The sequence below is a fragment of the Erithacus rubecula genome, assembly GCF_903797595.1.
Source record: "Erithacus rubecula genome assembly, chromosome: 5".
In the NCBI taxonomy this organism is placed as follows: Eukaryota; Metazoa; Chordata; class Aves; order Passeriformes; family Muscicapidae; genus Erithacus; species Erithacus rubecula.
In genome coordinates this window covers 59,002,464-59,131,287 of record NC_136687.1, presented here as the reverse complement: position 1 = coordinate 59,131,287, position 128,824 = coordinate 59,002,464, and the positions used below count along the sequence as shown (strand labels likewise).

At 40.8% G+C, this 128,824-nt stretch overlaps 1 protein-coding gene across 1 annotated transcript; it reads right to left on the bottom strand.

The window, feature by feature from the left end:
* Positions 1-27,621: 27,621 nt before the first annotated feature.
* RNF150 (ring finger protein 150) lies at positions 27,622-123,091 on the bottom strand. The gene is made up of 7 exons (XM_079306308.1): positions 122,310-123,091; positions 64,593-64,843; positions 58,626-58,697; positions 58,144-58,226; positions 51,890-51,986; positions 47,990-48,200; positions 27,622-29,535 (listed from the first exon to the last, which is right to left on the bottom strand). The coding sequence occupies exons 1-7, from the start codon at positions 122,773-122,775 to the stop codon at positions 29,417-29,419; spliced, it is 1,299 nt and encodes a 432-aa protein (XP_079162434.1). The 5' UTR covers positions 122,776-123,091; the 3' UTR covers positions 27,622-29,416.
* Positions 123,092-128,824: the final 5,733 nt, after the last annotated feature.

Sequence of the window (128,824 nt, the reverse complement as noted above, 5' to 3'; positions counted from 1 at the left end):
CCAGGCTATGGTAGAGTGATGTGAGTCCTGACATAGCAGTGACCCTACATCACTATTTATCTTGCCAATCCCTGTGTTATTCAGAAAAATTGTCATAAAGTTTCTTTAGCACAGAATTAATTATGTAGAATATTATAATTATACAGGGATTCCTACTAGCTTTCCCACACACTATCATCCCCTTATTCTCCAATTCTCTGTGTGTTTGTTTTACACCCCAATGTTATGACCAACTTAATTTTATATACAATCTGTCATTACAACTAAAATTTCTTTGGCAAAATCCAGATAACCCTACTATGTCTATTGACCAAAGCTTTTACCCTGCCAAAATAGAAGCAAGCTTTGTTTGACAGGACCTACTTCCACAAGACTGTGCAAGAGCAATTACATTCTAATCCTGGAATTATTTGCTAACACTGTGGAAGATTAATTATTCTGTTATTGCAACAAAGTTCAGTGATAGACTAAGCAGCCCATAGTTTGTTAAGTCTAACTAGCTAATTAATGAAGCTTCCTGTTTTTAAATGTGGAAACTGCATCACTGTACAGATAAAAGTATGAATTTCAACATCTGCTATATTCCAGTGGAATGAAAATAGAAAAGGTTTAAGAATGAAAACTCCAAAGAAGTTATTGCAATTCCTATGATAACAAAGCTGACAATGATAGAGCTGAGAAAAAAACCCCAACTCTTTCAGCTCTTTGCATATGATTTTGGAGACTACATGCAGCTGAGCCAATGTTAATAACACAGATAGAATGAAAAATAGACACAGTTACCATGCTTCAATATGATGCAAGGGAAAAAAAAAAAAAAAAAAAGAAAGAGGTATACATCTTGGTAACAGCAGAATTGGCCCTTTTTCTGAAATTCAGTGACCCAAATCCATCCTGTACCTTCCTTTTGGCTCCTTCTGGAGTCACCAGCTTCCAGGCAGATGACAAGTCACCAAACCAGTTCAGCCAACAGCTTCCTTGGCTTTGTTTCTTTAGCATGACATGAGTGAGGATGTTTGAAGACAAATACTGGCAAGGAATTAAGTTTCTTTCAAAGATTTTGATGCTTTCATTATATGCTCATGTAATTAACTGCTCTAACCAGTTGGAGATGACAGATTTCTTGAGGAACAACATAAGTTGTGTTGGACAACAGAGAAATGCTGGACTTAATTTGGCTTTAAGAGTGTTAATATTCAGTCATTATTTACCCCAGAATCCCTTCATTAATTACTTATGCTAAGTACCTGAAATTAAATACTTTGATATGTATCATAAGACTTAATTAACACTGCCCATTCATAAAGTGGCTAGGTTTTTATCCCTAAGTTCAGAGTAAGTTTTGTTTACTCTCTGATGATGTTCCTTGCTTTTCTATACACAGATTTTTTATCTATGTAATCCTAAAATAGAGTACACATCTCATGTGAGATAATTTAGAGAAGCAACACTCCATGAAAAATGAGCAATAAACCTATCTTCTAAAATAAGTAAAAGCCAAAATACTGTTCTGTCCATTTAAACATTTGTGTATTAAAGGATTTACAGAGTTAAGTCAATTTGCAGTCGTTTATTGAGACAAATGGATCTTAAGTATTTCACAAGTTTTTCTTTCATTTTACCCATTTTATCTTTCTTTTTAAGCGTCTGAGATGTTATCTACTTGCTTATAAAATATAAGAATATGTGGCATACACCAAAAAAACTCCTAATGCAACTCCAGTGCAATCAGTGAAGCTAGATTCCTCCTCAATGTTTCTTTCTGTGACTAAATGCTTTAAAAATTTATAAGTGGCAGCTGGTATCTGAAGTGACACTTAAAAACTTCTGTTACATGTTCATGAAGGAACTAGATGGTTGCTGAAATGCTGATAAAATATGCTTGGTTTGACATCTGAATGATGGGTACTACTGTTTACCTCTTACTTGCCTGCTTAATGAAAATAATATGACAGCACCAAGATTAGTTAAGATAAAGAAAGTATCTTTTGAAAGTATTGCATCATTTGCAGTGGAATACATTAACAATAAATAATGTCATTGTACTTGGTCTAATTTAGAAGAGGATTGCCATTGCATCAGCTCCACACAGCCTTACAAAAACACAAGTAGATGAATTGGTTGCTAATTTTCTGTACAAGCCATGTAAAAGAACACTGACCTGGTTCCTCATCCTCCTCCTCCTTTACTGATTTTGGCACCCACAGTCTTGTTTTGTTGTTTCACTCACTCTTCTCTTGAGCTGCAATTGTGCAGTTGAGGTTTTTCCCTGCCTTAAACCTCTTATCCCAGAGGTGCTGCCACCTTTATTTTGGCCAGCAGCAGATCCATGTTAGAGCTGGGGAAGCTTCTGGCACCTTCTCACCATGATATGCAAACCACTTGAGCTCTCTGAAACCTAAAAGAAGAATGAATGAAAGTTTTTAATCATTATTATTATTATCATTATCAAAATTTGGTATTTCTTCATTAAAATCCTCTTTACTTTCTTCTCACCCTCTCTTCTCCCTGTAAGCAGAAGAGAGTGGTAGTTTATTTTGGTATTACAGGTGTCTACCCAAAAGAATGTAGAAACCAGCACTGTGGATGCAATTTTTGCCCAGCTCCTGGCTGAGTACCAGCATGTGTCATTGTGCAATTTCAGAAAAAAACAGAAATTGGCTGTTTGAACATAAAGATGCAAAATTAGTGGTAAACTTCAGAGTACAACTCTCCTCTTTGGAGGAAATTTCTGCTGTGGGCTCTGGGCAATTATTTTATATTTGCTTGTTATTGTGCTGTGGCTCTTATGGAAGGAGTTGCTCAGTGCTACATGTCCCCAGTGAACTGTGTGGGAAGAATTTGGAAAAGGAATAAGGGACCAGTAACTTCTGGTAAGAATAAGGAATATTCCCCTCAGAAATATTTACAAATGATTCATTAGTCATTTATAACCATTTCCCTTCCATCCCACTATCTAGTAAAATCTATCTATAATAAATCAGATTTTACAGCTGACTACAGGTATAGGCAGTAGTTTTCTACAGAAAATTGTATTTTGGATCTTTTCAGATGGATATTCCAAGTGGTTTAGAGCTCAAAAACCAAATGGAATTTTGTGAAATTTTCCTTTTTGCTTAAAAACAGCCAGTGAGAGCAGACATGGAAAATACCAGAAGTCTGTGGAGAGTCACACAGCCAACAAATCATGCACATGGCAATTTTGAGCTATGGCAATGGGATTACAACTTCAGTGGCAATTGAGCTACAACATGGGCTACCCCAAGAGTTTCCAATACAATTAATATTTTATTTTGCTCTTCATTTGATTTGCAATTCACGTGGACTCTTATATCCAAGACGGTCTTAATAACAGCATTTCTAGGGAGTTGTGCCATTTTGTTAAATGTCTTATAGGAATTCTGACATCTTTTTACTCTTACCTGCTCACTTACTTTGATGTGACAGGAAAGATGTGTAAAAGTTGATTTCCTCCAAAAGATAAACTTCTGTTAAAGATGTGCTGTTTTCAGCTGGTATCAGATACTATGGGGATATGGTTTTTTTCATATCAGATGGTATGGGACTATGTTTTGGACAACCTGTCAGAACTTTTAAAACAGTTGTTGTTCTAAAAACCTGCTACATTTTTTCTTAGATCAGAGATCAATATATCAGAGGTATGCTAGAAATCAATAGCATCAGGAAGAAGTATGTCTTTTATATAAAGCATGAAGAGCTTAATTTCTAATTTTAGGGCTGAAAATTTGTGTTAGAGAGTGCCTTTAGAACACCATACAAATGAAATCTGCTGTATCAGAGAGGAACATACCTATGCTTTATACTGCATGTGCTCAAATCTGTTCCAAAACCTTCCAGAAATCTAGTATGCTTGATATACTCCCAGCTGAACTCCCATCATCTTTGCCACTGTTCATGAAGCTATCTGTAGCACCTTATATATTGATTTAAACTATAATTTTACACATTACACTTGAGGGGGTGTGGACACCCACGAACAACCTTTGTGGTAAGGATTTTGAGGGTATGAAAATTTAAATAATTTGTTTCAGTGTTACTTTTTAATTTGCATAACGTGAACTTTTGTAAATTACAGATATACATTTCATTTATCCATATGGATTTATTTATAGACAATGTATAAGAAGCATTTGCCAATGCTGAAGTGTGACAGTCAGTATCCAGTGAATCATTTGCCAATTTTATTTTCAAATTAAAATATCAGAATACTAGAGAAACAAACCAGTAAGTCCAATCACAGTGCTAAAGCAGCCACCCTGGGAACAAACAAAACAAAATAAACCCCCCCAAAATTATATGGGAAAATAAACCATCCCCAAGACATATCTGTCATTTTGTTCTGCTTATAATCAGCACAGTTTTGTCCTGGCTGCTTTGTTGTGCCTTCCCAGGAAAAGCCAGATCTCACTGCTGTTTCTGATGATGGAGAAGTCCTGCTGATGCAACCCAGTGGTTGCACAACCACAGCTACAGGGAGCTTGTCTGCTTTGGGTTTCTTTGTTAATTAAAGCAGAGTAAATCACAAAATTTTAACAAGCAAACAAAACCATCTCTTTGGCAGGCTGTGAGCTGCTGTCCTCTCTCCATCCCACTCCTCCTGGCTGCCCACCAAGCAGCTGCTGAGAATCTGGGACCAGTGTTTGTGTCTCCACACAAAATTCCTGCTTTTGCTGGCAGCAGTGGCAGTCTGGATGCTCAGACAGCTTCTCCACCAGCCTCCTCTGACAGAAGGGCTGTTTGGAGCTGGAGCTAGACCTAGCTTAGCCAAAATGCCTGCAAGCTGCACAGCACCAGGTTAATTCAGTTCAGGACTTGCCTGCTTTCCAGACATCCAAAAAGTCCCAGTACCCAGTACCTTCCCACAGTTCCTCCCTAAGGCAAAACTAGGCTTTCCCTTATTTATGGCACTGGACCAGAACATTTTAGTGTAAAGCTCCAGGGTACCTACTCGTGCACATGTGCAGAATGAGCAACAGCACTCCAAAAAAATGCTCCTGGTGAAGGCTCATATTCTGTCTAGTTAGAAATATGCAAAATATTTGCTGTTATTGGTGGTAAGTCATCACTTGTTAGCATCAGAAGTCAGGGAAAAACCTGTGCCTTGGAGCCATTCTGTAACCTGTGCCAGGACTGAGAGAGGAAGATGAATAATTTCTTCAAGCCATTCTTGGCTACTATGAAATGAAAGTGAAAGAAGGGGATGAGAAGGGTGAAAGAAGAACATAGAAAGAAATGGCTTAAGGTTGAAGGGGAAAGGAGAGAAAAGTATGTGTAAATACAGACATAGAGGCAGAAAAAGAGACAACTAATAGGAATGTGTGGAAGAAGGGATGGAGAAGAACCAAAGGGAAGAAATTGCAGGACTGAAGCAGCACAACAAATTATCATAATGTTCTAATGTTGGCAGATTCTTTCAGTGCCTTGCTATCTGTTTTCCTGCATCACAGGAGAATTCAGTCAACAAAACCATGCTGGCAATTCATACCAGGGTATATGCAGCCAAATCTGCCAGACCCTGGCAAGTGCAGGTGATGAGCAGAAAGCAAGGCACTAGCACAAGGACAATCTGCATCCTTTTGTAGCTCCTCTGGGCAACTTGGTTTTGTTAGGGCTGGTTTCTTCATGGCTGTCACTTTCAGCACCCGTTGGAGGCAAATCTCAGCACTTTTTCTAGGATTACACATGCCCACAGCACCAAAGGAGTGCCACTCTCATCTCTACAACAGCTCTACATCATTTTCCTCATCTCCATCACAATGGGATGTCAGCAGGGTCAGGCTTGCTCCACCACAGCAGAATGAAGTTGTCTACTTTCACTGCACAATTTCAAGGTATGAAAAAACTCCAAAACACAAACCACAAAAAAAAAAAAAAACAAACCAAAAAAACAACAAAAAACCAAACCAAACCAAAAACAAAATTGAATGGCTTCAGAAGAGAGATCCTTCACACAGAAAATCTTCCCATTAATCCTGCTGCTTAACATTAGCCAAATTTGAGTGGCATAATCATCTGCCCATTACAGAGAAAAGGATGAGATGCTATTCACTGAGAGAAAAACAAACCAATCCACCAGAAGCAGCAAAACCAATGTGATCTGCAGAGCATAAATAATGTAGAAATCGAAGGAGTCATTCAATAATAATGGAAAAGTGTCTTGATTTAGAGACAAGTTTAGGAGAAAAACACTCTGGAATGAGTGTTTCTTCTGAAAACAAAAAAAGGGTTCTAGCAATGCCTTTTTTCCAATAAGAAATGAATAGTACTGGATGAAAGTGAAAAAAAAAAACCAACAATAATTGACCAACAGAGAGCCCACATGGCACACTAAAAGATAAATGAATGCTGGATATTGAACTGCCAGACCTTTCCTCCTCAAGCACACACATATACCAAAATAAAAAGCCAAAATGCCAGGGGAAGAAAAGAAAACAGCAGCAGTTTACCATGGGGTGGGGAGCAAATGGCAAAGTGTCTTGATTTCAAAGACAGGTGTCCTCCAAGAAAAAAAGTGGAATGAATATATGACCACCTTCCCTCCAAATTTTTATAACTTTGAAATTATGAGGCTTGATTATCTTCTTACCATTCTCTGAGTTTGTTACATCACCATGCTATAGCCCAAGAAAAAAATATATATTTATCATACTGCTATTTCTAATTTTTGTTAATAACAGAACTAAAAGAAACTATTATCATACATCAAATTTTTCCAACGTTGTGCATATAACATTAATTTTAATATTTGCAAAAAACCAATAATATAGTATGTACTGATAACACTGAGATGTGGGGATGAAACAGAGCAGCCCCTCTCCTTTCCCTCTGGAATCTGAACTCAAAACCAAACTGCCCAATTCACTTTGAAAATCCACTGAAGCATCTCTCCAGGGCCAAAGAAGGGGGAAAAAACTTCTCACCTAAGCTAACAAAAAACCAAGCTAGCCAAGCAGAAAGAAAACCCCAGACCAAACACAAGGATGCCTGGAAAAGTGAGGCTTTGGAAAAGCCCCAAGGCTCACCCCAGACCCACCTAGAAGCTACAAGAATAATTTTTGGGCATAAGGCAGAAGATCAGGGAACAAACTGATCATCATAAAATCACCCCAAGACAGAAAGGAATATAGATTGGGTGAGGGTTTAGGTATGACTAACATGGTGATGAAACACTAGATAACAAAGAATTAAGAGAATCATTCCAGGAAGGATTTCATATCAGAAGGGTCAAAAATACCTTTGGAAAAAAAACCAAAACAAAACAGTTAATGAACCAAAGATGACAGAATAAATGAAAGATGACAGCAATGATAAATCAGAAAGGGAATAAAATATGCCTGTACCTATGATTGAAAGTGGAAGAATTTACTTAATAGATTCATGGAGTAAAGTCATTATCTCACAGCTAGTAAATATATCAATGTGCACACCATGGCTGCCTTGCTGAAATTAATTATTCTTGAAATCTCTATTTTGTCCTAAAAACAAAAAAGAAGGATGGATTGAGTGAACCTTTCAAAATAATTTGTCAAGAAATACACATTTCAAACAGTATTATATGCTGTAGTAAAATGCAAATAACCTGCTCTGTGTTTTTTTTTTCCTGTGCAGCATCCAGAAGCAGTTGTTAGCAGCACATAACCACAACAGGAAACCACTTTCAACACTTTCACTAGTTTTTTCTGGGTATGACTAACTGTGAAATTGTTTCACAACAGGTAGGGCACAAGAAGAATTACTTGGTCTTTAGCTGTGCTGGGTAGCTGAGCACACTTTTGAAAATGCAACACTATCCATAAAATATCAATTATGATTTATGCAGAGCAGTCCATAAACATAGAAACACACAAAAAAAAAAAATCCCCAAAACTCCTTTCTAAGTAACTCATAGGTTATCTTAAACTGATTCCAAGTTTAGGTACAAAACAGTGAAAATTTCTTTTAACAACAGCCAGCCTTTTAACAAATGAACATCTTTACCAGTTGGATCTCTGAAATTTTTCTCAGTACTGTTCTAAAGACTCCCCATGGATAAACTTCATTAGTTGCTCTGTAGAATTAATTTATGATGCATTATTATAGTGTATGCACATGCATTATCTACAGGTTTGTAAACCCATACTGATGATTTTGGTTTGTTCCCTTTCAGAAGCTGGCAAGTGCCAAAGAAAAACCTGATGGGGTTTTTTTTTCTTCCCCATCCAGAAACATTCATGGGCAGCAAATATTTCAGGAGCTCATAGTTCTTGCAAATCAGCAACAACAGACAAGAGAAAATTAAGATTGAAAATGATGACCATAAAATAATGTGCTTTGGGTTTTTTTTCCCCTATAGAGGCACAGATGGATTTCACATAAAGACCAAAGTCTGTGTCATTGCATATTTTGTGGTGTGGGATGGAGGCTTAAGCATTCAATCTCTAACATTTTACAAGTAATTTAGGAGAAATAGCCATTTTATATCTCAGAATTCAGCTTTTCTGGCAGCTTATCTCTGCACAGAAGTGATATTTCTGTAGCCACGAAATCAAGTTGTGGAAATTCAAGGCAGTTAATCAGGAAAGTTTAGGTGGAAATGTTTTGAAGGTAATCTGGTACAACAACTTCAGAAAAAATTGGTTCCATTTTACATAAAACAAGCACTAGCCCAAATATTTCAAAATGCATGTACATATATATATATATGTATAAAATGGAAAAATCACAGAATCAATTTGTTGATATCAGAGGGAAAAGCAGGCAGAAATACTTTTAATTCTCTGCACAGCTTCCTGACTTATTTCATTTGTGGCTTGCTCTGAGAAGATGAAATGTAATTGCTCTCAAGGCAAGAAGAGACACAGAGCTTTTCAGAGATTGGAAAGTCATGTGTGTCTGGATCAGACTGATTTTTTTTTTTTCCTTTCCTAAAAAAAGCAAGGAGAGGGAAGGAAGCCAGCTCATGATACAGAAAAATTGCTACAGAGATGAAGACAATCTCACACAAACACAAAGCCAGAGATTAGAACTAGCTGATCTTTAAGGTGTTTCAACACAAACCATTCCCCAATTCTTGGAATCTCCCATTGGTTTGCTTTCAGACTAGTACCCCAAACAATTCTGTGATTGGTTTTGTAAGAAAAGATCATGTAGTTGAAAATGTCCCTCGGAGCCAAACTTCAATGTTTCAATAATTGGCTCCAAGCTTTAGATCCCAACCTCTGATTATGCCTGCAAAATATAAATATAAAGGAATATAAAGAAATAGAAAGGAAAGTTCTGACATCTTCAGACATCAAACACAACCTGGGGTAAGAGCAGCACTGAAGGGATCCCTGAATCAGAGCCACCTTTGCTAATCATCTGTAATGGAGGATCTTCAACACAGTAAATTCTGTTTAAGCTTAGAGTTGGGTTTCACTTGGACCCAAATGAAGAAATAATGCCTTTCTAATGCAGAAGGAGTTCTAGAGAGCATTTCCCTGCAAACCATCACCAGGATATTTAGACAGTGATGTAGTCAGTCCATGACATTTAACATATACAAAAAACACGAGGTCTATTCATAGGTGAATAATAACCTGCTTCCCCACATTTCCTATTGAAAACCAAATAAAACCCCATCCTAGACAATTTGCAGACAGGCATTGACCTTCTGATCATTTTGCCAGTTCCAGAAAGCAGGAAAAAGCAGTGCTAAGGAAACATTGTTCTGAGCTGGTGAGGTTTCCATAGGCTGGCTGCCAGCTCTAGGTCAGTCTCTCAGCATTTCCTGCCTGCTTTTTAGTAGCTGAGTATCAAAATAATTGGAAAAGGTGAAAGAAAAAAGGTAGGGGGGAAAAATAAATCAGTGGAATCTGGTAATATGTTCAAAAAATGAAACTCCAGTGCAATGGATAACCTGTGTAATCATCCCAAAATAACTCCTCAGACATTTAAGAACAAATTCAACTTCTTCAAGCTTAAGTACAAAAGTGAATTATATTGATCTGGATTAAGTGACTACTTTTTTCCTCTCAGAGTAAGATTATGCTCCAAGGAATCTTTCAAATACAAATATTGCAGAGTATAAACCCACACCTCCCATGAACTATGTTAATTTTCATGTGTAGAGTTGTGTTTTGAAGAAGGACAAAATTAAAAATTATTGCTATTAAAACTATTTTCAAATGATACTGTAGCAGCTGCATCTTAGTTCATGAACATTTCAAGATTCAGGGATTTTCCTTTGGTTACCAAGCAGCAGACCCTAGGCTAGGGTGAAAATAGGGAATAAGACACTGGCTTCCACCAACAGATTTATGCTGGGTCATTTCATATGTGTCTCTGTGCCATGATCTATATTTGAAATGTGGTATTTTGTGTCCACATGTGCCAATATGGACAGTCTCCCTTTCTGCTTTGTAACCAGAGATGCCCACATGTTTTTTTCCAGATGTTTACCCACATGTTCACATGCTAAGTGGTTTGGTAATGGCCAGAATAGTATAAAATATCTGTAGAATATTTTCATGGGGGAGATTTTCATCTGTGCCTCCCTTTGTTTTATTGTCTGTGGCCCTGAAATATTTATTCAATAAAGCTGCACTGCCTGCTTAACAAATTACATCTTTCAAACTTATTTATGAGGGATGACAGATGGGGCTACTGTGCAGGGGAGCACTGATGGATGGTGGGAGCATATTATGACACCAACATGGCATGAAAAATGATTCTTTGATTATTGAGAAGGAAGATCTCTCCTAGCACAGATAAACTGCTGCACTCCCCTTTATCTGCTGCATCTCTGTTGTCCTCAGTGCAAGAGGAAGGACTGAGAAATCAGGGAAATGGCTAATTTGCATTCAACCAGCTTCTAAAAATGCGTGTGCTAAAGCTCAGAGGTCATGAAAGAATATTTATTTACAAGGCACTTGGCAGAAATATTTTTTTCCTCACAGCATACATTTCAGTGGTGAGCAGCATCAGAGAAACACTTCATCCCTTGGAATGTTTAAACCTCTTTTTAACAATTACCTTAGTTCAAACAACAGCCAGGTCACTTCCATGGGCTCTGCTGTGCTGCTTGATCCACAGCCTTGCCCTTGCTCCTTTGGATCTGGATTTCAGAGTGCATTAAGCAATCTACCCACCCCCACCTGTGCATGCTCTTTGTGAAGCACATCACAGTTCTCTCACCTCTCTTCAATCCCCAATAGCACCTAGGCCTGGATAGGAGCTGGAAAAGGGGGGCCACTCCACTCAGCATGGAAATGCACCTTTCTATGGCACTGTGAACCAGGGAGACCCAAAGACAGGGTCAGCCAAGCTGTGCCCCCTTCACTCACTGAGGCATGTAAAGCTTTTTCCATTGCACAGTAAAGAAGGAGCATTTGGAGAGGAGTTATCCTTCTTTTGCAAGAATGGACACCTTTGCCTGGCCAGGGAGGGATCCAGGAGAGCACCCTGCACATCCTGGCTGTTCTGCATGCCCAGCAGCTGAGCACCAGCCTGGAGGCAGTGCCTGCTCATCCACGAGGTTCTGCAAGCTGACAAGAAGGGAGCTCCTCCATGGGTCAGTGCCCTTAAATTTCACAGGAGTGAGGCAGTGAGCTCAGGAGGAGCAAGAAGCTGTGTGGGGGCAGAGAGCCTGTTCCTACAAAGACATCAGCCATCAGTCAGGACAGCTCTGCAGCATTCTGTGTGTCAATGTGCCCCCTTTTCTGATGGGTGCCCCCCATTCCCTAACTCAGGCAATACCATGGGTCAGTCCTTAAAGGATGAGCACAGGGAATGTTGCCAGGGATGTCACAGCACCCCCAGGAGCACCTGCTCAGCTGGATGCAGAGGCACATCCATGCCAGGACCTCTCACAGGGGTCACTCCAGCACTGTTTCTTTTATGTGATTTCACCTCCATGTGCCCACCAGAGCTGTGATGTGCAGGGAGAATGTGATTACTTTTGAGGTGGAAAAGCTATTTGGAGGATGTACCTGCAGAGAGCATCCTGCTGTGCTGCATCAAGCATGATGAGGTCTGTCAAAAAACATATTTCCTTCCTCTTTTAAAGGGAGGCACCTCAGAAATACCAGGCTAAAAGCTTTCTCCCTCTCTTCCTTGTCATTAATGGTAACTTTACAAGACAGATGTCTAGCAAGACTTCTTCTGGAGCAAAGACTTTTCCAGAATTAATTAATGGGAGCAGGTAACTCTGCCAGCAAAGCATTATCTGGCAGTAGCTGTCAGGCACCAGAGCCCAACCTGCTCACTGTCAATTCATTCCCTTGTTTCTCCAGATGAGGTATTTCAGATCTGCCTCTACCACAAACCATTTGGTGTGCCTGGCCCAAGGGACACGTGGCCACCCCAGGCTGCTGCTCTGGCACCACATCAGCTTTTGGAGAAAACTGATTTATTTATTTATAATTTATTTATTTTCCAAGGCTCTTGGGGCTGTTCCAGATGCTCTTTCAGGTACACCCTCAGCACATGCAGCAGATGTTTCTGGCACTGGGTGTTCTCCCCTGCCTCCATCAGCACCTCTGTCCCAGCTCCCCTGCCTGGCACAGCTCAGAGATCAGCTGCTCATCCATTGCATGGGATGACACTGCACAAGTGGTGCTGGAGGGAGATTTTAACTGCATCAGTCCTGGTAAAGCAGATCTGCCCCTTTGGGCAAGTGAAACCCCTCCTGGCAAGGGGATTTCCATTCTCCTCTGCCTGACAAGCTCCCACAGGCACCATGGCTGATCCTCCACCATGTCCCTGGCTCATGGCTGTCCCCAGACCATTCCCTCTTTCACACAGACCAGAGACACAGCACCACATTGCCCTCAAGGACAAAAAATTTGTTACAACCTTAGCCCTGTCCAGTTTTAATTTCTCATTTCTTTTGCACTGCATTTCCAGCCAGATAGACCTTCTAGCCCTCTGCTAATTATATACTTTCCCAACGAGGATAAAATCTGTTTCTGCATCACCTCTAAATTTTTTTTTTTTTTAAACTCACTACCCATAATTTATTATAAATTTATTTATGAAAAGCCCAGCTCCACAGTTAAGATCAGGATCATATCTGGAGGTACACAGAATCATGGAACTTCCTTGTGAATCAGCCAATGACTTTGGCTGGGCTGACATTTATTTTGCTGGCTATTTTTAGAGTATGACTCAGGCACTGCACTAGGAGCAGCAGAAATCCTTGTGGGCTGAGAGCAGAGCCTCATTCAAAGCTGTGCTGGAGCATCACACCAGAGGGAAAGGGACTCAAAATGGGCAAAGGGTTATTGTCACCTTTGCCTTTGGGGCTCAAATAAATATGGGAAACAAGATGTTATGGCAACAAAAGGGGATATTAGGATCTGAAAGGGAAATTGTCTTATTCTCTGACAGGAATATTTCCATCCTACATTTTTAGGCTGGTGGATAAAAACACAGAGCGCCTGTGCCCTTATGTGTGCCTGCTCCTAGATGTGCAGGTGAAAACCCAGAAGATAAATTGTAAGGCTTTTTTCCACAGCCAGTCCTATGAGTACTTAGCTGAAGCCTGTGGGAGTCTGTAGCACAAGTCTCAGCACCCACCTCCTGACCATTTGCCACTGGGAAGAGAAGACCCATAGATTTGATTAATGACTGTTTGGTAAGATCCAAGGGTACAGATGGATATTGGGGCTGGGGGAAGAAAACAGGGATGCAGGAAGAAAGGCATCAGCCTTTTGTGCACTGCCTTGTTCTCATTTATAACTGCTAGGCATCACTTCAGAGGCTGGTGGAGGAATTTTGGGGCTTATTTTTAAACCCCTTTGTGGTCTCCAAGACCTGCCTGTTGAAGTGGCATATCACTGGAGGAGAAGCTATTCCTCTGAGCCAGGTTTCTCCTATGAAGGATGGTGCAATCAGCTTTAATGCAAGCTAAAGTAGTCAAACCTTCCAGTGAAAAAATTCCTTGCTTTCTCCAGTCACCAGATTTTATTTTTAATTTTTTTTTCTAGTAGCAGAAAATATATTTGTCCTGAAGTGTTAAGAACCTAACCCTCTCTTTACACTGAAAAAGGGAGGAAGAGAAGCTATTTTAGCTTTTCCTCAAAGTAAGCTGTTCTAGTGCACACAGCAGTGGTGCTGAGGGAAAGGTTGAGCTGTGTCCTTACTGTCACCTATCCCCCAGCTCTATGTGTCACCTGGCTTTGCTGGGCTAGTGATTGCAGCCATGCATTAACTAGGGCTGGGAATTAAGAAAAATGCTTTCCACTACAGCTCTGTAACACATAATTTAAATTAAACATTATTGCCATGGTGCTACTGAGCACACCACACCTTCCCTGCTACCTTGTGCTATCCCAGATTCTGCACCTTGTTCCCTGGCTTGCTTTGGGATGCCAGGCTGTTCATCCCCATAGCAGAAGCAGGGTTTGTCTTCATTTCTCTCCCTTTTAGCTGGTCATATTCTGATTTTATTTCATGTGTGAGCTCCCTACTGGTGCTGGGGTGGGAAGGAGCTGGCTGAGCCCATGGCATGGGCAGGGGATTTTCAGAGTCAGCAGCACTACATCAATTTCTGTCAGCCAAGAGCCTGGCACTCAGCCTGCCTGGGGAAATTATTCCAGTGGCTCCAGAGTGAGACACAAAACACTCACAGCACACAACTGGGGAGTGCAGCAATATACAGGAATGGCAGGAACCCCTGGACCCCATCAGCCAACAAGGGAGAAGCAGAAAGCTTTAAGCCCTAAGGGGTTTTTGCCATGGTTTGTTTCCATCCTATAATTATTTTAATTCTAGTTAGAACAACTACAAACATTACTTGTGGCGCCATCTTCTTGAGCAGTGGAAAATCCCACAGATCAATAGGATATTGCATTATGTTATTTCCTTTCATGGCTTTTAGGTCTCACATCTTCCATGCCTTTATCTCAGGCAGAAGTAAATAACTCCATGCCTGTTTTTACATTTTACACACCCCTTAAGCTTTCTCTACTAAACAAACACCCATTTTCATATCCATCTTTAATGGGGATACAAAGTGCTCATCCTACAGTATTTATGACTCTCTAGGTGCTTCTTACAGGAGATATTGGTTTTCTGAGGACTGACTAGAAGTGCTCAAAGCAGACAGTGCACTAGCTACCATGAATCCCAGTGTGATTTCCAGCTCCATCCCAGAAACCAGCTCTGAAGACAGCTGTGGCTCCTCTGCCCCAAGATAAGCTGTAAAAAAATTCCCAATGAAAAACCCCCACCATACTTCCCATTCATTCATATACATCCTATAGAACCATCTTTTCTACACCATTTTTTGTGATAATCAAATACCAGCAAGAGTTGTCTGAGCACAGCCAGCACAGAAATTTGTTGCTGCAGAAAATAACTCTTCCTGTGTGATCAGAATATGAACAGCTGAGAACTTGCTCTTAAAGGAGAGAAGGAAAAAATGCTCTGCAAAACACAGCAAAGCAGCCAGGCTGCCTCTGACCAGCAGTGTGCTGCCAGCTCGTGGCCAGGTACCTCAAAAGGACTCTGCAGGGAGGACTCCTGCCCTTGTCCTTCATGCACTAATTAAAATGCTTTCAAGAGAGTGCTCCCTGCAACAGAAAAAGGGACTGGAAAAGGCACTGGGTGCCCACACAGTGCCTGACACTCCCTGCTGGCTTGGTTTACATGATGCTCATAGTTATCTTCTTCTTTGCAAGCTGAACTACACTGTGCAGGTATAATATATAAATATGTATCAGGTTTTTGCAAATACCCTGCACCATTGTACCTATTTTTAAGGGGCAATTCTTTAAAGCACATCTTGTGTGCAGCTGTTTGCATGTGGTGATTTGCCACCTGACAAGCCAAAGTCAGGTCAGCACAAGGAAACACAGCAGCAACAGAGAAAAGCAGGGAAGGAGGGGAAATACTCCTGAGCATCAAGGCTCCTGCAGAAGTGAGCAATAAAGGAAATATAAGCAGTACCCAAGGAGCAGATGACCTGACTGCAACCTCTCTGAGTCAGGAATAATTCCTGTGGGGTTGGAACAGAAAACTGGAACTGACCAAGAGGCTGGAGGCTAAAAACTCACAGAAAGGATTAGAAATTTAGAGGACACCATCTATTATCCTACATATGTGGGAAACAAAGGTACCCACAGGTCTGCAGGCAGCTCACAGATCTGGCTCCTGCTCCTCATCCTTCACTGGTTTTGAAATAATCTGGGAGGAATCTCCTGCTGAGATGCTGCCCCAGCCTGAGCTGCTGCTGTTCTCCTTTGGCCACCAGCATCCCTCCAGCAAGAAAGTCCCAAACAGCCCCTCCCACAGAGCCCTGCTCAGCTTGTGCTCTCACAGCTCATAGCTGTGGTCCAGGACAATCAATTCCCAGTTCCAGTGGTTTTCATTAAAAAAAAAAACCTCCCTCAAACACCTCTTACTTGACACACCCACCCACTATGCTCAACACTGGATCTTTCCTTCAGACAGCTTATCTCCTGAAATCCTCATTAAAAGAAAAAAAAGAAAAAAGAAAAAAAAGAGCAATTTCAACTTGTTGCTTTTAAAAGGTTGGTTTTTTTTCTTTTCTTTATTTTTTAAGAGGGCAGCAGAGTCACCTCTTTCTGAACAGTAAAAATGGAAGCATGGACTCTGTTTAGCCTTAAACACTAATACAAGCTCTCCATCAGGTTCTGCAGCTCAATATCTGCAGCTTTTATACCCCCTGTTCAGTGTCCCAGTCCTTTAAAAGGGGGTAACAAAGGTAGTGAGAAAGGAGCAAAGGGTGACAATATTTTCAGTAAAGTATTAAAGATTAAAAAAAGAAAGAAAGAAAGGAAAAGCTGTTGACTCTCTGGCTATCAGCAGGCACTACAAACAAAAAGGCAGAAGCAATCCCTGTTTCCATCCAAGTTCAAGGATCAACAAGGCACATAATGTTTCCAAACACCAGCAAGAATAGCTCAATTTGAAAGCTTCTGGCATTACAGCCAAGGGCAAACCAAAATGAGATGACAATCCTTCTGCTAGAAAGTCAAAATCTTATTTATGCTTTGCATGCAGTTTGTATTTAACGTGTCACTTGTGTGGAGTCAGACTTCACATCCCTGAGAGGTTCAAATGCATTTCTGAATTGTTCTGATGAATATCTGCAATGCCTGAGGAGTGACACTCACTGCCACTGATCTGCCTTGCTCCTTTGCTGGTGAGGTTTCATCTCAAGGGACATGATCTCACTGCTGCACACAATTATCATCTTTAACAGAGGAGAGAGAGAAATTCTCATGGTCAGAATGAAGCTGCTTTGCTACTTATGGAGCTGGGTGGCCAACACAACACATGGACAGCACTCAGAAAATAACCAGAAATAAATATCACCCCCCAGCCACTCCTGCTCCCACACCCTTGGCTGGTACATTGGACACTGTCAGCAATATGCCCAAAATTAGCAGAACCCCAGCTCAGAGTAATGCTCTCCTCTCACCTTGACAAGGAGCCAAACTCAAGAAAATCCCCCACCCCAAGTTATTTTGAGTAAAGGAATATATATATATATATATATATATGTATATATGTGTGTGTAAATTGCTTCTATTCAATAATAAGGAATGCAAAACAAATGTCAGGAAAGTGAAGGGTCTTATGTAGGCATGGTGCATTCAGGGAGCATTTTAGACCATGAGTTGGTGACATGGTTTAGTCCCAGCTGTCAGTTAAATATCACACAACTCTTTGCTCACTCCCCCTCATTCCCAGTGGGTGGGGGAACAGAACCAGGGGGGGAAAAAAAAGTAATAAAAAGTAACATCCTCTTCCCTGAAACCTTTGTGGGTTAAGATAAGAAGAGTTTATTAACTGAAACCAGTTAAAATAATAATGAAAATACATATAAAAAATTAAGAAAAGCTGCTGGTGCCTGATACAATTGCTCACAACCCACTGACCAACACTCATCCTGTCCCCAAAGAGTGATTGGCCCATTCCTGGGCAAATCCTCACAGTTCATATCCTGGGGTGAGTTTCTATAGTGAGGAACATCCTTTTGACCAGTTTGGCTCCCTCCAAACTTTCTGTGCAGCTCCTCAGTGGCAGAGCATGGGACACTGCAAAGCCCTTTATTTAGGGGAAGCACTACTGAGCAACATCCAACTTATCAGTGTGTTACCAATGTTATTCTCATACTGAACCAGAACACAGCATTGACCAGGCACTTAGAAGAAATTTGGCTCTGTCCCAGCTGAAACAAGGACTGCTGGGCAGATTACTGCAGCTCAGAGAAAAAAAAATTATTTTTACTTACCAGTCCAAGCACAGGCAAGTCCTTAACACTCTGAAGACCTGGCCCCAACAATACTCTGAGTCTTTTTTCTTCTGTCAAAAAGAAGGTGAACAAAGCTGAAGCAGAGGAAGCAAAAGGTAGACAAATAAGCAGAAATCCCCTCTTAGAGGCTCAGTAGGTCCATAGCACCAGAACTACTGCAAAAGCTGTGCCTTGCAGCCTGCAGAGCATCTCCCTCTCAGCAGGAACAACCTCAGCTGGTCAGTACCAACTTGCACCTGGGGAATTTGGGCAGCTGCTTGTATTTAAGAATTTGATAAGCAAAGAGAGAAGTAGCTTGTTGGTCTTTTAGGACAATTCATTTGAAGTCACCACCCTCACCAAAGCAGCACTGTAGCCAACACATCTCTGCACAATTCTCCTCACTGCTCTTTGGTGTTTTCTGACTCTCACACTCAAGACAGGCTGAAATCAAGACTCATCTCCTGCCTGCCTGGGTGTGAGCAGCCTCCCCTGCTCCCAGGCAGTGCTGCTGGCAAGAAAAAGCTGGTGAAAAGCACTCTCTGCTGGTGAAAGGATGGGCCCCAGGGCTGGGGGATGAAGTGATTCTCACCCTGCAGCTGTCCTGACAGCCTGTGTTGTACCTGGGGGACACGGGACAGCCTGGAGAGGTGATGGCTGAGCTGATGAATGGCAATGAATGAGTGGAAATGTATCCAATAAAGGTGTCTGTGTACAGATGGAGCCCTCTCATGGTTGGGATCCAGTGTGCTCCAGTGGGCATCATGCTCTAGTTTGGGATTTTAGCTGCCTCAATATTCCACTCCCATCTGAGTGCAATTCCCAATCCAGCATGACTCTGGCAATCCATGTCTGAACCTGCTCCTGCACAGTCTGATCCATAGTCCACGCTGTGCAAAAATAACCTGCTTTTAAATGGTTTAAGTACCTGCACAAACAGAAGTTCAACCAATTTATTTTAACAACATATTTTAGTCACAGTGCGGATGAAATGTGATATTTCAGAGAAACCCCCCCAGAGTGGGATATTTCACTTGTTTAACGAGGTAAATTGCTGCTCAATAAATAAAGGCAGGCAAGGGTGGGACGCCTGAGGCTGGGCGATGGATTGGCGAGGAGGGAGAGCCTCCTGCTGGAGAGACACGGCGCGGGATGCGGGATGCGGGATGAAGGATGAGGGATGCGGGATGCCTGATGGAGGATGCGGGATGCAGGATGGGGGATGGGGAATTGGGGATTCGGGATGCAGGCAGCTCCTCTGCCCGCTGTCCCCAGGGAGCAACAAACACCTTTCACCGCTCATTTTTTGGAACCCCTTTCTTAAAGTCCTTTAGTCTGCAGCCCTGCTCCCCTTCCATCCAGTCCAGAGTTATTCCTTTGCCTCCAGGAGCTGAGGCTTGGCACTGCTGGATGTCCAGGTGGGGGGCACTGCTGGTGCTCGGGGCTGGGGCATACCAGTGATACCCAAAGCCCATGGGAGTGGGGAGTGTTTCCTGGTGATGCTGGGCAATAACCTTGGCTGTGTTACTGCCATGGGGCTTGTCTCCATCCTCCTTTCCTGACATTGTGCTCTGCCTGGGGCTCCGTGCCATGCATCCAGAAAAGGGCAGTGAGGTCTGGAGAAAGGCAGCAAGGACATAGAATCATAGAGCTGTGGAATTGTTAAGGCTGGAAAAGATTTCTAAGATCTTTCAGTCCAACCATTAACCAGTACTGCCAAGCCCACTGCTAAACTGTGTCCCTGAGTGCCATATCTACATCTTTTGGAGCCCTTCCAGGAATGATAATTCCACTGCTTCCCCGGGCAGCCTATTCCAATGCCTGACCACCCCTTCAGCAAAGAAATTTCTCTTAACATCCAATCTAAATCCCTGCTGCAACTTGAGGTCACTTCCTCTGTCCTGTCACTTGTTGCCTGGAAGAAAAGAGCAAATCCCATCAGGATACACCCTCCTTTTAGGGAAATGTAGTGTGTGATAAGGTATTCCCTGGGCCTTCTTCTCTCCAGGATAAAACCCCCCTGTTCCCTCAGCTGCTCCTCACAGGACTTGTGTTCCAGACCCTTCCCCAGCTTTGTTGCCCTTCTCTGGTCACACTCCAGCACCTGAGTGTCTTTCCTGTAGTGAGGAGCCAAACTGGATCCATGCTAAGGCATGGAACAGCATCCCACAAAATAAGACTATGAACTCAGCCCCTCCAGCCAAGCAGCATTTACACCTGTTTTAGCAGTTAAACTTGATGATCTTAGAGAAGTTTTTGAACTTCAAGTATTCTGTGATTCCATAATATAGAAGACCTTTTTGAAACCAGGTGGAGTGTGAAGGGAGGTGACTTGTCCTGGTGTTTCTCCTTTGCAGCTCCCAGCCCTGGCTGAGTCAGACTAAGTGGGTACTGGTTGGAGCCAGCATGGCTGCCCCAAGCAGGGGCAGAGGAACAACTTTCTCCGAGCTCTGGGTTCCAACAGATGAATGCTGAGGCTCTGCCAGCACATCCAAGGCATTACTGCTCCCAGATGGCTGCTCTGTCCCTCTGCCAGGAGGGACATCTGCCTGAGCTTCAGGCACCAGGACCTGCTGCTGGCCTCCCTGTGGAACTTACCTTTGCTCTCAGGTGGGAGGATGGGCTGTAAACCCAAGCTGCAGATGTCCAGGAGGATGTCCAGAGGAGCCATGCAGCAGCCTGCAGCCCAGGCACGTGAGGTGGTGACACTTTGCCCACTTCCACTGCTGCCAGGACTTGCCAGCAACTTGTTTGCAAGAAGAATGAAGCTGAGGAATGAGTGTTTTGCTAAATTATAGCCTCAGCTATTAGGCAATAATTTCCTATAGCTGAATTCTGATAAATGAACTGTCTCATTGGATTTCTTTTGAGCCATTAAGTCCTATTCCCTCAGGGATGCCCCCAAATCTGATCTCCCTGTGTTAGAGAATTGAGTCCTCAGTGTTTTTTTTCCAGAGTGGCTTCCAGCACAGGAGAATGCATCTCCTTTTTGGGTACCCTAAAAGTGCATGGTTTGGATATCACAGGAGCCTGCTTTGTACACACTGCTGTGCAGTGCAAACCTGGATAAATTCCCTTTGAATCTCACATCCTGTCTGTTGAGTGCAATGATCTGAGCATCACTTCCTGAATGAGAGGAGCAAGTAGAATTTTCCTTGTTCCTTCTGGGAAAAAAAACCACAACAAACCCACAAAACAACAAAGCACAGAGCAGCACAGCTTCATTTCCACATTTGGACCAGAAATCAATCCCATAGAGAGCAGGGAGCAGTGTAACACAAGCCCCAAGTAGGTGCTCACATCCTGGCTGCATGTGCAGCTCCCATGGCAGCTGTGCACATCTGGCTGCCAAGGAAAGGAAACCCAGCCTGGGAACAGCCCAGGGAGTGCACACAGGGAGCAAAGCAGCTGGCAGGCAGGGAGATGACTGGGGAAGATGAGACATAAATCCTCTTTGCAAAGGCAGCCCAGGGTTTGTTTTGGTGTGGAGGGCTTTAGCCCCTGGAGCAGGGCAGGATGGGAGCTCTGGACTGTGCTGCTGGCAGGAATTGAGAGGGGAAAAGTAATTCCCAGCCTTGCTGATGGAATTGCTACTGGTTCTCCTGCTCTGAGCCAGCTGCTGCCCCTCTGCCGTGGGCAGAGCAAGGATGAAGGGGATGGGGATGGGTGCCCAGGAGCAAGGAGGCAGCAGGGTCTGGGCAGATGAGAGGGAAGTGCCCACAGCTGCTGCCTTCCCAGCTCCTGAAATCCAGCCCAGGGCTCCAGCCAATCTGGCATGCTGTCACCTTGAGTGCTGGAAAAGACAGGTGTGTGTGCTGCCAGCAGCTGCCAGAAAGCAAAAAAGGTGGGTCAGGATGGGCTAAGGATGGAGGCAGGCTGGGACCCGTGGCAGGGCTGTAGTTGAGCCAGGAGTTGGCTCCTGCAGGGATTTCTCTCTGCCTTCTTTGGCATCTACTGGAAAACTTTTCTGTAAATCTCTTAAAATACATTTAGGATTTTCAGTGTGCCTCACACCTCTTGCAAGCAGCATAGCTCTGCTGGATGACACCACCACCCCTGGGCTCTGCTCCCAGGGATGCACAGTGATGTCTGATAAGGGAAGAGCAGCTGGATGACCCCTCACAACAGTGGTGCAATTCCCACTGAGGCATGGCATAGCAGTCATCTTTTAAAGCTGTGCTCAGTGTCTGGGCTGAGGCTGCAGCTCTCCCTTGAGGCTGCAGAAGCATTTACCTCTCACTCTGCTGCTGCTTTCTGTTTAGAAGCAACTGAAAGGCAGAGCAGTAATGAGCTGGAGATGTGTCACAAAGACCAGGCTGTCACTTGGGTCCCTTCCCACTGCACCTTCTGTCTCCTATGAATGCCAAAGTTTGCAGTGGCTGAGTTCAGGAAGAAACAACCCACAAGTTTCACACATCAGGAAATTCCAGGTTTACACAGGCTGTTAGAAAATACATACAACACAATAATCAGATTTGTTTTATTAAAAAAACTTGCAATAAAATTCCTTGGAATTCACCATCTTAACTTTGAGAGTTGCAATATTTTACTAGTACGTAATAACACAGTCTCACATATTTACATTATAATCCTCTATATAACAAAAATAGCCATGTTGGACTACTGAATAATGCTTCCAAGTATTAGCCTCAACATTTCGGTATTTCCCCAGCTGAGTCACTGTCTATGCTCTTTAGCATTTACAGTATCTAACAAAGCAAAAAGGACACAAAATAATAAAAAGTACGTGTCTCATGATTTCAGGCAAATCCCTTTAAGTTCTCCGACTCCCACATTTTTCAAGAGAGATAAAGTGCATTGGAGAGGAAGATGTATACGTTATAAAACGTCAGCAAAGAGTTAAAAGTTTATTTGCAAGACTGTACAGAAGGGGAAAAAAGGCAAAAAAAAAAAAAAAATCATCTTCACAAACTGCTACTTCACAGTTTTGGCAGCACGTCACAGGTAGCAGGGAAAGGGAGGGAATGAGAAAGCCAAGTACAAGAGAAAGGATGGCCATGCAAATGCCACAGTGTGACACTGCCATGGCCTTTTGGAAGGTGTTTCCCAAACCAAAGCTGCAGCACAGCCAGAGCCACAGTGCAGGAGTGCAGTCCTGCATCCCCCAGCTGCTGAGGCTGGTGGCAGGGGCAGAGGGCTGAAGCCTCCCAGTAAATCTGCTCCTGCTGCCCAGAGCAGGACTGGCTATTTGGAGAGTTTCACTGGGACAGACCATTGTCTCTGAACTTAACAAAGTTATTTCGTTAAGCTGTGCACTGATCCATGTGGTATTTACTTCGTTTGGGATTTTTATTCCCTTTATAACACTGGCATTTGCTGGTATGGCTCTGCTGCCTGTGAGAAGAGACATGGCTGGAAAAAGCTTTGAAAAACCACTGAAAACCAGGACTGCTGCTCTGTTCAGGAACTGCATACAAGTGGGATGCCACTTTTTTTTTTTTTTTTTTTTTGTTTGCTTATAAACTACTCTACATAGAAATAATTCTCTTCTGGAAATGGATGGAATGTATATTTTGACAGGTACAAAACTGCTTTAAATGTTCACTAAATACAAGGAACATTTTGGTATAAAAATAACAGACCCTCCCACCCACTGTCCCCTCTTTACATATCTAATTATAAAATGGTACAGTCATTTCAGGTTCCTAACATGAAACAAGTATTGAGGATGGCATTACATACATATACAAAACATTTAGATATTTGACATCTGAAATAACTGTATACATTCAGAGCAAACAAGCATCTTCATCTGGCTACTGTTAAATGCTACTGAGGACTGAAGAATTAAGAAATAAACAAGAAAGGGAAAACATTATTACTCCTTTTTTTTCTCTCATATCTTTTTCCATTCACCACAGAATGAAGCAACTTCCACCAATTCACAATTAAAATACTCGAGAGAAACAAGATGAATTTCAGATGGAAAAATCATCCATTGGCTTTTCATTCAAAATTCACATCTTCCATTTCTTTATTTCTCCCTTTGAAATACAGCTCCTGATTAAAAGGATGCTTCCTTGAAAAAGAAATGGGCAGACAAAGGGGCCAAGTGGGTGTCCAGCTCAGTGGGGTGGGCAGAGGGGCAGCCCCACCCCACAGCTGCCCTCTGCTTCACAAACAAACCCTCCCTGAAGAGTCCATCTGGCATTCCTCATTCTCTGAAACCATCAATTAGTTCAGGTAACAGCTTGGTAAAATGAAAGCAGTGCTTATTTTGGATCAACTTCCCCTATTTAAGAAGCCTGCAACACCTCCAGGCTTGTTTTCCCTGTGACCCTAAAACACATCACATTGTGTTTCCTGCTCTCACTATCCCAAGTATTTGGGATTCACTGCCATCCCAAATACACTCACACATTTTTGCATCTACAAAACAAATGGCTCCACATGGGCCCAGTGTTCAACAAAGCTCCAAGCCCGGGGTCAGCACCAGCCTGAAGGAGCTTGGCTGTCCCAAACCTGCTGAGAGCCCAGGGTCTGCTTTTCACCCAGCCCTGGAGCTGACCTTGTCCAGCTCCTGTCCCTCTCCAACCTGCCCCAAGAGAGGCTGGTGGCACAGAACACAGGAGAGGCAGCAGCACTGTGCAAGTTTGTCCCATAATCTCCTTCCCCTGCACCCAAGGCTCACCCTTGGACAAGCACTTGTGAGATGGGCTGGGCAGGAACAGGCTGGATTTCTCTGCCATTTTTGTCCTGCAAAATGGATGCACCCCAACATTAATGCCCTTCTTGCAATGACTTCCTTGGGATTTGATCCAGGCATCATTACTGACATCCAAAGGACCACATCATAGGTGGTTTCCAAAATTTATTTTCCCAAATTGCCTTTTTCTTTAGTGCTACAATCTATCTCAAATAAAAGGCCTAAAAGTGACAACTGCTTCTGATTTCACACCAGTGCAGTTTCCATACTCACATCAATGCATTTTTATATGCATACATGTCAATTTAATTCTATAGACTGCTTAAAGAATGAACTGCAGTGCTATGACAGTCCTGATCCTGGTTTTGAGGCTCTAAAACAGTCAGAAAATAAAAAAAAAACAAACCCTCAGTAAGTGCCAGATCTGTATCCCCACCAGAACAGGTGAGCTGTGGGGAGGGGATGTACACCTGGTGCCCTGCACATCTGCATGCACACATCAGGTTGTTTGTGGGTGCAAAATTCTGCCTGTATAACTCTCTATGAATCCTACCTATTGAGCAGACCTTTGGGAAGGCAGCTTAGTGAAACCCAAGAAATCCAAGCATACTCTAAGTGCAGTTTGTGTCTCACCAAGTTTTATCCTGCAACCCAGCCTGAGTGATGATGGGCTCACTAAGGCAAATACTTCTCTCACCTACCACTTGCTCATGGGAAAAGTGCTTTAGAGGACAAGACAGGAATTGCTGGGAGAGGCACAGGATCAGTTTAATGACAAGAGTGCCTTTTCCTGGGAGCCACACAATCCCCTGGCCACTGTCCCTGGGCAGGAGATGCCCCTTTTCCAGCCATGGTGCCAGCCTGAAGAATTGTATCCGTGAGCACTTGGCTGTCAGAGGGCTCTAGAGGATTTTGGTCTTTCCTGGCTGCATGCTAAAGGCTGCTCTCCCTTCTGAACAGCTGAACCCCACCCACTCAATGCCCAAGGAGTACATGGGCAGGCAGATGTGCAGAATTAAGGCTTTCATACATGCTACAAACACACATCAGGAGGTCTTAACGCTTCAGTTCACAGATTATATATGCAAAGAATATTGTCAGTCAGGTCAAGCTTCAGGAAAACATTTCCTTTTGACCCAGGGGCTTAATTATGCTCATAGAAGACCTGTTGAAAATGATGTGATTTTGGTACAAGTCCAAAATTAATCATAAGTGTTTTTTTGAAGAAGGACGGAATAAACATTTGCTTAAGTGCTTTCCTAAGTTCAGGCTTCAGTGATGTGCAACCTGGCTTTGCCCTCACCATCACTTCACAGTGCTCAGAGCTGCAGAACTCCTGAAAACAGGGGTGGAACAACATCTTCCCTGAGTGAACCTGCAGGCAGAACTGGGAAAACAAAAGCAGAAAGACTCCTGACCCAGATTTGCTAGGATGCCTTTTCCAAAAAGCTTATCACTAACTGGTGGTGTGTCAAAACCACTCACCCAGCCTGGCCCTGCCCCTGCCACTGGCCACCTGTGGACCCTGAGGGACCAGATCTAATATGGGATATTTAGGAAAAGTGCGTGCACAGCATGAGACCCCTACAAAGTTCCTCATTAACTCTCAGAAATATGTGCAGGGTATGAATTATCAAATCTGTGATGCCTTTCTGAGTACAGCTCCCTTCAGTGATTTAGCTGGGCAAAGAACCCAGCTCAGTATCAGCTGGGAGTTTCCCCTCCTGCCTGGCTTTTCCACAGACTTTGCTTGTTCTGCTATGGCAACAGCTAATTGATCAATCTATCCATTGAGACCAGCTTAATCCAGTTCATGAAATAAAATGAAGACTTTGTGTCAGCTCCTCTGAAACCCAAGCAGTTTGGCCAGGAGCTCAGCCTGTGTGCTGAGCTGCAGTGTGCTCATGTGAAAGGATCACTGACAACTCAGATGTTGTGTTTGTGATGTTCCTGTGACATGCAGCACCCACTCCAGGGCTGGAGAAGAAATTGTACCAGTGTGTGTGGATTTTCTATAGGAGCCCTGACTGTATATAACCAGCCTCACTGCTTCCCTTGCAGTTATTTGAAATTCATTTCATTCCTGTGTCAAAATTTGATGTAAGCACCACTTAAATCCCATTTCAGCATTATTTACAGAGCTTAAGTGGAGCTGATGCAGTACCTTGTGCAAACTCTCTTGTAGGGGTCAATTTCAACATTGATGTGTCAGGCCTTTCCCATAGCAGCAAGGAATAGAGAAGACATAAGAGAACAAGGAAAACAAGATTACAGAACTACAAATATTGTCAAGACTGACCTAGTGTACCCACTGGAACAGTCTGTAACTTTCTTTTTTAACCAAAACTTCCAGCTGTCTGTATCTCTTAAAATGAAAAAAGATTTTCATTCCAATGGTCTCTAAAGATGTAACAGCACATTTACAGGGCATTTTCATAGGATCACAGAATGGTTTGAGTTGGAAGGAACCTTAAAGATCATCTAGTTCCAAACCCTCTGCCATGGCCAGGGACATCTCTCCCTATCCCAGGTTGCTCAGAGCCCCATCCAACCTGGCCTTGAACACTTTCAGGGATGGGGAATCCACAGCTTCTCTGAACAACCTCTACCAGTGCCTCACCACAGTAATAATTTCTAATATCTGCTCTCTTTCAGTTTAAAACCTTTACCTCAAGATTACCCCACAATTAAGGGACTAAGAACATAAAACAAAATTAAACCAAATGTTTAATTGGCTCTAAATGGACAAAAGAGCATGGAGAATATTTTTTCCTTCTTTCTGTACTAAAGAAGCAAATCAGCCAAAATTTTAGGGCTAGTGCTAAACACATTTATTCCTGAATAAAATCTGACAAACTCAAATTTTGGCTGGAAGCTGGTTTTCACATTTAACAAGTAAATCCACAAGGAGATTAAATGCAGTGAGCCCCAACAGTTGCATTTTGAGATGCTGCCGTGACACTGCCAAGTCAAAATCTTTGAGCTCTGCATGAAATTTCAGTATAAGATGAATTGTTGATTCTGTGGACTGACTCAGGAGGCAGTAATGTGATTGAAATCATCTGACTCTCAGCAGAAGCTGTGTACTCTTGTGTAACAGTGAGCTTCTTCACAGTTGAGAATTTTGACTGAAAAACCAAACCATACCCTGAACAATTAACAATGAGCGCTTACCTGGAAAGCAGAGCTCAGGATGAAATAAATTATTATGTCAGGTCATTATTATTTGGGTGTTTTGATTTATGTTAGTCCTTTTATTTTCAAATTCCCTCCCCAATATATTTTGGTATATGTATCTGTATACAAATTGGAAATATTCCACTATGCAACATTGACAGGGACTCTGTAGGGCAACAAAACACCTGAACTCCTGCTAGATAACTAGCAGACAAGAACTGCTGTTAATATGTAAGAAATGAAACACACTAAGGGAAAAGACCCAAAGCAAACCAGGAATTAAACATTTCAAATGACTACCTCTTGCCCCCTTGGCAATTTCTGACACTGATAGCAGCATCTCCAGACCCTTTGTAAGAATACAGTCACCCACTTAATGCAGAACTGTTAATAGGCAGCCTCTGGACACCTCTCAGATGCTCCTTTAGCCCACTGATCTGGTTTTGGTCTGTAAAACTAAAAAAAGAAATGATGTTATGCTAGATCTTTTTTTCCAGCTACTGAACTGTCACTTGAAGGAAGGACACTAATGCACTGACACCTGTGAATAGCATAAAATACAGGACAGGACTACATGGATGGAGTGATGCTTTAAGCTTTTCTTTCTCTCCTTCACACTGTACAATACTTGTCTAGAACAGAGCTCTAAGTAAAAGACAAACTAATGCTGTTTTGACCCAAATTTCTGCTAATTCAGAGCTCTCTTACAAATAAAATGTCATTTCTCAGCCTTCCACTTACTGAGAGCAATGTTACAATAATGCAGGGTGCTGGTGCATCATCCTTCTGAAGCCAGCCACATGTAATTAATGCAGAAACAACAAGGCAATGATAACTCCTGGTCAGATCATGAAGTGACCAGTGAAGGGGAATTCAGATTTCTGGACTGAACTCTTGAAAAAGCTGGGGTCAGTCAATAAAACAGAGCATCCATCCATAACAAACTACAAACCAACAAACAAATAAAAATAAACATATGCCTTTTCAAAAAAACCCAACAAAAAATTGATTGAACAAGTGTAGAAAACACTCAAGCTGTCATTTCAGTTGCATGTTTAGCAGCCCCTGGAGAGTTCCATGACTGCTCTCAAGCACGTGGGTGAGCTGGAAGTGTCCATCCCATGTGAGCCAAACGAAGGGCTGCAGATGCTGAAACCACATCCAGGCAGACACAACAGCTGCTATTGCTTTTCATGACCACCTCAGGATGGAGTGTGCAGGAGTGACAGTGCTCTGGAGGCATGTGCATGGCTGGTCCAAACCCTAGAAAGCTGGCTCTGTCCCTACCTGTGACCCTCCCCTGCAGTTTAGTGCTGGAGCTCTGTTTTTCAAGATTTCACCTCCTCGCAGTCTTGATCAGTGGAGAGCTCCACGTCAGACAGTCCAACCTCCATGGCCATAATCAATGAAATATCTGAATCACTGCTGACTGCTGGCTCCTGTTCATCTGTGGGGGTAGAAAAGACAGGAAAAGGTCATTTCTTTCTGTTAATGTATTACTAATTTGGAGTTCTGCAGGTGGAACCCAAGGTATCTCCACTACTGAGATTGTGATAAGATTACAAGCTTTACTCTTAATCCATATCTGTCTAAAACAGTTCAAAAAATATCCCAAAATTCAAGCCATTCATGATGAAAAGGAGCCTGAATGGGTAACATTTTCTCCTTTTAATCCTCCTAGAGCTTTTCATCCAGGCTCTTCATGAACTTCCTCCCACCACCTGAGAATTTCCCTCCCCATCCCCTTTCACTTCCTCAACCTGACATCATCCCACTCTCCCCACAAAGACAGCAAGTTAATGACAAAGCCACAGGCACCTCAGCCATCAGGAAAACATTCCTAACAGGAAAAAATCTGCCCAAACCCTCATAAAGTGACAGAATCTCAGAGGACATTTTTAAGAGGGCACTTGTCTAATGTAGGAACATGGGCACTGGATCAGGACAAAACAAATCCAGGACTTTGGAGCAGGCTACCTGGTCTCAAGTGGCTTCTCTCATCCTTTTCTAGTCTCTTTCAATTCACTCTTTCCTCTGATTTGAAGGTTGCAGGTTCTTGATCCAGGCCAAAGGGATTACCTCAATGCACCATGACCCCAAACACACCAAGAATTGGGCTGTTGAGTCCTCCCAAACAGCAAATCACATCGTAGGAAGAACAACTAGTTTTTGCTTTTAATCCACAGCACTTACCATGTGTGTATTTAGCAGCAAATAAACTTAGCAGCCAACAGATTTTAAAGGACTAAAAGCTAATTTTCTTCTAAGAACAACCAGGAGAAGCAAAGCACACTAGGGAGATTTTCAAAGGCACAAAACCCTCTTAGGTGGCTGAGTCCCTGAGAGAAAAATTTGATGGTTCATATTTTCAAGTGGTTTAATTACAAAGATGGTATTTATACTGCAACAATACAATGTACTTAAATCTGTGGCAGTTTTTCCTTTACATATTTTGTTTTTCAGACAATAGAAGCAGAGCCTGATTGATGCTAAAAGTCTAGAAGTTGAATATCTAAGAATTAATAAGTAAGAAACATGACAGAGAAGCCAGGAAAATAATAACTCCTCACAGTTTAATTATTCACTTGCAGCTAAGTGAGCACAATTAGTCACCTCTCAAGAGCAGCATGGTTTTTAAATCTTTTATAGGAAAAGCCCCCACATGTGTTTACTTGTGCTTGGGATTAGACATCATCTTCTGCAGAGAAAGCTTGAGTGGGATCTGCATTATTCAAACTGAAAGAGCCAATGTTTCCCTTCACAATTCTTCACAGTTTTCACCCTGGATTAGATTTATATTTTTTTTATTGCAAAATAATTAATGCACACAACATCTTTACATTGCTATATTTTTTCTTATTGCCCTTTCAATATGATATTAGCAAACATTTCAAGGCCTTGCTTCTGACTGTAAATGCTTCCACCAGACATCCTGCAGACTTCAGTGGTCTTTAGTGACACTGAACATTCATGTGAGCTGCTAGATCCTAGAGTACATCAGAGCACCTCAACACCTCCAACACCTAAAGCATCATCTTTAGTGATAACAGCTCCCTGAATCAGAAAAATGTGGTTTCAGACCACGGGATTATTTATAATTCCTCTATTATTAATAGGATTCTTTAAAAAACAATGAAAACTATGATTAAGAGCAAGTTTATATTTGCAAGATGGAGCTCCTGAGGCTTAGCCAAGTTGAGCAGCCACTTGGAGAACTCTTGAGAGCCAAGGTGTTTTCCATCTGAACTGTGCAGAAGAAAAGGACTGGCTGGATAGTGACTGCCAGATGCACGCTGAAGAGGCAGGCAGAGTTGCCAGCACCAAGTGTCAGCATCCAATCAGCAGTGTTTAATATTGCTGAAATGTTATTTCAAGAATTGTTGTTTCTTCCAGGGTTGCACAGCAGAAAAAAAATTCAGCTGAGTTCAAGACAGGCAGCTGGAACAGGACCATATTTGCAGCTCACCTCCCTAGTAGCTGATGGAGGTACAGCAGCACACAGTCTCCAAACCAGCAAAATCAAGTTTTACTTTATAAATCCTATACGATTATTCAAATTCTTGGATCTTAATCTCTGCAAAGTATGTGCTTTGTCTTCTTTGGAACCGAAGGGCAGGTTGGCAAGAACAATGAATGATCCTAAAAAATGCCCTTCCTTATGCCCTGGCATTGCTTTTGCAGCACTGTGAGTGCCCAGAAACAGGAGCATTCCACCTTCCTGGCTACCAGCTCAAAATCCTGAAGCTGCAGCTTCAGCAGAGTGGGGAGAACAACTAGGAGCATTCCTACACCTTCCCTTTCAGGGAAGCACTGACATTTCCCTGGAAGCTGTAGGCAACACAAGGAAATGAATGCATCCCTGAGCATCCCCTGCTGGCTCCTGTGAACAGGAATCCTGCTACTGCCCCCAGCACACAGAGGATGAAGCTCTGGGAGGCTGCAGAAGTCCCAGCACAGCTGTAGGCACCTCTGGCTCCAAGGTCTACAAACTGCCTCACCCTGCCTCCCCCACACTACACAGCCTCTGCTGGCTTCTTCTGCTGGGGTTTTTTGGCTGGCTGCTCAATAACACAAGCCAGCACAGTTACTGTTATTTGTTAAAGGTAAGCAAACCTCAGCTCCACTGCAAGTGCCAGGAGCTTAGCCTGCGTTTTGCATCCCTGCCTTTCAGATCCTATTTACAATGACAAAGCTTATACAATCACATAACTTCTACAGAAGATGCCAGACTCATTGCTAACAACCTTTATGACCTTTTTTGCAATTTGCTGTTTTTCTTAAAGCCCTGAAGTCAGATGAGGACCTCAACTTTCAGTGAAGATCTCAGCTTTCATTTAAAAATAAATGAGGCTTAAGAGGCAAGAAGGAAACAAAATGTTTTAAAAATTAAATCTCTATTTTCTAGACAGATTTTACATTGGAATATCTTGTTGTGATTTTAGATACTTGAAATTGGCAACCCTGCCTAACCACACACACTATAATACTTCCACTGTGTTTTACAGCAGAGTTTTCTTGCCACAGGCAGAAAGCCTTTTGCTTAATGAAGCAAAAGGCACATCCCAAGCTGCTTTCCAGCCAGAGTGTTAGTGCCTACAGCAGGGAACTGTAGACCTCCCTGCCACATTCCTCTCATGTCAGTGAAACATAATATACCACAGCATGCTGCCTGTCCAGACAGACTTTTTCCACTCACTTGTATTTCCTGACACACATTTGTTTGAGAGGTAAAATTAACCAAACTCCTTCTCTAGCCAATATTATTTAAAATCAATTACACTAGCATGGGAAGAATATCACTATGTAGATTTGGAAGTGGTCTGCACAGAGGTGGTACAGCCCTTACTTACTGAAAAGTGCATCAAGGAATGCTTAATTTGAATATTTCTGTAATCAAACAAGGATGAAGATACCTAATTACTCTGGTGCTTTGAAAACAGTAAGATTGCACACTAGCAATAGTTATCTACTGCTGCTGCTATTTGCAACCACTGGTGTAAGTCTGCAGCTGTTGTGCACTAATAAATATTCCAAAAGAAAGAGGTCAGATCATGGGTTTCTAAGAATTTGATACTGCTTGCAAAAGGCTTGGGAGGGAGCTGTGAGTGAAAAGTGCATTTACAAACCCATTCCTCTGCCAAGCACACAGGCATGGGCACCAGCTGAGACACCCTTGCAATGACCCACTCGAGGGTGAGAAACAGAAATTCTGGTGGACTCTGCACTCATGGAGGCCTCACTCCTGCTCACCACTGTGCTCCTCCCAAGGAGGCCACATCCCATAATGACCTCTGATGTCCCTAGGACATGGACAGGGCTGTGGAGCTCTCCCAAAATTGCTCTGGCTTGTCCCAGAGGCTGAGATTTCCCCCCAGCTCACCAAGCTGTAAAATCCCATAACTGGGCTCAAATGTCAATAAGCAGTTTGCACCCAGGAAATCAGCAGAAAAATTAGACTACACTAAAATGTCAACACCAAAAGCTTCTTGGCATTAAATACAAATAAGGTTTGTCTAAGATGGCACTTTTTTCCTTCTTCAGACCTTTGGGTAGCTGTCTGCTGTTCCACCCATCTGAGAATAAGAAGAGAAGTACAACCAAGCATTTCACATCCTCACTGAGGTGAAATAAAGCTTGTTTCAGAACTCTTCAGTTTGTGAAGACAGATTTAAACAACAACATGAAATCCCTGGTGCCAGTTGTGCTCACAGATCTAGACAAGTATATTAAATGCATGCATTACCATGAATTTTATTCCAGGCTAGGGCTCACTTCTAAGAAAACATTCAGATGTGTCTAGAAGGATTTTGCTTCATAAGAAACCAGAAATCTCCTAGAGCTTTGAGGACCTGATCAGAAAATACATCCAGAGTCACTAGAGGCATTAATATGGGATATTTATCAAAACACATTCTACTCAGCTGAAGCCACAGAAGAATGCCGATGCAAGCAACACTATTCAGATTTTATTTCCAGTATAAGAACAACCAGGACACAATTCATGACACTTGTTTATATGACTCTATTTTTCTTTGTCTGCCTAAGAATACACTTTAACATTACAGTTTATTGTTATCTCCTACTGTGGCCTTGCCATTGCATCACTTTGCTGTTCATAGTCTAAGAGGAAGAGCATCTTATGAAACTATTACCTCAAATGGCAACTCATTTCACAACAATACTGATTAAATTTATCACTTAGACCTCTTCTTTCAAGAATACTACTGATTGTTAAATTTATTCTCAAGTTAATAATCTCATACTTCTCCTTGGATCATTTTACAAGTCTCAAAATCCTCCCATATCATCTTGAGAATTTTAACACTTCAGAACGGGCCATAACTGCACTAACAGAACATAAAATAAAATAAATGCTTAAAAAAAGGGCCTATAAAATCTCTAATGCAAAAGAAACAGGGGGATATGTTTAAGGAGAAAGGGTTATAAAACCCCTTGTTACTAATGCAGTCCTTCTGTACACAGAGGCTAATAAAACAGATGAAGAAGTTTGGCTGGCTACGATGGAGAACAGAGCACTGGGGAAATATTTTATTGCTGTTCCCTAGAATCAAAGGGAGATTTATCTGAGCAGCAAGGGGAACAAGCACTTGAGAGTGGTAACTGCTTTTGGAAGGAAAGGTTAGAGTCTTTGATGTAAATAACAAGCCAGAGCTCTGTGAATGTACTAACAAAGCTTCTTCCAGGAGGAAAAGCAGATGATGTCTGAAACCTTTTGTAAAGGATACCCAGACACCAGGGAAAGAACCACATCCCATGATCTGGCAAGATTAATCCAAAAGGACACTTCAAAAATATATTTACCTGCACCAAACCCCTAAGTGGTTGAGAGATGTGATAGATGAGTCTGGATATGATGTAAAACACTGGAGGCTCTCCCAAAGTAAACCTGGGGGTTTTTTCCTTACTACTGAATAAAAGGGCTACAAAATTTCTTTATCTTTTTCTAGGATACATGGTTTGGGAAAATATACAGCATCTCTTAATGAAAACCAGCCAAACACATGGTTCCTTGTCTTTAAACATCCTGCAATATGAAGGGTTAACATCATCATCATCATCTGGAAATCATACCCCAGTATCTCAAGCCAAGCATCAAAATGGAGAATTTATTAGTAATATAACTAATTTTCTGAAGCCTAAATTTGGAGCATGTTGTACTTAAGCAATAAACTTTAACACCAGTTACCTGAGAATACATTTTGTGCTTTGACAAGACCAATAAACTAATTTTCAGAGAGAGTGCAGAGACAATCAGCACCCAAAAAGAAAGAAAAAAAAATCCATCCAAATAAGGATATATAACACAGGGAGCAGACAGCAAACACATCTGCAGAAAGTTGAGCAAAAAAAGGGCAGAACACATAACAGATGTTGTTGTATGGAAGCAGTTGGGTCCAACTGGCTGGAAAAGTAAAACTTTTTTCCCCATTGTATTTACATGTGTATCTATCTTTAATGATCATATACTAAATCCTTGGGATTTTACCCAGGAATCAGAATACACAGCCTTTGAAACTCCCAGCACATATTAACATTATTTTAGTAGTCAACACCCTGGAGATCAGTCTCCTCTCTGTGAGAGACTGGTTGACATTTTAGAACTTTTGATCAGCTGTCTTGGTGGGGAGCTGCCTACCCTCTCTGTGATACAACAAACCTGCCTCTGCCAGGTATGACACAAGAAAATCTAATGTTTTTGCTTTCAGTATAATTTCCTCTTTGTTCTTATTCTTATGGGTCATGCTCATCATGTTCCTGCCCTGGGACCAGCAGGGAAACTCCTAGACATTGCAACATCATTTTCTTTTTATGTGAGTAGTCTTTCCTCTTTCCCACTGGAAACTCAGTGCTCACCACTGACCATCTTCAGTGCCCAAATACTGCACCTGGTGCACCTCTGGTCAGGACATCATGTTCTTCTGATCCCATGGGAAGTTTTGTAAGAAAATGTGGAGGTATTTCACTCTATGCACCAACTGGTACAAATTATTACTATTTAGAACATGCAAAATTATTCATGTCCTTGATTGAAAATCAGAAAATGACATCTCCCATAAGAAGGGAAAAGATTAAAAAGAACCGCTGAAGCACAGGACTGCAAGTAAATGACAGTTTTGATTTTCAAGTACCTTAGCTGTCTTTGGTAATAAATGACTGCATTCAACACCTGCAAGCTGTCCCTGGAGTAACCATGCTGTTACACATCTAAAACAACAGGTGTGGTATGGGTACTATTCAGTTTTCTTAGCAGCTGCTGAATGATCAGATCCTTGGTGTTACTGCAAAACAATGGGCATGAAGTGATAAAGTTACAGAAAAAACAGGCTTTGTCATGTTAATGGTGTGTAAGGGATCTTGCAAGGATTATCCCAGCAGCCAAGCTGAAACATGGAGGGACAAACACCTTTGAGCAGTGAGCAAACATCTTTACTCACCTTGCCAGCCATTTAAAACAGTGTACACTTAATTTCTAATGCCCCCTGTTCAGATACACTGTTGGTGGGTATCTGATCATCTCTCATATATACACACAGAAAAAACAGCTCTGACCTTTACTGACCACTGACCACACTTAAGATGAGGTCCTACTGACTTTTGGAGCTTTCAAAAATTTCATTTAAACTAATAAACCTCAAATGCTTCACTATTCTCAGATTATTCTTTTCTGGAGTCTTATGTGATGGTTTTAAAACAGCAGGGAAAAGGGCAGACAAGAGCAGAAATCAGGCTGCAGAGCAGCCTGAGTACAACAGTACCTTTAACACAGGGATGATTACTGTGTGCTTAGAGAGGAAGCTGTGAGAGATCTTCTCTGGAAGGGATGTCCTGGGCAGCTGAGCCCACTCTGCACAATTGTGCTGGCTGCAGGACACAATCCCTTTCAGATTTGCTAGCAATTAGCAAATCCTTCACTGCACCAGCCCCCAGCTACTGCACTCATCTCTGTGCCAGTGCAGAACTGCAGATGGGTGGCAGCTCAAAGCCATAATACCCAGTTTTCAAAAGAACCCTTCATGCAACACCAAACCACAGAGATTTAATATTTTTCCAACATCCTACAGTGACAGATGAGTTCAGCTGTTAACTCTCCCTTCTCTTAAACATCACAAGCCCATCAAACCTTGCAGCCCATTTTTCATTCCCATGTAATTATGCAGCTTTTGAACAGCTTCATCCCAGATCTGATCTTCCCTGCTGCCTACTCAGTAGTTTCACTATCAGTGATGCATCTACAGCTCTGGCCTGCTCCCTGACTGAGAAGCAAATCTGATCAAGACCCTCAACAGCAAAATGTGAATGTTTACACTTAGAAGTTTGCAGCTTCTCACTATTTGGATAGTCTGTGTAGTGGGAAGGTCTTTGTGTGCCATTAGGTCTGTGGGTCAGCCTTTTGTAGAGTGTGCAAATTACTCAGACTGCTGCTGGCATTTATGGATTGGCAGGTAGGATCTATAAAACTCATTTAACAGAGGACTAGCAGGAAAAGTCAAGTATATTTTTGCAGTCTGAAACAGCCCATAGTTTCCATTAGGAACATCTCTACAAGGACTTCCTGAAAACTTGAGCAAAACCACCCAATTTAATTGATCTATGTATAGTTGTTTTTATGAGAAACATGTCTCTGCTCATTAGTTTAGGAATAATAAAAAAACTCAGAGATTATAGCAAAACTTTTCCTTTTGGAAAAGTAAACCTTTTTTAGGTTTACTCTTAGATGTTCTTTGCATCTTCTTTAGGTTGCTTTTACAGTTTAGAGGATTAAGCAATATTTTTTACCTAATCAAAAGCACTCCACAGGAAAGAAAAATGAGCACATTTAAAGCCCATCACTAGCACATGAAATCAAGACTAAAATAAGACTAGGAGGTGTACTGTTTGTACACAAACAGAATCACTGTTTGTTAGGAACAGTGATGTCCAAAATGTTACTTGTGGCTTGTAGTAGGGCTAGTGAACCAGATAAAATTCCAACAAGCTTGCTGGAGTACATTAATGCATTTAGTGCACTATAGAGAAAATATGAGTTCAGAACAACAACCAAGAAAAGCTGTCATAAAGGAAGAGGTCAGCTGTTTATCTTGTATGTTCATTCTGGAAAATTTAAATCATTTGATTGATTTGATTGATGCTGATCTCCTTTTAACTGGAACATTCCTTTGACAATCCTGCCATAGATGAACATTTTTTCCCCCATTAAAAATAAATCTGATTTCCCAGGCCTGGCCTGCTACACTCAAATATTGTCTGAAAAAAATAAATTGAAAATAGCTCTATATAAAGTAGAAAAAAAAATATAAAATCAGCCTTTGCAACAACTGAAATCAAATAGACAACTTTGATTTAAAGAGTTCAAATTATTTTAATGTGAGTTTCCCCCTGATCCTGTGTCTCCTTCCTGCCTGCCTCCCTTTCTGTCCAACATGAGCCCATATTAATGAGAGCATAGCTCAGTTTTCCTTGACCTGAGGTCTGAAACCAGGAGTTTTGTCTCTCCAGCCTACAGCAAGAGTGCACACATGTTCCCTCCTTATTTACCTACCACATTTTCCTTCCTTGCTCCTGGTTCACACAAGGAACATGACAAAAAAGTGACTTCCATTTACTGGCTTGCAAAATGCTGAGTGTGACAAAACCCAGAGAGGGGCAAGCAGGACAATAAGGAAGGAAACTATCTAAGAGAGAACTGTCTCACCTAGAGGCCACTAAAGCTGGCTAAAGCTAAAGCTGAGGATAATTTCTCACTTGCAAAGTGCCCTTGGAGCCTTGGGTCTGGCTGTTAGGAAATCCTGTAGGGACATCAACAGAAAAAAACTGGTTTTAGGTTATGTAAATCTAGGGCCATTTAGCATTTCCTTTCAAATAAGTCTCCAGTCACAGTGTAATTTAACTGAACAACTTCTGGCATCAGAAAATCCCCTCCAAAGCCCAGCTTTTATCAGGGATGCTTGCTGAAACACTCATGGGAACATGAGAAAGGCCAAACCCAAGACATCCATTCTCTGAGTTTCTTCTTAGAGCAGTGGATGGGAAAGGTCAATTTAAATTTCAACAAATTGCAGCTGGAATTTTACATGAAAATATGTTCATTAGGTCACATGGCCACCACTACTAGTATCAAGTCCTCCCTAACACTCTACATGTGAAACTCAGATTGAAACAGAATAACTTAAAACCACTTTTTTCCTGCATAAAAAAACTTTTTCATTCAAAATTGAAAAAAAAATAATTAATATATAATCTTGTCCCTCCTTTTGTGTTCTGAGCATTCACACTCGTCAGAGAGGCAGAAGAAAGAGTTTTTACCCTATATAACAATACTTCCCTAGAAAAACACAAGTAAAAAAGCCTCTCTAACACCTAGAAACCAACCATGTAACTTCAAAGAATATAAATGCCTTAGCACTGTTCATTATTATTGCACTACTGTAAAGTTAGAGTCAAAACTCTGTGACATTAAATTCAGTTTCAATCCCTTTTGCCATTCCTTTTTTATCCAAGTTTCTTCATTTTCCATCCTCTCATTGAAAAGTGGTCATGCCCAGGAGGTTCCCAGGCAGTTCCAAACAAGTTAGAGCTCAGGAGCCTTTAGAAAACAAAATATTAAAATATTGGTGTATTTTGTATCTAGTCTGGGAAAAGGGCTTTTAGAAGCTGAGTACCAGTTTATAGTAAATTTTAAGTTATTACATGGGAAGTGGTCTTGCATCTTTCACTCACAATCAAGCAAAAACTGAAGGATTAATTTAGGAAAACAAAAAAAGAGACAGAAGGAATTAATTACTGCAAACACATGTAATTGTTTCTGCATAAGTATTGTAGTACTCTAAGAACTCACTTTGGAGGGTGAACAACTAAAACCACAACCTTTCTACCAAAGCTTTCCTCCCAAAGTGTTTCTTGGAAGGGCACTCTGAGGCAGAAGGTTTCTCCAGAGCTGGAAGCACATCCCATCTCCCAGAGCAGGCTGGCAGAGGGTCATTTTTCTAAAATTTCCTTCTTTAAGACTAGTTTGGTCTCACAGACTGACAGCTATTCATGCACAGAAAGACAATTTGCTGGTGCCACCTTTGCAAAATGCAATTGCAGGGAAGTAATGAAGTTTAGCAACACCTTAGTTGAATTCAATATCCTGTGCACTCAGGGGCAGAATCTGAAGTCAGGTTTCTCCTGGTATGTGACACACCACATTTGGTGGCTCTCTCCCAAAAAAACCTGAGCAGCTGAAAACTCTGTGTTATTTAATTACCTGTGCAGATTTTTAACCCCCCTTTGTGTGATTTCCCCCCCCCCCGCCCACTGAGATGCTACAATTTAATAAATTTAATAAAGCTATTTCAGCTAAGTGCTTTTCATATTCTGACTTTGCCAGTGGCACCTTTATTCTATATATTTTCTGTTCACTTTTCCTGTAGGAGTATTTTCTTTTCATTGTCTTATAGCACTATGCTACCTAGAGAGCAGAAAACAGAGCAAAAATTCACAGAGATCTCCAGGTAAGCTGTTTTGCACATTGTGTATAATAATACATGGGTTAATTATTGCCACCCAGCAGAGCTTATGTTCTTGCCTACCCCCTGAGTGCCTCAGATGTGTTAACATGAATTACAATGAAAAGAGCAGTCAAATGTATTGGCACTTACAAAAGACAGTCACAATAAAAGGCCCATTTGGGTAGATATCCATGAATGCAACCCTGATGCTGAGTGTGCATTGTGCTGAGTACAGCTTGAGTATATTCCCCAGGATAGCAGCCTGGCCACTGGAGTGGCAAGGATGGCATCTAACTGGGCTAGGATACATCCACATGGGTCCTGTTTTCAGCATTCCTCCCATCCATCCAGGCTCAGAGGCAGGAAAAAATCCTCTAAACTGTGCCAGAAGTTGGATATTTCTTCTTGGATACTGGGCTGAACATTTTACCTTCTTCTCTTCCAATCATTCCCACTTTCTATAAACCCTCATAAGCCAATTTCTCCACCTGGCCTATCAGTCTCAAAGCATCAGTTTCAGGCACTGTCTTCACTTTAAACTGCCCACATCCAGAACAACAGAAGGTCCAGGTACTAAGAACTTAATGAGAACTCTCACTGAAGTGGCCTGGTTAATGTGGCAACCCTGGAGGATCCCTAATTTCTTCAGGGGGTGGAGGAAAGTGATGGAAAAATGAGTAGGACTTCACTAGTATTTGATGAGCAAATACCACTGATGATTTTTTTTTTTTTTTTTTTTTTTTTTTTTTAAAGGCTGAAATCACAAAGTATTAGAGACTATGTGTGAAAATTTGAGCTTTTGCCCCTACAGGAGACTGAAGAAAATTTAGAGCACAGCAGTTCTGGATGCTTCTTGCAAGCCAAACGTCTCCCTCAAGACTGCTTTTCTACCATGCAACAAACCATCACAGAGTTAAATGCACACTCCTCCCTCCCTCTCACTTGATCTCTTCTAAATACAACTCTCTGATGTTTTTTGAGAAATCAGAATTGCTGGCTACAACATAAGAGCTAGAGAGGTAAGCATACACATGATCCTTTAAATTCTTGTGAGAAACCATTCTGCTTCCTTGTGCAAATGATTCTCTTGCACATTCACAGGCTCACAGCCTGATGAATAAAGAGCAAAACATTATGTACCAATGGCTGGAAACATTTTATCAGCAGAGCTCTTGCCTGACTCCTTTCATTTGAGTTACCTTCACCAGGGAGCACTAAGGCAAAGGCACACTCGTGAAGCAATGCAACCAGAACAAAATACATCCAGGCAGACTCAAGAGTGACTGCTGCAGAAATGCCACTGCTTTCTGAGTGCCTCTTGTGCCTCAGTTTTTCCTCTCCAAGAGGCACAGCTGCCTTTCCATTGTCTTTCTTTCCCCACTACATTTATGAGAGCTGCTTGCTGGCTGTATCTGCTCTTGCCTGGGAGGTTTCTGGAAGTGGCTCCATATCTGTGTATGCCCTGAGTGACTGAGCAGAGCCTGGCAGGGCTCTCTGAGGTCTGCACAGCACAGGTGAGCACTTTTGCCTTGCCCATCTGAAATGACAGCAGCCACCAGAGGCACTGACCCTGGAACCCTCCCCTTCCTCACCACAGAACTACTGCTCTGCCACACTTCTTGTTTTCAGGTGCTGATCCTTGTGTCTCCTATATTTGGTTTTGTTTCTGAATTGTTAAGGAAAAGATTCAGAACCAGAGTAGTACATTGGATCTTAAACAGCACTTCCTGATGATTTCAGTGGAGGATTTTGCATAAAAACTGATGAGAATGAAAACTCCATAGACAATACAAATGTGAACACGAGTCCTAAATAATCAAGTCAATTGTATGCAAGATACTGAACATCTCTTGCAAGGCAAGGCTTTTGTTGCCAAGTATAAATCAAAGAGAATAGCTAGTATGAAGTCATCTGGTCTCTCTGCAGTTCAGATTTGTATTTTACTCTACATTGTCAATTTTGCTTTCAAACCTTTCTTGTTCAGTGTTTTACCCAGATATCTACTAAAGACAGTGGGATATACAGAAAGATACAAGCTATGTTATCATAGTGCCAGTCCTCAGGTCCTCTTTTTCCTTTTTCCTGAACACATGCAATGCACACTCAGAGCAATTGGGAATGACACATCTAAGGACACATTTCTGCACCAACAATGTGATGCCTGCAGCCTCACTGCACACCAGGATCCCACCACAGTCACTCCACCTCTCCCCTCCTCACCTGGGTAGGGCAGAGAAAATACAACAAAAGGCAGGTGGGTCCAGCTCAGGACAGGGAGAGATCACTTACCAATTACCATCAGGTTCAAAAGGGACTTGACTTGGGGGAAAAATAATTAATTTAATTGATTACCAATCAAATCAGAGTAGGGTAAGGAGATATAAACCTTAAAACCAGCTTCCCTCAACCCCTCCCTTGAGTCTGAAAGGAATCTTGTAGGTGTATGCAATAATCCAGAGCACATTTTTAGTGCCTGCTACCTTTCACTTGGTGATGCTTTCAAACCACCAGTGTTAATCCCAAAACAATCTAGGAACTTAGCTCACTGGAAGTTTTGCTCCATGACAATTATTTAGTGAAATAGCCACAAAAGATTTTATAGAGCTTATGTCACATACCAGGCCCATGGGACCCAATCTGCTCAGTCTTTAACTAGATCCCATCAGTATCCTCTCTCTGGGACAGTATTAGGACTTGCTAATCCAAGTGTTAATAACTTGCTGCATTAACTAGCATCCAGGGAGTTTTTCCACCTTTTCCTCCCCCTTTACATTCTGCCTATAAAACCCCCACTATTAATAGTAGCAAGGAGGAACAGTCAAGTGGTTACAAGACAACAGTGGATCAGATTCTTATCATGCACTTTCATCCATTCCCAAAGGCTGATTATTCTTCACAAAGACATTTTAGACATACACAGATCAAAATAATTACCTGAAAAGTTATATTAATAGATTTAATGAAGAGCTATCAGAGAGATTTGAAAGGGTCCTAACAGTCATGATGAGCTGTAGGTTGGCAGGGTTTTATGGAAAGAACAAAATGAGAGGCAGAAAAGGAACTGCTGATATTGTCTAGACTGCCCACACTGTGGTACAGTGTGCCAAACTCTCTGGACTTTGCAGGTGATATGACACCTTGGGGGAAAGTTTGTGGTTTTTCACACTAAAAGTCCTGCTCCTGTGTGCAGTAGAATTATTTATACATCTTCCTCCAAATACAGAGATAGTACTGGTGGGATTTCTGAGGCCCTCTGTGGTGGGATGAGACATCCCACTGATTGGAATATAAAAGCTTGTCTAAATTGCAAAGCTGGAAGTATTTATGAAGAGAGGGCAAAGACAGTGCACATTATTAACTGCAGAAATTAGTAAGTGCTTGATGGAGATAAGTGACTATGAATGCTATAAAAGAATAAGAAAATTAATACTTTTCACCTGTCAGTGGCACCATACCTTTAGAATATCTAGATGCTACTTTGCCAGAAAAACATTTTTCACCATATCATTAAATCCAAGCTGAGCCTGACCCAAAGAATATTGCAATGGCCTCCTAAAATCTTAAATCCACCTTTGGGAAGCTGGTGCAGCTCAGAGCTCCTTCAAGTTCAAATCTTAGTCAAGTTCAGCTCACACTCATATCATATGTAGAGCAGGAAATTCCACCTGTTCTGAGACTTCAAAAAATATTAGCATACTAAAAACTAGGCAGCACACATTGCTATGATGCATTAATGTAGGAAAAGGCCCTTAGGTTGCTCTTATATGCAGAGCTGAAAAAGAGCAGTAAACTTGGCTGAGATGAACTCTCCTCCCCACTTTTTTTTCCAAAACTCCTTTTTTCCATCAATACCTTTTAGCAACTGTTACAGAAATATATTACAACATGCTATCCCAGGATCCTACACAATATCCCCCCACAGAGAGCAAACAGTCACTAATACTAAATGCTGAACAGATTTTGGGCTGTGGATATGCCCAAGTGACTTGATGAAAGCTTGGATCTTGCTAAAAGGCAGCTGAGAGAAACTGCTAGTTCATTTTTCAGTGCTACTAAACAGGAGATTCTTGGTTTTGCAAGGAACCCTAGGGCTTAGTCCCATCCAGATGTTCATAGCACACATTTCTGAGGATCCCACAGATATCAGGAGCATGGGGAGCAAAAGGGAGGGAGAGGAGGCGAGATGTCTGCTGAGCATACACACATAAATGAGAAGAAAAGCACTGGCTGAATTCCAGAAATTAAAATCTGGCCCCATTGAAGCAGGCAGGAGCTTTGCCACCATGGAGACAGAATTTTACCCAATGTGAACAGTATTCTGGGAATACCCTCCCTCCAGACACACTCTGTGGGAGGTCTTCTGGCTCTGAATGGAAACACAAAAAGGGAAATTAAACCCAAACCAAGACAACAATACCAGAACAATTAATCAACAGACAAAAAAGAATGTAGCAACAATGAAGTGAAAAGCCTTGCAGAAGTGGGCAGAAAGAAGGTGGCAAGTCCTTTGCCTCCTGGACCACTGAACTTAGTGAGGAAAAAGGGAGGATGCAAGGACTTGTGCTGGGTGCAGGAGGCCAGTCAAGGCTGCACTGGAGCCTTGGAGTCTGCACAAATTCAATAATAAAGGGGGTTAAACACATATAGTGCAGATTCAGCCCTGGACTAGGCTCCCATCAGTAATTCTATATAAAGAGGCCAGAACCTAGCAACTTCAGCAGATTCCTAGGAGCAATCAGCATCATCACTTCCAAATTCCCAGGCAGGCTAGTTCACAGAGAGGGCATGGTCAGCAAGCTCTGCAGTTGTGTGAGCATTCTGGATATGAGAAATACAATAAACAGACACAATGCCTATAAAGCTCCATCTGCTCTGACAGCTATGACCCAGTTATTTAGCCCACAGTTGCCCTCTGATTTAGTTAGCATTTGGATTCATACCACAGCTATATATAAGGTCCTGCATGTTCCCTTTCACTGCCTCAAGAGTTCAGGCTGTCCACAATGCCAAGTTCTACCTTTCAGACTGCCTGAACCCTCCAAATTCACATGAAGCAACTAGAGAATTAAATTCCCTTAACTGCTGGAAATCAGCCCCTAATTCCCAACTTAAGACCTCTTCTTTGATGCAGCTCTGCTGCAAAAAGGGCCTAAGTGGCTTTTCTAGGAACATTTTGTGCAAAATGCACCATGATGGTTATGGTGATGACAGCAGGGAAACTCACACATCCATCAGTGACAAATATTCAAGTATTGCATTGCCCTTTAGATGAGAAATCCAGATGAAGGTTCATGTCTACCCATCAATGATGAATGAATGACAGCAGCTAACTAAGCTTTAAACCAGATTTCCCTGAGTGACTGTGTGCACAACAAAGCACAGGCAGGCACATTTCCTTTTGGAAAGGTCCTATGGTGCTCTGAGCTTTCCTCAGAGAGTTTTTCCACCCTCTCAATAGAACTGGAAAGGCCTGCTTCCTCACCCACACCTCTGTCAGTGTGAGATTCACAAAATTCAAAGAGCTGGGGCCATCTGCCAGTTTTCTCTCTTTGCTCTCTCATACAACCAGGAAAAAATCCTTTTCACAGTCCTCCTCTGGGCATGGCCAGTCTCTCCAGGTGATGAGGATCTCCTGATGCTCTGTAGTTTGCTGTCTGTGTGCCTGGGCCTGGGACAAGTTCCTTGTCTGTGGGTTCTGCTGTCAGCTCTCAGGATTGTCCAGTGTTCAGGTCTATTGTCCAATATTATCAAAGGTAAGGGGGAAAAGGGAGGGTAAGGTGGAAAACAAAGGGCACCAAGGCAAAATCAAGCATCTGTGTAGGCTTTGCAGTATTCTGCTGGCCCTGAGCAAGCTTTTCACCCAGTTACTTAACTTAGTGGCAATGTGGAAAACAAATAAGAAATGTGTTTTGTTTCTTCTGCAAAGTCTTGAAATGAATCTGGAGGGAAGAGAGTGCCTGGAGAGTTACTGATCTCTTGTGCTCCCTGGCAGCCTCAACACCATTGTTAGTCCTGGTGAGAAACCAGAAGAGCTGCTTCTCAGCCTGACAAGACTCTGGGATGAAAAGCACAGACTGCCCTCGTGCTGGGCTCTGGAGCAGGCTGCTGGCTTTTCCCAGCATGTGTCATGCAGCTGTGTGTGTCAGGGGCACCCACAGCCCTCCTTCCCTGCCCTAACAGCCTGGATCCTGCAGAGAACTGCAGACAAGGACCATTATCTGTGACAGGATCTATTTGTCTCTGGGGTGCTAAAGGGCAGAGCAGAAACCAGCACTTAGCCCAGTCTTTATTACACTGTGGTGCCATCTTCCCTTTGTTTTTAAAATCAGCCTTCAATGCATTTAAAAATAATTACTGGAAGGAACAAAATCTTGTTCTGAACAGATTTGAGAAAACAGAATACCCCTGGCTGGCCATGAAATACCCCTGGTTGAAATTACAACCTTGCTGCTCACCCCTTGCTGGATCCAGAACTCAGACCATAAAAGGACCAAACCTGAAACCCACAAAACAGAATTTAAAAATCTATTCTGGGTCATCTGTATCTCAGGTCACATATCCAGTGTTTCTAGAAGTGATTTTCACTTCCATTACACTGGCATGACAACATGGGAGAAAATGGGATTATCAAGTCTCTCCACAGAGTAAGAAGAGTAATGTAAAATCATTTCAGCCTAGTACCATCATGTCTCTTCTACCTTTTACACATAATATTATTACTTGTCTTCTTTTTCATGCTCGGGCCCACAGCATTACCTAGAAATCACTGAAAATGTGTATTTTTTCAAGAACCTACACAAACTCTATACACAAAACTGTATTTTGTCACCTCTCTTCAAGCATATCTGATGATTTTCTATAATAGTCTTGTCAATACACCAACTGGTACCAAACATAGGAAAGCATAGATAGATATTTAGATAGGAACATAGATAGGAATTTTCTACTAATCTGCTATTTTACCTAAAAATGAGAATTTTAGGTTAGCACAGTCCTCACTTTAAACAGCTGACAACATTCCTTTCAGACTGTCAGAAGATGACTTTTAACAGAGAACATAATTTTTAGGAACAGAGAGACATTTTGATAATTTCTTGTTCGAATGGTACCACTACACACCTTACACAAGTGAAAAACTGAAAACATGTAAAATTCTCCTTTTGTTTTTGTACAAATCATCAGTGCTGGTTAACTGCACTCAAGTACAGGAACTCTGACCATCAGTGCAGTACAAGAGAAGACACAATAATCAAATTTACTTACCCTGTAGCTTCCTGCTGGGCTGAAAATAAGCTCCAGCGAAAAGCCCTCCAAAGGCTGGGATGGGTTTGTGCTTGGGGTATCCAGACATTTATTTCAGTGCAAATCCTGCCAGAAAGTGGAACTTACTGCTTGTGGTGAAGTTTCCCTCTCCAGCCTGGGGAAAGGAGTCCACATCCTGGATGACCTGCAGCACTCCCACGGGGCGGGCTGGCGGGTCCAGGGCCACCGAGCTCTCGTTCACTGTTATGTCACTGGCCCCCGTGATCTGGTTGGTGGGGGGGCCTCCTATGGATGCTTCCAAGTCTGGGGGGATGTCATCCATGCAATCTGCATTTGGCTAAGGGGAGGAAAAAGGAGAAAATAGGGCTTCTTTTCTTTGCTTTATTTCAGCACTCAAAACAACAACCTACAACAAATAAACACAGTTTGTCTTCATGGACCTAAAATTCTATACAATCTGTTGGAAGAGAGACCCAAAGTATGCCATGGAAATACTGAGTATTAAACTGTGTCACCTAAAATTGCTAAACATTCTTATTTATACTTTTAAAAGGGTTTGGGAATGTGCACATTGAAAAAGTAACTCACTTACTGGTATGATCTGCTCAATGCAGGCAGATTGCTGAATCAGATCAGAAATGTAAACAGAGACAGGAACTAAAGTGGAACAATTACCTTCCTGAAATATACATTTTACAGAGCTCACAGGAATAAGAATTCAATAAGAACTGACTGTGGGTGCATCTATGTGTGTGCTGCAAGACTAGAGCTAAAAGCTGTTATAAAACCTAAAGCTGTTTATAAGACAAGTTTCTAAACATCAAAATATCATTTCCTTTGCTAATACTATATTTCCTATAAAATACAATTATGGGAAAAAAACCAAACAGACAATAATGGGAAACTGAAGAGCATTATTTGATTCACAGTCTTTCTTGCTATGTGAAGCAAGACAAGTGACAGAGAGACAGAGCAAGACTGAGCTTAACTTGAAGAACAAGAGAAATCCCCTTGAATTCAAGCACAGAAGGTTACCATATGTTTACTTTTTTTTTTTCCCCCCCCCCAGAATCAGGAACTTAGCATGTTTTCTCTTTTTCCACACATTCCCTCTCTGATTGTTGTCACCTCTCAAGTATTTCTTTTTCACAAGTGGTCCCAATGAAAGACACAGGCAATTTAAGCAGTCTTATATCCACAAACTGAAGTATGGAATGAAAACTAAAACTGTTGTTGTCTGGCTCCAGTCTAATCCACAAGAAGTAAGAATGCCTCAGATTTGGGATAAAAAAGGTACATTCAACTACACCAGGTGTTAATGAAACTCATTGAATCTGTACTTTTCCAAGTGAAGTACCAATTACTTACCTGTAGGACAGGGATCCAAAACTATCCCTTACATCTATCATTCTTTCCCTCTCTCTTAACAATTATAAAACAATGTTTTCAGAATCTTATTTTAAATTTAATTTACCTTAAATGGCAGTGTATATTAAAAACAAAAGGCTTATTTTTCCTTTCACCTATGGGAAAAATTATTTCAATTTTTCAAGGAATCAGTTGTCTGTGCTTTGCTCTGATTCCTGTTATTCCTAGAATGGGGAATTTAAATCTTTTAAAGAAGGGGATAATAACTGAAAGCCAAACCAAATCTTAAACATGCCAAAAAAATATTGCTTGATATTATGAATCAATTTACTCCTGAATCATTTTAATTGAAAAAAAAATGCCCAAAACTAAGCAGCATGCTATAGAAGTAATTATATGAAATACTGATCAGAAAAAAAAAACAACAACCAAACCATTATGGCTTTGGCTGCCAGAGTGACCCAGATACAGTTACTAAGTTTAATTATATTGGTTTTACTTGTGCCCTACATGCGAGTGCTTTGAGAGCACAATTCCACTAAAGTCAAGGGAAAGCTTTGTATTGACTTCTGAGGGCTTGGCTAAGGCTCTTAGTGAATGGCTTCAAGTCATACAATCTGCTGCCAAAAATGCTGCTGACTGCAGATCCAGCAGATGTTTGCAGCAAAGGGGGAGAAGCAGAGGGAAATTATTTTATATGATTGTCCCAATGGCAAAGTAGCTCTTTGAAAGTGAAAGGCACTTTCACTGGTATCCATTTCAAATATTGCAGGTGTAGTCTGAGCTGGATTTGCCAGCAAGAGTGGAAAAAGTCAGGCCAATTACTTACTGGGGGATAGTTGGTTAATAATCCTCTGGAATTTTCTCTGCAGAGAAAAGTGGAGGTGTTGAGGTGCTCAGTGACTGTGAAAATGGGAGCAGGAGTTTTGGTGCCTCACAGCTGCCTGGGGAATCTGAGCTCAGGGGAGATAATATTTGAAGCCTCTATTACAAAGTAAAGGCAGAGTTTAGTTGTGAATTGAATGGAAACATTTTGGTATTTGGGGTCAAACCAAACCCTTCCTGGAAAATCCAAAGTCTTCCTGCTAAATGAAGCACAATATATCCACAGACATGCAAGCCAGGTCTTTAATAACAACCACAGGACAAACATACAGCTGGTGGGGAAAAAAAATCCATAGCCTGTCTATGGTAAGATTTCCTCATTCCTCCCACTGCAAAAGGGCTTTGGCAAATTTGTGCCCAAGTCTCCCATCAGAGGCTGATGCCTGCCTAATGCTTTTTTCATCTTTTGTGTGTGGAAGTTTCAGCTAAGAGGGCTCAGCAAGACTCAAAAATGTGGACAGGGAATGACATTTTGCTTCATCCACTCTACAGAAATGTTTGCCACCACTGAGAAGCCCTAGAACTCTACAGGTTCTTTGAGAGCAACATCTTTTCCCACAGCAGCCTATGGACACCTGGCTAATTGATGAGTTTCTAAAAACACCAGTTTGTGTGTAACTGCTCATGGCAGGCCTGTGAGCTGGGATGGAACCTGGTGAAATGTTTCTGTATTTAAGACTAGGTGCAGAGATGCTGAATGGCAGAGCTAGCCCTCATTCTGGCTTTTCATCTCAAGCACTGATTTAAGAGTTACATCACCTCTCACACTAAAGACAATATACACATTTAGCAGAAAAAGTAGCCAAATTATTTAGATGCATTGCTCTGCTTCTTTCCCCCTTTTGCATATTTTTAGCTTTTAGTTTTAAACCATTATATTAGGTTTATTAACATATCTGCCTACAGCCTGCATGAGACTGAGTTCCCTGAGAATGGCTAAGCCATTTTACTTTATACAGCTCTTTCAAATGTGAACTGGTGCATCACTGACTGAAACTCGAGGGGCTATTTACAGCACCTGTTAATGCATCACCTGGAGGTGTTTCAGTATTGAACTTCACAAGCCTTGCACAGTGGGGGACAATGACTCACTTATTCCTGCTGAAGCCCCTGAGCTCCACAACAGCTCCAGCAGGGAAACTGTATGACATTCACTATCTAAATGCAAACATTCAACTAGAAAGATCAATTACTTTGGCAATTTCTAACCACATTTGAATGCTCCAAATAACAAAGAGCTTAACAATTTCTGGTATGTCATGTGCTCCACCACATGCTTAGTAACTGGGAGAAATGGCCCTTAGCTGGAATTAGGAATATCTTGCTTCAGATAGACTTTAAGAGAAATCTGACAGAAAAAGGTCTTGCTTCCTCAGAATGAGCAATTAGTTGTCCTTGATGAGTAAAAGAGAGAAAATTTTATTTGCAGACTTGCTGCTTTCAATAAATCCATTCCTGAAAGCTACGTGGATTCTATAAATCCACCAAAACATCAGCGAATAACCTTCTGCTCCACCAAGCAGGCAGCCACAGACACAAAAATCCCAACAGCCAGCCAAGCCCCATGCACACAATCATCCTTGCTAATACAAGTAGGGTGCAGGACAGAGGTAGAGCCAGACATTTCCAGCTTTACTTCCCTTAACAAATCAATTAATTATTCAGTAATATGGCAAAAAGAGTGAGATGGGAGCAGACAGGCTAAGGCTGGGGACACGCTGAGGGGGCTGGTGTTTCTCTTCTGCCCCATGGGCTGTTCTGCAAAGTGCTTACCGGAATCCCCAGAGCTTTTAGAATATTCATTTTGCACATCGGGCAGGTACGATGGTCTAGCAGCCAGGGGTCTACACAGGACTTGTGGAAAAGATGCCTGCAATGAAAACCAGGATAGCTTAATTCAGATGCACCACAGCACAGTTTAACACTTAGTACCAGATGATTCTGAATGCCTTTAAGTGAGAGTATTTCAACTGGTGCAGTTTGTAACCATTGCAAGGACTGCAGAACTATGCACACAAGGCTAAAATGATTCCTGCAGCACCCCAAGCACATGTGCACATTTCAATGTGTTTGGAATAGAAGACATACATAGACACTTAGAGAAAACATACAAAATGCATTAGCAAACACCATATTCTTTAAATGTTAAAGGCTGTCAGTAAACAATAGCTGCTTGCAGGTAAAAGTAAAAATCATGTTAGTTTTTCTTATCAGGTCTTTAGAACTATTAACACATTATTTAAATGTGAAGCCACTGAGGGTCTAGTATTTTTCAGGATAGAGACACAAAGAAATAAATTGAATTAGAAAAAAAAAGAAGATGCTTTTCATTTAAACAGAAAAACCAATACAATGTTTTAAAAATTATTCCCTCTGACTTTCCTGCTCTTTATAAGCTGCCCATCAGAGAGAGCACCTACACTATTCCCTGAAGGAACTGTTGCTAATCTGAGGCTGAAGTGACCATCAAGCAACTCCCTGAGCCCTGTAGCTGCTGAGCACCACTTTTTCTAGCCATTAATCAGGTGGAGGAGCTGAAAATTTCTTGTTCAGCTTTGCCTTTAACAAACTGAAAATGACTGTAGAGATCTTCACTGCATGCACCTGACTGGCAGACTGTATTCTCTCTTGAGAGCATATTCTGTAACTAGGAATACTAGGAAACACTCTTCACCCAAAAAGGGTGAAGGCTGCCCAGGGAAGTGGTACCTGCAGTATTTAATATGTGTGGATGTGGCACTTGGGGACATGCTTTAGTGGTGAGCTTGGCAGTGCTGGGTGTATTGTTAGAATTAAAACAACTAAATATCTGTATGATCCTAAGGCTCTGCCTGGAGCATGGCACATACCAGTCTCTCCAAGGAAATCCCATCTCTGAGGAAGCCAGAGTCACCTAATGCACCAAAGTAACTCAAATATTTAACTGCTACTGATGCAGCAGAGGAATTGTGCCACTACATGGCAAATATTGCATTCCTGTGCTTTGTATCACTTCATACAGCCATGGGAAAGGGCAAACATGTTCTTGGAGGTGTGATCTAGTCTAATTATATCAGTTGGCTGAGGTATCAAACCTTATTTGAGCCTGTATGTCAACATGATTAATCAAATGAAGCATTGTGATATTTGAAGTTTAAGCCACTACTTTATTAAGGCTACTAAAGTTCACAGCTGTCCTTCCAAACAAGAGCTGACCTAATGGATAACAACAAATGAACCAGATTTTGGTCTCTGCCCTGCTTAACTCTTCCTTCCTTCTATCTTAGGAGGGGCATATTCAGCACATCATCAGACAGGCACTCTGAATAGGTTAAAGTAGAAAGATACAGTCTTTAGGCATGTCTAATTTTATATTTAAAATCTAACCAACAGATTTTCTTGAGTTAGTTCATGGAGGATACTGACAATCTATGTCTTGCCTTTCAGCTATATGAGATAATGATGAAATTCTTGTTAGTGATTGGTTTTCTTGAATTATATAATCAAATTCATAAATATGCTTATTGGCAAATATCTGAATCACGTTTGTGCCAAAATAATAAGTTCATTTACAAACCTGAGATATTTATTAATCTCCCAGAAAACAAAACAGATTTCCAAAATCTGTTTTGAGAAAAATTACATGGTTTCCACCAAGACATTTTAACATAGATGAGAAAGTCCCCTTTAATTTTCAATTTCTAGCTTTGAAAGCCTCAGTTAATCTGGGGCTCATATAAGAGAATTTCATGATGTTTGTTCATCATCAAAAGCCTGGAACACTTTCATGCCTAAAAGACTAAAATCTGAAGTTCGGTGTTCCTGAAGTTGGCTTCAAAAACAATATTCTAAAATAAGTCCTAACAATGCCAAGTAATTTAAATACATGACAGATCTTGTCACTTTGCACTTCTCAATACTAATTTAGCAGAGTGTATTACGACTCCATTAATTTCACATTTAATATGTACTACAGAAGGAACTTGATTACTTGACAGAAATCCACAGAATAATGGAATGCTACTGAAAAATCAGGTAAAGATTTGCCTTTTAAATTGTTTTGTACAGCATGATACAACTAGAGCTATTATAATATTTGTTCTGAACATGTAAACATCTGTGCAGAAAATCAAGGTGGCAGGCTTTGCAGATCTGGATTTGAAAGTTTGTTAGGTATAGCACTATGTACATGCTTATGGCATCCAACAAATTGTCCATTGTAATATGTTCCAAATTCAAGCAAAAAGAAGGATGAGCATAAAGTAAGACAAGAGCAACTACAGTATTTCACTGTCCTATGCACAAAGATGTAAAAAGTTTAACTGCAACAAAATTCCCTCCCTTTGCAGTTGTGATGATGCAAGTTTTAAATGGAAGGAGAGGGTAGAGCCATCATGGATGATTTCAGAAGTTCTGACCCTTACAGGGAGACAGTAGGAGAAATTTCAAGCTCAGCCTCAGGACATGGCATTGACAATCAAAGTCAAAGCAAATAAAAAAAAAAAAAAAAAAAATATATATATATATATACAGGTTTCTTTTCCCTGTTGTGTACAACATTCCTTGCAAAACTATGTTGACTCAGATGGGTTGAAAAGTTTCTCTAAAGAGCAGCAACTGATTAGTTGACAGAGAGGAAGGCGAGATGTTCTAACAACCACATACAAAAAGGTTTTCATAAGGGAAAGGAAACAATCCTTTCCACCTCCACCTCTCCCAGGAATAAGAAGCACAATGATGTTGTTTAAACTGCAGCAAGTGAGCTCCAGGTTACACAATAAGAAAGGCTTTGCCACAGTCAAGGTAATGAAGCACTACAATAAATGATCAGGGGAATTTGCAATCTTCATCCCGGGAGAGCGCAGAGTGTGTTGGAAAAAGCTGCCAAGAACGACACGTGCCTGCCAGTGCCCTGTGCTGCCCCACAGGTGGAGCCTCCTGGGATCCCTCCTGCACTCTCCTGGGCTCTGCAAAGCTCACAGAGCACAAAGCAAAAGAACCTCCAAGGCCCAGAGCATTCCACTCAGTATTATCTAAATAGCACTTGACAGTTTTTAACTAGACATTGCTTTTGTTTGGAACGTATTTTTGTTTTCTTTAAAAGATGGGATTTTAATCATACAAGAAAAAAAAAAAAATCATGTCACACTAAGTCCCCCCACCAAAAAAATGAAAAAAAAAAAAAATACAACTATTGTAAAGCATTCAGCTTGCCAGCAATTTTGAGAGGATTTTTTTCCAGATGAAGGGAAGCTGTTCTCCTCTCACCTTGCACTCCCAGTCTCACCTATGCAGAAAGAGAGGTACATCCCTGACAACCCTAAGTAAGAGCATTAGTTGCCTGGATTAGGCATAGGGCTGAAGTAAAGGATTTAGACTTTTTGTTAGAGACTGGGTAGTACTGCAGTATTAAACAAGAAGGTTTGAGATTTTAGGGGTGCATGTACAGTATTATTTATTTCTGAAAAAAGATGATGATGAGGGTGAGAGGAAGGAATCAAAAGGAAGAATGTGTGTGATGAAATAATTATCACAGGAAGCTAATAAAAGGAGAAAGCAGGAGTGAAAACTCTGAAATCACAGTTCTTCATGGAGTGAAGGTTCAGGGGAAAAGAACAAGCTGGTGCGAGGTTAGAGAAAGTGTTTATTGGTGAAAGAAATGAAACAGCAAATAAAAAAAAAAATCTATGAGGCACTCAGCAGAGATAAGGTTGAAAGAGATGTCTTGCTTCTCTATAGAAGTTTAGTTAAGTCAGTAAAAGTTCAGTAAAAGGCACACTGGGAGCAGCAGGATCAGTACCTTCTCCAAATCTAGAGCAGAAAAGACAATGGTGTTTTGAATCTGGAGATGGAAGACAAGCAGAATGAATCAGGGCTGTGACAAGAGATGTCACTCTGGGAACAATGAACTTGGTTATGTTTGATCTTGTCTCAGTGCCCTTAAAGACAACTTCAGAGACATTTGCTACCATTAAACATAAAACCAGCTGCAAGTCAATGCTTTTTACTTTTACCAAGTGTCATTCCTCACTTATTTAATACATTCTGTAGAGTGAAGTTCATTACTGTGTCAGTTGTGGGAGCTGCCTGTTGAAGACAGAGAGGAAGGAACATAAGTTCACTTGGAATTCTCCTCTGAGCTTTCCAGAGTGGGGTATATAAAAACAGCTATCCCAGTGCCAGCAGCAAAGAGAGGACATTTAGGAAAACAGACCAAGACCTAGCAAACATGTGTCTGATTTCAGAGCTCATCTGTGCTCTACTGGAGGTTTAATGAGGTTCCCATGTTAGAAACTGCACATGGCTTAACTGAGGATGCAGGAGCAGGAAAACTACAGAGCCTGTAGGTCTTTATCAAGATATGACACACTCCTACTCCCTTCACAGAAACAGAAATAAGTCCACTTTCTTTTGCTTTGGATGAGGAGATGAGATTGAAAACAGCAGAAAGAATCATGAGTACCATTTCATGTTTCAGAAGTTCAGACCCATCCAAGTGTGTAAAACACTGCCCTTGCAGTTTGTGCAGCAGGACAGCCAGGGCTGGTGAAACAGCTGCTTGAGAAAGAACTTGGAATTTTTAAAATTCCAGACTGCTAAGGCTCAAAGTGTGGCTATTTTACAAGACAGTTCTGCTACTGCTACCCTTTTAGCATGAGTCATTTTCTGGGTGACCTTTTGTGTCAGCCAAGAGCCAAACACCACCTGTTAACTCTGTGTTTGCTACTCACTGTGCTTGATGCAATGCCTTGGATGGCAAAGGCTCATGGAATTATGAGGTGGGACACAAGTGAAAGCTAAAGCTTTGACATGTATTTAAGCTGTTGTAGATCTACCTCCAAACACTGCCTGTCTCTACCATGCAAAATTTCCAAGCTTTATTCTGCTTCTATGCAAACAGACTTGGTGCCAAACCAAGGTTCACATTTTCTGGTAATTTCTTTATTTCTGCTTCATGAAGTGATGTGTTTGTGTCTGCTTGTAGGAAAAAAAAAAAAAAAAGAAAAAGAAAAAAAGAGAATTCACATGCAATTTGTCATTGTGGGGGATTTACAGTAGGTCAAATTTATGATTAATCTGTTGCTTTGTGTTAGCCATTTAGTGATGGCAGTAAACAGATTTAATGAATCACAAGAACTAACAGAAATGGACAGCTTGTAACATTCAAATATCTACTAGGGTACAACACAGCAGGAAAAATAAACAAGTATTTTGGTTTCTCAAGCCAGTGAACATGACTCAGGAGAAGAAAGAAGTTCTATTGAAAGAAATAAAATCTCTGCTCTATATGTGCAGCACTTCAGATCTATATTTCCAGGGAAACCAAACACTTGCTGTAGCTCTCCTAGAGGCAACTGATCCTAGGAAATTTCTTGAGAAACTGATTTCCTTAGAGGAATCCTCCATTAGTTAACTCTTCACAAATGCCAATACAATATCACAAAGATGAACACAGCTGTTAGGGGTGGCAAGGGGCTGCACTGCTGTGTCACATCACTGTGGGTGGATGTGCTGCACACACAAGGCATGTTTTACTCAGTGTATCTCTTTCTATGGCTGGGTTTTTTGGGTTTTTTTTGGGGCAAAATGCATGCTTTTCTCAGGCCCAGGACAGCAAAAGAAGGAGCTCAATGGGGAGCAGGAGCCTGCTCTATCCCTGGCTGCTGTGGCCAGGGCTCACTTGCAAGTCAGAGGCAAATTCTCTTAAGGCATTTATTCTAATTAAAAAACAAAAAAAAAAACAGTGAGGAAAACAGATCAAAACTTGAGTATAAAAACCTTACTGATAACTTTGTTGTATGCTCAGGTCAGACAAAATTTCTATCATACTAAACCCTCAGGGTCTCACCACCATCAACTCCAGTTTCACTTCATGCTGAAGAAAAAGGCATTTCAGATATCTTTACCAACAGATTTTTAATAGGCCAAGATAATAAACTCACCCTTCCCCCCCTGCCAAGTTCTCAGGTAATCTCATCAGTGTGAAACTGAGAGCAGAGACTGTCTTGAAGAAGAAATTATTAAAGCTAAAAGCACCTTCCATTTACCTGCAAGGCAATATCCTGACAACGTCATTGGGCTTGTAGCCTTCAATACAAACAGCACAGTTATCAAAGTCTGGCTCAGTCTCCTACAGGAAAGAGAATATTCATCATATTCATTTCTTATTTTGTTAGCTAATCTCTTCATACAAGAGCCTATGTGACAAATAAAACAGTCACTGAAGCAGACTGCTAATCCAGTAATGCATTTCAAAACCAGCAAGTCCAATTTACTGACATGTTTCCAGCTGGAAACTTGTACTGGGCAGCATGCAGATTTAATTAGCATGTTTTAACTTTCAGAATTTTCTACATCTTTAACCAAATCACCCTCTCCCCCCCACTCCATTCCATTACCAGCACTCCTCCCCCACCTGAAGGACACAGCAGCTAAACAAATAATTGGCATTTCTGTTCTGCTGTCCCAGAGGTCTGAAGGAATCCTCAGCACAGAGTTCCATTTAGTAAGAAGCATTCTGAAGAATTACCTTGTCACCTTTCCTGATGGTCCTGACTTGCAGCTTGCTGATTGCTTTCTTTGCAGCATCTCCGAGCCGGCGCTGCAATACAAAATTTGCTCTTAAGCCAAGAGCAGCTCTTCATGCAGAAATCAAAACTTTATCCCCCTAGGCTTCTCAATATAATTTTAAGTACATAGAACAGGATAGTGTATAAATATAAACATAATAATTCATAATAAGGGCACAGTAGATGTGCTACAAGTGCAGCAGTGTGTACCAATGTAGGTAACAAGCTCATTATTTGGGCTACTACTTTCCTCTTTTATTAATGACACTTGTTAAAAAAAATATATAGGCAGTTAGCAGAGTGAACACTGAACTTTATTCTTACATTGTTCCATTGTTCATGATCTTCAGCAGGATACAATTTCTGAAAGTGAGCTGTTAATTTTTTAACCACAAAACCTCTGAATAATCTCTCCTGTCTTTTTTCCCTGCAATACAGAGTTGCCTGCTTTATAAAAATGAGGTAAAAGCATCTGCAGTTTCTTTCAGGTAAAACACTGCAGTCACATCCTGTCCATACATAACCATTTGCTCATTCTTTGCCTTTCCATCATTCCCTCCAGTGGACCATAAAGTCATTACCACGTGATGTTTCTGACTGTTCTCCCATATTTCCAAAACACTGTTACTGTGCTGGCAGGGTCACAGCCACCAGGATTAAAGTATGTAATAACAGCCTGACACAAAACACCCTGTCCTCAGACACTGAAGATGGACAGGTCTGCTCCTTGCAGGAGGCTGGGAACACAGAGGGGCAGCTCACACAATGACTGCTCAGCACCCTGTGCTGTGGAGCTCACTCCTCTATCAGTGCTCCAAGGACTTGGCTGCTCACTTGTGCCAAACCAGCAACAAGGCAGTCTGGAGACAGACTCACAGGCTGGAAAAGTCTTTGGGAGGTCATGTACTCCCACCCCCTGCTCAAGGCTGGGTCAACTTCAAAGTCAGAGCTGTGTTAGTCAAGTTTTGAATATCTCCAGGAAAGGAGATTTCACAACCTCTGTGGATAATTTGTTCCAGTGCTTAACCAATCTCAGCCTTTTTTCTTCTCTAAACACATTAATGGAATTTCCCTTGCTGGTAATTTGTGACAATTATCCTGTGCACTTCCAGGAAGAGGCTGATTCTGACTCCTCTCTGACCACCCTTTTTGCAGCTGGAAGCAGAGCCCTTCCTCCTCCTCCTCCAGTCCCCACCCAGCTTAGCATGCTCCCTTCACCCCTCCTCAGATGCCATGTGCTTCTGCCCCCACACCATACTGGTGACTCTCCTCTGGGCACTCCCCATTTTTTCTGTGCCTCTCTCACATGGTTTCATGCAGCAATGCCCATTCCTATGTCTTTTTTATAGCAATTCATGTTCCAATTTACCACCAATAAATGACTTTAACTTCACCTTCACCTCCTCTCCCCAATCACATTTCCAGCCATGTGTTGTTTGACAGGAGAGAGGCTTTGGTGACTCAGAAGACATTCAACTTTCTGAGCTGGGAAACTCTAGTGCCAGAGTTCAGAGGAGCCTGTCAGCAGTAAGAGTTTCCAGCTGGAGGGTGAGAGCATGAGGCCAAAAACTGGAGGAAGCTCGAGGTGGTTTATAAGTTGAGACCTAATGACCAACTGATAGGACCAGTAAATTACCACTTTGGTGTTCAGGTTCAATTAAAATCACTGGATTAAAGTTAGAGAGTGAGCTTGTTGGATTGGAAAGGCTGACAAAACACATGCAATATTAAAAGCAGAGTGCAATTTCAGATCTGGCTAAAGAGGTGAAAACACTCTTGGCTACCAGAAGATTTACATATGAGCTTTCCAGCAACTTAATTTTGGCTTGTGAAGAAGTAACTTGTAGTTATACAAGATCTCTTTCTGTGGTCCATTTTTCTCACAGTCTCCCTTAAATAAAAGAACCAAATGAGAGTTGGAAACATTTCTTGTCAGCTATTTGGTTCTTTAATGTAAATCAAAGACAGACTGATAACAGACAGCGAGACAAGAGCCATTATGTCATGCTTCAGAAAGTGCTTGTGATCCCTTTTTATCATTATTATTACTTTAATGAATGAAATGTCTCAGTTCTTTTTTGCACATTCTTGAAGGGGAAAGGACAAGATTAAAAACTCATGTACATCTTTGATCTGCTTGCTTTCATGTTTGCTTTCTCTTATCTATCATAAATAGTAAGTTCATAACTTACATGTAAATGGGAGTAATTTAGTTTTTGAAAGAACATTTATTTCTTGGACTGAAGTCACACTTTCAAAGGATTCTCCCATCTGAATGCAAGACATGCTATCAATAATCAATGATTTTTCCTAAAAGATAAGAGGCATTACAGCAGTTTAAGGGTTTAATATGAGGCTTAGAGATTTAGTCATAAATCTCAATCCCATTAGCAAGGCTGCAACACTCAGTACTGGACTGGAAGGAGTTAAGCATATCAGGTACAGTGGTCATCAGGAAATGGCAGTGCTCATTAAAAAGGAAGGACAGTCACATGGAAAGCACCACTAATGTGCTCCTGAGAAAGTAAATGACCCTAAATGCTGTGGAAGAGGAGTTACAGTAAATGCTTCTCCTTTAATGGCCTTACTGAACTGGCACCTTGGCAGGGAGATCACCTTGTGCAGAATGAGGTATCAGACACATCTATCCACAGACAGCATCTGCAGACTCCATCATGGGAAGGAAGCATCTTCCCAAACCCCTTCAAAGGCTGACAGCCCCATTCAATGGCACAAAACCCTCACTCCAAGCCACAGCCACCAGTCTTCCTGCTCAGACAAATGCTGCACATGCTGACAGTCACACCCTAAAGATTAACCTAGGACACACAAAGACCCTCCTCAACTCCAGTGCAATCACTACCTGCTTTGGCTTTCACTACCCTGCAAAGCTTAAGGAGCCCAACTACTTTCAAAATTACTTTGTAGAAAACATCCTCTGAACAAAAAGCCAATGAAAAGATGGGTTGTGGAAGAAATGTTCTAAACAAGTCTGGTACTGAAACATCATCCCCCTCTTCATTTTCCCATCTCACAAACAATAAAAAGAGAACTATTACTGGTGAAATATGAAATCTGACACGCTGACAGGGTTGGTCGGTTGTTGTAATTGTTGTTTTTAAGTCTGTGCCTTGGCTGTTACAGGGCTGTAACATCAGGTCATATTTTGCTAAATTAGCTCTGGAACTTAACTTGTCATATAATTCAAAACTGCTTCTAATTAGCTCTGCAATGTGATGTTTCTTGATTTAAACAATTTCCACAGCCTTTTATAAACTCCCTCAACTCTCTCATCTTCAGGAGCCCCCCAGGAACAAGGTCTGAGGAAACAGATTTTCTTGCATAAATTTATGCTCTCCATGACAAAAGGATTCATCATCAGGGCAACCACCTGGACATCTTTTTAGGTGGGAGAAAAAGACTCAATCATGTGAATATTACTACCTATCTTCTACTTCCATATGCAATGCACACTTGTCTGTGCTAGAGGTACTCTTAAAAATTAAGTGTATTAAAATAAAAATTGATACCTCACCATGTTTGTAGCTGACACCCTGGCTGTAGGTGCACAAGCCCATAGTGGAAAACTGCTCTACTGCATTAATTCCCAGCCAAGCTGGGATGAATAGGCCCTGGCATTCAGCAAGAATCCTTGAAATCCTGATTCTCCACTCATCAAAATCAGGCACCTAATTGGAGTAAGCTGTGTCTTCCTTCTGGCACATGAACTCAGATTTTGCACACATGACAAGGAAGAGTGGTGGCTAAAGACGTAGATGGACTATGTCCAGGTTTCACCTCACTGTGGAGTCCCAGGAAAAGATTCCAGGAGATTTTTTCAGTCTTTCTAGCTGCCTCTTTCAATAGCTGGACTCAGTGCTTTCCTGATGGATAATTAAATCAGTTTGTTTTGGATTTAGTGCTTGCTCAGAACTTATGGCCAATGAAAGAAGGGAAGCATACCTGGAAAGCAGAGTCACCAGATAAAGAAAGACCAGACAAAAGTGTTTATGAGGCCTGACAAAATGACACTGTGATTTCAACCAGAAATTTGTGATCCTGTCCTTGAGCTACAAGGAAACATGTCAAATTAAAAAAAACCCAGAACTTGATGGAAAACAGAGGGACACACTTGGGAAGGGCAAGAGCAAGCTGAACTCTTCTGAACTACCTACATCATTATATTCCATAGGCAGGACTAAAAGAAACAAAACAAAAGAGCCACAGCAACTCATTAACAGAAATCATAGAGTTTTGTTTGTGTATTGCTACCATTTTTTATATGAAAAGAGCTAAAAAAGAGATTAGATGTCAGACAAAACTGGAAGAAGTGCATGAAGACTTTCTAGGTTGCCCCTTATTATTGTCCCCCAAAATTAATAACATGCAATTACTTAGAAGATATGCTTTCTAATTCTTCTGAAGAACACAACTAGTAAAATTACCAAGTTATTAAAATCCTTCACCTATCCATAGGACAACTGCTGGTCTCCTTCAAACTTTGGAAAGAAAATACTGAAAAGGAAATATCTTTGAACATATAAACACATCAGTTTCTAACTATACCATATTACCTGAATGAGCTTCTTATTTTGCTGAGTTTCATGTTTATGTGTGTCTATTTACACTGCTAAGCTGCCTGTATAATTATTTGATTGAAGGCACACTCACACACACAAATTAGGCATGCATGTGCTTTTGCAGACAAAGCATCTAAAAATTATCACAGCCATTGCAGTCACAGTGAATCTGCTGCCAATGATGTTCACATTCCAGCTGGGATAGTCTCATTCTTGCTATCCAAAATTTCAGACTGTATATTTAAATGGAAAATATATTCTTTCTGTCTGTAAATACAGAGCAGCTGCTCTCTATCTCAGAGGATGCCTGAATTTCAATGGGGGAAGGCAAGGGATCCCTACACAAGTGTTTGTTACAGAGTGTGCAGCAGTCCTTTCCTCTACAAGATGATTATTCATCCTCTGAGTTTTACCTTTTCTGCAGAATAAGCAAGGCAACCCTCCTGGCCCTGACAGTAATTTATTGAGGGTTCAGAACCTCTCTAAATTACAATGCTTTTTTTTTTTTTTTTTTTGCAGTAAAATAGTTACTTCTTCCGATTTCTCACACTGATAACATTTTCTACTGGACCATTAGAATGAAATGTAGAAGCCTCAGCTTCCCAGTTCTGCTGAGATAGCTGCATCCAGACAAGAGAATAATAAATTTGTTATTATTGCTGCTATTATTATTCATTGCTGAACTACCATAAAGATGGACAGTGCTTTATAAAATCACTGCTGCTGACTTCTCTTCAGCTCTATAGACTTTTTATCTCTTTCAAGGGGTTTGGACAAGATGCCAAAACCAATAGCAATGGTTTAATAACATTGATGGCAATCAGTACAGTTCTGTTCAGTGATCATTATCAAATGAAGAGAGACATGTTTGTCTTTCTAGCCCAAGATCCTACTAAGGAATCATTCAAGTGAGAATATTTTTTTTCCTTTCTTCACTTATCATGAACCATTGCTTCACACACACATACCTCACAGTGTTTTAGTCAGCATTTTGATTTCAAGGGTCTTTAATTATATACATTGCTATGACATTAGGCTATATGCACCAAAACAATCTTTTCATAAATAAACATCACCTTCCTGTCTGCTTTTTTGTGTTTTGTGTAAGGAAAATAATATACAATATTATATATTATAATATACAGACACTGAGAGGTTTTTTTTCTTGAATCCCACCCATATTGACAGAAACCTTGGCTTTTCCCAGCCACAGTCATTTTTACATTCCTATTATTTTCACTTGCTCGGCTTTCTGTTTTTACTAGACAATTTCTTGAACTTTTCCACTAACGATAAAGCCCGTGGTGATTTGTTGGGAGCACAAGCAGCTGCCCCAGCCCTGCTCACCTGATTTCTGTCCCTGGCGTTGGCGTAGCGGAATCTCTGGATGTAGTAGAAGACCAGCCAGGCCAGGGAGATGATCATGAGCACGATGAAGGAGATGGAGACAAACACCACCGAGGTGCGGCTGACGTATTTCTGCAGGTTGCGCGTGCCGATGGTGATGTACATCATCACGGTGATGTTCCTCTCCAGCAGGCTCACTATCTCTTTGCCTTTGGGTTCAGGAATCATTATTGCTACAACATCTTCTAAGCCTAGCAGAGAGAGAGAGAGAAAAGGAAGCTTAAGTAAAACAGGTGATCACCAAAAGGCAGTTGTAGAATTGTAGAGTATCTGGAGTTGGAAGGGACTCATGAAGATCAGTGAGGTCCAACTCTTGGCCCTGCACAGGGCAGCCAAATAATTCCACCATATGCCTGAGAACTTTGCCCAAATGCTTCTTGAACTCTGTCAGGTTTGGTTCTGTGACCACTTCCCTGGGGAACCTCTTCCAGTGCCCAACCACTCTTTGGGTGAAAAACCTTTTCTTAATATCCAACCTAAATCTCCCCTGACACAACATTCATGCCATTTCTTCAGGTCCCATCACTGCCCACTGGGGAGAAGAGACCAGTGCTGTCCTGCCACTTTGCCTCCTGATGAGGTGATAACCACACCAAGGTCTCCCCTCAGCCTCCTCCAGGCTGGACAAACCAAGTGCCCTCATCCACTCCTCACAGAGCTTCCCCCCAAGGCTCTTCCCCACCCTAGTGCCCTCCTTTGGACACTCTCTAATGGCTTCATGTCTTTTTTATGCTGTGGCACCCCAGCCTGCCCAGCCCTGGAGGTGAGGCTGCCCCAGCTCAGAGCAGAGGGGACAATCCCTCCCTTGCCCAGCTGGCCATGCTGTCCCTGATGTCCCCAGGACAGGGTTCCCTCCTGGCTGCCAGGGCACTGCTGGCTCACATTCACCTTTCCATGGAGCAGCAGCCCCAGGTCCCTTTGCACAGTGCTGCTCTCCAGCCTCTCATTCCCCAGCCTGTGCATCCAGGGTGCCCCACCCAGGGGCACAGTCTGGATCTTCACTTGTTAAACTTTCTACAGCTGGTGATTGCCCATCTCTTTGATACTTTCAGCTTTGGCAAAATAACAAGAAAGCTGTGCCTTCTTCTGCTCTTCCCTCCTATTTACCAAGAGGAAAGTCAGATGGATCTGGTGAAGGTTTCAACTGAAACCATTACACAGTGTGTTTCTACATACTAATCTTGGTGAGATACGTAAGATGTGCCCCATGGGTTGATATAAACACAAATTTCTAGCACTACTAAGGCTTATCTGGATGATGCTGCTGTAAACACTGCAGAAAGGGAGGCACACTGTACCCAGCACTCCATGTACATTCATCACAGTCTGTTTTGCAGGGTCATGAGTCTGTCAGAGAAGCCCCTCCAAACTCTGCATTCAAATCAGAAACACTTTCAATCACAGATTCCCACATGATTTCACAACCAGAATGTGCCAAAGCATCACTGCTCTTGCACCAGGCTGACAATCAAAGAGCAGCTCAACATGGTCCCAACAACCCGAATCCGTACAGAAATTTGTGACTCATGGCTGGGAGCTTGACTCTCCAACTGATACAAGTTTAAAGTCAGGAGTGCTGTTTAATTCCATTAAAAAATTGCCTTTGCAGCCCAGATCAGCCCCTGGCATGGTGTGCAGCCTGGCCCCACAAGGATGCAAGTCAGCCCAGCTGAGGCAGCAAAATCCCACTAATGGGATGGGATGAAGCAGGGACTTTTCCATAGTCCTGCCAAGCCTTCTGTCATGACCCAGTGAACTGGGCCCTCCACCAATCTAGCTGTTCTCAACTCCACACCAGTTTTCCTTTCTGTACAGCACTGCTTGGTGTTACTTGCATCACACATAGCTGAAACCATTTCCTTTTCAGTTTTATGTCCCCTGTGTACATGAAATATATGGTCTGAAATTATCTGCGATCCACCAGGTTGTTAAATGCTTTTTATGGCCCCACAAATAAACTGTTGCTGCTTTACAGTTTCTTATTAGGGATATTCTGTTCTTTCACTTCATGAAACAAGCATGTGGACTATTTTTACACCTAAACTATGTTTGCAATAGCCAATTGTTCCAAGTAGTTAAGGACAGACAGGGTGTATTGTAATGCAAAATTGTGCTAGGAACAACAGCAAATGAAATGATCACAAACTGGCATTTAGAAAGGTACAAACTGGGGGTGTCTGAACTCAAAGATTTATGCTGGGCTGGGGCCTCAGAATTTCAGATGAAATCCCAGGAAATTGGCTGACATGCTGTTAATCCCATGGCTATCAGTATTTTGACTGTGGCAGAAGGAGGAAGCCCTGTGTTCATAGGGATGTTCATGGAGATGGGATGGGACACTCAGCCACAAATGGAGGCATAGGAGGCTGACTTGCATTTTAACATCATCCTTCCCCCTCCAAGCTGGTATTCAACATGAGCCCCACCAGTGAAGCACTGTATCCCGGTCTTGAAAGCCCAGCTCAGACATTCCTTCACCAAGAACCCCTGGGAGGTACAAACCAGGATCAACTGGAGGTGCTGCAATAGCTGTGGCAGATTTCAGCTACTCACAGAAACTGCTGTGAAGCTGGGAGCTGAGCCCAAATCTCCCAGGTCTCAGAACAGAAATACAAACACCATCACTCTTCCTCTCATGAGGCTTCTCATCATAACACTTCCCTGATTATGAACAGGTCAGTCAATGAACAGGGGGGATCAACAGTTTGGCTGAGTCAGGAGTTTTAGATATCCATGATTAGAAACTGAACCTTCCTGCTGATACTCTTCCATAAAGCATTATTGTTTTTCAGCTCTTTCCCTTTTTTCTTTTTTTCTCCCAACAGTCCACCATCAGCAGTCAAGATAAATCCAGCCTTGCAACTCTTCTGATACCTATTTATTACAAAAGGCTAATGCAAACATTACCCTAATGGCCTAGGGAGAATTTGCCAAGTCTCAAAGTGGCTGAGAAGGGCACTGGTGCCATGCCAGTAACTTTTCTGCAGTCAAAAAGAAAAATTGTCTGGAGCAGGGCATAGCTATGCACATGGCTTCCTTTGTTCTTTTCCCTGTCTTAAAACAAAATAAATTAAAAATTAAATTAATTCTATGGTGCTTTGGTTTTCCCAATCCCACACACAGCCAAAAAGAACCCACAGTGAAAAATTCCATAGCCAAAAATAGTGAATTTACTCAAATGTCCTTAAAAGCCAGCACTCTGTCCAACTGACTTATCCAGTACTGACCTTCAACATCATCATCACTACAACTGCATGGATATCACCTGAAAGCCTATACAAGTGGAGATAGAGACAAACTCATTTCCAGTAGAAAATACAGGTAGTATCTTAGCTACTTAATTATCTTGAATCCTGCATGTCTTTAAAAACTTCAACAATGTGTTTAAATATGTTTAACTAAATTATTGTTTATGATGCTTAATATACTTTTAATACTTCTGGACATAGGATACTAAGCAAATTGCCATGAATATATACAAAATGAAACTGTTTTGAAATGCAAAGTAGAAGACACTGCCATGCCAAGAGGAAAACAGCTGCTTTTATTTATCCAAACCTCTAATATATTGAAATTTCAGGCTACCTGGTTACTTTCTTGGCAAACATCACCACTTGTAACCAAGTACTGTTGGAAAAAAAAACCCCAAAGCAGTGACCAATAATAACCAGATTTTTTTTTAATGCTTTACTGAGTTTATGATAATTTCTCCATGACATTATAGAGAATGCTATTTATCAATCATGTTATTAAGCTAAGTTTTTAACCTCAAATATGCTCATATCAGGAAGAAAACAAAAGAAAAAGAAAGTAATTTATTTCCCATTTCTTCCTTTTTAAACAAAGTATTTGTATTACCTCAGTTTCACATATGCTCCAACACACATAAAAAGTATGCAAATTAAAGAAGGGAAATAATGTAATGAGACATCAGTGTTAGAGGTGCATTTTTATGCCCAAGTACACATTTGTTCAAGAGATTTAAAAAAGAGAAAGGATCTAGTAACAAGCACTGATGCTTCCCTAGCAAGTTAAATGCTACCACTGCCTTTCATTAAACACACCCACAGTGGGAACTGCATTCTGTGGCACCCTTGTTCCCTAACACATTTCTTTTCTTTTTCTGGCCAACATTAATGCAGAGTTTGACATGAATTTTTAAGTAGCTGTCAGGATGAATCAGAGATTCATAAATCAAAGGTATTCAGGCTACAGTGAATGGATTTTATTTTTCTTCTTTTCTTTTTGGCTAAGGAAACATTTAACATGATCAGTGTTCTCTCCTAATGAGTCAACAACCAACCAAGTAAGGTAGAAATTACAGATTTGGGATGATTTAAGTAATTTTAACTTGCTGAAGTCTATCTGCCTAATCAAATATTTCTGGCTGGAGAAAATGCATGCTTTGGAAAAAGATCTGGAAGACCCTCTCCAAACCCACCTTTCTCCATGCAGTACTTGGCTATGGAAATACATTTCAGCAGGCATTTAATGCAAAACCTGCAAACTTCAAGGGCAACCATCTATTCCCTAGTGACAGAGAAAATTAAAGACTTGAGTGCAGGAACAGTGGCTTTTTGTAGAAGAAATGAACAGGTTTTACATCCAGAAGATGTACATAAATGCTACACCTTAGCTGCAGGCTGTGATATTTTGCTCTGGGAGCTTCAGAGGTGACACTGAACACAGTCCTCTCTTCTCATTAGCAGTCAGGCCCAGCAGTGGGGAGGCTGCTCCTTTAATGCTTTGTCAGTTTTTGATGGAGGCTCTAAAATGTGGTCTGACACATTTTAGAATGGGCAGTTTAATTTTTCATGCTTGGCAACAGCTAAAAGTCAGTCAGAGAAATTAACTGAGCTATTTGAATAGAATTTCAGTTTGAGAGGCATATACAGTCCTCTCTCCAAGACATCCTATCAAGATACAAATGAAGATTTGTCTTATATTATAGATCAAAATCAAGTAGAGAAGAGGTTACTTTTACATATTTTGTAAGTGAAAATTCAAACACTATTTTGAGTTTAGAAATTGCCCTGACAGTGTTCAATCCAGCTCAGAGCCCAGGAACAGAAACCTTGCAAGCAACTCTTCCTTACTTGAAGAAATGATTTTGTTTTTAGGAATTCTTTCAGTAACCAGCAACTATTGCATGGAAGCAAAACAAAATTTTACCAATTCCACATCCCACCCAGGCTCAGCACATGGTCCCTGCCAGACCCAGGCAGTGCCAGGGAATTGAGGGATGGTGGTGGTGGTGCTTTCTGGGAGCCAGCAGTGCTCCCTCTGCCTAAGGACTCCCTGTGCTGCAGCCACTGAGCTCTCCTGCCACAGCTTGTGCTGCTGCCCACACCCTGTGAATGGATTTTACACTGAGGTCTGGATGATTAGGATGATTTGTTAAAAAAAAAAAAAAAAAATAAAATTTTTTTTTCTCTCCAGAACATCAATTCAGCTGAAAAATTACTGCTGAAGAGAATGAAGAGAAGTCCATGGTGATGGTGCTGTGGTGATGGTCTAAGCTACAGCCAAGAAAGGTCTGTTTGGCCATCAGAAGATAGATAACACCTTCTGTTGCAGATCTTGCTCTCTTCAAAAAGTGTTTTGCTTTGTATTTGTGTTTGGTTGCTTTCCAGTGAAGTTACATGAGAAATGGTATATTGGTTAATGAGAATGCCATGTAAATTATCCTAATATCACAGAATCACAAAAAAGTTTGGGTTGGAAGGCATGTTAAAGATCATCTAGTTCCAACCTCCCTACCATAGGTAAGGATGCCATTCATTAGATCAGGCTGTTCAGAGCCCCATCCAAGCTGGCCTTGAACTGCTGTCTCAGTTACAAAATGTGCCCTTGAACTATTATCTTCATAATTGCAACAAGGGTTCCAAGCCTTTAAGACCATTCACTGAGAGCTCAGTCTCGGTTCTTCTATTCTGTATGGTGCAAGTACAAATTGATCAGAATAACAGCTCTACCTGTTCTTCTCAGAAAAATCCAACAACTTAACCTTACATTATGTTTTTGTGAATTCAAAAAGTACATTTGAAAATCAAAGCAGTATTTTCACAAGCTTGATTTCTGTGCTTCACTCAATTAAGGGAAGAAGAAACATAGTATTGTTTAAACAATATCCTAGACACTTATGTAGTGAGAAATACACTAAATGGGGAAACATTACATTTCTGGTATAAAATCAAAATGGATAAAAGGACTGTTCCCTGCAGCAACCTTTCCCTACTGGGCATTGAAGGCATTGGTCTCAAATCAAAATATTAATAAATGATAGTATAGGAAAAAAATTGGCAGGAGAAGAGCAATATACAGTAAGTGGCAGAAATACATAGTCAACACATCAAGTGTCACAGGTGAATGACTACAGACTGTCATCTATAATCTCTTACATAAACTGCCTCAATGCCAGAGGACTAGAAAGGACACCCATTTCTAATGAGGTTTCATAACAGATATGGGCAGCTACAGATCAGCCTGTCCAAAGTTATTCAGTGAGATTCCTCACCCAAGACTTAAGCCAAAAAGGCAGTTCTGAATAAAAAGGGCCTCACATGAGAGCATAAGGGGTTAAAACACAGGATCTAGTTGTTTAAAACATCCAAGAGCAACCAGGTACAAAGCACATCTAGGGATCCCACACTGCTGAAGGCTGGGAGAGCCAGAATTCCATGTTTACCCCATGCTTATTCTCTTCCCCAAGCAGCTGCTGTTCATCATTATGAGAAACAGCATCTGAGACAGCAGACCTTTGATCTCAAACCATAGGCCAGCAGCACATCACCCTGTTTTTGTGGATATCAAGCTACTGAAGTTATCAGAACACAAGAATTCACCATATAATATTTTTTTTCCTTTTTTCCTCTAGAGCCAATGCTTTGCCATGATGTGGGTGCATTCATCTCCTCCCACCCACATTTCCAATTTGTTTTCCTTGTCTGTTATAAAGCAGAGAGATATTTCCTTCAACTCACCCTCTCACAATTTCCCACTTCTCCTTGGCACTGCTAGCACTCTCCTTGGTCCTCTGCCCATCTTCCAAAACATTTAACTATAAATCAGGTTTCCTTTAAAAGGCAAATGCAGCAACCATGGAGGAAGCAGTGACACCTTTTCCCTACAGCCCTTTTCCCATTTGCAAAGGGAGGAAATTGGGAAATTCTTTTATGTAAACTATTTTTTTTCCTTAGACAATCTTATTGCTACGAAACACTTGTCATTGCAGAAGCACGAGTATCCACTAGGGTAATTAAGTAATATATAGAGAAAAAAGATGCACTGATGCAAATGACTGACTACAGTATAAAAAGGGATATAAAAGTTTGCCATTCTGTTCTGAATTGGACAAAAACAACCTCCAGCATAGCTGTTTCTGGTTCATTTCCTTTGATGCTAAATCCAGGAGAGGCAAGATGCCTCTGACTGTGATCTTTACTGTGAAATGCAGCTTCAGACACTTTATTGCTGTTTAGGGACAAAGAGATTTCTGTTCATGTTTTTGTAATCAATGCTGATATTGCTAAGGCTCTAAGAGCTCAGAATATATTGATTTTCTCTAAATTTTATGCAGCAACTGCAGCAAAGGAAAAAGAAGTAAACAGCTACAAAGCCCAGAAAATCAAATTCAGCATGATAGCTGCATTTTTCCTGGGCTTCTTTCCGACAGTGTCAGCTCATCAGTCTGCTGAACTAACCAATGCTAATGAACCAATGTAGTGATACTTGTTCATAATTACAGAAAACAAGTTGTTCTTCAAGAGGTTTTCTTAGATCTCAGCCCAACCTAAGGCACAATTTGTCGAGACACTCTTATCTTAACCAGGATAGCACTTCATTAGAATTGCTAAGCCTTTGTACTGAAAACCTCCCCAGAATTTTTCTTCTGTTTCTAAACCATATATATAAATATATAATATGGCATATGTGACTTGTTTTCTGCATTGGAATTTGCACTGGGATGCTTATAGGTTTTTTTTTTTATGTACCAGGGGGCATGACAGACTCCTTCATGCAGGCTTTACAGCTCAGCTGTGCTCCAACTCAGACCAAAATAGGCTACAGGGATAATTTATTAGTAAAATACAACCTTTCCAGAGTTCTGGCAAAACACACCCACTGTCTAAAGCAGAAGCTGCTTTGCTATTTTCAGTGGAATTGTGCCAAAAGAAAATATGCCTTAAATAGTATCTTATGTAGTCAGGGCAGAGTACAATGCAAACACAAACCAGTTAACGTGCCTGGTGCTCTCAGAAGGGTGTAAATATATATTCTCTACACAGAAAAAGTGCTGCCATTATTATGGAGATTAATCATTATTACTACATGCATTATTACAAAGCTTTTAATCTAAACTTAAAGACACCGAATTGATTTTTTTTTCCATGTACTGACCAATCCTGCTCACTTACTCATAACACGAGAGAAAGTGTAAAAAAAATATTAGTGACATATACTAAATAAACAACATTTGGCTCCTGGGGAGTAGAGAATCATTAAGAAATTTCCAAGCCATTAAAGCAGGAAAAAAGAGAAGAAGGCATGTATGCAAAAATATATTTGCAACAAAAATGCCTGAGTTCCAATCACTGGATGACTAAAACTATATCAGTTCTCAGTGCAAGTCCAACCAGTTTCAAAGGTGCTGGTGATGGCTCCCCCAGCAGATCACCCCATAAGTTAGCAGAGCCATTTCAACACTCCAATTATTGTGCAGGAACACAATAACCCAGCTTCCCTGCCATCCCCACCTCCACAGTGACTCAGGAATGGGGCACCATGGGCTGCAGACTGGAGATAAGGGAATCAGGGATGCTGTCCCCTGCTCAGACATGCAGGACCATGCACATCTTCCTCCTGGCACCATCAAACCTGCCAGTCAGAGCAGCCTTTGCAGGGCATGTGTTTTCCTCTTCCAGAGAGGATGAATGAAAATCCCCAGACTGAGATTCAGACAGCTCTGATTGAAGCCACACACAGCTCTGATGGCTCTGCGTGGGCTGCAGTGGTTTGTGGTTCAAAAAGCACAGACTGAAAGAGTAAAGAGCTAGAAAAGAATGTGGCACATCTGCTGTGGCTTTAGGCAACGTGGCTGGGTTTACTCCAAGTGACCCTAAATTAGCTGGACAAGAAACAGACTCAGAGCAACAACCCAGAGATTTCATAAAATTACTTCTGGGAATTTCCTCTTTCCTCACTCGGGGAAAACTTCCCCAGAGGTGCAAAAACTGCTATTTATCAGTCTGTGATAAGAACAACTAATTAAAATGGAGCAAAAAAAAAAGGAAAAGAGGGAAAAGAAATGGTAAAAAGCAAAACAAAAGGATAAATAAGTCACATCTCAGGCATAAGGTGAGGAACACATCAGCAGAGTGAAATAAGCCAATAATGAAGCAGCACACTTCCAAACCCTCCAACATTGCTGAACATCCCTCACTGCCATTAGATTTGTATGAGAGTTTTCTAAACCTCTACAATATGTGCCATTAGCTCTTTCTTTTCCAAGCTGAGTGATCCCTGTCTCACTCAGCCATTCCTCATATGGAAGCCATTCCATACCTTAGAACATACTTTTCCATATAGGGGTTGGATAGGTTTGATTAATAGTGGCTCCTTTGCCAACATTTTTTTGTAGATGCTGCCACCTGAAAGACTTCCCCAGGAAGAAAAAAAGATTTCAACTGTTCATGCTCAGTGTAAGTTGCTGCCACAACCCTGATCCACCTTCTTTGCCTCCTCTTGTTGGTGTCACAGGGTCACAAATTTTTGCACCTTCTGCAAAAGCAGAAGTTGAGTTTTTACATAGTAATTAGCCCTCATTTACTTTAATCAGTGATAACTAAATCATTCTGGAAAGTACAAAAAAATACTGAAATTATTTTTCAGTTCAAGCAGTCTTTTCCTTTATATCTTCCCAGCTCCTGGGATGCCACACACTCCTGTGGGTCCAGCAACAGGGCCCCTGTTTTATTTCAGTTTACCTCAGACATAAACACAAATAACAAAGTCTCTCTTGGATTTTTTCTTTTGAGAAATCTTGTTTGCTCAAGGACCTTGTTAGGGAAAACTTCCATTTTGAGAATGGAGCAGGGCTGCTCCATCAGGGTTATCTACACACAAAATTTAGCAACTGGTTGTTTTATGTGATAATAACACCAGTAGAGGCATAATTAAGAACAATTGGGACAAATTGAGAACAAGCCACCTAAAAATTCTGGTTTGGGTGGTGGAGGGTTTTCTTAATTAGATTTTTTGTTTGGGGTTTCTTTTACCCAAATAAACTATCTTGGTGTTAGACAATATTGCTCTTACTGATTGATTCAACTATCAGCTCTGTAGTAATTGTAATTAGATTTAACTTTGTCTGTTGCTCTTCAGTCTAACTAGATAACCAGGCTGAGCCCTCACTCCTATAGAAAAAGAGCAGTGGAAGCAGCTACAATTCTCCCTGGAAAGTCTGGCAGAATAGCCAACCAAAATAAAATCTGCCATATCAGGGTAGAGTTCAGAGGTAACCTAATGGCAAAGAAAACTACAGTCCTGGGATTTATAAACAGGAAACAATGACCAGAGGCAAAGAAGAGCTGAGAGAAAAGGAAAAATGGAAATGCTTGTGGCTGTGGAGAGGGTCTTTTGGAGATACCTGAAGGATTTGGGGAGCTTCACTGAAAACAGAACCAGGAGATGACTCAATTACATATATACACATATAATGTGTATATAGATATGTATCTACATATAGGCATGTGCACATTTAATCTGAATAACTCTTTGCCTACATTGGAAAATGCATCGCTAAAGTATTAAGATAGTCTTTTAAAATCAGAACTAAATCACAAATAAATTAAAGAGTTTTAAAATGTGAGAGTGATTAGACATGGAAAGATTACTTTTTGGGACAAGCATGCTGACTGAAACTTGGATTATCTTTAACAAACAGATCAGAAAAATGCAAAAACCCCTCTGTTATTTTTGAGATTGTGCACCCCAGCTCCTCAGAAACTTTGAAACAGAGATGGCAAACATTCCTGCTCTTATGTCAAGCACATTCAGCTGAGAAGAAAAATTTACAAAATATGAACTTTTCTGTGTCTTTTTGGACAGAAGTCCAAACAGGGGTTCAGCAAGGATGCATACATGTGTGAGAGTGTGTGTGTGTGTGTTTGTTTAAGCAGAGTCACCAATACTTGTCTTGGCAGCTGTAACTCCCACTTGCATTTGGGCTTCAAGGAGCACGAGTGATGAAATGAGATTATTTGATGGGAAGTTCAAGATCACCAGAGGCTGCTGTTCACACATGACTCTCACTGGTGAATTCCTTGATGTTTATTATTGAGCTCCATCCTTGGCTCCAGGAGGGAGGCTGGAGAGGCACCACAAGCTGCACATTAGCAAACACACATGATCTTTCATAAGGTGATGTTCCAACTTGAGCTCAAGAGCAGAAAGCCTAATTCAAAACAAGGAGCAGAACAAACAAAAACATACTGGGAAAAGAAAAAAAGAAAAACTCCACAAATGAAACACAGGAGAAGTGTTTTTTCAGGCTTCAACAAGATGACTGAACTGTGTGAACCCAGAAATAGCTGGCAGTGCTCACCAAACCTCAAGCTCTGCAAGATACACCCACCCTAAGCTAAAACTACACATTGAGACTGGAAATGTTTTGAATATGCAGGCTTTCTTACAGATGGGGGGGAAAAAAAAAAGAAAAAAAAAAAAAGAAAAACAATCTTCAACAGCATGTGAAAGTCTAAATGCCTTGGAGAAAAATATTTATATTTCTATAGAGGCACACTGTTTATCTTTCTTGACTTCACAAGGAGAAAGTCACTGGAATGCTTTCTAATGCAATACAGAGCAACAACTATCAACTGTGCTCTGCAACCTTATAGTTATGCAATCCATGCAGAGCTTGGACATGTAGCTTCTCTTAAAAATCTTTTTAATGCACATCTTGCTGTAACAGTAATATAAACACCTCAAAAGTGCATTTATATTAAATGAAAAGCAAAACCATATTTTCCCATGTAAATCAGGAAGGAAAGGTCTGTGCTTCCAGTGAGAAGTCACACACATTTTCTCCTTAAAGCTAGTTCCCCCCACAATTAAATGAAAGTGAAATCCCCCCACTGGCTAAAACATTGCAGAACAGGACATTTTGGACATAAAGTCAGCTTTGGAAGGGTCACTGAAGGGAAGGAAAAGTATGTACCACCACTGAAAGAGCTGTCTATTTTATTTGTACAACAGGTTTTAATAGACTGGCTCACAGGACTTATTTTCCCAGCATAGGATATGAGCAATTCTTACTGACTTTGTATGAAAGTTACAGACATCCTAGAGAAAGGAAACAAGGCCCCAAATATCCTGGCAGGTATAAGAGCTAAATGTTTTCATAAAATCACAGCATTGTACAGGTTGTCATTTCAGCAAAACAAGTGCAGACTTCATGAAACACCTCTTGACACAGCATCTGAATGAATCAATGAGAGATATAGGCTTTGGCTAAGAAAATTCCACAATTTTATTTCAGAGATGCTGCTTCCAAATAATTAACTAAAAACTGTCATAATTACTGAACAACATTCCCCTGGTTCTGGTTTGGTTTTTTTTGTTGTGCTGCTGCTGGTGTTTATTTGCCTTGTTTTATATATTTATATATATATTTATTTAGATACCAGTAAAGAACTGTTATTCCTTTTCCCATATCTGTGCCTGAAAGCACCTTAATTTCCAAGTTATAATAATTCAGAGGGAAGGGGGGGTCATATTTTCCATTCCAAGGAAGGTTCCTATCTTTCAAACCACGACAAGGACATGGATTTTGTTTTTAATGCAAAAGTTACTGCATTATGTTCTCATTTAACAATGATAATGCAGCTCTCTGTGTGCTTGGGTGTTTGAATCTCTTGTGTCATGACCTTCAGTCCTCCCTGCTAATTGTTCTGATTCTGGCTTTAAAGCAGTTAAACATCAGTTTCCTGATTCTTGTAGATGTTTTGGGGTTCCTATTATTAAAGGCAAAGCCTCTAAATGCCACTTGCTTGCATTAATGTCAAGCTTGAATAAAGTTCTTACTTCCCTTTGTGTTTGTGGTCACCCAGTCTCAGAGCAATTCACAGGCAAGGGTTCAGCAAGGTCAGTGTTATTTATGACATGAAATGAAGGAACTTCAGGAATAAAAGAGGGAAATACCAAAGACTTAAAAGGAATTTAGTCAAAAAGCAACACACTTTATGTGACACTTCAATTATGTAACATTTCCCCAGAAGGTGAGCCTGGCAGTCTCAAAGATTGGTACATTAAAAGTCAACACATAGAGGATTTCTATGCCAAAAATATTCTGACACTTCAACCCAGACAGTCACTTCCAGAAGGCAAATGAGAAAGAACAGAAGAAATGACCCAAAACTGAATTAAATTCTCCTCTTATCCAGGACTTTGGTGGTGGCTCTTTCTACAAAGATGCAGCCAAAGTCTGTAACTCTAATAGAGAAAGGTTTGAAGTTTGTTAGTGCATTCCTTTAGCACTTCGGTCTACAAAGCACTGTCTGGTTACTAAGAATGCAAGATTCAGTACCATGCATATGGCACAACCATTTCAGACAGCATTTATCCCACCTACAGACAAAATGCACCCAGCTTAATAAAAGGTGGGCCTTATAAACAATCCTGGAGCATCATGGAAAACATTTAATTCAGTAGAGAAAGAGCAGAGTGAGTAAGAGCACTCAGGTTAATAAAGATGCAAACCAAAAATTTGTGCCCCTTAGCAACAGTTGTTTTTACTGTGAAAAACAGAAGACTGGCCTAAATGACTCCTAATTTTATTTTGACATAATTCTCCCAGTTACTAGTTTCTAGCACTTACATGCTGCATCATGGTGGCTCCTAAAAATGTTTAGTAGACATCTACATGCAAAAAAGAAAGAAATAAGAGGAGGTTAAGAAAAGCTCCATTCAAACAATGTTTGAGACATTGCTGTGGATCAGTAGTTGGTGAGCTTCACCTCAAAATATGTCAATGTTATAAGAAAAGGAAAAAAACACAGAAAAATGAAACCTACACTTTGAACATGGGATGCTTAAGGTTCTTTCTACAGTCAAAAAAGATGAGATATTCATCCTCTGTAGATGCCTTGCTCTTTACAACAATAAATGGACCTTAGCTGTCTCATTCAGACTAGTGGTCTCACTTCAGGATAACTTTGGTTTAAAAAAGCCAGGATGAATGCCCTCCAAAGCAATCCTTCCATTGCCACTGGACAACATCTGTGGGAGACCAAAGAACTCTTCTCCACACTCTGAAGGCTGCCCCAAACCACAAAGCTGTTCATCTCAGTTTAATCTCAGTTGAAAAGTGGTTGGAGAAAGCCTGCAGGGAATAATGGCCACACAAACCAACACCTATGTGTTTGCAAGAAGTGAGAGAAAAGTCCAGGAATACTTTATTATCCATAACCAGAGGTCATAGCAGAAGCACATGTTGTTAAAAAGACAGGCTTTGCCAAAGTTCCAAAAGAGAGGTCACTAGGCAATTAGTACAGCACTGACCTAGAGGTTTGAAATCTGTCACTCCATGATATTCTCATTCCCCATGTGTAAGGAATGAGCCATCCAGAAACACACACACACACAAAAATAACATGCAAAAATAAAAGGCTCTCTTCAATCTGATCTCTTCAGGCTTCATTTTAGTAGGAAATACTGTTTGCAGCTTTCAAATCAGTTCTCCCATGTCAGGCAGATCAGACAGCACAAAACTGAGCACACAAAAACAAACAAAAGCTGACTTCCATCTAGCCTCAGAGAAAGGGCAGTCATTCCAAGGCAGGGAGTCCTGCTGCTGACTGGAACATGCAGCCTATGCAAGCTGGTGCTGGCTTCACCAACAGTGCTCCCCAAAATGCTAAAGGGCAGTAGGACCCTTCAAGGAAAGAGAGCAGTTCAGCAATCCCACTGAAAAAGACATCAGTGGCTTCTGCTGGGATGGCAATTCCCATTTCAGATTTAGTTGTGAAAAAACAAAAGTAGCATCTGGGCTAAATGATGCAAAGTGACTTTCATGAATCAATGGCAACATTCTTTTCAACTTTGAGAAAAGATTGGCTCACCCAAGCTTTCACTACAATGTCAAGTTTTTAGAAATCACCATAGTATCAAGTTCTCACGAGAAAGGTTACCACAGAAGGAACTGAATCTCTCATATCACTGAGTTATCTACAATGCTGATTAGAAATGAGGCAAATGCTGCCAGATTGTACATTGGTAATGGCTTCAGTAGTTACCAACCCATAATACTGCTAGAGTGTAGCAAGCACAGATGTTCAGTTTAGAAATTCCTGTATCACCACCCCTGACTGGAAAAGTGAATCCCCAAAAGTTTCAAAGGTTTGATAACATATTCCTGCATTTTAAGAGAAGAAGACAGCTGTATTACTCTAATCTGCTTAACCACAGTTGTATTATCAATTCCTCTCACTAAGAAACACTTCAGTTTTAAAGCCCATGTTTTTTTACTTGGCTGAAAGTACCTGTATGCATTAAATAGCTGTCTGCATTACAGCAAGTGCTGCCCTTTTCAGTTTCTTTGTTTATTAAGCTGCTCAGCAGTTCATGTACATTACATGAACTCTTCCTGGGGGACTTAGTTTTGAATTATACATGACAATTCACATTTCTAGTCAATAACAGAGTGCTTTTTGTCTTTCAGTAGTTACTTCATTTATTAACTCCCTGCAACCAAGCTGTTTACACTAAAATGTAATTTCTGCTTCTGCACCAGAGATACACCTGAGCTTACAGAAACAGCTAAAAAAACACATATTGCATTAAGGCACAGAACTGAAAAACGAGTTTCCCTACATCATTCTACCTGTTTGGAAGCAAGCTGTGGAGGAGGAGGAGGCGGCTTTGAGCTGGAGTCACAGGGTTGTCTAGTTCTTGTCTTGTCCTTATGTTATTATTAGCTCAGCCCTGTCTGTATAGGTTGAAATCTCATCTCTGTGATGTCAAAATATGTTCTTATATCATTTTCACAGAATAAAGAAAAAATGCAGCCCTGAAAAAAGCAGGGCTATCTGTAGTTTTAGTGCCTATTACCAGGCTTTGACTGTTTCTCAGCATCCCCATTTCAGTGCAACCTGTGGGAACAGCACATTTTGATTTCATTAAGCCTTCACCTCCTAGCAAATGCTGTGTGCTAGCCAGCATCGTTTGTTTTCCCCTGAGAAGAGGCTTTGTGAGGGCTGGAGCTGCAGTCTGGGCTCACCCTGCCTGAGCACACTGCAGTAATCTATACAGATAAAGCACTGGGGCTGCAGGGTGCCCTTGGGTGCTGCACTCTGGCTGTGGCAGTAATGAGCAAAGCCTCTGAGCAGCACGTACAAGACACAGATTCATTCACTCTAATTAGACTCATGTCCTCCCTGCCCCCCCCTGTGCCAGGGAAAGTGAGGGAGATGAACACAAGAGGCTTCACCACTCAGACCTGAGAATTACCAAGCACTGCATAAACTGGAACTCAGCAGCCACAGCAAGATCTACTGGACTTAATCAAAACAAGAAAAGGACAGTGCAATGAACATATCCCAATCCCCATCTGTCCTCGAGGTGAAAAGGAAATAAGTCTTGCTCCATATGGATATGCTGAGAAATAGTAATAGTCTGTCTATAAAGGAAGGAGGCTAACAGCAGCAGAGATTGATTTCAGCTCATTTCAGGACTATTCTGTATGTGCTGAAAAGAAAAAAGATGATGGGACTGTGAATTTAACCATCCAGGGTCTAATAAGTATTAAAAAGTGATGAAAAATGTAATCACAGCCTTAGAAGCTGGTCAAGGGAGACTGATGGTGAAACTATGGCTCTATTTTTTTTCATAAGGGAAGTTGAAGAGAGAAGCCAATGTGATGAATGTGTTGGCTGTTAATGCCAGGTTCCATAGTCAACAGCCTGAAATTTAATCCTATGAATCACTAAAAGGAAAATGTTTGGTAGAAACAGCTTGCTCTCAGAAGAGCTCCCCCCCTCCTGCCCTGAGCCTGCTCCTGAATGAGCTGCTGTTGTTCAGCACATCAACAAAACAGATTAACTGCTAGATAATCTGATTTGAGGGGGGAAGCTCCCCATGAGCCATGCCACACTCTGCTAAAAAAGTCACAAATATTAAGCAGCACAGTCTGGTCTCTCTCTTGTCTTTGCACAGAGTTTGGAAGCATTTCTTCTCCAGTCAAAAAAGGCAAAAAGATTTCATGTGGTGACAGCCTACTCTTTGCTTAAAATGCCCACATAGAACATGGAAGCTGCTCTCTGAGTTAAGATATTTTTCTGGAACTATAAGCAATACACATTATGAAAACCTGCCTTTAAAATGATAAATAAACCTCATCTAACAACACTCTACCTCCCAAATGAATAAAATTGCATCTATGGTTTTTTATGTTCCTAAGCCGAGAGCTAAACCCCTGTAGTATGTCTTCTTTTTCTTTTGCTTCCACCAGCTTTTTATTAGTCAGGGCTATTCTCCTCTATCCTTGCAGTGATCCTATTCAGATGGTTTTATTTCTTGCTGTCAAGTCAATGGAAATGGCTATTGCTGAATTAGACATCTGCCTTCTCCACCCAAAGAAGTGATTTAAATCATAAAGCACCTACCAGGAGAGAAGCAGGCAGTGAGACAGCAGCTGCTGCTTTCTTGAGCAGCTGGACAGCAACAAGCTAGCAACACAGCAAAACTCTGGGATTTTTCAAAATTGGGATCTGTGTATCCTCTGCATAATTTTTTCATATTTACACAGATTCTAAGAATTTATTGTGTCTGGGCTTCAAAACAGAAGTACATTATTCTGTGTGATTTCAAGTATTTTGCAGGTATTATACACTACAGTAAGATAAGTAAAGTACATTGCTCACAGCAAGGAGGAAAGGAGATATGCACATAGGTACTGTGAGGTACCTGGTTCTGAAAGTCACAGCCCAGCCTTAACACCTGCTGGAATTCCCCCAAACATCCAGGACAGCCTTGGACTCACCTGGTCCTTGGGGACTGTGCAGACAAGGGATTTTCACTCTGTAAGCCTGTTTAGTACCTTGAGAGCAAAGGCAAGGCTTAGCTCAGGAATCACTGCACCAAGGCAGATTAGAGGAGCAGTATCTGCAATGGCTGGGCTGGGCAAAGCTATCTGAGGCTTGTCTCCTGCAAATTTCTTTGCCAGACCCAGACTGTGATTTGCAGAGCACCTCCTCCTTGAGCTCACTTCCCTGCAGAGGCTTTAAATCCACCCATAGCTAACAAAGTACCAATCCAGACACTACACTGCCAGTGCAAACTCTGCTACCTTTGCTTAGGCTGCAATGTTACGTGCTGGAGGGCATGGATGGCATCTCACAATTGCTGAAATCCTGAAGAACTGACAAATACTGACAAAAGAGTTGGCTATGTTGTTTAATACAGAGCAATAAGTACAAGAAGAGTTTTCAAGTGCAGCTCAAGGGATCTATTTAGTGCATATGTGTAGATCACAGCTGAATAACATAATATTAATACTATAATATTAATAATAATGATGTGCCCAGAGATGTGAAATAAAACAGAGCTGCAGGAAGTGATCTTCAAGTTACAGTACAAACAAGCAGGCCATCACCACATCATCCATGCAACACATTTGTGGAGAGGGGAGAACAGGTGCACATTTGGCACTCATTAAGAGTTGGTGCCTGCAATGAGAATCCTTGACCATTAATCCCAGAAATTTCCACTTTTTGAACGATGTTCAGTCATTTGGCCAGATGTTTCTTACACAGCATTTAAGAGAAACTGCCCTATGTCTTTATCATAAATATTTGACTATCTTAGTCACTTAACAATGGAAATTTATTTAGCCAACAGCTTATTAATAAAAAGACAAACAAACACAGCTTCCTCTGGATGTTTTGGTTCTTTGCCACCCACAAACTACAGGCAAAATACAATGAAACACTACAGTTTCAGGCTTTTAGTAGCAAAGTAATGAAACTGATACTGTCAAAAAACCAACTCTGAAATCACAAAAATATTCTCTTGAGCTCTTACTTAAGTTGGGTAAATAATTTTCTGTGCAATGCCTTTAGAAAAGAAATGCATTCCTGCAATTATAACTAAATAACTCTTTAAAAATTAACTCCACCCTGCTCAGAGTAGCACACCTATTTTTTCTAACTATGCCAATAAAAATTTTGAGCAACTAAATAAAAGAATTCAGGAGGTGGAAGCAGTGATTACACTAAGTGGAAAAAAACTCTAATAATGCTTTTCAGAGTTCAAAAGTCTGAGACACTCACTCCCAGTGTGAGAAGAAAAACAAACCAAATCCATTTCTTCCTAGAATGAACTTGCCTTAACTTCAATGGAAGCAAAGTTCCATGTGTGAACTTTTCTTCCACTGCTGTTTAACTAGAGGGAGCCTGGCTGAGTTCTTAATAAGCTTACAGTTTAGTTCATGGCTGCAGAGAACCTGCACTTTTGCACCAATATGGGTTCTGAGCCAAACCCTTGAGTCTGAACATAATCAGCCTGTGAGGATTAAGTCTTTATCTAAACAAAAAGGAGATACACCACCTACAAGGACAAATTTCCAGAGATTCCCCTAAATGATTTTAAAGGCTAATCCAAAAGAGTCATTCTTATGATTAAATGTCTTCTGAAGTCAAGGTGTTCTTGCATAATTTTAGACAAATCTGTAGACCTCCAAAGTTTTAACTGCGGGCTATAGTCCAGCCTCTTCTCAGCCAAGAAACATTTTTGATGATAATTTCAGTCTTAGCTTTGAGAAATCCTGGGCAAACTGGTGCCATGGCACATACCATACCTTAGGTAAAAGCCCTCAGGCATTCTGCATTTGAGGATCCATTGCCAAAAAGCTCAAGCTGCCAACTTGTGTGCATGGCCACCATGTTCTAGAATAGTTTACAGCATGCACCTTCTCAGATACTTCAGATCTGGTTAAGCTACATATAAACTATTTATAAAGTGATTAACCAGCCAAAGCACTCGCACTGAAATCAGGACCACCATAAGCAGCAATCCTGCCATTCTCTCTTCTAAGCTAAAGGGATTTATGAGGGTGGTGAGGCACTGGAAGAGGCTGCCCAGAGAAGCTGTGGATGTCACATCCCTGAAAGTGTTCAAGGCCAGGTTGGGTGGAGCTCTGAGCAACCTGGGATAGTGGAAGGTGTTCCTGCCCAGGGCAGAGGGGTTGGAACTCAATGGCCTTTGAAGGTCCCTTCCAAACCAAACCATTCTATGACTCCATATAAAAGTTGCTAAAACTTTTCAGTGTTGAGACACCTTACCACATGGTAACAGAAAAGGGAGATTTAAAACCTAGTATCAAAGAAGCAGGTCCCAATTAATGAGTATTTGGGGAAAGTGTTTAAGTTGCTCACTCTCAGGGCCTTGGTTTGACAGAACAGAAAACTGGGGGCCACCTTTTCAGCTTCTCAACCTAATCCTTCAGCTTGCTTCTCCTGCCTGAACACTCCAGTAGGAAAAATGAGGTAATTACACTGCAAGCAGCTGGACTTGCAAAGGATTGGGACCACACATTGCACAAAATGCTTTAAGTTTTTATCTTTTGTTGATCCCCTTTGTAAGGCACTCCAAGAAAGCAAATGCATGAAGCAGAACAAAGAAAGTTTGACATCAATAAAGGAAGTTATGTTAAAGTCAGGAAATGGAAGGCTTTCAGTAGACCTGTTTCTCATAATTACATCAGTATTTGGTGAAGTTTTAAATTTAAATACCCTGTACTAAACTAGACAGTCTAATTATTCTCTCATAACAAATAGTTTTCAAGAAAGAGCTTTCGATGTAGGATGAAAATACCAGATGGATCATCCATTTAAACCATAATGCTGCAGCTAAAGAAAGCATAAGGGTGTCATTCAGATTTTCTGCCTAATCTTCCCTCTATTCTATGCTCCAGGAGGAACTCAACTAAATGAATAACTGTGGAGCATGAGGCAGTAAAATATAAATTTTTTTTATGACTAACAAGAATGAATTTATCCCACCTTTGTGTTTCTCTGCTATGCTATCACTGAGCAATGGAAGACAGTTCTGCTCACATTTATTACCCTAGATTTACTAAACAATAGAAATCAGCTTTCCAATGTCCAGTAAACAAGGAACAAAGAAAACTTCCAATTCTCATTTTTTTGCCTATTTCATCCCACCATCCTGTTATTAGTAAGATGGACTTAAAAAGCCAGTTTTCCCTCTTGGGGCAAAGCAAAAAACCAAACATTTCTGCACCATCCAGGATTTTTTTCTCTAGTCCACTTATAAACCAAGGCTTACTGCATCCATAAAGGAGTATGGAAGAAAGAAAAGCATTTTGTGGGCATTATTACAGCAACAAAATGACAAGAAGCAACCTCTAATCCAGCTTCTGGTACACTGATACACAAATTACCTTAGATCAGCTTAAATTATATTAGAATCATATTCTGTAGTAATGTAAAATAGAGGTATATTTTAACAAAAGCAACTTTTTTTCCTCCTAACCAGATTTCAAGTATTAGTATATTTACTTCTCTTTGATGTCTACTCTCATTCTGCATTTAGATTTGAGTAACTCTGTTATAGCTCATCTCATGTAATTGTTTAGAAATTTTATTATCATCATCATTGTAGTGTTTTTGCTCTGAACAGTATTCTTCTTTCTTCTCTAACTAAAAAGTGGCTAAAATGTAGGAGAAGAAACACCTTCTGTGAGGATTCATGGACTCAATGACAGGTCAGACAACTAAAATTCAAAATCAACAGGACTCCCCCTCAGATATCAGAAAATTTTTTCATGATCACCTTGAATAATAGTTAAGGGTCATAAAATTGAAGAGGCCAAATGTTATCATTTATGAGCTGGAAGGATTTCAAAGGTTTTATGTGTTAGAAATAAATTTCTCCATGCCTTTAATTTCTGAAGCACATTAAAGAAAAAAAATATAAAAAGAAACCAGGGTGGTTCAAGTGCTGACAATTGCCTCAACATCACATTTGAATATTGCATCAAGACAAAAACTTTCTGATTACTTTTATTTAGGAGACTTTTCTGCCAAAATAGCTCTGTAGAGTAGAAGTCATGCTACCATCAGACATATTTTAAAACAAGAGGAGAAAATATTGGAATTATTTTAATTTTTTTCCTCCAGATTTCCTAATTTCCCTATTTTAACAAGGCCTTAGAACCATTAGTATAACCTGTGACACAACCAAGCATGAAGTCTGAAAAGACTTCATCATCAAGCAAGCTCTTCTGAAACTGATGCTGTGTGAGAAATGTTGGTACCAGTAGGACCACAGAGATTTTAAATATGCAGAGTTGTCTTTCTCTCTATTGCTCTACATCATTTCCTATTACAGGTTTCTGCAAGCAAGCACCACAAAGCAAGAAATAATGGGAAAAATAAAAGAGAAGAGAATAAATCAAGGGAAAAGAAAACTATAGTTGGCAAAAGTGAAGAACCCAGCTTCTTCCCACAGAATTCTCTTTTGCTTCAGATCATGAGGCTTCAGCCAGAATGCTCACTATGAGGAGCTGTGTTTTTGAAGTCAGAGGCTCCTGCACTTAAAAACATCTGGAACTTCCCAGGATTACATATTATATATTCCACAGTGCCCTTCATAGACTCAGATGCAGGTATCACTTCAGCACTTTTTTACTGAAAAGCAGCACAAAATGAAAATCTCAGGGAATTCAGGTACTCTACTTTTTCATGCTTTGTCTTCTGAGACCTCTGTATGAATAATTCATTAATGGGCAAGTGAAAAAAATAGAAAGGGAAAAGGTATAAGAGCTCTCTCCCATCATGTACAAAGTGTAGAAGAGTGAGTTTTCAGAACAAAACCAGCTCCTCTTACTAAGTACATGCATATTCATAACAGCACAGAGGGAAAAGACAAGGAACTGTACAGTTGGCATCTTACATTTCAGTGGGGATTCTGTAACAAGCACAGCTAATCTCAGGACCTGAAATCATATTGTGGAAATGCAAAGAAAATATTAAATATACCCAGAAATTAATGTACTGGGCTCGATTAACTTCTTATAAACACACCTGGAAAACTTGACTGTGATGGAGGCTCTGATTTGGGCTGGAAAATTCATGTAAGCACTTAGGAAAGTGGTGGCTGTGCTTACTCTCCCTGGTGACTCTGCTATGTGCCTCCCACCTGCAAATGTCACTGCAAAGCAGACCAGAGAACACACAGCTGAAATAAAACCTCCCCTGTTTAGGATCCTGCTGCAGAAGCTGCACATCCTCACACCTTGCTGAAGCTCTGGGTAGCCACAAAGCACTCAACAACTATGGAATGTTCCCAGAGTGGGATGCTCCAACAGCCTCTTAAAAGAGTGGAGATGCTTTGGACAAGACACTGATGAGGCTGAGGGGAAGTATCCCTCTTTTTTCCAGAAAAAATTCCTCATAAAAATAAGAATTCCTCCAATAAATAAAAATTATCTGACTGACAAGTAGAAGTACTAAGGAAATGAGAGGAGGAAGGAAAAAATAAGTAGCTCTGCATGGACCTCACCTTTTCTTGTTTCTGGACCTCATAGTGTTTTTTGGGTAATAAAAAGAAATAATAGCCTTAATTTAAAAATAATTAAAAGTGGAAACTTACAATGACTACACTTTCAAGTTTCACACAGAAAAGTGACAAAGAAGAAACTTACAGCACTTTATAGTGTCATTTTGAAAAATTGATTTTGTTGGAAAAACAGGTTAGAAAGAGGAACTGAACTGATGGAAATTGGAATGATGAGGGTTGGAGGCCTGCAGTGAAATATGTGATGATGAACTACATCAGTGTAGGTAAAAAGAGTACTTTGAAATAAAATAAAATTCATAACAGGGGACGGCAATATTCATGGTGGGTAAGGAAGGGAGAGAACATTAAAAATATGATTTTCCAACTTTTCTGCTTTTACTTTCTGGCACACTTGTAGTTATTCTCCAGGCAAAAGCAATGCTACATAAAGAGTTATTAAGAATAACAATCCTACTCATATTTAATTAATATTGTATATATTATAAATTTTCTCAATTTAAAGACATTTAACTACACATGAATCAGAGCTCTTAATATCTTATAAGGAGCAATAGATTCTATTACTATTTCATCAATTTTGGGAGATGCTTTCAACACACAAAAATTCAGAGGACAACTTCAAGTTTTGGCCTCTGTAACACTGATAGCAGTTTATTTAAAAATCCCCTTATAGTAGCTTCCCTTAGCAGTGGTGACAGTGAAAAAAGGCTTCTGTAAAGCACTGGAATGGAAAGTTCAAACCAATAAGAAAATAACATATTTTTAAAAAACTGAACAAAAACCCCAACACATTAATTAGGAAGAAAAAAAAAAAAAAGAAAACAAAACAAATATGTATGCTACTGCCAATGGAAATGGAGAGCTCAATATTTTATTAACCCATTTTCATACCTGTCTACCATTTGTATTCATTGTTTGGCTTGGATTTTTTTCTTTCCTATATTTAATTAGAACATGAACCAGGCATGCCTCTTTTCTGGCAGGTGGATCTCTTCCTCTTCCTTCTACCTCAGAACAATGTTGGTAAGAAAATCCTCTTAGTATATAGGATGTGTTGATAAATGAAAGAGTAACATTATAACAGATTGAAGGAAATAACTTTGTTTTTCAGAAATTATTACCTTAAGCAGATCTAGCTTTTATATCACATATGTCACTGACACACAAATTAGACTCCATCTAATATACCTGTTTGTCAAGAAATAACAGCACTCAATAATATCAAAGCTATCCCTGAAAGGAAGATATAAAACCCAGACATAGTGCCTTTATATTCCCAGGCAGTATTCCCAATACTTTTTTTTTTCCTGTGATCTCAGTAAGTTCTGTGATATAGCTATTTATGGACCATGACAGGATGCATATTTAATGTGTTAAGCAATCCATTTTATTAACTGCAGAAGTTTTAATCCACCTTTCTTATGCCAAAATCTTAATTATCCTTCAGGCATTGTAATTTGCTAATACCTTTGTCACACCTGTTCCCATCTCCTTTGCCATTCAGAGCTGGAAAAGAAAGGAAAACTTCCCCAGGACCTTGTGCAACTGCACTGTCAGCTAAAATGTCTGATATTTTTGACTTGAAGACATTATTTTGTAGTTGATCCTGCAACTAAAAACTATGAAAGATGTAAAGGAGATGCTAAGGGATATGGCAGTGCTAAAAGGGAAATTCCTGTTTAGAAGAAATGCAGCTTAAACAATATAATCGACCCTTTTCTTTCTTTACAAAGTTAAAAATAACAATCCAAATGGACTGACCACATGTTGCTGGCTAAGATCTGAGCTCTTGATAACTCATTAAGAATAACAGTGAGTACTTTGCTGGGCAACTTGGAGCCAGCTCCAGGCTTAGACAGCTCAGGCAGATGCCTGAGACAGCTTTAGATCAGGGCAGGACAGCCTGGCCAGCTGCTGGTGCCAAGCCAGGACTGGAGCACGTGGCCCTGCAGCCACTCTAGAGGCACAGTCCTGCACACCATTCTCTCCAGGCTCCCTGTCTCTTGGTTTTCCCCTCCTCAGCTCCTCCTCTGGCTGCCACAGAGCCCAGGTTTGCCCAGCAGTGGTGGCTTGGACCAGCTCCACGCTGAGCAGCACTCCCAGCCAGCTCCTGGCCACCAGGCTGGCTCACTCCCAAGGCAGCCTGTCTACAGCCAGATTTTTAAATGCATGAACTTTCTGTTTAAATTCATAAAACTGGCACTCCTGTGTGGCTTATTCAGATCCTGCTTCCCACTGCATAATCCACGTTTCTTCCCAGTTGGATTTTATGCCTGGCCTAGTAAATATCATTGCTAACAACTCTCCAGTCAGGGTCTGTCCACGTATTTTCTTTACTCCTATTTACCAATTTACTTCAAAACAATTGTGAACCATCAATTTGGTTCATATTAGTCACCTACAGTATTGACAAATAAGAGAATTTGCAGATTGAACCATTTGGAGAGGAATTTTGTCAAGTCTAACCTACAGAACACTGATATATTTTATACATTAAAAGATCTATGGAAAGACAAATCCAGCCTGAATTACTTTTCTGCTACAGCAGGAGGAAGTCACTAATGTGATTTTCTGTCAAGAAGCACATGCCAGTGTAAAAAAAACCCAGGCTCTTATATTTAAGTTTCTTTAATTATCTGCCTGCTACAAAGAACCTACACTCTTTATGTGCCTCATTCATATGTCCCTTATCATGTGCTCTGGCTCTTCTGGTTGTCCAATGCTTCTGGCATGTTTTCCAGCAGTCTCCTCAAGACACTTCCTCCTGCCACCAAATTCAATGGCTTTAAGAGAGGTGTGCTGTGCCACTTTCTGCTCCTCAGGGTATGTGAGGAAGCTGCCCAGGGCTGACAGCTACAATGCAGGACCTCTGGGAGCCCAGGGTATGCTACAATGCCTATAAGGGCACTGCAAATCTCTGTTTAAGTGACTAAATCCTGCCCCCAAAGCAGGTTTTTTTGCTCTGGACAGCAGACACATATGATACCCTAGTGGCACGCTTGCCATTTGAGGGTGGGCATAAATCCCATGTTTTCTGGCAATATGATGGCCTTTAAATGGTTAGTCACCTGTTTTTTCAAGATCTGTGCCTTTTCAAAGCTGAGGAATCATACCTCCAGTAGAGGTTTAAATGCCAACTTTGATGCATAAATATCAAATCCAAGCTGGGCAGAGCAGAGGAGCAGGTCCTTTTGGTTCAGTGAACACATGCTGTCCCATCTCATTGGGATCTCTTTTCTGGGTACATATTGCATAATCATGTGTGACTCTGGGATATACATCTGGAACTTCTGGTCTTTATCTTTAGTCTCCTTCATGCTTTTATCTAGTGCATACCAAAACAGCAAAACACTTTCCATTGTTCTAAACTTTCCTATTAAAATGCAGTGCTTCCAGATTTGAAACCTCCTCATTTTCATTCAAGAACATATTACCACACATATATACAGGGATTGAAGAGACAGAATGCTGAGAAACAGGAGTATGTTGGAGTCTTGCTATTAATTATTATTCTCCAAAGGAGAACAGAAAAAAAACTCATCAAAACATGGCCATCTGCCTTAAGCCCTGGGACTGTGGTGGAGACACATGGAATAGGGGTCAGTCACTCATCAGCAGCCTCCTGCAAAACCAATGTCTTCAGCAAAACTAACAACTCCAAGAAAAGAAATACTGGTCTGTGGGATTCTTTTTAGGGGACAAGAAATGCAAAGGTGGAAATAAAGGTAAAGGAGGAGACAGAAAGCATGAGGATCTCTCATCTTTATGCCCTCCTGAAAGAATACAATGGAGCTCTGAAACTTATTTCTCAACATTGTGTGTGCATGCATGAGGAGGAAGCAAAGTTACAAGGACAGCTCAAAGAAACAAGGAGAACTCAGAGAGAAAACTAAAAGAGAGCAGAGAAAAAAGAAGTTTGATAATCTCCAAATGAAACAAAACAGTGAAATAAATGTTCACCCAGAATCATCTCCCTGGTCCCAGGTAATGCAATATTTGGCTCAGACTTGGTTATTTTTCACAACACTAGTACTTTGGTGTGAAACAGCAGCAAGGCAACCTGATTCTTCCAGTCACACACCCATCAGCCTCATGCTTTTCCCTGACCTTCACAGAATTCATCAGCATATCAATCTGCCCACCAGATCAGTTTCTGCTTCAGCACAAGGGTGTGATTAATTAGCAAAGGAAGGGTCAAGGAGAACTCAGTCATAAAAACAATCAGGAAAATACATCTAAATAAATGTGACTGCCGTGGGAAAGGAGAGGTGAATTGCAGTGTGCACTACATGAATCGAATTTTCTGTTTGTGCCAAATGCCACCATCATCTTCCCTTAGATGGGAAGTGGCAAAAAGTGTGACCCAGAAACCAGCCAGACACAATGAGTGTTACCTAGAAGGGCTGTGTTTCATTTCCAAAAGGCTGCAGGCATATTCCTCATAGAGCTGTATGTGTGAAGAGTATTACACAAAGAACAGAGACCAAATTTTGGGACTGAGACCCACCTCATTAGAGGAGCTATATATCAAAACACAGAAAATGCAGTTTCATAGATGAGCACATCAATTATATAATTATCCTGCTGGCAGCAGATCAGCCTCTTCTGCTTCCACGGTATTTATGTTCAGTTTATGTAAAAACTTTCTGTACACATGTGCATATTTCTCCATGCATTTATTCATAATTGCTGTTTACTTTGTGTTGTCATTTTGCACTCACTTGCCTGTGACCTTTTTCTTGTTTAAAAAAACCCAACAAGCAACAAAAACCCCACAAAAATAAAACACTTGCAGAGTGTTTAAAGGAGAAGCATCTATTCAAGAAAGAGAGAAAACTACCACATATGCAACGCAGTGACAAAGACATGAAGTAATTTGGTATTCATATTCTATCCTATAACCCACTTTGCATTTAGCTTTTGAAGAAGGGAAGGAAAATAGAGAGGTGATCATTCTAAAGATCACTCCCAACAGAATAAAAATGAAACAAATCAGCTTTTGCAGACAGACTTTTCACATCAAATCCTTTTCTTCCACTAGCTTTGACACATCACTCCTGAACACACATCTTGAAGGCTCCAGGCAGAGGACACAGAGCCTCTCTCTCTGGTGCTCAGATTTAGGGAACAGGGATGAACTGGCACCTCTCTGCTCTGCCCCTTCATTGCCTCCACACTGCATCTGAGCAGATCATTCTTTCAGCAGCTGTTTTCCAGGCCCTCTTTCCCCACAATGCTTTTTCCTGGCAGAGGCAGCACTGGGTTCATCCAAAACGAACCAGCAGCTCGGCAAAAACGTGAGTGCAGCTGCCAGAGCAGCAGAAAAAGCAGGCTCATGGCATGCTGCTTGGGAGACAGTCCTCACAGCTTATGCTACTGCCATATTTAGATTAATGATGCATTTTATTTTCTAAACAAGCTGAAATAAACTTCTTCCCCTCTTGCTCGTACACATACAGATGCTCCCATCACACAAATCTCTCCCATTATGGACAATGCAGCTACAGCTCGCTACAAGCTGATCAACTTATCTTTGACACTGCAATAGGAATTCAATCTGAAACAGCCTTTCAGAGAAAGGAAGAGTATTGTTATACCTGACCAATCAACCTTTGACTGTTAAACAGTAAGAGATAATCTCTCTTTAATTCCATCAACTCAAATTAAACCCTCACCCAACATGAATGCCTTTCCAAGGAATATGGAACTTCTTTTTTGACCAAAATCATCCTCTTGAGAATTTAGAATTCAGACTTGGTTACTACTACTTTCAAAAGAGAAGACTAAAAAAAAAAAAAAAAAAAATTGTCAAAGGATGCCTAATGAAACATTCCAGTAACCCTATTTTTGAATTGCTGAATAGACAATGAAATTCAAACATTTCCCACATCACAATCTGCCAGGAAAGCCTCCTGATTTCACCAGGAGTTCTGTGGAAGTCTGTGAGACATGAAAACAGAGGTCCAGGATGAGATACATCACTTTAGCAACATCATCTAAATTGCATTTTTGGTATTTTGAAAATCTGTATAGTCACCAGAACTGCAGCCTGAAATGTCTCATTCTCTGTGCACCCTCTTGAAGTATTTAGCTCCCATGAGCTATGCTGCACTCAGGATTTGCAACTGATCCATATGAAGTAATTTCCCAGTAATAGAGAAAATTGAGTGTTTTTTGGTTTTTTTGGTTGGTTGGTTGTTTTTTTTTTTTTTTTAACTTGAGTGTTAATAAATAAAAGTATATAACTGATTTTCCACTCAGTCATCACCACTTGCAACTGTACACTCCCCACTGGCAACTGGGGAGTGTGTGGAGTACAACTCCAAGTGGGCAACACTGGCTATCCTGAGAACACATCTCCTTGACAAGGTTGCTCTGTGAGCCTCCTGTTCCAGGTGGCTGCTGCACTGCCCAAACTCTTCAGAGAAATTCTCCAAGGGCAAAATTAACCCATTAAGCATATTGAGGATCCAACACCACCATCAGACAAATTACCCACCAGTTAAAACCTGACAGCACATCTTCCATGTTTACAGAGGAGCAGACTAGACAATTTACTTCAATAGATCCAAATTACTTCTATATATCCAGTTTAATAATGTTTAAAGGATGTTACACAACCAGATTATTAATATGCCAAAACCAATTATTCCTGACCATCAATATATTGTTCAACTCTTGTCCAAGCTCTCTGTAGTAATTATGTTAAGACAACTGGACTGACACCATCATCAGTCCTTTATTAAAAAAATTCCCATGCCTTTTTTCAGTGGACTTCTGTCAGGCAACTCTGACTCCTTTTCTTACAGGCAGCTCCACATAGCACTGACTACCTCTCTCCTCTCTGTAACATTATTTTTGTTTTCTGAATGACTGGCTAACCTCAACCTGTCCCCTACCCAGCCACCTAACCCTAACACAGCATCTTCTTACCTTACCAGTCCCTTGCGTGAGCACATGTCCCTTCCTCCCCACAGCACAGCCAGCAGACTCCATCCCAAACTGCAGCAGATCCTGAAACTGAAGCTCCATCTCCATCCAACTCTCAACAGCTGACCCACTCTTTTATAACCTCCACCCTCATTGGGCAGGCAAGGCTGTCTCCACTTCTCTGCAATCAGTACAGCTGTAACTCATTGAGTAAAATTGCTTTCTGCACTATCCTTAAAAACTATCTGGCCATTCTTCTCATCTCGTGTCCTTTCCTGTTGATAATCTTTTCCATATTCATCCTTAAAATTAAAAAGTATGGTATATCTCACGAGGAAGCTTAGTCCTAATTTTATCCCTCTGGGGGTTTGCAATCACTCAGGCAATTTACATGTTACTCAAATCCTCAGTATGCAACATAAAGTGCTCTGAAAATGGAACAAAGTTATTTCACTGGAAACTTTCCAAAAAGAGATCAGTAAATATTGGGAAGTATCAGAAGCACTTGGTATTCACTCCACTGGGAAGGGAATGCAGGTCAATTCATTACGACTGCTGTGATCTGACAAGTGCTCTTGGTATCCATACAAACGAGCCTTGCTGCATCTTAAGGAACAGCTCTCACAGACAGAATAGGCACTGCACATCCCATGGACCTGATGAAGCATATCTGGCCAATATTAAAGAGAAAAGGACAACCCAAGGACTCAAAGATCCCATGACTTGGTGATTACAGAAACTTTCCAATAATGACATGCACCTAGTCGAGTTCATGTTCCAGCTTTCTATCCTCATTCTGGTCTACACTCTTTTATTTTTAAATTTATTTTTAATTGAAGTAGACTGTCTTTTATCTGCCATCATCATCTGTTGTTCATATTTATTTTAAACACTTCTGCAACGACAGAGGAAGAAAGTGAGTTTTGCTTATTTAGAGATATCCACATTCACCTCTGAGTAGGTGCTGGATTTAAAAAAACTTCAGGTGATGCTTTCCAGGAGAAGGCAGCCTGGCGTCATGCTATAGGACATTTCAGGGTCAAAATCATTCTGATTGTTGAAACACTCAAAACTATGCCCTTAATTACACACTAAATTTGCCCAGAGATAAACACCTTTGCTAATAGGTCTGAAATAACAAGAAATGGGCTTCTGAGGATCAGGGCTATTCTCAAATAGATTTGTGATGCACCTTTCAAAGGTCCTGAGCAGTCACTGTTTCTGCTAATAGAAGAGTTACAACTGATTAGCATCCCTCAAAAAAGATCAAAGTTAAATCCCTGAAGGCCATAGCCATTAACTACTTGCAACTTTTCCTAGAGAATTAGAGTTCACATAATAAAGTAAATCTCACCAAAAGGGACACAACCTGAAGCAGTGATATGCAACAAAACAAATCTACATGTTTAAACTAAGCCAATGAAGATTCCCACCTATAGAAAAGGATGTGTGCTTAAAATGTAACGTTTGCTGCATTTGTTTTTCTTTTAAATCAGCATTGAACAAATATAGAAAACTACCAAACTTTTAGCTGAACTTGGCCAGAGCAAAACCAAAGTAACTCAGACACTTCATTACTTGATTCCAGTTCCATAGGACAGAGCAGTTCATCAAAAGTGTTCTTGATGATTCAGTTCATCTGACCAAAAATCCATTTATTATTAGCATTAGGAGGTTCAGCCAGCAAAATGTGCTATTTCATCACCTGAGGTGATAATATGTGCTGCATGCATCTTACTTCCCCTTCTAAGGGATCAGCAAGGAGTGCTGCAGCTTCCATTGGGAACAGCGTGTCCAATTATCCCCATTCCCTCTAGAAGATTCAAGGATAAATTCTTGCTTCCATGGGTTTTGGTGAAGAGCAGAATGTGCAACCTATGGTGTAACTAGAAAACACACATTTATGTCATGAAATACAGGTTTGGGAGGGTTTTTTTCCTCCTGAAGCTCTCTGTGTTGACATAACTCCCTGTTATTTTAGCTGTTCCTAAAATACATCATCACTAACTTTCTGTGACACATTCTGCATTTGCCTGGCTCTTCTTTATTATTTTTTGTTCCAATTCTTCAAGTATATTCATTTCTTGAGAGCCCCAGTTGGGGGTGGAAGAAGGATGGTAAATCTGCAGCAGGTTCTTCCCTCACTTAACTTGCATTTTTCCCAGTCATTTTAGACTGGGTGCCACTGAGACAACACAGTCAAGCCAGGCACTGATTACTATGGGACATGTCAAACACTGATTTTGTGAAAAACACATCCTGCTCCCAAACCAATTTCTCTATCAATAAAATACTATTTGTCATTAAGTAAACAAAATGAAAAAAAACCAGTTCTGCCCCAAGCCCTGCTTCAAATGCCTGAAAGGAGCATTTCTCAGACAGAAGTCACCATGCACTCCGAATTCTGACTGTACTAATCTGAAGCACTTAGTTTTGTATCTCACTCCATCAGTGAGCATTTTCTCTACATTTTAGCAATCAACTAAAGTGAAGAGACAGACAGGATCTTTTTATGGCAAGGGAGTGAGTGCACTGGCATTCAGACAGTGAAGCTTAATCTGGAATTAAACTCTGTGAGCGTGCCTTAAATGCCACTTCCACTGCTCATTCACTATATTTTCTCTACAGGTTTTCCCTCTGAAGCAAATATAATATGATTTTCAATCATCTACCAGCATGTCAGAGCTAGAGTTAAGTGCACTTGTTTTGCATCAGTTTTTTTGCTGCTGTTAAGACTTGTTCCAGTCATTCCAGAGCTAACTAGTGAAACCATCCCAAAATAGCACTGTCAAGAGCTTACAAGGGCAGACGGTCATCTGGGCAATAAAATGGACTTGTTCAAGAGAATTTTGTGTTGAAACAGAATTCTCAATTTGTGCTACACAAAGCATTTTGTTTGCTTGGGAGCCACAGGTGCTTAGCACCTGAAAAAATTGTTCCAGTTAAACATATGGGGGAGGGAGTAGCAGATCTTTCATTACCAGATTAAATGACACACAGGAAAAGATCAACAGTGCTGTCAGACAGCTGAATTTCATTTTAGTTCGTGATCAAAATACATCCGACTGTTATTTTTATCACAGAGCCCAGATATGGATTATTTTTTTTCAGGTCTGGATTTGATGAAATGTCTGATAAATAATACTCTTACATGCTTTAATCTATTAGAGCTGTGTATTATTTTGTAGCTATTACAGCTCATGTATTTTTCAAAAAGATAGTAGAGCAGAAGATGGAGATAGATGGAATAAATTGTGTTTATTTAATCTATACATATTTCTAAATTTTTTAAATTAGAAAATGCTCAGCAAACCATATACTTGCATGCACAACAAGGCTGCAAGGCTATAAAAATGTATATGCCATAGTAGGCAGATGAGATTTCAGAACAAATTCCTTTTTTTGGCTATTACAATAGAAATATATCCTAATACTAATATTCCCAGCTGCAGTGACAGATTTTTATTTTTTTTTACAGACAGCTTTATTCTGCAAGAAATTTCAGGGAAGAGAGACAGATGAAGCTTTATCTAGTTTTTTCCAATAACTTGCACATCAAATTTTCTTAATCTGTAAGAAAATTCTGTGATGTCCCATTTAGCAAAGAAGCAAATGAATGAGGTGAGCTCTGTTCTAGCTGTTAAGTCTTGGTGCACCTTTAGTATTTTCTCATCTTCACACAAGGCTTCAAAGGACACCTGTTCACTGCCACAATAATAGACACAGGCTTAAGCACACAGGCAGCCACAAGTGAACTTATTACTGAGAGACAATTAATATCTCTGTGTCAGCTTTTCAGATCCTTGCAGAAACCATGACAGGCATGACTTAATTTGGCTGTATAAAGGGAAGATGTAATTAGTAGAAGATATTGCAGCAAAGCAGCTTCACACAATAGAGACTTCTTCTGAAAAGCAAATGAAATACTTCCTCTGCCTATCTCTGACAGCAAACCATGCACTCCAGACACCAGTATGTTTCTGGGACTGAGCCACAGTTTGCAAAACTCAGGACTCTGATTCAATTGAGATAGAAACTTAGTATATTTAAATGCATAACTTTCAAGATAATACAGCTTAAAATTGCATAGATTTGAGTGTAAAAAATTAGCCCATCTGGCTAAAAAAAGCAAAGTTTTTGCAAAAGTAATACAGGAAGTTTTATGAGGTCATAAATATAAAAAGATAATGGAATTTAATTGTGATTCCAAACTATTACAATAGGGAATTATAATGGAAACACTTTCTTTTTATAAACTATATTGCTTGAAATATTTTAGCTGAGTTTTTATCTCAATACTAAAACAGATACATAAGACCTGGCAGTGTTTTTATTAACTTCAATGCATGAATATTCTCTTGTGAGGACCTATTTGCAAAACAGATTTTTTTCAGGGTCACATATACAAGGTAGAAAAGTTTACTGACTTGGCCACCAGTTCCATGATTTTTCCAGCAAAGTCATTATCTTCAGAAACAAAAGAAAAATGCCAACTGAAAATGTATTCCTACAATTAGGGCTACCACAATTCTTCCATGATACTCAGTACTCTGATCTCATGTATTTCACATGGAACAAGACTATTTTTCTTTAGCTAACCATAAACCATCATTTCTAAACAATCATAGAGCCATCAATTAGCCAGGTGGGACTTTCACCCATTATCAAGAGAAATTAAGTCCTTGACTGACAGTAAGAATGACAACTTGAAGTTTCAAAGACACGTTTTAAAAAGGTTACAAAAAGCAAATACAGGGGGATTAAGGGAAGTTCCTTGTCCACCCTGTTGAACAGATAGCAAGCAGAGTGTTGCAACCAGCACTGCAGTTCCAGGCAACATGCAAAGGACTTTTGTGCCACAGGCTGAACTGATGTTAAACAAACTCACCCAGAGTACAGTAATTGGAATTGTAAGAGGTTATAATTGGAGTTCTTGGCCATCTAAGATGAAAACCTATTTCACCCTGTTGAATTCTGACAGTATGACACCTGCACATACAGCTGACAGCAGTAATGTCAAAACACATCTCAGTGCCCTCCACCTCGGCACTATTGTGTCATTGCCATCTTTTCATATTTCACAGGGAAATTCAATCTCATTTTCCTCATACTAACAAGTGTGTGATGTTATATTTCACTGCAGAAACTGAGTTGTTTGAGATTGCCCTACTCTGATATTTTACACAGAGGAGCTGCTATTTACAATTCTGCTTTCACTTATGGAAATGTAACTTGCAGCATTTTCTCCCTTGCAAACCCTTCCAAAGGTTTCTTTGAGAGGACCTGACTGCAGCACAGTCCTCAGTGAAGCCTTCATTGGGAGCTAGACAAGATTCTCCTGAGACATGAGTTGCACTACTTTGTGTTACACCTGTGTTTTCCAGGTGAGTATTCCTTAAGGTGGACTGTGGGAGGAAGCTCAGCCTTGATTTGTGTATTGATCATACCAATGTCAACACCTGCACACACAGAGCAGAACTTAATTCCACAGTCTAGGGAACAAACAGGCACTTCTTTACAAAACAGTGATAAAAATACCACTGAAAATACTTGTAGCAAATACTTACCACAATTATATTCCAGCTACTCTAGACGGCTTTCCTTTTCTATTGAGCATTGTCAAATATTACAGTGAGATAATCCTATATGAGGCCACAAACCAATGACATTTTTGCTAGATCACAAGCAGCCAGCTGAGAAAATGAGAAAAAACAGAAGTAAAATCCCACTATCAAATGAAATCAAACCATCAAACCACAGTGAAGCAGAAAAGACCTTAGGAAATACCATCATCTACTCAGGGTCTGGTGACAATTCTTGTGTGACAAACATGTCAAGTTTTTCCCTTTAGAGGGTTTTCTACCACATCACACATTCCTGTATTTCTCATCCACTTCTTTTTCCTGTTATGTGTTCTTTCTTTGGCAGCTCCTGCACTAGTGTTCTGACTCTCCAAACATCTGTAGGTTTTTGTCATTTCTATTTCTATTTCCTCTTTTGCAGCACTCATCCTGTTTTGAGCTCTGAATAGCTCCAGAACATGCACGCCTGCCTTTCCATGAGATTGTTCTCCTGGCATTAACAGAAGAAGCACAATGTTGGCAACCAGCCCCCGATGAGTCAATGAAGCTGTGTGAAATGATGGCACAGCACATGGAATTCTGAGACAATGTGCCACACAATAAGGAAACCTGGAAGCTTGTTATTAGCCTCCTTCAGAAGGCTTCTTGTCAAAGGCCCTCATGCAGCAGTGCACTTGCATCAGTGGCCAGCTTGACTTGTCTCTTAGAAAAAAGCTGTCTTTGACTTGAAGCAGGACAATTTCAGTCCTGTGCCAGGGAAAGACATCCCAAACCAAAATATGTGTACTGGACAGTCAACTGCACTCCTCATTAAGTTTAAACAAACAAAATAAACAACTGGTTTGAGCCATAAACTGACAGAGCTGTAAATGATGCCTTTGATACATATGGTACTCAGAAAACTAATGCTGAGAGTGGAGTAAGATCACAGAAAGCAATTTAATTATGCTTGTGCCTTTGATATTAATGTGGTAACTATTTGTTTTTCTTCTAGAGAAACAAAGAATGCGTTTTTCTTGCATTAAGATAAAATAACTGCAGACAGACTATGTGCTTCCTAACAGGGTTCTGTGATAATAAGTTTTTTCACTAACACTGTTTTCCATCTGGTGATGGAGAGCCTCACAATAAGCCCATATTGATACTACAACTGCAGTACCAGCTTTTAACTCCTCATTCATCTTCACTGACCTAAGAAGCATCTGATCCCACTCTGCAACATGTTTTAAAAGCAATATTTAATGAAGGTGGCTGCTATTCTCCATTGTCCATCACAGACCTTTGTGTAAGTTTTCCAAATATAAAAAGGCTCCTTCTTAAATGCAAAATACCAGACTCTGTGGGAGACCCAAACAACCAAAGAAATAACAATCCATGTTTATGCAATACTAGGACTAAGTACTCTGATGCCACACAGACTTTGTGCTTTGCTTGATGACTATTCAAAAGAGAAGTGGAATCATATTAAGTTTCCATTTTTAGCATATTCCATCTCCCATCCACAAAATAGAATAAAAACCTTTTCATCTGCTGAGAAACGCTTTCCCTTCTTACTGCAATCAGTGAATACCTTCACATTTTCTCTCTCAAATGCTACAATCTCTACCTTTGCCAAGCCTGCAAATAATTAACTATTAATGAATTACAATACATCTGTGATGGGGAGACAGCACAGAATTAAAAATGTCCAGAATCCACAGACAGGTTTATTCACAAAGTAGTATTCAAAGAAGTCATAATCAAAATTGAGTAACTACTTTAGGCTTGAGTTCCTATTTGTTTGCAATGCTTTAATTTCTGTTCTGTTAAGTCACAAGAGAACACACAGAGATGTGAAAAATGATAAAGAGAAGATGCTGTCCGCAGCCTAGACAGTGTGATAGAGATAAAAACTTAATTAGTTAATTCATTGTCATTGAGAGATGTGCAGCTGGGTACTCATGAACTGGACTGATCAGATACAGTCCATAAAACAAGATCTACCTTGATTTTAAAGCTAAACTGTGCCTATTCTGGTCTTTGCAGAAGAGAATGCCAACAACTCCAGGTTACAACTAACCTGGTCTTTGAGTTTCAGGCTCTTCACAATCTTGACATGATTTGCAATGTTCAGTTTCTGCTATAAGGTGTGATGAGCATCTGATGATCTGAGAGGCTTGTGACTACAGGAGGGTAGAGCAGAAAAGCATAATGGTTCTTTGAAGCTACAGTGGCCAAGTAGATCATAATGTACACAAAAGAAATGTTGAAAAAGCTTGTTTCTACCTATTCATTGAAGTCATAAAGGGCAGAAGGGAGATGCATAGAGAGAAAGATGCAGCTCTTAGCCTTGATGAGAAAAGCTTCCTTGAAAAGAGTTGCACTTCCAGCTCCTTCACATAAGAATGAGCATGAGCTCTGTATGTGCTCCTGGGAATTATGAATATCCTCATCACCAGAAAGAAGCCAAAGACTTACCCAACATACATTCACAGAATTTTCCAGCGTAAGTAATTGCTCTTCCCTGACCTCAGCTGTCTTTTTTTGAAAATCTTCCCCTGCCCCTCGAAACATTTTGGATAGAAAGATGGACATTCCATTTAGTTCTACTACATGTCAGAATATTACAGCAGTTTCAAGAAGATGTGGCTACTGCAACTGTGCCAGAAGACCAGAGACCACCCTTAGGAAAACCACTAATTAAACATGATCAGGCAGGCACATGGCTAACAAGGAGAAAATGCATGCCCTGGAACAGTGTGGCTGTGACATGACTTGGAATCACAGTCAAAAGAGAGAGGAAAGAGGCAAAGTGAGGGCGACCTGCTGAGGGGATAGGTCATCAAGGCTGTGATAGCTGTCCTGCAGGAAGAGATGGCTCTGCAGGAACAGGGAGTATCATCAGCCAGCCAACTCACAGGGCCTGCCAAGACCTGGAGAGTGGGAAGCTGCAGCTGATGTGACAGAAATGCTGTCAAAAACCAGCAGGAACAGCCTCAGGATGTGTGGCAGGAAAGGACTGTGTCAACAGTCTGGGGCTGGAAAGCTGGGGCACACACATTGCACCGACAGTCCCACTCCCACATGGAAGTTATTCACACTAATTCCAGGCCCTTGGCCTCTAACAAAGATGTCAGATGGTTTTCTGTGGCCCAAACCATTTCACACAACTGGAAGCTGAACCCAGGAATGGGAATCCTCTCTCAGCTGACCTGAGATTAGGAAGCTGCTAAGGGGCTTTTGGGCTTTGCCTGCATACTACTTGCTCTGTTTTGCAGATAGTGTAATAAAAACAGCTGCACTTGATGCTCAACATAGGACTTAATCCATATGCAGTTCCACCCTCTGCTTTTATTTTGGAGCAAGGCCATTTTACAGAGTTCTGGCTCTGCTCACCACGGGCTGTCACTCCTGCCACAGCACTGGCACTCACCAAGCCTTCAGCAGGGCCAGCATGGAACTAAGAGACTGCAGGGTGAATCAGGTCTGATAGGGTCCAGAAAAAAAACAATACTAGTTTATTTTCTAATTTTAAAAAAGTCTTTTTGAAGCTAAACACATTTTGGAAGAGCTACAGGGAAGCAAACACCAGTATGGGAGTGGGAATCAAGTAGCTTGAAGAAAGACAAGGAAGGAAGAGAACAAGAGAGAATGGGGCACAATTCCCTTCTTCACTGCTTTTTCTGCCTCCAAAGTTCGAACCATTACCTTAAAATTCACAATCAGCACCTCACAGCACCTGGCTCCTTACAGAGGGAATTTTTATGGAGTGCACAAGAGGCTGTTTTAGAACCCATGGTGGTTTCATTCATGTTACAGAAATAAATTAATCTCCCCTCCTTAAACTCAGTGTGCTGAGCAGTTCTGATCAGGAAGCAGATTTGTGATGCTAATAATCCTGCAGTTCCTTTGATGTGATCCCAATCTAGTAATTGAACCTGTTAAAAGTCACAGAAAACACTTGGCAATCACTGAGCTCAATTAAATCATTGCATTTGTATTTTCAAATGCTTTTAAAGTAACAAACTGCACAAGGGAAGCTGGCTGCCTGACACATGCTGCAGAGGAAAACAAAACAAAATCAAACAAAAAAACCTCCTGTACTTTTAACCTGGACCCACTGAGCTTTCATTTATAACCCTCCCAAAGAAAGCTGCAGGCATCATCACACCCAGTCATGATTTCTGTTCCAACAAGCCTTAAAATCAGCCACCCTGGGTGAGTTCATGTGCACCAGATACATTGCACAAGTATCAGGGAATCAGCAGATCAAACACCATTCAATGGCTAAGGATGTGAAAAAAAGGAGTTTTTTATTCAAATACTGTATTTAACATGAAATCTATTATTCCAGTAGGAAGGGAGAAGCATGGGGAAAGGCATTTGGTCCAACTATAGCTTGATGTAAGCATGTTTAATGTGATTGCATGGATTATTTCCCCCCTTAAAGAAGAAATGAATGCAAATAGACTTCAGTTGAAAATGGAGGAAAAATTCAGTCTTACTAGAAAAGCAAACCTGTCTTGGGGGTAGCTCAAACATATGGAAATAGTAAACATATGGCACCAAAATTAGCCAGTAGGAAGCTTGGAGAAGCAAGGTACTGTAGGGATGGGAATGAATTATTACTACAGACTGAAGAATATGCTAGAAGATTGGAATCCACCCCGGCATACTCTAAGTTTTGGTTATTCATCCCCTTTTGTATGTTTCTCTATTCTCAAAATTGAATGTTATTTACTTATCCTTGTAAAGAAAATTATCCAAAACAAGAACAAGATAGTAATTACTAGCAATTTTGAAAGTTGCAAATCCTTCTTGCAGAGAGACACCATAAAAAGGTCATAAGTATTGTATTAATTAATTGTCAATGTCTGCTTAATTAAGTCTGTTTGTTTGCTACCTGGACTCTTGTTCTGCACTGTGATCTTTAATGTGAGCTGCTGCTCATACACACAGCCCAGTGAAATTTAAGGAGCACCATCTGGGCAAAAACATACACTGAGTAAAGCTATAAATAGATCCAGCAAGTTCATTACATCCATGGGACGTGCCTGCATGGGTATTTTCAGCATGAGGGCCTAGACTGAAAAACTAATCTCTCATTTTCCTACAAGGAATCTATTACTATTTATCTTCTTTTCCTGTTTTTATTTTCTTTCTTTTCTTTTTTTTTTTTTTTTAATCTTTTTACTAAAAGGTTTTACCTAAGGATCTAAATACTTCAAACAGGATTTTTAAATTTCATATCTGAGCTTACCAGGGAGGACACATGTCCAGATGGAGAAGAACACAGAGATCACTCTCTGACTCATTTCTAATCAAGCAGTTGGAACAATATGGGAACAACATTTATTCTGTTTTTGTTCTCAGAAACTTTGAAACTCTTCTCCAGATGGAATCTCTTGCTTTTAGTATTCTGAAAAGCTGACAAACAGAAGGCAAATTCTTGTCCCCACTGTTACACCTGTGCATATACAAGCTGCAGGATGGCATTATGAGTTGTCTGTACCAAACATTTTATTTACATTTTGAGACAATACATTTTCTTTGCATCATAATACCTGTAAGGTTAAGGACTCAAATTGTCTGAGACAATTTTTCTTTCCTACCTCTCTCCTGAATCCCCCCCAAAGCAGAAAAGTGCAAAGAAGAGGGGTTTCTTAGAACTGTCTAAACATTTTTAAAAGCTCTATTTTTTCCTTTTTTCCCATGTCCTGCAGAACTACAATTGAAATGAACCCCAAAGCAAGCCAGCAGAAGTTCTACCACCATGCCATGTGTGCTGAAAAATAAGGCTGTTTATGTCTACATAGATCTTTCATTGGCCAAATAACAATATGGGATCCCTACATCATTGGCTCCTCTGTGAATTCCATGACAGCTGTGGGTTACCTGCTGTAGCTGATCCCCCTGGAAGAAGTTACCATTTTTTTAGATATTTGTTTGTGAATAATGACACACAGGCATACACACATCTGTACCCACAGGCAAAGGATTCATGCTATCTACCCCTAAATAAAAGTATTTAGGTTCTTACATGGGAGAGATACACATAAATGGGTCCAAATCTCCTTTAAAATTTGGTGCATGAATGGGTCCAAATCTGCTTTAAACAGGCAGAATCCTTCCTCTGTACTTTTACAAGAATGTGGCAATGCAGAAATAAATTCAGAACTAAACTCCCCTTCAGTCAAAAATACATTTCCCTCAGCACATGTTTCTCAGGCAAATTCATGATGCTCTGCTGATGTTCACTGTGTGTTTCATGTGCTCACACTTTTACAACAAAGCTTTTGTCAGAGTTACCTGACAATATTTTCACCAAAGAGCACATTTTTGGCCATACTACATTTTGTACAGCTGTGACTGACTTTGTATGGTTTTCCTCATTTTTCACTGAGATTTAGACATACTTTGAGGATGATGAAAACAAAAAGCACTTAACATGCTGATACCACAGTATATTGCTAATTAGATTCTTGCTTTTTAATGCTCAAATGAATACCTATGCAGATCTTTATACAGTACCTGCTGATTATAACAGTTTTCCATGCTGGATCTATCTGCAATAGATAAGGCAAAGGCTTTATTTCCTTACTGAAATCTCATTCTCTGAATATCTACTGCAGCTAGAAGGTTCGGAGCTTGAATGTGAATTTCATAACTCTTTAAATGACTTGAAACCAGAATTTTATATGAAACATTTCAGATTTAATATGTTCAGAAACTAAATCTTGCCCCAAATTTAGCAAATGTTAGTACAAGAGCTGAAGATGTTAAGGGATGTACTTAAGTTGCACAGCTGATTCCAAAGCAAGGTTTGTTTTAAGGGAATCTTCAATGGTAGCTTCTAGCTATTCCCTGAATATGCAACTCAGATTTTGTATCATGCAGTTTCAGACACTTACGTGCTATTTCACATGCCTGTTTCCTCTCCCTTTAAAAAAACAAACCAAGCCAACCAAAAAACCAAAAACCAATAAACCAAACCAAACAAATACAAAAAGCCAAAAAACAACACACCAAACCAAACAAAAACAAAAAATCAAAACCAACAAACCAAACCAAACAAAAACAAAAAAAGCAACCAAACAAACCTCCCTCAAAAAAACTAACAAAACTCAACAACAAACAAAACACACACTGGCTCCCAGGGAAGAATGGTAGCCATAACTATTGGAGATTTTCCTCTGCTGGTAATATTAGTGTTGCTCATGTATTTCTGTGTTTGGATTGCATCAGAGATGAATTCAGCCCATAGAGAGAGGACATGAAAAGAAGGTAAATTCTATTTACCTTGGTTCTTGTATGCCAGCCTATGTTCTCTCTCCTCATTTATTTTTCTGCCTTGGGTGACTCTGTCTATGTACAAGCAGATCAGAACTACAAGCTGAAATCATGAATTTCAGCTACCTTGTTATTTCCATGCTCAATCACCTATCTGAATCCCTCCTTTGATTTCTCACACTTTTATGTAATTGTAACATTTCTGTTAAGCATTGCTATGCATTTGATATTTCTGCCTGAATTTAGCCTCCTACAATTAATCTGGATCAAGGAGATCAAAAGGCATGATGTCTTTAGGATACAGCAGAGCCTCTACTGAATGAGAGACAGAGATGCTCTCATTAGAAGCCACCTTGATTAGCAGAGTTTCACTGTAAGATGGCATGCTGAAAACTCACAGAGAGGTTAAACAGTTACAGATTTCCAAAAAGAAGTGAAAACTGAAAACAGCCCATTTGCAGAACAAGACATCATTCAGTATCTTGTAATCAGACTCTGAAAAAGAGGCAGTGATGAGAAGTGCTTTAGAGAATCCAAATGAGATGAATGTAGCAGTGGTTTTGAGAATCCCACCAGCTCTCAAACCAGATCTGCACCACTCAAAACACAATATGCATGTCAGGATGAAGGCACTGAAATCACCATGTGGTATTGCCTACACTGGTCTCTGCAGCTGAATGGTATTTCTGGAAAACTTATGGAAAAAAAAAAAAACCAAAACAGCCATGTATTCCAAGATCTAATAACTAATCTTCTGACTGGAACAAATTCAGCCCATATTAAATGCCACCTGAACTTGGTCTGACAGGAAGCAGTTTAGAAATGACCTCTGCTAGGCTCAATGTGCATAGACATCTCTGTAACTATTTCCATGACAATTGTCCACATTTGTTTGGTATATAGATGGATGGCATGAAACAGATCCCACTCCTTCACTGGAGACTGTGAGTGCTAATTTTGAGCATTCTCTTAACAACCACCACGGAAGCACTCCCCTCGTGATGAGGCTGTCATCCTTGCCATTCCTCCTGAGCACACCAGTTAGTGAAGAAAGGTGTGAAAACCATATTGCCCTCACTCTCCAAATTTAGAGCAGGTATTTCTGCAGTGCCTCCAGCCAGTACCTGCTTGAGATTCTGGAGATTTTCTCTCAGCTATGACTTTAGTCAGCAGCAGCCTCCCTCCCTGACCTTGGAGACAAGCTAGCAGGGATGTGCACCTTGCACACCAAGCTTCTCAGCCCCTCCCTAGCACAGATCTAACAGTGCCACACCATCCCATTCCTTTCACTTCACAAAAAAGCCACTAGCCTTGCAGGAACTAAATTTTAGCAGAAAAAAATGTTTTGAAGCCCACTGTCAGAAATTCACATAAGACACAACCTACTATTCTCAAGCTCTTCAAAAGCTAAGAAAATTAACTTTTACCTATATCATAATTGCAACAATGACTACATATTTTATACATTCACTGAGGCCAGGTGGACCCTTTGTTAAATGTGCTGGAGAGCTCATGCCAGTTAATATTTACAGTTTCAAGGCACTCACAGGCTGAGCCATCATTTTAGGCAATTACAGAATTATCTTGATGAAGCTCTGGTGTTGACTGATGTTTTGCTTGAATCCAACAGATGTGTGAAATTCATATGAAATGCTGACTGTTGATGCTTCATTACCAGTGCTGGTGAAAGCCTGGTATTATGTTTCTGGGCTCTCCAGTACTTGACAAAGTGTTAAATACTGTGAGGGCAGCAGAAGATATCATGAGTTCAGGTATTTATTTTCCTGATTTAACTATTTGGCAATTAAATCCTTAGGGAGGTTTGCCATTGAGCTCATCATGGTTAGGATTTCAGAAGTGAGGTTACAAATTAGTGGCATAGGTAAGTGCATTTCTGGAAATCAGCAATCTCAGAATGTTTTTCCCAGAGGAAAGATTTGGAAGTTGGAATTTACAGGAGTTATTGGAATTCTTTTCATAACAAGCAAAAATGTAATTAAATTAAATGGGAACTTTGGAGACCCTTAAAGAGTGACTAACCTGAAAGTTCAGAAATCAGAACCTGAACTGAAAAGCAGTGTGCATATGGAAAGTATGGCCTGTGAAAAGTCAGCTTAGAGCCCAGTCTAATCCCAGTACTCCATGCATGAAAAATTGAGATCAGAATACTGCTGCTGGAGAAGTTTTTCTTTCCTATTAACTCCTGACTTTTCCAGTCATCTCTGTGCTTCTTCAAAGTAGCTAGAAAAGTGGACCTAAAATTCAAAATTCACCCACATATTTAAAACTTCATACATTATTTCAGTCTGTACAGAGAAGCACCTTTCCCCCCCAAAAAGGTACAATCTCTTCACTGCTAGAACCTGGGGGTGCTTACATGCTGTGAATATTATCCATTTCAGTGATAGGGACATTGCCATTATTAAAGATGGAAACCAGGATGAAATTGTAATTACTTTTTTTAGTTGACTTAATGTCATATCACTTTATGAATAAAGACTTAATGCATTCTCAGATCCTGAAACCCTTGCCAACAAGTGGATGCAACTGTTGGATAACAACATGAACCATCAAGTTTATATATAAATTAATCAAACCTGCAGTAATTCACTGATGGATGGACTCCAATTCTGTTTTATTAAACAAAGAGACACAGCAGAAGGCAAAGTAGGGACCAGGCCTGTGAAGAGCTCAGCAGTCACAAACAGACACTAATCACCTCCACTCCCACAGCAGGCCATTCACACTGTGGATTATGGAACACCTTTGAGGCTTGTGGTGATAAAGAGAGATTTGCAAAGTAGTCAAGACACTGTGGAGTCACCTCAGGTATTCATTAGTACTTGTGTATCCCACATTAATATTTGCCTGATCTAGCAAGTCTTTCTGTGAAGTTAACACAGTTGTTGTGGGGTACCTGAAGGTACTTAGAGGTCATTAGGAGTAATAATTGCATTATTTCCAGGCAGAGCCCTTTAACTATATATGGCAGCTAGCTTCTTAGGAATGTCTAAAAGAGGAACATCTGTTAATTCTACACTTCCCTTCTCCTTGGTTACAGTTTCCCATCATCTCAACATAACGCAAACAACTGTCTAAGTGGCTAAAAGTTCTATGCAAAACTGATATATACTGCTGGGAACATTAAGGAAACCTCTCTTGAATTTCTCAAAGCAAAATGAAGCTGACAGTCTGATAAGGCCACAAGAGAGGTTGCAAAATTTTATCTAGTGGAACAAAAACTTCAAAACATTACAGTAAATTGTTCCCAAACTGGAATGGGTGTAAGGTAAGGAGCTGCTGTGTATCAGATTGGCCTTAGATATACATGTATTTCCAAATTAGGCAACTCCCTGATTAGCAAAGAAATGCTGTGTGGCTATTCTAAATTACATGAGCTCCTCTAGCCTACCTAGCAAGTACAAATGACTGGTTGATGCACATCTTTAAGCCATCTGCAAATAACTAAACAGCTGTCCACGCTTCCCACAGCTGTGATTGTTCCTCTGCATGCAATGATGACAAACATCAAATAAAGCACAGTGGAGAACAGAGAGCAGCTGGCTTTGAAAGGGTTTGGGTGGCCAGATTTTCCACAGATGGAAGGGGCACAGTGTTCACTGGAAGCTGAGAGGCACCTTTGCTTCTTACTGTGATGCAGACAGGGCTGATAACTCAGAAAGCAGAAGCCAAATTATGTGGAGAAATGAAAAATAATTAAATAATCTCTTTTAATCGGTATCTATTAAGCAACTCTTTAATGAGATCTAGAATGTATATGTATCTTATTTTTACAATTTCAAATAAAGTGCTTGTTGTAAGGATCACAGTGCTGTGGAAGGGCAGAAGCTTCACCCAAGATGATCACACTGACATTCCTTGCAAAAAGCCTCTGAGCTAAGTCAGACACTGCTGCAGCTTTCATAGATGACATTTTTCACAGAACCACTTTCAGTGAAATTTAGTCAAGGTGTTCAACTTCTACTCCATTCTCAGCAAGAACCAAATGGGAGCTTAACTATAACCATTTGTGCAAACATTTTCCTCAACCGGGCCATGAAGTGTTCTCCAAATTAATGTAATGCAAGAATTAGAAATCATTTAAAAATACCTACTACCGAGTTTTATGATAACTAAATCACTAGCTTAGTAAAGTGAGAAGTGATTTTTAAATATTGGTCTCATTTGCAAGGAAGAACTTTTAAGAGTTGCTGTATTAGTCCAGGTGAGAGCCCATTAAAATTTGCCTCCCTGCTGTCATCACTACCAAGGAGACTATTGCTTTACATATGCACAGTAGCTCCTCTTTTGTGGGCTAATCTACAACACATTTGGCTAGTGAGAGCCAAAGATAACAGCTTTGTGATAGAATTTGCAGACTTGTCTATGCAAAAAAATATTCCTGGTTAGTGGCCAGAAAATGAAAAGCCAACAGTAATCATTATGCTAATTCAACACAGCATTGGTTAAGAACAGATTCTACACTTCAGATGTACAAGGTACTCAACAGGAGATATTTCCAACTAAAAATCCAGTTCTTGCTCTGTTATTTTTGTAAGTATAATAGCAGAAAGATGGTTACATAAATTAGTTAATGGGAATGAAGCTTTTAATTATTTCAGAAAAAGTGATGTCACGCATGTTTAGAAACCAGATAACATAAATTCTCTGGCACCAAAAGTTTCTTTGCACTAACCACCATTAGGAGCCATAATTTTGGAAATAGTTATGGAGTCATATTTTTGTTTTAAAAATTGTCTGTGGACTCTCATAACTTGCATCTCAATAAGTTCTGGTTATTAGACTAGGATAGGAAAAAAAAGAGAAAAAAGGCTGTCTGGGTATTGAATAAAGAGGATGTTTCTAGATGGAAGAAAACCCCCCAACTCCCACTAATTAAAAAAAAAAAAAAAAAAGGGAAATCAAACTGCTTCTGAAACTGAAATTCAGAAACATAAAATATTTACTAAAATAAAATATTTATTCAAACCAGACCTGTAAGATCTTTTCCAGAGAGCAAGAACTTTCCAAAATAGTTTTCTGTTGAAAATCCATTTCACTGCCTAAGAAAAACAGTTCTGATAGAAAAAGTTCCCATTGCTTTTTCTAGCATCCAGTGTGGAGGGAAACAATCTTTTTCCATGAAAGTATGAAAGAGGAGAGACCATAATTTAGACTTTTAAGAATTCATGACAAGGACTGAGGAGAGTTCAGCACAAACCCCTTCTATGCACAGCAAATGTGCTGTGCCTGTCACTCTTCTGATGATTTCACAATTGCTGGTGTCCCACTCCTCTGATCCCACCCTGAGCAGCAGACAGCAGATGCTCTTTAAACCCAGAGTCAGCTGCAAAGGAAAAGCCACCAAAAGAGCATAATCCTGCTCTGCTTCCTCTTACAGCCAGCACTTATGCAAAGCAAATAGCCTTTGGCTCCTTCTGTCAACCTGGTAAGGAGTGGGCAGAAAGGAAAAAAAAAAATCAAAATAGTAGAGATGAAAAACAGGTGCAGAACACATAAGGGAAAGGGAAGAAGGTGAGAAAAAAAAAGGATGAGAAGCCCAGGGAAAAGATTTACTGGAAGCAGGGATAATAAAGAAAAAAACCCCACAAATGAAAGGAGAAAAAAAATTGGTAGAAAATAAAGAGGGTATAGGATTGAAGGAAAGATAAGGCAAGGCAAACACATCAAAGACAGCATTATAAAAAGACATAATGTATTTTACTCAGACAGCTCCTCATTTTCCAGCATGAGAAATTTTGATAAAGTGTTTAGTAAAGGTATGGATTTGATGGACAACCAGATGGTACTTCAAACACAGGGACACATAAAGAGCAATAAGAGACCAGGCACAGAGATTACACAATCCTGCAAAAGCTGCCTGTGACAAGGAAGCTGATAGTGGCAGGTAAAACTAGGAGACAATAAACATATAATCAAAGATTTAAAAGGTACAAGAGGGGAAAGCATACTTTGTGCAAATACAAAAAGCAATCATAAATGTGACTGCAGCATCAGACTATCCTGTTTTAAAGAGTGATTTATTTTTTAGTATAAACACAGACATGCACTAGAAATATGGCCGAAGATTTAAGATTCTCTAACACAGAGATTTTGGAAAGGGCAAAGGAAAAGCAGAAATAATTTCTGTCTTCTAACAGAAACTACTGAAATGGAAAAGGAAGAAGAATAGGAACATTTTAGCTAGCATCACAGGATGTAAAACCAGAGAGATCTTTATCAGATACTGATAGAACTCCTGCATAATTGGAAAATGCAAGAAATCTTTTATAGTGAAACTTGTTAGACAGCCAGAGCTTTGATCCTGAGGATCTGGAAATGCTCTGCTACTATGAGAATAACAATTAGGTGCAAAAGCTTCTCAAGTGCTTCACAAATCAATCTAACCAAAACAATAAAACCTTAGAGCTTATTGTGCTGGGTCTGAACCCAGGCAACCCACAACACATATTCCACTAATGCTGACACATTTCACAGCAATCTTAAGATCAGGCATATATATTAATTGAAGATTAAACAAGGCTCTGGATCCCATTCTGAACATGCCTGTGTAATGTCAGGCACATTCAATGTAATATAACAGTGACCATGTCAAAAAGAAAAATAATTTTTTAACAAGGACTGCAAAATGAAACAACAAATAGAGAAGCACAGTTTAATGATGTGTGATTTATAAAGCTGGAAGCCAGAGATTAATGTGATCTAGAATTCCCTCAATAGTATAATACACATATTATCTGGTGAGATATTCTTACAATGACTTGCAAAAAAGAGATGGCTTGTAAGGAGAGACTTGAACAGTAAGAAGCAAAGAGCATACAAGAAGGGAGGCAGGCTGGGATATGGAACAAATTACGAGCAAGAATAAAATCCTGTACCATTAAGCCCATCTCAGTGACAAATGATGATGGTTCATACACAAGTATGTCAGTAGTAAGGGCAGAAGTGTCTTGGCAGAAAACCACACAAAAACAACTGCTTTGTTATGGAGCACCCCACTGCTGAGGTCCTCTCTCATGATCAAGGCTCACAACACTACGGAATACAAATTAATTTTAAAAAGCTATTTCTCATTAAGTGTGCAGCACAAGGGAGCACTTGCCAACCCACCCTATTCCATGTGTCCTGGAGGAGCTGCATTCCTGTGCAGATGTAATGTTTCTATCTTTGTTTAAGAAATATACAAGACATACTCAAGCTAGGACTCCGGAATTACATGGCTGCAATTTTTGTTTCTGGGGTTTGGGAACTAAAAAGATAAACATTTATTTCCTTCCAATCTTGTATCAAACTGAAAATACCTTTCCAATTTACAGCAGAACTATCATGTACATAAACACAGTTAATCACATCAAATTTGAGACCAAAACTCTGACAGACCCTTAGGTCCAGCAGTATATTTGAGTATCACCATGATTATACTGTCAGAGGCAAATGAACAGGCACTTCACTTTATTGACATTATTCACTGGCCACTCTTGAGAGGGAAAAGAAATGAAACATCATTTTAAAAAGCTATTATCTTTAAGTAGCACAGAATAAAGCATGCTAGCTTTTCATATTTCTGTGTGGAATAGCCATAAAATAAACAGTTTAATTTTTGTCATCTCCTTCATTTCTCCTCAGTTCAGTTTTCTAAGGTTCATTTCAAATAATTTATTGAAGAGGAGACAAAGTCAAGAATGCCCTTGTTAGTTCTCTCCTGTAAAACATAGCTGCATAATATTCATTTTTTCATAAGCAAACAATATTTGCAACCTATCTGTTAGAACTGATGAAAGAAGAGGTGTTTCCCTCATTGTGTTTCTGAACTAAAAACCATTGTTTCCAGCTGCTGGTAGAAACCTAACTCAGTAATTTTCTGGCTGGCTGAAGAATTACTTATACTAATGTGGCCAGTACATCAGATAGTAGATATATATATATTGCTGGTAGATTTAATGTGGTGAATTTTTAAAGTTCAGGTTTCAGCTAAGAGGTTTGGGTTTTCTTCTCCAGGTAACAGAAATCGTAGTTCTCAAGAGAATTACATTCTGAGGCACTACATCCAAATGCACTCATGAAAAGCAGAATACTCTGAGGGGTCCTTGACCTCTGCTCATCCACATTCAGGAGCTGGTCAAACAGTGCAGTGCCTGACCCAAGGCTGAACCATCCAGATTTCATTTCCAGAGAGACCAAAACACTGAGGAGTGAAATGAGGAGAGCACTGGTCATAAACAAAGTCTGGGGTCACATCCCACTGCAGAATAAAGACACAGCACAATAAAGTCTGCTTGCACATAACCAGTTGCAAAATATTTTGCCACTTCCTTCTCCCCACAATTGCCATATAACTCCCCTAGACTGTGACATACAAAGGATGCAGTTGGCTTTTACCCTTATCTTTAGCTGCTGTGCCTTTGTGGAAGTTATGTGAATTTCATATTGCTGCAATGTATAGTATTACTAATTAACATCTTTGTAGGTTTTATATCTCTTGCCTCATAACCATTCTCCTTACACAGACTGCATTTGTTTCTGAAGCACCCCAAAACCCTTTCCTTTGCAAGATGCTAAGCAAAAAGCACTGTGATGATAGTGGATGGTGGCACTGTAGGAAGCAGCCCTGCATTAGTAAGGTGGCAGATTACATGGACTACTCAATCTTTTCCATATCTGATTTCTATGAGTCAATGATTGCATTGTTCCCTCCCTTCTGCACCAAAGGAGTCATCAAGTGACTGTTACTCAAATGTAGCTGAAAGGGCAGAAGTGGGGCTTGTCTTGAAATGAATGCTGTTTCTGTGCAGGTTAGCTATGCAGAAATTATTGGGAAGTGGAGAAATTGTTTGGCTATCCCTTCATAAAGACCTAACTCTTCATCAGCCTGGCTCGTGGTGTACAGAGGCAGACGTCACTTGAAACTCAGTCATCTCACATGACAAAGCACCATGAGCTCCATCCAACAAGTGCTCCACAATAATGGGTTCTTTTAGGCTGTTGCTTACAGGAGAAAAGTAGAAAGTGTCCTCTCACCAGGAAAACTCTTAAGAGTTAGTTTTCTCTCCCTTTTTGCTGAAAATGTTCCCGTCCTCTGGGATGTGAAGGGAGGTAGCACAGAAATATATCTGCATCAATTAGTGAGCCACACTAAGCCAAAGATTGTCACAATATTCTAATTACCCAAGCTAAGATACACCATTTTACAGACAAAGTATCAATGGGACTAGGATAAAGCATTGCTTTCTCCAAAGCTAGCCATTCTCCTAAGGACTATATTCCAAAAGGAAGTGCTCCAGATCACCAGTCAGCAGTTCATGTGGATATGGAAACAGTTTCATTCCTGAGGAAGATTTTCTTCTTGCAGTGTCACTTTCTACTGCAGAGATCTGAAGACAGCACTTGTATGAATGTCACTGTATACAAATGTTGCAGATAACCAAAGCAGAAATCTAACTGCTTTTGCAATTAATAAGCTTGGAGGACCAATGATATCTTCAATGAATCAATATTTCTCCACTTTGTAGGGAAAGCTGTGCCTTGTGACTTGATCCAAAGCTCAATGGACTGTGTCTTTCCACTGTCTTTATTCCCACTGTGGGCTGTGAAGGAGACACACGACCCAGCTGAGAGGCTCAACAAGTTAAAAAGTGTCTCATCTAATGACAAAACTCAGTGCCCTGGCTGAGGTGGCTGTCTCAAGCAGTGCCAGGGACTAGTATTATTTTGTTGATCTAGTCCTTGAAGGTCAAATTAATTCCTTTCAATTCAGTTTAACCTGAACTAGCTGCCTAGTGCCCCCTCCACCCGGCACAGCTGAACACACAGGCAGTAAAGCAGTGTAGAACCTCCTCAGAGCAGAACTAGCAGCACAAGCTGACTCACCAGGAATTCAGTGGGACAGCCTGGCAGCTGAAAATCCTGAATTTTGATAAACACAGGGAACTAGATTTTCAAACACTGCAGAAAGCCAGGACTGCATGATGGATCTAGGAGTTTATCCTGAGTTCTTAAGGATGGCAGTACATCCCAGCAATGCCTCAATGAATAGGGCTCAGAGATGCACCCATCTCCATCTCCCTCTCCCACTGAGAGAGTTTCTATTAAGAAAAAGTCTTGGGTGCCTGGAAAAGAAAATAAATTATGGCAGATTCCGGATGGCTGAAATCTCCAGCCCTCCATTAATTCACACTTGTCCATATGTAAATTCAGTGTGAATGCTCTCAGCACATTTTCCTCATTAGAATTCCACAAAAGCTTAATAAAGCAATTGCCTTAATAAAGATAAAAAATGTAGCTACAATTCTGAATTAAATCTGTAAAGAGAGAAATCTTCAACTTTGGTGTTTAATTTGCACATCAGTACAAATCTGATTTGTTTGGGCAGCTCAAAGCCCAAACTATTACCAGCATATCTTAAAACATGTGAAAGATAAGACTAGCCATTGATCAAGGAACAAAAATCTGAGTATAAAGAAAGACACTGTTATTGAGTTGAATATTCCCAGGTTGAGTCTGGCCCCCTTTGCATCATATGAGATAATCTCTGCACCTCAGAATTCCAGTTGGATCTTAGAAATTATGTAGAATATTACAGACTTCATTTTTACCCACATGTGAATTGTGTACAGTCACAGTTAACATTCCTCCCTTGCCCCAAGCACCTGACAGGTTCCCAAGTTAGAAATGGTCCATGTTTTTTCCCTTAAATATGAACCGTAGAGAAGGAAGTTCTCACCTTGAATCACCTTCTGGAAAGCTCCCTTACTGTCTCTATTCAGGGCTCAGAGGAAATCTTAGGATATGTGCTACAAGTAGTAAGACTACTTCAAATTAATATTAAATTATTAAATGTAGACACAGTGGCTGGGGCCTTTTCAAGCCTAGATAATGGCTAATTTGGTCTGAGTAAGAAAAAACTTCAGTGAGAAACCCCAGCCAAAACCATGGATTATTCTTCTAGAGAAAAAAGAACATCCTCTATATTATTAGAGAACATTTCTGCTAGGCAAGTTGATCTAGGAGAAATGCAAAGCACCTGAAACAGAAATTCTAGATGCTTTTTTTCCTTCTCTGGTTGGAGCCTACTTAGTCAAAAAGCAAAGAGTCTTACAGCTCCTGTGCCATCCTTCAATCCAATGAAAATAAAGATGCCAGTAGCAGGAGAATCCCAGAGCTCCACATTCCCTGTGAATGCAGATGTCATAACTCCACCTCATCCTTCTGGGTGTGCAAGCAGTGACCTCAGCACCAGCTCCCTGAAAGCAAAGGCTTTCCATGGGGTGACAAAATTGGTTCAGATTGCACACTTTGTGCTGTGTGCTCTATAAATAAATCCTGGAGAGTCATATTTGAATATTTCTACAACAAGCTTTGATATAATACTACTCTGGTTTTGATTTGGGGGTGGTGGGAGGGAGGTCTTTGAACCCTCTTTTAATTTCACACACTGGAATGTTGCTACAGTTGCATATAGATTTTAAAATCAGGAGCCACCACATGAGCAAAGGGTCATTGGCATGCACTGTAGCAGAAAACAGGAAATATAATTAAACATAGAGCCATGAGGTAACTTCTTTGGCAAGAGAAAGAGTGCCTTGGAAAGAAAGTGACAAGGGCAATGCACTATGAAATGGCAAAGTAACGTGGTTAAGGCAGGGAATGAAGCACAGGGGTAGAGATGAAGAAACAAGGGTGAGAGGAGCAGAAAAAGAAGCACAAAGAGGTAGAGTGACAACAACAGAAAGAAGGCAAAATATACAGAAGAGAATAATGTATGTAAGGGGGAAAACCTCTAAAGACTAGTATTAAGAGTAAAAGTTACTTAGTAAGGGCAGATGCCACATAGTTATGCAACAGGATACACTTTTCTGTATGGGAAGAGTTTGTTTAAGCTTCTATGAAACCTCAAAAAAATCTGTGAGAGGAAAATAGAAAATAAAAAGGGAGTAACAGCATATTTCTTTTGACTTTTAAATTGCTTTTTAGGTCATATTTCACCCTTCCCTCTCAACCTCCAACTATTTTCCAGGATGGAATTTTCTTCTTCCCACTCCAGGATTTCGCGTGGGCAGAGCACTGCAGATGCTGCTGAACTCAGAAACCAAGAAACTGATTCATTTTTGCCTTGAATCTTGTGCTATCATTTAGACTGAGAACAAGCAAATGTCAAAGGCTTCAAGTTAAAAACTTGCACACAATTTTATGTAGCCTGACCATTCACTTTGTCCCAGAGTAACAGTGGTACCAGAGGGAGAGTAAAATTCTGAATCCCTGCTAGATTGCCAAATATCTAAGAATAATTATTTTTTCTTCTGTTCCATCAGACTTGTGCTCTAAAACTCCTCTCAGTTTTTATCATGTGCAGAGGATAGGTTTTCTCTAAGGTAAGCCTAACAACCATTATTCAACTTCACTGAACAAAAATCCTTGGAATGAAGACAACCTCATCAAATCAGCAAATGAGCAAAGTCCTTCAGTCTCACTGATCACGTTCCTCAAGTTCAGATTAATTAATTAATTAATTAAAGTTTCCTTCCATTTCAGCCTCTGGTGCTGTACAAACCCACTTCTGGGCACCAATTCAGCACTCGGGATTCTCAGAACAGATCCTATAGGATCAAGTAACATAAAAGAAGCTGCTCCAGGGATAATTGATACTATGTTCATATTTTTAAAAACTTCAGTAAGAAAGTTTCCTTCCCCACCTCATCTTAGACTTTAAAACAAACCGAAACTCTAACATTTTAAAAGGTTAGATACTTTTTTTTTTACTCCCACCATTTCTTAATTAAACCCCATTTGTGTGGGAAAACAGTTTAGTGAGTTCTTTAAAAACAGGCAAACCATTAATTAATCCAACATGTTGGCAGTTTTAGAGAAACTTAGTAGAGAAGAACAAACTATGCTGCATCTTAAGTTTTAAAACAGCCTGAGCTATACTTTGAGGGTGCATAAGTACGCCAAGCTCCTACTGCTTTATACTTCTTAGTATATAATCTGTGATACTTAAAGTAGCAAGAAGTATAATCTGAACAGCTGCTAAACCATGGGCAGCTTATAAAACACAGTTTTAGGAAGCTCAAGAGGTTATGAGTCGCTTGTCACACAAAACCAAAGGAAAGCACCAGAAAAAGCCCCATCTTCCATCAATCCTGCCAAAGAAACACTAATTTGCCCAATACAAATGGGAAATCTCTGAAACAGTCTGGACACGAGAGGTTACAAAATTGCTGCTTTTGCACCAGCAGTATTTTAGCACTATGGTTAGGCAACAAATTGCTTCTCAGCGCATCCAAGCTAGCTAGTTTACTGTGGAAATTTAACATGTCATTAGAATAATATCCTGTTTTGCAGCATTTCTGTGTTTCAATTTACCCCAACTCTAGTAAGATTCAACCGGCATGAAACAGCTGGGCACGATTAGTTACTGGATGCAAATCAAACTGAAATTTCACAATAGGTGGCATTTTATCTCCATGGCATAGGCAGCTAATAGACAAGTGACCCCTGGCAGAAAACATTGTCCTTAAATATAAATCTGGTGAACTGTTTTTAAGACATTATTTCAGATCAAGCACTGGTACAGAAACAGTGGGAGGTTTTTTGTGGAAATAAACCAGGGTTTAAGTTACTTCGAATGACTGGATTTGTGACTGGGCTCAAGTTGACAAGCACATGTTGGGACCCGACCCCCCATGTGCTGACACTGCAAGGACAAACTCCACCAGAACATTCACCTGGGCGAGTGAAACACTCCCCCCATCCCAGCCTGGACAACACATCTCATGTTCTCACCAAATCAGATACTCGACATTCCTGCTCAATCTCGCAGCTTTTACACTATCGCAGCCAAGACTGTGGACACCGTGTTCTGTACTTTATTGCACCTCCTGATAAGCCTGCACCACAATACTACAATTTCTCTTCCGAAGCTCTCAGCCACACCTGCCAGAGGACTCTTAGGACACAACCAAACACCGGTGTCCCACTCCTCTGCCTAGAGCCAAACTTTACACGTCCCAAACTTTTCATCCCTGGAGCGGCGGCGTGCATTGCTATGGATGTGCCAGCAGCGCATCAATCCCTTGCCATGGCAGCACGGAGAGGAGCTCCACGGTCCCCACGGCGGGCACCCACCACCCCGCTCCCCGTCAGGAGGTGCGAGGACACCTTCCCGCAGCAGCTCCCACCCCAAGGATGCGGGACGGCAGAGCGGGCTGGAAAAGGGGCTCCATCCCCCCGGGCACAGCCCGGGGCTGGCGCGGCTCACCTGCGTGGGGCATGGTGATGGTCTCGTTGGCGTTGCTGGAGCCCAGATTATAGATGACGACGGCGGAGGCGTTCTGGGCGGCGGCGTGGCGGATCTTGTCCTTGTAGGTGCAGTTTCCCCGCGGGATCAGGGCCACCCAGCTCTTGCCCGGCGCCGGGGTGTTGAAGCGGGTGCCGGGCTCGCAGGCGTCGCGCTCGGCGGGCAAGGCGGAGAGGGCCACCAGCCCGCGGGCGTCCTGCTTGGGCGACTGCTCGCCGTAGCGCCCGCACTCGCTCTTCTCGCTGCGGAGCTCGGCGCCGCCGGCCGCCGGGTCGGCGTAGGTGATGTTGACGAAGGCCGTGTACCACTCCTCCTTCTCGGCCACGGTGAAGTCCAGGCACAGCAGATGCACGAAACAAAAGGACAGCAGCCATGTTGAGAGCGCCAGGCTGCGGCACGCTTGGATCACAGACATTGCCATCTTCATCTGCCGGCCCCCCCGCCCTCCTTCCCTCCCTCCTCCCGCCGCCGGTCCGTGTGTGCGTGCGCGCCCGAGCCGCGCTCCGAGCGGCGCCGTGCGGGGACCAGCGAGAGAGAGCCCGAGCGGAGCGGGGAGGGGGCCCTCCCCTCTGCGGCCGCTGCCTAATTCATGCCGGGGCCGTTTGATTTCCTCGGGCTGGCCCCGTCTCCGCCTTCCCCTCTCCCTCCTCCCTCCTGCCCCTTCCTCCCTCCCTCGCCCTGCCCGCGCAGCTGCCTCCCCCGCTGCTGGCAGCGCGGCCGGGGAGCGGCGCGGAGGGGGCGGCGCGGCGCGGGGGGAGCGCCGGGCGCGCACACGGCGGCGCGGAGCCCGGGGCGGGCTCGGGGCTCGGACGGCCCCGCGGAGGGGCTCCCGGTGGAGGGGGGCTGCTGGCAGAGAAGGGCTCCCGCTGGACTGGGGCTGCTGGCACAGAGGGGGTTCCTGGCAGAGCCCGGCTCCTGGCAGAGGGATTTGTGGCAGAGGCGCTCCCGGGAAGCGCCGGCGGCGGGAGCGGCGCGGCGTCGCCACCTGGCGGGATCCGGGCATCTCCCGGGAGCGCAGCCGGCACCTCCGAGCGCCCGCTTTGCTCTGGTTTTCCCACTTTTCCTGACTGCTCCCTCGTACAGAGGTTTTAAAATACACCCCGAATACGTTTCCGGCTGTAGTTCCAGAAATAGGAAGGACAGGCGCGTTTACTAAAATCAGGTGTGACTGACAGGAGCACAGAAAGCCTCAAAGAATGATGGAGCTGCTCTCTGGAGGCTCTTAGACGATGTGTTTAATTTTGTTTCGGTGAAAGCCCAGACCTGGGGATTTTTAGTGTGTGAAACACCCCAAAAGAATTTTGGCCACGACTGATGCCTTTCAAAAGGATCAAAACGCACCTGGACTCCATGTTTGTTTGTCTGTACTACTGCAAATGATTCCACTTTCCTATTCCTATATTCAGTAACAAAAAAATGTCTTACAAGATGTATAGGTAGTGCCTGTTCTAGCCCCTGTTAGTAAAACCTGCTGCTGGAAATACCATTCACTTTCATTCAATGAGTGCCTGAGTATCTCACTCGTGTCAATATTTGCCTCTTTTCAGATTATGTTCGCAGCTGCCCATGATCCAAGCAAACAAGCCTTAACCATGTTTTACACACACATGCTGCTTTGAAAAAGTTAATTCTCTAAAGCTGAAAAAAAGTGCATTTGGAAGAAAAATGCAAATAGGGGAATAAAATAGAGGCGTTTACAGGGAAATACGGTGATTTACCAAGAAGTCTACCATTAAGCAAGAGGAAAACTTCCCTTGACAGTCCATTCTTGAAAAAGCAAAGTCAGCAAATGAGAAAGAAAAATTGCCATGTTGAACTAACATTGAAATGCAAAAGTAGATGGCAATCAACATTAATTAGAAGGTGTTGAGATTTTGTCAGGGAAGCAAAAGCCCTAAGGGGAAAATCCATTCTTGGAAGGGCTATGGGCAATAAAGCGTTTGTGTATTTAGAATTGTAAGGATTATTATTAGAAGAGGAGTCGAAAAAAGATATATGTTATTAATAAATACTCCAGGATTGTATGTGGAAAGAAAAGGAGGACATGTTTGCTAGATTATGGACTTAAAAGAGAAGAAGCATCTCCTAAGAACATATGAAAAACAGCAGACCCAGAAAAATTGCATGCACCAATAAAATAACAAAAGAATTGGCAGCTGCATTGAGAGAATGCTCTGTATCTTTCACTTTCTTTGTTGGTCTCTTTCTGACACTACTTTAAGTAAATCTTGGCATAACAGGAAAATCTTGAAAGATTCAGCAATCAGTTTCCTGATAAGGTCCAAAATAACTAATTATGTTTACCAGTTAGTTACAGGCTGATTAGGCTGACATTAACCAACTTGAAGAAAAAACAGAGAGAAAAAACCTAGTGTATGGACAAAGTGTTTTCATGGGAAGTTGCCTGCCAAGCAAAAATGATTCATGTTTTTGTGAGGAAGGTACCAGTGTGGTTAGTAAAGTTACACAGCCAGGTCCATAACAGGTTTTTGACAAGTGTGCTAGTCAATGATACATGACATTCTCATTACACTGTAACCTGTTAGGGACCAGAGAAGATGAACTTAGTTGAAACAGAATGTGCTTTAATAGAGCTTAATGTAAAAACACATTTCCAGGTGACAAAGTGCCAGCCACTCTGGAGCACTGTGTCATTTACTCAGCACACAGGGAAGGGTGTAGGGGGTCAGAGTAGGAAAGAATTGTCCTATATTCCTAGGGAAAAGGTATCTAGAGAGGATACAGCTATCCCTGGGTGTTTCAGAGGAGCAACAAGCATGAAATAGTGGATTTTTGCTCCACTTGAAACACCAGTGAGACAAATATTCAAAGCTGTCCAGTTTTGGCATCTGCATTTAAAAAAAAAGATATTGAGAACCTTGAGAGTTTAAGAAAAGATTACTGAGAGGTTACTGAAAATAATTCTACAGTTTCAGTAGCATTGGGTTGAAGGGTGTATCTCAGAATTTTGAATGTTATGTATGACTTTAACAACGTTACAAATTCTCCTCCCTGTTTTCCATGTTTCTGAAGTGACAATAATTCCGCCTGAGCTATACCTTGCAAAAAGCTGCAAGACCATCATATCCAAACTTGAGTATGTGAAAAAGGGTTAATAAGTAGAAGAGAAATAGCATGTGAAGTAGCATGTAGAAACTCAGAAGCTGGATTTAGGCAACAGCTGATAATGAGCAAAGGATACATTGAAATTCACTGCTTGGCTACCTCTGGCATATACCACAACACTTTACCCTTTCATGAGGTAAAATTCGTTAGTTTATATACCCTTTTTGGTTTAAAAGATAATTGCTATGCTTACATTGTGCTGGATCATGTGTCTGTACCAAAACTGAAATGATCTCAAAGGAAATAGCAGAAATTTCTTTAGTTAAAGGTGAGGAATCTCCACCAGGTTACCAAAGCCCTCTGTTATGGAATCCCACAGTGTTTCATGGACCTCATCTGGGCACTCATTGCCAAGAGGTAAACGGCAAAAGGTTTAAAAATAAGACTTTAAAATACTAGGCTGCCTAAATTCTGCTGAAGTGGAGATTTACCTGGAATGTAGGAATCTTTATCCAAAAGAATACTGAAGGTGGCATTGCAGGGTATTAAAAAGTCTATATTGGTGCACTGGCTCCCTTTATCACTGGAGGGAAGATCCTCCAGGAAGCAATAGAGTGTCAAACTTGATGCCTTATTGTCTATAGGACCTAGATATTCCCAAAGGTCAGGTCAGTCATTCTGTGTTGAACTGGGCACAGGCAAAAGCAAACGTATGGAAGATACTCACCACAGGGTGGTGAGAAATCCCTCCTCTCTCTCGTCTCAGGAGGTTCTGGTCAATTCCCTCTGCCTTGTGTGACTGTCCCCAAGGGGTCAGTGGATGGGAGACACTTGGGGTTAGTGCTAACTTCAGTGCAGCCTGGAGGTTTCTTGATGCTGATGGACAGCAGGAAGGCTGACTGAAATCGGATCTCTCTGCGAGGGCTCAGGAAAAGAAGCTCTTTCGCCTTCCCTGGCTGAGACTGATTCTTTTCTACAGCTGGAGAAGAGCAGAAGAGATGTTAACACTGGGAGACCATGCAAAGGATAAAGCAAAACCATCCCCTTCCCCATTTGCTGCCAATACTGTGCTTTGAGCTCCAAACCCTGCTGTGTCAGTTCATTTAGAGAGTTAATTGAGCAATACAACTTTTCTTGCCCTAAGTGACATTGATAATACTCCATCCATCTTCCCATTCATATGCTAATAGCTACATTACCTGTCACTTTATTCCAGAATCCTGCTTCATTCTATTGTAACATTCTCTGAATCACTACATTACCACTGTAGTTCTGGTTTCATTTGCTTAGGTAAATTTGAATGTTCTTGAGAATACTTTGACACTCTGAAGAAAGTTTCTGAGTAATGTCCCAGACAAAAAAAGGATCTGTGATACAGCAAAAATAAACTGTTCACTGGAGTTATAGGAAAAGTTCAATAGAATTTATAGGGAAAGTGATATTTTCATTAAAATACTATGAAAAGAGTTCAAAGGAGCCTTACCTTCTTTGATCTCTATTAAGTTTTCATTGTGAGATAGTGCTCCCTGTGTTCCAAAGGCAAAACCTGCCACATTTCATCCTATTTGTTTAGTGTTTGCTTTCATTAGAGGGTTTTTTGTAAAGTACAATACCCTGGGAGATGGCTACTGATGAACCCCTTTCTGCCTGTTCCTTATGCTATTATAGCTTCCTAAAAATATTGACCATTGAAAGAAGCAGTCACCTTTCTGCAATTTCTTTCCCTTTATAATAGCTCATTCAGCTTCCTTAAACTTTCAGCATTTTCCAGATTTCTCATTGATCTCATCCAGAGGCTTATTCAGCCCTTAGTCAAAATATTGGCTTTTCCCTTGCAAGTTAAAAATATCAAAACATTAGTTTTCTCCTGTTATTAGGTTATTTCCCTTGCTCTCCTATAAAGGGAGGTATTCAAATGTCTCACAGAGAAAGTGAACAGGCAAAACTCAGCCCCAGGTCTGTGGGACAGTCAAGGTGGCACTTCCTGCCATCCCAACCAGGAACTTGATTATAAATTCTCACCTTATGTACTCTCCTCTCTTACTTGTCTCCCTGTAAGGTAGAGCACATGCAATCAAAAATATCAAAGGTTGACCAGGACCCCCCAAGCTTCTGTAATTAACATCTTCCACAGTTCACAGCATGAGGGAACTGCTGTGATGAGCATCTCCCTTAAACAGTGACCCTGACCAACTGGAGACAGCACTTAGATTAACTGTGGAATGGTGCTCAGATTTATATTTCTGCATCTGTGCTCGCTGCTCTGGTGCTGACAGACACAGACAGAGAAGCACAGTCCTGCTGAGGCAGAATACCTTAGCACACAGCTCCAAAATGGTGTCATTCTTTAGTGTTTCAATCATCTTCCAGGGGAGATGTTGTGAAGAACATAAACCAAACTGTAACCAATAAAAGAGATTCTTTCTTAAAAAACAGACAAATTGGAAATGTGTTAATCAAGACTGCAAAATGATAGAACCTGCTGCAGAGAAATGTGTGATTAGAGATGATCATGCTGGAAGTTAATGTGATCTGGAGCAAAGAGAGTCATGCTAAGTGCTTGTTAGATGGCTCATAACATCTGTGGTACAATGATAAATTTTGGAAGCAGAGGTTGCCAGCTCCATGCCATTCTCTAATTCCTAAAAGAAACACAGAGTTGAGTCTTTGTGCAGAAAATAACTCTGTCTGTTATGGGCAATATATAATAAACACTGGTGCAGTTTTCAAATTAGGGAGAGAATCCTGCTTTGCACTATTTTAGTTGAAACATATCAGTGAATATGCTGTGGAACAGAGACACAGATATCCTGCATCTTTCTCTTTAAGCAATCACCAACAAGTCTCTGAATGGAATAATGAAAAATTGATGTATCCAGGACTATGGTGGGAAGGATTTCTTGGGGCAATTCAAATTCAAAATTCAAATGTGCAGAGATTCCTAGTGTTGCTTCAGAGAATTAATTGGACATTCTGTACTAGTACACCTTTCTAATGACCTTAAACAGAGGATTTAAACAGTGCCACATATGCTTGGCCAAATGGAAGACAGTAATATGTTCTCCTGAAAACAGATGGGTGAGGTTACTAAAAGAGATTTCCCAAGAGAGATCACTGGGATTGATCACCATTAACAGGATCATAAATGACCACTGTGCATACAAACAAAATGGGAAATTAATTGACAACATAAAATAAGGTGCCATTGGCAATAGAGAGAAAGGCATGTATGGAGTACAGGAAAACCTTATTGATCCAACTGAGAGAGATGTGGTGCAATTCAATAGTGCATAATGCCAGGTCATGAATTTACAGACTGAAAACACATATTTCTGCTCTTAACTGGAAGCTTCTGGGTTGGGATACTGGTTCATGAAGACAACAGTGTCACAAAGATCCCTTAAAACCCC

Excerpts from the sequence above, each read along its gene's own strand:
- RNF150 (XM_079306308.1), bottom strand. The coding sequence starts at position 122,775 with ATGAAGATGGCAATGTCTGTGATCCAAGCGTGCCGCAGCCTGGCGCTC. Across the intron at positions 51,987-58,143 it reads GTCAGGATATTGCCTTGCAG|GCATCTTTTCCACAAGTCCT; the intron begins GTAAATGGAAGG and ends TTTTCATTGCAG. Across the intron at positions 29,536-47,989 it reads GGGAAACTTCACCACAAGCA|ATGAACAGGAGCCAGCAGTC; the intron begins GTAAGTTCCACT and ends CTACCCCCACAG.